At 44.9% G+C, this 144,179-nt stretch overlaps 1 protein-coding gene across 2 annotated transcripts; it reads right to left on the reverse strand.

Annotated features, from left to right (window-relative positions):
- Positions 1–9,093: 9,093 nt before the first annotated feature.
- On the reverse strand, positions 9,094–82,933 carry MLLT1 (MLLT1 super elongation complex subunit). 2 transcript variants are annotated; one of them, XM_077273448.1, is made up of 12 exons: positions 82,652–82,933; positions 67,050–67,230; positions 65,629–65,711; positions 65,401–65,544; positions 64,192–64,320; positions 63,541–64,092; positions 58,081–58,168; positions 49,633–49,741; positions 28,010–28,109; positions 24,842–24,913; positions 24,680–24,751; positions 9,094–11,377 (listed from the first exon to the last, which is right to left on the reverse strand). In XM_077273448.1, exons 1-12 carry the CDS (start codon positions 82,661–82,663, stop codon positions 11,249–11,251), a joined length of 1,671 nt encoding a protein of 556 aa, XP_077129563.1. In that variant the 5' UTR covers positions 82,664–82,933; the 3' UTR covers positions 9,094–11,248. The 2 variants fall into 2 exon arrangements, with proteins under 2 accessions (XP_077129563.1, XP_077129555.1); XM_077273440.1 differs by having other exon boundaries at positions 64,192–64,335; positions 82,652–82,809.
- Positions 82,934–144,179: the final 61,246 nt, after the last annotated feature.

A 144,179-nucleotide genomic window follows, 5' to 3' on the forward strand; every position in this document is an offset into this window, starting at 1 on the left:
ATTTCAGACGTACTGCACATGCGCAATTAGGAAGACGTCGCCATAACAACCGAGACGCAGTTCTCCTAGACAGAGCATGAAGAGAGCAAAATATTTAACTCTATGCAGTCTGGTATGTCTCTGCTGCATAAGTCAGAGCCCTACCAAGATTGAGCTCACAAAATTGAGAACGAGTTTTCTCCATAAGATTCAAAGATTCTATCTACAACACCGCATGCACAGATATCAGAAGACTGCTGCTGCTGCACAGATGTACGGCAGCTGTATAGTAGCCAAATTGAGGTTTACCAATTTTAATGATGGGCACGCACTTTATCTATATTAATAGAATTCATGCAGTAATACCCAGAGGAAATAATCATGGCCACTACACCGCAGCTATCCACAACATAGACCAGATTTCGTGTGCGGGAGAGATCTAATTTGAACACACTTAGCTTGATAACACAGTACAACAAAACAACCAGTGGGGGGATGTCCATCGGATAATGGAAGACAACTGGGGGATCTTGCTGAGTGACATGAGGCTTAAGTCACTAATCCCAAATAGACCTAGGATAGTGGCCAGGAGAGCAAGGAACTTGAAGGATTGTCTTTCCTGAAGCCACTTTAGACGACCCATATCCAGAATTCGTGTAGATCACCCAATTATTGGATCCTACCCCCATGTGGGGGGTGTTCTATATGCCCATTAATGATAGATGGTGTTGGAGTTTCGTTACCATCCCTACCCTCCCAGTTGAGATCAAGATCTTTCTTCAATTGCCGCACACGAAATCTGGTCTATGCCCTGATTTGTGGTTGTAATAAGATCTACGTTGGACAGACTACTCAAGAACTCCGCCGCAGGATCCAACAGCAAACATCAAATATTTCTACGGCCAGAAAGGACAGAGACAAGGGTAAGCAGATCACTTCGGTGGCGGCTCATTTTTTGGACCATCATAATGGCAGCTCCAGAACTCTTAGGGTTATGGGGTTGGAAGGAGTCACTTTGAATATTAGGGGGGGTAGAATAACGGATGAGCTCCTGAGAAGGGAATCCCGTTGGATTTATGAACTGAAGAGTTTGTCACCGGGTGGTCTAAATGAGGAACTACTGCATACGGGTTTCTACAAAAGGTTATAGTGATTCTGGCCCTATTTATTTTTGTGGATTACCATGGGTACAGTTGGTTGAGATATTGGTATGTTTGGGTATATATATAAAATTAATTTACCTCCTATTTTAGATCCTGGGTTTCCTTATTGGTTATTACTATCTGGACCTAAAGAACACAAGAAATACCATTCCCAGATGTCTTGGACGGAAGAGAAGTTGATAAGACTAATTTCAAGCATCGACTCAAATCTTTATGGACATTTGCAATACCACTGGACCATTACTGTTTATACCAATGGAAGATGCTGTGTAGGGGATAATAGAGACTTCAAAATACACTTGATTGCTTCTTGCCTTTGTCATAAGTGTTATATATGCCTGCTGTACTCCCCTATTTTTATTTTTTTTATTTTTTCATAACTTTTTTGGAAATATTTTTTGTCCGTACGGTTTTTATGCACATACCCCAAGACAAAACATTTTTGCAATTTGGGGCTGGGGGTACCCAACTTGGATAGCTACTTTCTTTTTTTGGGAGGTTCAACTCCCGGGTAGTGTTTACATCTACCTGCTGTATTGAAGAGAAAAGAAAAAAAGCCAGCTCACCGGTTCTCAGAAGCACGGAACTCCGTCTTGAGAGGTAATGAATCCATAGAAAAAAAGCAAATGTTCCAGCTTCATACGAATAAAATCCAGACTTTAATAAAAAATTTTTTAAAAAGTGCATACTCTGCGGATCTCACAATAGCCCCGGGAGGAGTGCGACGCGTTTCGACTGCAAACGCAGTCTTTATCCAAGCTTGGATAAAGACTGCGTTTGCAGTCGAAACGCGTCGCTCTCCTCCCGGGGCTATTGTGAGATCCGCAGACTATGCACTTTTTAACATTTTTTCATTAAAGTCTGGATTTTATTCGTATGAAGCTGGAACATTTGCTTTTTTTCTACCTGCTGTATTACAGATCTGTTCTGCATTTATTGTTGTGCTATAGCCGATATGATTGTAAAGCCTTTTTACCAACATAGGCAAAACTGGCATTTTTACTTAATTTGGTTAAAATTTATGTAGATCAGTTTGGCTGCTAGACCTTTGAGCTACATTTTTGTTGCGTATAACAGCCTCCTGATGTTTGCGCATGCACTGGATGCAACGGAGTCTTTGGGAATGTTGTCATGACGACTGGGTTTGATTGTGGGAATTTAACCTCATTAGGTCTCCAGTTCATATAACGGGATAGGCTGTATTGCGCAGGCGTGCACTAAAGCATATATAGCTGCTCACTGTTGTGGATAGCTGCGGTGTAGAGGCCATGATTATTTGCTCTGGGTATTACTTTATCTATATTAATAGAATACATGCAGTAAGTGCCCATCATTAAAATTGGTAAACCTCAATTTGGCTACTATACAGCTGCCGTATATCTGTGCAGCAGCAGCAGTCTTCTGATATCTGCGCATGCGGTGTTGTAGATAGAATCTTTGTGAATCTTATGGAGAAAACTCGTTCTCAATTTTGTGAGCTCAATCTTGGTAGGGTAATAGTAGTAAAGCACGGCACTCTGGGTATCTGGGAGGTGCTGAAGTTAGGTATCCAACCCGTAGTACATCAGCAATAATATACTTGGCACTCAGGAGAATTTTGTAGTGAAGTAAAACATCATTTATTCAGTGCATCCAGTTCAACATGAACGTTTTCGGTCCAAACATCTGACCTTCATCAGACAGGATTTTTGAATACTGCAATATATATATACAAAAAAATACAAAAAGATTTTTTTAGAGACAAAATTCACGATGCACATTGAGGATACGGTGTATTATATTCGAAAATATATAGCACAAAAAACAAACATCACTAGTAGAGTAACCAAACAACAATGGTGACGGACTTTGGTGAATCCTGACTTGGTGCTACGTGAGTTGTGAGCTTCATTACGGAGATATAAAGAGCTGTGAGCGTGTGGATGAGAAGATAACGATAAGGTGACCATGCTAGGTCTGGATAATGGCCTGCCAGAGTGGAGAGTAAATGGTGGGGTTGCCCCAAGGTCGTGCAGGGTGAGCTGCCTAAAATACAAGAACACAGACACGTAAAGTATGTGTTCAAAAGAGAATTCCTTTCGTCTCCACTTTCCATCCGTTTTCTGGTTTAGTGCAATCTACCATCAAAAGACACTGGAACATCCTAACAAGAAGTTACCCCAACATCCCAGAATTCAGTAAGCCCTTCCTCTCATGTTTTAAGCGAGCTAGAAACCTCAAAGACAGGCTTGTAAAGGCAGACATTGGTTCAAGCACAATGGTCCCTAGGCAGTCTTTCCTTCAAACTCAAAAACAGGGCACGTTTCCCTGCTTGAGTTGTCTTCAGTGCAGCAACATACAGAAGGGCTCTTGTGTCTTTCACCCACAAACTGGAAAGGCAATTCCCATAAAAGGATTTTACACCTGTGAATCCACGTTTGTGGTATACCTCATAAAGTGCCCATGTGGTTTGGCCTATGTATGTGGGGGAGACTACTCAAATGGTGAGGGATAGAGTGGCCCAACATAAGTCCACGATCCGATGTAAAAAGACACATCTCCCCCTCCCACATCATTTCTCCGAAAAAAATCACAGCATCGCCCAGCTCCGGTTCCAGGTTCTGGAACAAATTGATGTCCCTAGGAGGGGCCAGAACCGCACCAAAATGCTCCAGAAAAGGGAAGCTTTTTGGATCTACACGTTGCAGACTTTAGAACCTAAGGGATTGAATAGGGACTACGACGTCTCCGCTTTTTTGTAAAATTACTGTGAACATTGTATTGTAATTCCGGTTATGCTTTTCATGCTGTATTGATTTTAATTTCCTCCTTTTGTATCCTCACAGAATCGTTAGTTGCACTTCTATGCACCGAGCACCGACTATCCTTCACATGGTATAGTATTTCTACATCATGCCAGATTAATATAGAGTATTAATATTGTCTGTATATTGCAGTTGTGTGACCACCATTAGGGATCCCCCAGGGTTTGACTGATTTAATCCCTTAGGTGCACTTATAGCTCACACATGCAGTCACCCTGCGGTCTTCATTCTTCATTTTTACGCTCCAATGCCCATAAAACCTCCCCAAGTGGCATCCTCACTGACACATCAGCTCCGCTGTGTACTGACACACTACAGCTGTAACATGCAGGCGCCCTTTGGCTTGTATACCTGCCCAGCGCTCCCCTATGGCTGCTATCTGTCCTGCGCATGCGCGCCCGGCACCGTCATGTGACGCCGATGTGACGCAGCGGGTCAGCTGACCCCCTGCCGGCGAGCACATAAACCTGGAAGTACCGCTGGTGTGCCAGCATCTCCGGGAGGGCTCTCTGCAGTACGGCGCCATTCTCCGCAGCAGCATCAGGTACAGCGGCGCCATGCTATTCTGTCATCCCCCTGTCCTTGCCCCTCATGTCCGGATTACTCATTTGTTGGGCACCACCTTTATTCCTTGCAGCGCTTCCTGCACCAGCGATTACCTCGCCCATCTGCAGCGCATTCTTATTAACTGCATAAGGTAGTATGTCCTCCTGTTCAATATTTACCGTGGGTCCTTAATAGTGCCTATTGGCATTTATCTATACCTGCTTCATGATGTCCCTTTTTTTAGGCGGTACTACACCTCCTGGATTCTGTCTGACTCTGGCACCATTCGTGGGCCCATACAGACATACTGTGTATTCCAGGTATATATATTACTCCTTTTTGGGGCGACAGCTCACACCTACCCTCTGTATGCCACCACGGGGCTTGGTAGCCATACAACCAATATTGGTTTAGACGCAGCTCTGGTGGTCACACATCAGGGTCACTATATCCAGGGTGACCTCACGCTACATATTCTAGCACTTACTCTTATTTATGGCAGTCTGATATCTCGATATACCTTCATGTGTCTCCATATGTTGTCACATACTTTACGTGTCTGTGTTCTTGTATTTTAGGCAGCTCACCCTGCACGACCTTGGGGCAACCCCACCATTTACTCCCCACTCTGGCAGGCCATTATCCAGACCTAGCATGGTCACCTTATCGTTATCTTCTCATCAACACGCTCACAGCTCTTTATATCTCCGTAATGAAGCTCACAACTCACGTAGCACCAAGTCAGGATTCACCAAAGTCCGTCACCATTGTTGTTTGGTTACTCTACTAGTGATGTTTGTTTTTTGTGCTATATATTTTCGAATATAATACACCGATAGTATCCTCAATGTGCATCGTGAATTCTGTCTCTAAAAAAATCTTTTTGTATTTTTTTGTATATATATATATTGCAGTATTCAAAAATCCTGTCTGATGAAGGTCCTATGTTTGGACCGAAAACGTTCATGTTGAACTGGATGCACTGAATAAATGATGTTTTACTTCACTACAAAATTCTCCTGAGTGCCAAGTATATTATTGTCAATCTTGGTAGGGCTCTGACTTATGCAGCAGAGACATACCAGACTGCATAGAGTTAAATATTTTGCTCTCTTCACGCTCTGTCTAGGAGAACTGCGTCTCGGTTGTTATGGCGACGTCTTCCTAATCGCGCATGTGCAGTACGTCTGAAATAGACTTCCGGTAATGCAGGAAACTTAGCACCTGCGCAGTAGCTACTACAACACGCCGGACTGATACATATCTTCTTGGTTTCGCCGCCATTGTGTTGCACACCTGGTATGTATGAATGAATTAAAACTAAGTATTTAATATAGGTATCACACTACCATAGCACTGTGGACCTTGAGGAAGTCGCTATAAGCGTCGATACGCGTGGGTCCTAACACTGCCACAGTCCGCTATGCTAATAATTGAGGTGACCTACCTGATAGTGTGGAGGTAAGACACTGGGTCCTTTGGTGCAGCTTTTGGAGACTAGTTATTTCTGGAGCAGTTGATCTCCTCGTGCCCTTTGGATACTCAGGCCTTCCCACAGTTGTGGATGGTATTGCTGGACAATTATTTACACTGATCTCACATCGAATATGGTATTTTAGTAAGAACTTCATTGATTGTTTTTGAATGGGATAACAGCATGCATATATTGTCTGGTCCACATTATCTTGAGTTTGGTCACATTGAGGTATATAGATATAGATATATATATATATATATATATATATATATATATATATATATATATAATTGACATTGACTGTGCAGTGTTTCCTTTTGAGTATTTAACTCATATTTGTATGGACCCTAATCCTCTATCCTGTTTGTGGGGGGTTTTAATAAAACAGTTCTTGTGTGGCGTTTTCAATAAAATTTTGTTATCTTTAGTACTAAAACTATTGGTGTGGTGATCCCAATATTTTGATGCATGTACTTTTCTTTGTGTCGCTTGTCTATATCGATATGCATCAAGTGATCCCCCTTTCTTCTATTTAAAGTGGATGGTACCTGCTCAATTTGCATTTTGTGGAATCTCCCTATATATCCATTGACTGATGACAGACCTGAGTGGGGACTTGCCTTTTTTTGGTGGATTTAGTTGAAATTTTAATTGGTAACATTTTACATAACATTTTGGATCACTTTTAACCTGCGCTCTACGCTGAGCACTTACTTTGGGGTTTCCAGCTAAATCTCTGAGTGACGGGATTTAGATAAAACCTGCCAGGGATCCATTCACTATAATGAGGCAGCAGAGTTAGGGTACCGTTACACAAAACGATTTACCAACGATCACGACCAGCGATACGACCTGGCCGTGATCGTTGGTAAGTCGTTGTGTGGTCGCTGGAGAGCTGTCACACAGACAGCTCTCCAGCGACCAACGATGCCGTAGTCCCCGGGTAACCAGGGTAAACATCGGGTTACTAAGCGCAGGGCCGCGCTTAGTAACCCGATGTTTACCCTGGTTACCATCGTAAATGTAAAAAACAAAACGTACATACTCACATTCCGGTGTCCGTCAGGTCCCAAGCCGTCTGCTTCCCGCACTGACTGACTGCCGGCCGTAAAGTGAAAGCAGAGCACAGCGGTGACGTCACCGCTGTGCTCGGCTTTCACTTTACGGCCGGCAGTCAGTCAGTGCGGGAAGCAGACGGCTAGGGACCTGACGGACACCGGAATGTGAGTATGTACGTTTTTTTTTTTTTTTACATTTACGATGGTAACCAGGGTAAACATCGGGTTACTAAGCGCGGCCCTGCGCTTAGTAACCCGATGTTTACCCTGGTTACAAGCGAACGCATCGCTGGATCGGTGTCACACACACCGATCCAGCGATGACAGCGGGAGATCCAGCGATGAAATAAAGTTCCAAACGATCTGCTACGACGTACGATTCTCAGCGGGGTCCCTGATCGCTGCTGCGTGTCAGACACAGCGATATCGTATGGATATTGCTGGAACGTCACGGATCGTACCGTCGTAGCGACAAAAGTGCCACTGTGAGACGGTACCCTTACTCTGGACTCTGTTCAGCATTGCACTTCTTTTCAGAGGTGCACAAAACTGGTTGACTGAGCTTTTATGAACTCTCAAAAAGATGAACCCTGCTGGATCATAAGCATGCACAGTGCCCCCATCTGCCTCATTATAGGGAATTTTCCGCTGGGGGTTACGTCTGAATCACGCATTTCAGAGATTTACATGGAACCCCTGGGCTATGTGCTCAACGTAGTGAACAGGATAAATGTGTAACGAGCTTTACTGCAATCTTTGGGAGGCAGAATGAAAAAAAAATCAACAGCAGATCAAGAATTGGTTTTATTTTTACAACATTCCTTGTGCAGTGTAAGTGATTAGACGACTTTATTCTTTCGGTCGGTGCGATTATAGTGATACCAGATTTATATAGTGTTTTTATGTTTGGATGCTGTCACATTAAAAGACGCTTTCAATATGAAAAAAAAAAGTTTTTGCATTGCCATATTTTGAAAGCTATAATTTTTCAATATTTCTTTTGTTTTTTTGGGGGACGAGTTGAGGTTTTTATTGGTACCATATTCGAGCACATAATATTTTTTGATCACTTTCTATTCAGATTTTTGGGAGGCAAAATAAACAAAAAACAGCAATTCAGGATTTGTTTTTTTGAGTTTTTTTTATGTCGTTCACTGTGTGGTAAACATGATGAGGCAGCTTTATTCTTTGGGCCAGTACGATTACAGCAATACCACATTTATATCAATTGTTTTTTTTCCCGCTTATACACAATAAAAACTATTTTATGGATAAAATAATTGTTTTGGCATCGCTATATTCTGATTAGTATAATTTTTTTTGATTTCTCAGCTGATGAAGCTGTATGGTGGATTATTTTTTGAGGTGCAAGATTTTTCAGTTTTCAGCAATACACTTATTTACATTTGACTTTTTGATCGCGTTTTATTCCACCTTTTGTTGGGCGGTATGATGAAAAAGAGTAGGTTTTTGTCACATTATTATTATTTTTTTTATACGGTTTTCATTGAAGGTGTTAAACTAGTGTGACAGTTTTATAGATTGGGTCATTCCGGACGTGGTCATACCAAATATGGGCACTATTTTATATAAACATACGTATTTATTGGTTTGATATTTTTTTCTTTATTTTAGGATTATTTTTTAAAATAGTGTAAAAAAAATTACTTTTTTTTTCTTTTACTTAGTCCCTGTATAGCACTTAAACTTTTTTTTCTCTGATCACTGGTCTCATGCATTGCAGTACATACATACGGCAATGCATAAGATCTGACACCTTTACACTAGCAGATCGCCTGTTGGACCGTGCTGCTGGCTAAGTCTAACAGGCCACCATCATCAGTTGACCTCTAGCTGCCATGACAATACTCGCCTGTGGGTATGAGTTTAGTCTTGAGAAGCGGGATGATAGCATTCGGCCCGTGACCATACGGTTGCATGACAGGCCACCAGCAGGGGGAACTCAGAGGAATCATGACTGAGCACATCATACACCTTCACAATTCGGCAGTCATTTCTTTTTAGCCTGCACAACCCCTTTATTAAAGTAGAAACAAGTCCATGCAACCGTTTTTTCTCCATCTTTAATTTTTCCTATAAAAACTCTTGCAAGATTTCCAATATTAAAATAAAAATAATACAAGACCAAATTATTTATGCATCATTTAGCAATACAGTTTCCAACCATTGAGCTCGGTTTAAAACCCCTTCATTATGCTTGACATAATAATAAATACTTTGTGGACGATAAAACAGTCTGATAATAGAGCTCATAGTCTCACTTTTAAATGTGTTCATAACTCGATAACCATTAAAATGTGAAATTTGCTAAAAAGTATCTCTCGGAGAGCAATGCCACCTAATCTCTAACTGGAAACTGTAGAGAGACTACTGGCTGACACATGTTGTCCCGTCAATTCTAGATCTCCCTTTCCCTTTAATATTTAATGGCATTTAATACCTTTAAGGCTATTGAAATCCCTTCCCAAAGACGAGATACATTTTACTCCATGCTGCCAAGGGCAAAATGAAATTCATTTGCAAAGAACAACAAATACTGATATGAAATGGAGGGAATCAAATACTGTGTGGAAGACCCAAACTCTAAACATCCATCCTTACAAATACAATGGACATACAATAAAATGTAAATGCGGTACTATCCTTCCAAGGGAGACTATTCTAGAGCAATGGACCACACAGGAACAGTCGTAGTGTTGCTTCTTTCACAGGAAAAACATGGAACAGGGAAAGCTAGTATTAGTCTGACATCTTTATCAATGACACAGATGATTTGCAGACGCAGATCATAAAATACAAAGTGACCAATAAGTGGGTTTGACCACTCGAAACACATCAAATGCTAAGTTTGGTCCTAAGAGGGGTTGATGCTGGTCCAGAATGGGTACCATGTGGAAAAGGAGTGTAACAATATTAAATTTAAAAAAAGGAAAATAAAATAATAATCTCTTTAGTGTTTAGTACAGGTCAGGGTCATTCAGCAGAACACGATTACTATAAACCTCCAATTATTACTACATTATGTGTAACTCAAGTAGGAAATGCGGGATGTCTGTCAACACAATGAACCTCTACATTAGTGTCAACAAATCTCTAAGTAAGTTCCTTGTCCATGATGCTTTAGGAAATCACTTTTTTTTTCTTTTCGATTGCACAAAAGTTAGAAACCTTATTTTAAAGGTTTTCTGCTGTCAGCAGTGTCCTATATAAATACTCATCTTCCTAACCTGAGACACATGGTCGCCTGTACCTGGGCATTATTCAGAAAACTAACATTTTCTTTCATGCCCTTCAGTTATCAGGATGCATTTGAGGCTTTAACCCACACCATATTTGTAACTGGCAAGTTTTCAAATTCACACTTAAAAAAGAAAAAAAAATGTATAAAATTAAAACATGATTTAAGGTAGGAAACAACTAAAAAAAATCCTTGTTCCACTCTTAACCAACAACATAAAAACAAAGTGTAATAGTCTGGCTCTCCAGGCCCTCTTATACATAAAATACATACATACATATATATAATATATATATAATATACAGCTTACAGATTCAAGGTTCCGTAATGTTTGTGAAGCAGAATGAAGCCCGTGCTCAGTCTCTCATCACACATTATAAATACAGTATTCTCTCCCCCATCGTCTCTTCAATATTAGGAAACTAGACACAAAATGTTGATAGGAGAGAGAGATGGAAAGAAAGAGGGGCTCTACCGGAGATTTTTCCCAACAAGGACCCTGCATCACTTCTAGATAATTCCATGTCTCCGGCAGGAGTTACTAAAAAGGGTTAGCACACGCAGTTAAATACAGACACAAACGTTTGGTGGATACAGCTCGAAAGTTTCCCAGAAACAGAATATGTATGGAATATAAATTACAGTATACAGATGCCTGTACTACCTTGTGTAGTTTTCAGCTGCACCGTGTTCTGTGTCATTTATACCTGTATTTAGCAAGAAGCATGCTTACTGCGCGGCCCTACACTCCAACAAAGGACAGGATACTGTCTTCACTAAGAGTGGGAGCAATAAACTCCTTAAAGAAACAACCTGGGTTTACAGAGCAGCTGGTCAGTGTCAAAGGTGTCTTTTAGTGACCATATTAAAGGTTCAAGGAAGGAGGGCGTTGTTTAGATCACTGCACCCCCTCGGATACACTCTTCTCTCTCTCTCTCCTGTCTTCATCAATTTCTTGGGGGTCATGTGGCTCCGGCTTCCAAATAACTCTGCAGTTTACGCACAGTTGTCTCATCCAGTGAGAAGAGGTCAAAGTCAAAAGTCGTATTTGTGACATTGAAGTGGCCCGTTTCTTCTATGAGGTTGACAATCTTGGCAACAGCAGAAAGAACAGAAAAATAAGACAGTGCATTAATATATTTTTCAAAAAAACAAACTTGCTATTTTCAAATTTTAGGCGCTTGAACCATTTCAAAGCAATGTCTACGTAAATGTTGCTTTAGTCTCAAATTATTCATTTCCACAAGGGTTACCAGAGTAAATGGACCACACAAGGCGTGGCTGGGATGGTAAGAAATTTGGCTTTGGAAACGAACATTTGACAGTAACAGATTGGGGGAGTCACTTTCATAGCCCCCAAGATTCCAGAAGAGCAGAAAACCTCACATTTCAGAAATTATATCGCTTAGGGAAGTTGACTACGGGTTTGGTGAGCATCTTTACCGTACCGTCCCATCATCCCCCTCTCAGCGTCTGACATCACCGACACTGACAGGGGGGTCGCGATGATGTCACTACTCGGTGCCCGTGGTCCAGAGATGTGCGGGGCAGGCGCTCAAGGCAGCGGAGGAATGAGAAGAAGAGAGGGGAGTATTGTATTTTTTTAATGGGGCTGCATTATATTATAGTATGCCTATGGGAGTGCATTATATTAGGGGCTGCATTATACTATAGAATCTGCCTATGGAGGGTGCATTATATTAGGGGCTACATTATATTATAGAGGCTGCCTATGAGAGTGCATTATATTAGGGACTGCATTATACCATAGAGGCTGCCTATGGGAGTGCATTATTAGGGGCTGCATTATACTATAGAGGCTGCCTATAGGAGTGCATTATATTAGGGGCTACATTATACTACAGGGGCTGCCTATGGGAGTGCATTATATTAGGGGATGCATTATACTATAGAGGCTGCCTATGGGAGTGCATTATATTACGGGCTCCATTATTCTATAGAGGCTGCCTATGGGAGTGCATTATTTTAGGGGCTGCATTATACTTTAGAGGCTGCCTATAGAGGTGCATTATATTAAGGGCTGCATTATTCTATAGAGGCTGCTTATGGGGGTGCATTATATTAGGGGCTGCATTCTATAGAGGCTGCCTATGGGGGTGCATTATATTAGGAGCTGCATTATTCTATAGAGGATGCCTATGGGGGTGCATTATGTTAGGGGCTGCATTATGCTAGGGTCTGCCTATGTGGGTGTATTATATTAGGGGCTGCATTATGCTATAGAGACTGCCTATGGGGGTGCATTATATTAAGGGCTACATTATTCTATAGAGGCTGCCTATGGGGGTGCATTATATTAGGGGCAGCATTATACTATAGTCTACCTATGGGGGTACATTATATAAAGGGCTGCATTATTCTAGGCTGCCTATGGGGGTGCATTATATTAGGGGCTGCATTATACTATAGTCTGCCTATGGGGGTGTATTATATGAGGGGCTGCATTATACTGTAGAGTCTGCCTATGGGGGTGCATTATATTAGGGGCTGCATTATATTATAGTCTGTCTATGGGGGTGCATTATATTAGGGGCTGCATTACACTACAGTCTGTCTATGGGGGGGAGCATTAGACTACATAGAGTCTGGCTATGGGAAATGCATTATACTATAGAGTCTGCCTATGGGGAGTGCATTATACTATATGGAGGCCTATGGGGAGTGCATTATACTATATTGAAGACTATATTGAGGATTGACTGGTGCATTATACTATATGGAGGCTATCTAGGGGGCCATCATACAGTGTGGAGATTAGTGTTGGAGCTATCAAACAGTTTGAGGGATACTAAGGGGTTAGTATATATACAGTGAGGGGGAATTAGACTGTATAAGAGAGCATCATACTGTTTATATTGGAGCTTTAAAGGGGGGAGACTCGGGACATTATTAACTGTAAAGTAGGCACTTATTGTTATAGAGGAACTCAGGTTATTGTTGACTGTCAAAGGGGCACACAGGGCATTATTACTTTCTAGGGGACAAAATGTGGGCACTGTTTTCTAGGGAACTTGCACACAACATTACTATATTCTAGAAGTTTGTTTTACCATCTAAAGTGCACACAGAATCACACAGCAGCTGCAGTAATAGGGACATATACAACAGAGGCTCAGTATTGGGGTATCAGGTGCAGTAATAGGGACACATATGGCAGCAGTGGCTCAGCATTGGGGTATCGGCAGGATGAGGAGTTTGTGCAGGTTGGGAATAGTCCCATTGGGGACAGTGCTGAAAATATGCTGAAAATATGAGAATTGAAATGTGTCTGTTGTAATCTCTACAGCTGAGTCCTGGCTGAGAAGTTGTCATATCGATCTGGGCCAGATGGAAAAGACGAGAAAAGTGAACGATTCCATCAGAAAGAACGTCAGCAGTAAGTCACCATCTGTAACTGTACTTTGATCTGGTGGTAATATCAATACTGATCTTTATATAGAGATTATTTTCAGTAACGGTACGGTCATCTGTTGAGGTTCTCCCCCACTATTATGGTATGTGTCCACGGGCCAGATTACATCCGGAATAGCTGCGGATTGAACGCTGTGTACAACCGCAGCGTTCAACCCGCAGCGTCCAGATGTTACAGCATAGTGGAGGGGATTTTATGAAATCCTGTCTCCACTATGCATGCGAACACGCACCCGGCGGCCCTGCGTTTATGGACACTGCGCGTCTTTTTAGACCGCAGCATGTCTGTTTAAGGTAAATCACTGGGCCCTATGAATGGGATGCGGAGATTCCGGATGTGTGCAATGAACACATCCGGAATCACCACGCGTACAGAAGGGGGTGGCGCTTTGGGCGGAGCGAGTTTTCCGCTCCGTCCAAAGTGCCGTCATTACGGACGGTGGAAACATACCTTTAGGGTGCATCACCCAGTTGTAATCAAGGTTACTGGTTAGGGGCCCACTCAGAAGTTTTGCACCCACTGAAACAAAACCCTAGCTACGCCTCTGCTTAGGCATACATGGATCATTGGATACTTAGCCTTGACACAGTAGTTACCCCTTCCAACTTTCCTATGGAGCACCATGTATATACTATTTAGCAGCACAGTGAGTTACATTACATTTATAGGTATATAGCTCCATTGCTCCCATGTTCTGGGCCCCTTTAGGTTTTTCCACACGTGTATTTGTTTCCCATTCCATCCTATATCCCCTTAACGACTGCTGATATGCCTTTTAACGGCAGCAGTTAAGGGTACTTATTCCTCAGCACCGCTTTTTAACGGCACTGAGAAATAAGGGTATAGCGTCCCACAGTGTCGGAAATTCTCCAGGGTCTCGGCTACCAGGGGTAGCCAAGAACGCGGAGATTATGATTCGGGTCGGTTATTACCGACCCCCGTGTTGCGATCACAATTTAAAAAAAAGTCAGATTTCCCATTTAATTTTTCTCTCCTGTGATGTGATCGCACATCAGAGGAGAGAAAAATAGGTTCCCCCGATCACCCCTCCGTTGTCCCTGCACCCTCCTGCATCCCCCTGGGATGTCCTCCTCCCCCGGCTGGTGGCGTATTCTTCCGGGAATAAAATGGCGAGCGCATGCGCAGTGCGCCCACCGAGATTTGCCGGCCGGCACCAATAGGAAATTTTTCCTATAGGTTCATTATGATCACTGTGATAAACTCTATCACAGTGATCAAAATTAAAAAAAAATGTAAATCAACCCCTCCTTTATCACCCCCTTAGTTAGGTAAAAATAATAAAAAATGTGTTTATTTCCATTTTTCCATTAGGGTTAGGGTTGGGGCTAGAGCTAGGGTTGTGGTTAGGGTTATGGTTGTGGTTATGGTTGTGATTATGGTTAGGGTTGGGGTTATGTTTAGGGTTGGGATTAGAGATAGGGGTGTGTTGGGGTTAGGGCTGGAGTTAGCATTGGGGGTTTCCACTGTTTAGGTACATCAGGGGGTCTTTTTGCGTTCAAAAAGTCAAACGGTGCTCTCTCCCTTCTAAGCCCTGCCATGCACCCAAACAGTGACTTTCCCCCACATATAAGGGAATTGGCGTGCTCATGAGAAATTGCACAACAAATTTTGTGGTCCATTTTCTCCTGATAGCGTTGTGAAAATAAAACAATTTGGTTACAAAGTAAATGTTTGTGAAAAAGGTAAAATGTTCATATTTTCCTTCCACATTGCCTTAGTTTTCGTGAAGCACCTGAAGGGTTAATAAACTTCTTGAATGTGGTTTTGCGCATCTTGAGGGGTGCAGTTTTTAGAATGCTGTCACTTTTGGGTATTTTCTGTTATATTGACCCCCCCAAACTCACTTCAAATGTGATGTGGTCCCTAAACAAAACGTTTTTGTAAATATTGTTGGAAAAATGAGAAATCGCTGTTCAACTTTTAACCATTATAACGTCCTAACAAAAAAAAAATGTTTCCAAAATTGTGCTGATGTAAAGTAGACATGTGGGAAATGTTATTTATTAACTATTTTGTGTGACCCCACATTTTGCCAAATTTCCATTTTTTTTCATAAATAAACGCAAGTTATGTCGAAGACATTTTTACCACTAACATGAAGTACAATATGTCACGAAAAAATAATCTCAGAATCAGTGGGATACATTGAAGCGTAACAGAGCTATAACTTCATAAAGTGTCAGTGGTCAGAATTGTAAAAATTGGCCCTGTCATTAACCCCTTCACCCCCAAGGGTGGTTTGCACGTTAATGACCAGGCCAATTTTTACAATTCTGACCACTGTCCCTTTATGAGGTTATAACTCTGGAACGCTTCAACGGATCTTGGCGATTCTGACATCGTTTTCTCGTGACATATTGTACTTCATGATAGTGGTAAAATTTATTCGATATAATTTGCGTTTATTTGTGAAAAAAATGAATATTTGGCGAAAATTTTGAAAATTTCGCAATTTTCCAACTTTGAATTTTTATGCCCTTAAATCACAGACATATGTCACGCAAAATACTTAATAAGTAACATTTCCCACATGTCTACTTTACATCAGCACAATTTTGGAACCAAAATTTTTTTTGTAACGGAGTTATAAGGGTTAAAAGTTGACCAGCAATTTCTCATTTTTACAACACCATTTTTTTTTAGGGACCACATCTCATTTGAAGTCATTTTGAGGGGTCTATATGATAGAAAATACCCAAGTGTGACACCATTCTAAAAACTGCACCCCTCAAGGTACTAAAAACCACTTTCAAGAAGTTTATTAACCCTTCAGGTGTTTCACAGAAATTTTTGGAATGTTTAAATAAAAATGAACATTTAACTTTTTTTCACAAAAAAATTATTTCAGCTCCAATTTGTTTTATTTTACCAAGGGTAACAGGAGAAAATAGACCCCAAAAGTTGTTGGGCAATTTGTCCTGAGTACGCTGATACCCTATATGTGGGTGTAAACCACTGTTTGGGCGCATGGCAGAGCTCGGAAGGGAAGGAGCGCCATTTGACTTTTCAATGCAAAATTGACTGGAATTGAGATGGGACGCCATGTTGCATTTGGAGAGCCCCTGATGTGCCTAAACATTGAAACCCCCCACAAGTGACAGCATTTTGGAAAGTAGACCCCCTAAGGGTCTTATCTAGATGTGTGGTGAGCACTTTGACCCCACAAATGCTTCACAGAAGTTTATAATGCAGAGCCGTAAAAATAAAAAATCATATTTTTTCACAAAAATGATCTTTTCGCCCCCATTTTTTTATTTCCCCAAGGGTAAGAGAAGAAATTAGACCACAAAAGTTGTTGTGCAATTTGTCCTGAGTACGACGATACCCCATATGTGGGGGTAAACCACTGTTTGGGCGCATAGCAGAGCTCGGAAGGGAAGGAGCGCTATTTTACTTTTCAATGCAAAATTGACTAGAATTAAGATGGATGCCATGTTGCGTTTGGAGAGCCCCTGATGTGCCTAAACATTAAAAACCCCCACAAGTGACACCATTTTGGAAAGTAGACCCCCTAAGGAACTTATCTAGATGTGTTTTGAGAGCTTTGAACCCCCAAGTGTTTCACTACAGTTTATAACGCAGAGCCGTGAAAATAAAAATTCTTTTTTTGTTCACAAAAATGATTTTTTAGCCCCGAATTTTGTATTTTCACAAGGGTATCAGGATAAATTGGATCCCAAAAGTTGTTGTCCAATTTGTCCTGAGTACGCTGATACCCCATATGTGGGGGGGAACCACTGTTTGGGCGCATGACAGAGCTCGGAAGGGAAGGAGCGCCATTTGGAATGCAGACTTAAATGGATTGGTCTGCAGGCGTCACGTTGCATTTGCAGAGCCCCTGATGTACCCAAACAGTACAAACCCCCACAAGTGACCCCATATTGGAAACTAGACCCCCCCAAGGAACTTATCTAGATGTGTTGTGAGAACTTTGAACCCCCAAGTGTTTCACTACAGTTTACAATGCAGAGCCGTGAAAATAAAAAATCTTTTTTTTCCCACAAAACTTATTTTTTGGCCCCCAGTTTTGTATTTTCCCAAGGGTAGCAGGAGAAATTGGACCCCAAAAGATGATGTCCAATTTGTCCTGAGTACGCTGATACCCCATATGTTGGGGTAAACCCCTGTTTGGGCACACGGGAGAGCTCTGAAGGGAAGGAGCACTGTTTTCCTTTTTCAACGCAGAATTGGCTGGAATTCAGATCGGATGCCATGTCCCGTTTGGAGAGCCCCTGATGTGCCTAAACAGTGGAAACCCCCCAATTATAACTGAAACCCTAATCCAAACACACCCCTTACCCTAATCCCAACAGTAACCCTAACCACTCCTCTAACCCAGACACACCAACCCTATTCCCAACCATAAATGTAATCCAAACCCTAACCCTATCTTTAGCCCCAACCCTAACTGTAGCCCCAACCCTAGCCCTAACCCTAGCAATAACCCTAGCCCTATCACTAGCCCTAACACTAGCCGTAACACTAGCCGTAACACTAGCCCTAACCCTAGCCCTAACCCTAGCCCCAACCCTAGCCCTAACCCTAGCCCCAACCCTAGCCCTAACCCTAGCCCCAACCCTAGCCCTAACCCTTGCCCTAACCCTAACTCTAGTCCTAACTCTAGCCCTAACCCTAAAGGCCCCGTCTCACTTAGCAACGCTAAAGCGATCCCGACAATGATACGACCTGTCAGGGATCGTTGCTGCGTCGCTATGTGGTCGCTGGTGAGATGTCAAACAGTGAGATCTTCCCAACGATCGCTGCTGCGATCTCGCTGTTTGACATCTCACCAGCGACCTGTAGCGACCTGTACAACGATGTCACATGGGAGCTATTATGACGATTCAGTGTCTGAGTCGTCAACGAGGTCGTTGGTAAGGTGTCAAACACAGCGATGTGTGCTACCCAGCGGGACCTCAACGATCAAAAAAAGGTCCAGGCCATTTCGACACGACCAGCGATCTCACAGCAGGGGCCTGGTCGCTGCTATGTGTCACACATAGCGAGATCGCTACTGAGGTCGCTGTTGCGTCACAAAACTTGTGACTCAGCAGCGATCTCGCTAGCGATCTCGCTTAGTGAGACGGGGGCTTAACCCTAACCCTAATGGGAAAATGGAAATAAATACATTTTTTAATTTTTTTATTTTTCCCTAACTAAGGGGGTGATGAAGGGAGGTGGGTCATTCCATGTCAAGTGAACCAATGATTTTTACCACTATATTTTTAATTCTTTTGAGATTTTGTTATTTGGTAATAGTGTGTCAGAGAATGCAAAATGTGAAGAAAAAAAAAATTCTAGATTTTTTTTTTTATTTTTTATTGATTTTCAAAGTTCGGAAAAAGTGCAAATTTTGGTGTTGCCTGCCTTTACATTTCTCCCCATAACTCAGGCTAGAAAAGAGATAGAGAAACAAAATAAACACCATTCTACTCAGAACTGTACAGGCTTCCACCAGATATGTCACAAGAGTATCTTTGATAATATTTTACCTATGCGAACGCAAGCACAAAACTTTAAAACGCATTTCCGAAAAAAACGTTTCATTTAAAAATTTCAAAAACTGCACATGTGCCTGCTATGCTCCTATTCACATCTGTACCAAAATACAAGATGGGATCATGATGGGATCATATTTTAAAAAATAAAACTATTACAGTGTCAGTTCAAAAATCTTGATTTCAGATCTGCTCAGCTTGTGGTCTAACAGTGTGAGGTCTAGATTTACCAAATAATCCATGATTGTTAGATATTCCTGTATTATTTTATTATGTTACCACATAGAAGCAGGAGAGGACAGAGGAGAAGCTTTGTTAGGGCTGAGGATGACCAGGGGTAGACGGTGACTGCAGAGCAGATGACAGGCCGGCAGCTCGAGCCTCCATAGACCGTATTCACACCAAATCTTATCACCCGGGCAACTCCTCAAATGGAGGGAAAAAAATACTCTTAACATCCAGTTCACGTATTGTACAAACCAGGACTACAAAGAGGAGAGATTGTGAAAACCTCGCTTACAGGAAGCCGAACCCATCACAGGGACTCCGCAATACCGGACTGTCATCCCATGTAGTGGAAATAAAGACAGTGACGTCCATGACGTGGTAGAAGGTGGCACAAGATCGGCCATGGATGACACAACTGGTGATGTGACCTGTGAATATAATTAGCGCTGACGGCTACTGGACTCTCCAAAGATTGTGAAAAGGAAGACGTAGAAGTGACTTTTCTGCACCTTCTGGTCCAGCGCTGTCCTTTGTGTATCCAATAAAATCAGACATTGTAAAAGTGAACAAAAATCAGATCTAACTCAGGTGGAGCCGAGCACCATGACAGGCCGTCCATACTCTGACACAGAAGGAAACGGCCATTGCTAGTGAGCGCTTATGGGCAAGATGACATTTCACCCACTAGAAGGGACACATTGATGATAGAAGGCCAGTGTAAAAACTACTACTAATTGTTTGATTAGTTTATATTTTATAGTACGAGGATTTAACTACTGGACTATTCTTCTTAAACACTTCAGAAATGACATGTTTAGTGATATAGTAGAAAAAAAATTGTTCCATGTATAAATAGGTGGTAGAAATATTGGTTCTTTTAATCTTGTTTTTAACATATAATTAGGATCAGACTATTTAGAAAACCACACTTGAGGATGTGATCACCTTTTATCTTTTGGCTTGTTCAATGAATTCAGGTTGAAAATGCTGAGCAAGTTGTTATGATGATTAAGATGTATTTATTCTGGCACTTTGGTATTTGTTTTTTGTGTTACTTTATTGTTACATATAAATGTTGAATGCAATAAGTTGTAATTTGAAAAGAAAAAAGGAAGAAACTCACACAAACATAAAATCAGATGATTCAAGGCTTAAAAAAAAATACAAATGTGATAGATCCCAAGTTGAATCCCTGTACAAATATAAACAAGGACACAAGTAACACACATGCATGTTTTCACAATTTTAAAACATACGTTTTTTTCAGAATTGCGCATAAAAATATTTAATTTGATTTCTCCAAAACAAAATATAAAGAAACATAGTCTTGTGACATATCAAATGAAAGCCGGTACCGTTCTGAGAAAAATGATGACTCTCCCACCTCTATATCTTAATTCTAGCCCGAGATATGATAAAAAATGTAAAGCCATACCAGGCCAAAATCCATGCTTTTTCAAAACTTTAAAAATCTGTAAAAAATTAACGGATGAAGAAAAAAATTCTAAACTTTTAATTTGTAATTAACTAAAGTTGTACTTCATAAAAACAAAAAATAAAAAAAATCTAAAGACGTAAGGTAAAAAAAATATTCATATTTGGATCACTTGATATGGAATGACCCAGGTTTGATTTACTTTTATAGCGGGTTATTTAGCGGATTTTTATGATTGGCAGCCGTCACACACTGAAAGACGCTTTTCATTGCAAAAAATATTTTTTGCGTTACCACATTTTGAGAGCTATAAATTTTCCATATTTTGGTCCACAGAGTCATGTGAGGTCTTGTTTTTTGCGGGACGAGTTGACGTTTTTATTGGTAACATTTTCGGACACGTGACATTTTTTGATCGCTTTTTATTCCGATTTTTGTGAGGTAGAGTGATCAAAAAGCAGCTATTCATGAATTTCTTTTGGGGGAGGCGTTTATACCGTTCCGCGTTTGGTAAAATTGATAAAGCAGTTTTATTCGTCGGGTCAGTACGATTACAGCGATACCTCATTTATATCATTTTTTTATGTTTTGGCGCTTTTATAAAGAAAAAATAATTATTTTTGCATCGCTTTATACTCAGGACTATAACTTTTTTATTTTTTTGCTGATGATGCTGTATGGCGGCTCGTTTTTTGCGGGACAAGATGACGTTTTCAGCGGTACCATGGTTATTTATATCAGTCTTTTTGATCGCGTGTTATTCCACTTTTTGTTCGGCGGTATGATAATAAAGTGTTGTTTTTTGCCTCGTTTTTTTTTTTTTTTTCTTACGGTGTTTACTGAAGGGGTTAACTAGTGGGGCAGTTTTATAGGTTGGGTCGTTACGGACGCGGCGATACTAAATATGTGTACTTTTATTGTTTTTTTTATTTTATTTAGCTAAAGAAATGTATTTATGGGAATAATATTTTTTTTTTTTTCTTTATTTAGGATATTTTTTTTATTTTTTTTTTACACACATGTGGGGAATTTTTTTTTTACTTTTTTACTTTGTCCCAGGGGGGTACATCACAGATCATTGATCTGGCAGTGTGCACAGCACTCTGTCAGATCGACGATCTGCTGTGCAGGGCTGCAGGCTTACCAAGTGTCTGCTCTGAGCAGACACTCGGTAAGCCACCTCCCTCCCTGCAGGACCCGGATGCCGCGGCCATCTTGGATCCGGGACCTGCGGCGAGGAGGGAGGTAGGAGACCCTCAGAGCAACGCGATCACATCGCGTTGCTCCGGGGGTCTCAGGGAAGCCCGCAGGGAGCCCCCTCCCTGCGCGATGCTTCCCTATACCGCCGGTACACCGCGATCATGTTTGATCGCGGTGTGCCGGGGGTTAATGTGCCGGGGGCGGTCCGTGACCGCTCCTGGCACATAGTGCCGGATGTCAGCTGCGATAGTCAGCTGACACCCGGCCGCGATCGGCCGCGCTCCCCCCGTGAGCGCGGCCGATCGGCTATGACGTACTATCCCGTCGAGGGTCAGATAGGCCCAGGTCACCTCGACGGGATAGTACGTCTAAGGTCACAGAGGGGTTAAAGGGAATCTGTCACTTCATTTTGCCTCTATAAATTGCGGCCACCGCTATTAGAGGCTTATCTACAGCATTACAGAATGCTGTAGATAAGCTCCTAATGGCGGTCACTGCAGTTTATAGCGGCAAAATGAGATGACAGCTTCCCTTTAAGTACCAAATTGGCTCTGTCACTAAGGGGGTATACATCCTGTATTAATAAATATGTATACTTTTCTAATATTTACACTTTTCTAATAATACTTCGGACTGTTAATCGTCGTTTCTTTTGCTTTTTGTGTATATTCCAAGACAAATGGTCCTTCCTAGTCCGTAAGAATAATGGCTGATGGATACATCATAATATTTTTTGACATTACATGCAATTATATGCTAATATTTTCCGTGAGTCAATTTTATTAAAGAAGCATGCGGCTCCGTCTACGGAAAAGTAAAAAAGTTACATCTCTCACAATAAGGTGACACAAAATATAGATTTCTTTAAAGTGCAAAGATATGAAAAAAATAAACAAAACCATATAAATTTGGCACCTCGTTAATCGCAGTGACACAAAGAATAAAACAAATATTTCACAGAGTCAACATTAAAAAATATATATATATCTATATCTGTACACATACACACACATATATATATATACAGCTCTGGCAAAAATTAGGACACCACTGCAAAATGTTCAGTTTGATTTTTCTCTTTATAGGTATATTTTTGAGTAAAATGTAAATTGTTCTTTTAGTCTATAAAGTTCTGACAACATGTCTCCGAATTTCCAAGTACTAATTTTTTTTTTTTTTTTCTGACAAAGAAAAATGGTCAAAATTAAAACAAACAGTGCTTTCAGACCTCAAATAATGCAAGAAAAACAAGTTCATAATCATTTAGAAACAACAATACTAATGTTTTAACTCAGGAAGAGTTCAGGAATCAATATTTTGTGGAATAACCATGATTTTTAATCACAGCTTTCATGCGTCTTGGCATGCTTTCCACCACTCTTTCACACTGTTTTGGTGTAAAAATGTAAGCAGTTCTTCTTTGTTTGATGGCTTGTGACTATCCATCATCCTCTTGATTACATTCCAGAGGTTTTCAATGGGGTTCAGGTCTGGAGATTGGGCTGCCCATGACAGGGTTTTGATGTGGTGGTCTCTTAGTTTTTGCCAGAGCTGTATATTCATATATTTTCTTCTTATTTTTACAATAAAATCCAACCCACTCCCCGCTCATCTCCTTAAAAAGTTTTTTTTCTGTGTGTTGCCATTTTGTAAGAGTGATAACTTTTATTGTCATCGGAGCTGTGTGAAGGTTTATTTTAAGTGTGACAAACTGTAATAATATTACGTACCATTTTGGGGTTCTTGAGACTTTTACACTTTTTATTCAATATTTTAAGCAAAATGACCATAAAACAGACTTTTTTGGGGGGAGGGCGTTGATTGGGCAGGATAAATAGTGTACTCATTTTATTGTTTGGATCGTTATGGACATTTCAACACCAAATGTATCTACTTTATTGATACTTTATTCATTCCTAAAATTCTATGAAAAAAAAATATTTGTTTCGCTATAGTTTAAAGCCATAACTTTATTTTTTTCTGTGATGTGAATATATGAGGGCTTGTAATTTGCGGGAAGAATTGTAATTTTAGTAGGTCGAATTTTTGGACCAGAGGCTTTTTAATTGCTTTTATTTCAATTTCTTTGAGGCAATTAGACCAATCATTGGCAATTCTGTATGGGATTTATTTTATTGGGGGGGAGACAAGTGACAAGCTAGTCTTATTGTTCAGGATGTTACAGATGTGGCAATGTTAATATGTTTTTTTTCCAATAATAAAAGGCTTAAAAGAAAAAAGGGCTATGTCGTCACATATTTTTTGTTTTGTATTTGTTATTTTTATAGACTTTTTTTTTTTTACTTTGCAGCTGTGATATATAAAACCTAGAGTTAAACAACGACCAGAAGAGATCACACATCATTTCTCTTTTGTCCCTGCAGCTTGTCAGCTCCCCAGAAACTGCTCCTGTCTCCTCCTTTACAGTAGCTGAAGTCAGGGGCATAAAATGTAAAATGAAAAGTGCTGGTTTCTTCCTCTATGATAGAACAGAGATACTAAAATTTTGCAAAAACAAACCTAGGTAAAACTTTTGCGACCATATTGCAGGTCAAAGTAGTACTGTACACGGACTCACCTGCTGTAAAACATTTCTCTCTCGTAGAGCCATCAGTCTTCTGTGTAGTTCAACTAGCTCATCTGTATATGCCTAAAACAGTCAACGATGAAACAGTTAGGACCACAAATTCCAACAACAAGGTGAAATACTAAAGACATTCTAAACAGATCTGAAGCTCACCTTGTCATAACCTCCTTTCTTTAACATTTTGTCAGACTTGCTGCAAGCCTCAGGACTCCTACGGCCAGTGGTCTATGTATAGCAAGTAAGAATATAAAACAATGGTAAAGTACGAGTTAATAACACTTAAAATAAAACTTAAAGGAAATCTCTCACCAGGTTTTTGCTACACAACCTGAGATCAGCACTACTTGGGGGTAGAGACCCTGATACCAGTGATGTGTCACTTTCTGGGCTGCTTGTTGTAGTTTTGATAAAAATCATGGTTTTACCTGCTGAAAAATAGACCAGTTCTCTGAATTCTGAGCTTCACATAATCCTGCCCAAAACCACTGATTGACAGTTTTCTGTGTACACTGTGCGACTACCTTGTAGCAGGTTTACAAGTCCTCTGGTGATAATCTCCGGCTAATAAAACTGTGATTTTTAGCAAGTCAACGGAAAGCAGCCCAGCAAGTGACAAATTGCTGGAATCAGAGTCTATGCCCCTACATTATGCTGCTCTCAAATTAGGTGGCAAACACGTAGTGACAGATTCCCTTCATTACATAAAACAGTGGTGTCGGACAAGATGTTTCAAAAATAGCTACCCAACACAAATGATAGAAAATGTCCTAATAGCGAACTAGATCACAAGTAGGGATGTAAGCCACAAAAAGATAATGAAAATTAGAGATGGGCGGACACCTGGATGTTTGAGTTGGGCGGGTTCTGCCGAACAGTGACAAAAAGTTCGGATTCGGGTACCAGAACAGTACCTGGACCCCATTCACTTGAATGGGGGGCCCAAACATCCAGTGTTTGACATGCTGTCATGTGCATGACAGTGCGGCAAACACCGCTTCCAATCGGTGGTAAAATCATCACCGCCAATCAGACAGCCCCCGTTCCCAGAATGTCAAAAGACAGCAAGAGTGCAGCTGTGATCGTAAGTTTACCTCCGGTCACTGCTGTCAGTTGATGGGACTACTGCTCCCACCAGCCAACGCTTGCTGCCGCTAATAACAGTGAGAGAAGGAGCGGCTGATGGAACTAATCATCAGCCAGTGGGAACTGAGTGGGAACCCCTGTAATTTTTTCTTTCCTAGGCAAAACTCACAGCTGGGGGCAACCCTCAGCTGTCAGCAAGGCTGGATATCAAGAATAGAGGGGTCCCCATGCATGCAGTATTTTTTCATTATTTAAATAAATAATGGCGTGGGGTCTCCTCCATTTTTGACAAACAGCCAAGCTAAAGCAGACAGCTGGAGGCTGGTATTGTCAGACTGGTAAGGGGCCAGGGATATTGGCCCCCAGCCTAAAAATAGCAACCCAAAACTGCCCAGAAAAGGCGCACCTATTAGATGTGCCAATTCTGGCACTTTGTCCGGCTCTTCACACTTGCCCTGTAGCAGTGGCAAGTGCGATTCATATTTGTGGGGTTGATGTCCCTTTTGTATTGTCTATAAGACACCTATCCATTACTAATCCTATAGTTACAGTGGGGCAAAAAAGTATTTAGTCAGTCAGCAATAGTGCAAGTTCCACCACTTAAAAAGATGAGAGGCGTCTGTAATTTACATCATAGGTAGACCTCAACTATGGGAGACAAACTGAGAAAAAAAAATCCAGAAAATCACATTGTCTGTTTTTTTATCATTTTATTTGCATATTATGGTGGAAAATAAGTATTTGGTCAGAAACAAACAATCAAGATTTCTGGCTCTCACAGACCTGTAACTTCTTCTTTAAGAGTCTCCTCTTTCCTCCACTCATTACCTGTAGTAATGGCACCTGTTTAAACTTGTTATCAGTATAAAAAGACACCTGTGCACACCCTCAAACAGTCTGACTCCAAACTCCACTATGGTGAAGACCAAAGAGCTGTCAAAGGACACCAGAAACAAAATTGTAGCCCTGCACCAGGCTGGGAAGACTGAATCTGCAATAGCCAACCAGCTTGGAGTGAAGAAATCAACAGTGGGAGCAATAATTAGAAAATGGAAGACATTCAAGACCACTGATAATCTCCCTCGATCTGGGGCTCCACGCAAAATCCCACCCCGTGGGGTCAGAATGATCACAAGAACGGTGAGCAAAAATCCCAGAACCACGCGGGGGGACCTAGTGAATGAACTGCAGAGAGCTGGGACCAATGTAACAAGGCCTACCATAAGTAACACACTACGCCACCATGGACTCAGATCCTGCAGTGCCAGACGTGTCCCACTGCTTAAGCCAGTACATGTCCGGGCCCATCTGAAGTTTGCTAGAGAGCATTTGGATGATCCAGAGGAGTTTTGGGAGAATGTCCTATAGTCTGATGAAACCAAACTGGAACTGTTTGGTAGAAACACAACTTGTCGTGTTTGGAGGAAAAAGAATACTGAGTTGCATCCATCAAACACCATACCTACTGTAAAGCATGGTGGTGGAAACATCATGCTTTGGGGCTGTTTCTCTGCAAAGGGGCCAGGACGACTGATCCGGGTACATGAAAGAATGAATGGGGCCATGTATCGTGAGATTTTGAGTGCAAACCTCCTTCCATCAGCAAGGGCATTGAAGATGAAACGTGGCTGGGTCTTTCAACATGACAATGATCCAAAGCACACCGCCAGGGCAACGAAGGAGTGGCTTCGTGAGAAGCATTTCAAGGTCCTGGAGTGGCCTAGCCAGTCTCCAGATCTCAACCCTATAGAAAACCTTTGGAGGGAGTTGAAAGTCCGTGTTGCCAAGCGAAAAGCCAAAAACATCACTGCTCTAGAGGAGATCTGCATGGAGGAATGGGCCAACATACCAACAACAGTGTGTGGCAACCTTGTGAAGACTTACAGAAAACGTTTGACCTCTGTCATTGCCAACAAAAGATATATCACAAAGTATTGAGATGAAATTTTGTTTCTGACCAAATACTTATTTTCCACCATAATATGCAAATAAAATGTTAAAAAAACAGACAATGTGATTTTCTGGATTTTTTTTTCTCAGTTTGTCTCCCATAGTTGAGGTCTACCTATGATGTAAATTACAGACGCCTCTCATCTTTTTAAGTGGTGGAACTTGCACTATTGCTGACTGACTAAATACTTTTTTGCCCCACTGTATATGGTAAAGACACAGCCAGAATAAAGTCTGTGGAATTAGGTGAGTGTGTTTGTTATTTTGAAATAAAAAAGTGTGTGATACCTTGTTGTTAGAAGGTGGCATCTTCTGTATTGGCGTAGTACCACGGCTGGGGGCGCAGGAGTCATCACTACTATCACTATCACTGTCACTCAGACTCATCCTGTGAAAACAAAAGTGCACATCATTTTATTTTACCCTTTGTCAACATGGCAATTTTTCTTTTTTTTCCTCCCCTTCTTTGAGGAGCCATAGCATATTATTATTTTTCTGTAGACTTTTTAGCCATATGAGGGCTTGATGTTTTGCAGTACCAGTTTATAATAACACCGTTCATATTACCATATAACGGGAAAAAAATTCCAAGTGCAATGAAAAAGAAAATAAGACCAGCAGTTCCTCAATTATTATTTTGTGTTTTGTCTTTATGGTATTCATTTTCATTGTTTGATATACAGTGGGTATGGAAAGTATTCAGACCCCTTTAAATTTTTCACTCTTTGTTTCTTTGCAGCCATTTGGTAAATTCAAAAAAGTATTTTTTTTTCACATTAATATACACTCTGCACCTCATCTTGACTGAAAAAAGCAAATGTAGAAATGTTTGCAAATTTATCAAAAAAGAAACACTGAAATATCACATGGTCATAAAACTTTCTCCCCCTTTTAAATTCCACAATAGAGACAATTAAGTCATGGGGCGCACCATTTGTCTCTTGGATGGAGCGCAAAAACTTACTTAAAAGCTTTATATTACCCAGATTTAGTTATATCTCACGGATGCTCCCCATAAAAGTCCTGACTACGTTCTTTCACAAAACACGCTCTATATTTGGGAGAGATATCTGGAAAGGATTGAAACCCAGACTTAGCTTCAATACCCTCTCGCTACCTAGAATAAAGGGAGGAATAGGAGTACCGGATGCACGAAAATATCATACAGCCACCATACTATCTATAATTGCTGATTGGGCAAGAGGCCCTAAAGATAAGCTATGGACAAAAATAGCAGATGACTCAATTCCCATACCGATCAATGCGGCACTACATGCACCTAAGGAGTTCATACAAAAACTAGAATACAAAAATACATTTACCAGGCATATTCTACATACTTGGGCTAAACACCCTAATTTATTAATGCCCCTCCCTTCTCCTTTAGCTAGAGTCATGAACCTGCCAGGGCTGTACCTAGATCAGACCAGAACGAGGTCAAAGGACGTTCTTCATATGATGAGGACTAGAGTTGAAACACTATTTACAGATGGTGTGTTGCCATCATTATCGGAAATTCAAACCACTCTAACGGACCATCCGATCACTTTTCTTCATTTTTCCAGACTTAATAACGCTATAGACTCCTATTTGCCATCTGGCATCCCATTTAGGGAACTGTTTTTGAAACAATACTGGCACAATTTAAACAACCCAAAGGTGTTCTTACAAAGTTGTACCAAGCAATTTTAACTGATTTGATTACTAGGAGGCGAGCCTATATATCATTGTGGGAAAAGCACCTGGGTCTTACGCCGGTTTTACACGTTCTGATATTTCTGGTACCGGAAAAACTGGTACCGGAGATATCAGTGTCTGTGTGTGTACTACATGCAGCACACCACGTGTGGCAACCGTGTGCCGCAACAGTACCACACGGACGGCTGCCGGGAAAACAGCGCTACATTAAGCGCTGTTTTCCGGCGGCTGGTGCTGAAGCCGGCTGTCATCCCTTCTCCCCTGCTCTGCCGGCAAGCAGCACGAGCGTGGGAGAATGAATGAATGAGAAGCTGCGGGCACAGGCTCAGTAACTAGCGGTGACGTCACTGAGTCTGTGCTCGTTACCGGCATGAACTCCTGTGACCTCAGGACCGTGGGACAATGCAAATGATGAGGCCAGTGACCTCATCACTTGCATTCTCCCACGGTCCAGAGGTCATAGGAGTTCATGTCAGCAGCGAGCACAGACTCAGTGACGTCACCGCTAGTTACTGAGCCTGTGCCCGCAGCGTCTCATTCATTCCCCAGTGGTTTACAGCCAGGGCAGTCACATTAGCACCACTCCTGGTTGTAAACTGTATATCCCCTACATATGGATTATGGCGTGGGACTGAACACCGGATAGGTATGGTACATTGTTGGTTTATTATATTGAGGGCATCGATTTGATTACCAGTATAATAAACATGGCAAAACTGTGTGGTGTATGATTTCATTAAAATACTTTACTCTTACTGTGTGGTGTTTATTTAACCCTTTACCAACTATTATTGACACCTCTCCATTACTAAGTCGGGCTTAATGTCGCCTTACAATAGGAAGGTGACATTAACCTCCCATTACCCCACTTGCCACCACTATAAGGCAAGTGGGAGGAAACAGGCAAAGCTCCAGAATTGGCGCATCTAATATATGCGCCTCTTCTGGGCAGCTGGGGGCTGCTGTTTTTAGGCTGGGGGGGCCATATCCATGGCCCCTTACCGACCTGAGAATAGCAGCCCCCAACTGTGAGTTTTGCCGGGTTGATTTAAAAACAGGGGGACCCCATGTCGGGTTTTTCATTCATTCATTTATTCATTCATTCTCTCCTGCTCGCCGGCAGAGCAGGGGAGAATGGATGAGAGCCGAGTTCAGCACCAGCCGGCCTACAGTAGGACTACTTCCCCGGCAGCCTTCTTGCACACAGAGGACAGTGTGCACTGTTCTCCGTGTGCATGTGTGCGGCACGTTTTGCAGCCCGTGTATCTGGGTGAAAACGGACATGCCTGCGTGTTTTGCACACGGACACACGGTCCATGAAAACACGCTGACATGTGCATAGACCCATTCATTTGAATGGGTCTACGTGTGCCAGTGTCTCCGGAACGTGAGAAAACTGTCACCACACGTACCAGAGACACGGACGTGTGAAACCAGCCTTAAACTGAGGGACTGTGAAATAAATCACATCTATAAAAATTCATTTGGGCCATCCAAATGCGTTAAGAGTTCAAGAAAACGCCTTCAAAATTGTCGCAAGATGGTACACTACACCGGACAAAACACACATCTGGTTTCCCAGCATCCCCCCAACATGCTGGCGATGTGGGCTGGTTAACGGGCCGCTTCTACATATATGATGGTTGTGTGAGAAGATAGAGCCATTCTGGAAGAATGTCTTAAAAATCATTACTAGGATATGTCACTGTCTGAATCCCCACAATTGAGCCTTATCTTCATTAACTCGTCCAGCAACACACCACAAACCAGACACAAAACCTTACTATTTCTATTGGCAGCAGCCAAGCTCTTAATACCCCCAAAGTGGCGTATGCAGAGGTGCTCGAACATTTCGGAGTGGATTAGGTTGATCAGCTCTATTACACTGAAGAAATGGCAGCTTATGCCCATTTCTCACATGACAAATTTAGTAAAATCTGGACCCCATGGACAGTATACCGGAAATCAAAGGAATATGTAGAACTGGTAGGGAGACAGCCCACCACCTCCACTTGAGCCGTTTACTTATAAAACAGGCTATTACAACTAATGACTTTTATCAATATACTCTCTTATTATGTCTTCAGAGAGTAGTTATATTATTAGTGTGAACCACCAACCTCCTCTTCTCCCCCCTCCCTATCCATCCTTATCCTAGATGGTTATCTAAAATACCTTTCCTTTTAAATCTTTTCTATCTTACTTCCTTCTGTTGTTTGTTATATATGTTTTTTTCGTTTGAAAATGACATGCAGTGTATATGAAAAAATATGGGAAATTGGAATTGCAGACATCCTACTTTCAGAAGAAGGAATAGTCCTGGCAGTTTATGTTAACGTGGATGGAGATACCGGATGACTTCTGTCGACAGAACTGATCATCGATGTTATTAAGACTGAGTCAAGCAAAAGACTTCTGGCTTTGTCTGTTATAAAATATTTGGGTGTCCTGAACTCCCATATATGGTGGGTACACTTAATATCAGACTAATGTTCTGTTTAATGTCACGTTATTTAAAATACCACATGGTTATAAGTATTCAGACCCTTTGCTCAGTATTGAGTAGAAGCACCTTGAGCTAGTACAGCCATGAGTCTTCTTGGGAATGATGCAACAAGTTTTTCACACCTGGATTTGGGGACCCTCTGCCATTTTTCCTTGCAGATCCTCTACAGTTGCGTCAAGCTGGATGGTGAACACTGGTGGACAGCCATTTTCCGGTCTCTGAAGAAATGTTCAATTGGGTTTAGGTCAGGGCTCTGGCTGGGCCAGTCAAGAATGGTCACAGAGTTGTTCTGAAGCCACTCCTTTGTTATTTTAGCTGTGTGCTTAGGGTCATTGCCTCGTTGGAAGGTGAACCTTCGTTCAAGTCTGAGGTCCAGAGCACTCTGGAACAGGTTTCATCCAGGATATCTCTGTACTTGGCCGAAATCATGTTTCCTTCAATGACAACCAGCATGGTGCTGCCACCACCTTGTTTCACTGTTGGGATTGTATTGGCCAGGTGACGAGCAGTGCCTGGTTTTCTCCACACATACCGCTTAGAATTATCACCAACAAGGTCTATCTTCGTCTCATCAGACTAGAGATTCTTATTTCTCATAGTCTGGGGGTCCTTCATGTGTTTTATTAGCAAACTCTATGCAGGCTTTTATATGTCTTGCACTGAGGAGAGGCCATAAAGGTCCGACTGGTGGAGGGCTGCAGTGATAGTTGACTTTGTGGAACCTTCTCCAATCTCCCTACTGGATCTCTGGAGCTCAGCCACAGTGATCTTGGGGTTATTCGTTACCTCTCTCACCAAGGCTCTTCACCCACGATTGCTCAGTTTGGCTGGATGGCCAGGTCTAGGAAGACTTCTGGTGGTCCCAAACTTCTTCCATTTAAGGATTATGGAGGCCACTGTGCTCTTAGGAACCTTGAGTACTGCAGAAATTATGTTGTAACCTTGGCCAGATCTGTGCCTTGCCACAATTCTGTCTCTGAGCTCCTTGTCCAGTTCTTTTGACCTCATGATTCTCATTTGGTCTGACATGCACTGTGAGCTGTGAGGTCTTATATAGACAGGTGTGTGCCTTTCCAAATCAAGTCCTGTCAGTTTAATTAAACACAGCAGGACTCCAGTGAAGGAGTAGAACCATCTCAAGGAGGATCACAAGGAAATGGACAGCATGTGACTTAAATATGATTTGTCTGAGCAAAGGGTCTGAATACTTATGACCAAATGATATTTCAGTTTTTCTTTTTTATTAAAGTTGCAAAAAAATTCTACATTTATGCTTTTTTTCAGTCAAGATGGGGTGCAGTGTACATTAATGTGAAAGAAAAAATGAACTTACTTGAATTTACCAAATGGCTGCAATGAAACAAAGAGTGAAATATTTAAAGGGGTATGAATAATAATAATAATAATCTTTATTTTTATATAGCGCTAACATATTCCACAGCGCTTTATAGTTTTGCACACATTATCATCACTGTCACCGATGGGGCTCACAATCTAAATTCCCTATCAGTATGTCTTTGGAATGTGGGAGGAAACCGGAGAACCCGGAGGAAACCCACGCAAACACGGGGAGGACATACAAACTCCTTGCAGATGTTGTCCAAGGTGGGATTAGAACCCAGGACTCCAGCGCTGCAAGGCTGCAGTGCTAACCACTGAGCCATCGTGCTGCCCATATTTTCCATACCCACTGTAAATGAATTGCGAACATGGTTCTCCAGGTCAGTATCATTACAGAGAAAGCAAACTTGCAGATAATTGTTTTTCCAAGTGTTAAAATACAATTTGGAATTTGGTTAATAAAAAAAAATATTTTCCTTGTGTTGCCGTTTTCCAGATATTGTTGATGGCATGGCACGCTGACTTTTTTTTAATAGGTATCATTTTAGTGTAGATATGACGGAATTCTGGAGTTCTGTTTTTTCTTCTCATTACAGCATTTACCGATTGGGTTAGATCATTTAATACTTTGATAGATTGGACTTTTACGGACACAGCAATACCACATATCTATTTGTTTTTAATTATTTTTAATGGGGGCAGAAGGATAGATTACATTTTTTATTTTTTTTTTTAATATTTTTAAACACTTTTTCTTATAACGTTTATTTGTCATTATTGTTTAGTTGCCTTAGGGGACTTGAGCCTGCTGGTGGCAAACCCCAGTCATTGGCCACTGAACCTGACTTGTACATAGAAGTTGCAAGGGCCACATGTGGCCTGCGATGCCATTCTGTGTGGCCCCTTATCCCTCATACAGAAAAATGCTTGTGTGATTAGCAATATTTGGGCAGTCACAAACAGAAGGGTAGTGGCAGCAGCTGTGGAGCACGGACTGGCAGGTACTAATGGTGCCCTGTGCAGACATCTCTGGATGCCCCATATGTCAGGAGAATAGGGGCCTCGTCGTCCATTTGGCCCTCCAGAAAGGAGTAAGTGAACTAGACAGGTTGCCTTCTGTGTCTGTGACTCGGTCCACTGTAGTTTATGGGAACTGTGAATAAATGGGCAGCAAGCACAAAACCCATTTTGTAGAGAACCATGTGCATGCCTGACCTCTTCCTCTTTAGGACCGATTCACATTTTTTTTCCCGAGGATTAAGAAGTGGGTTTTGCTGCAAATCCACATGAAAATGCATGCTTGCAATAATTCTTTGACTAAGGGTACCGTCACACAGTGAAATTTCCATCGCTACGACGGTACGATTCGTGACGTTCTAGCGATATCGTTATGATATCGCAGTGTCTGACACGCAGCAGCGATCAGGGACCCTGCTGAGAATCGTACGTCGTAGCACATCGTTTGGAACTTTCTTTCGTCGCTTGATCACCCGCTGACATCGCTGGATCGTTGTGTGTGACAGCGATCCAGCGATGTGTTCGCTTGTAACCAGGGTAAACATCGGGTAACTAAGCGCAGGGCCGCGCTTAGTAACCCGATGTTTACCCTGGTTACAAGCGTAAACGTAAAAAAAACAAACAGTACATACTTACATTCCGGTGTCTGTCCTCCGGCGTCTCAGCTTCTCTGCACTGTGTGAGCGCCTGCCGGCCGGAAAGCGAGCTCAGCGGTGACGCGGTGACGTCACCGCTCTGCTTTCCGGCTATGGCGCTTACACAGTGGAGAGAAGCAGAACGCCGGGGACAGACACCGGAATGTGAGTATGTACTGTTTGTTTTTTTTACGTTAACGCTGGTAACCAGGGTAAACATCGGGTTACTAAGCGCGGCCCTGCGCTTAGTAACCCGATGTTTACCCTGGTTACCCGGGGACTTCGGCATCGCTCCAGCGCCGTGATTGCAAAGTGTGACCGCAGTCTACGACGCTGGAGCGATATTCATACGACGCTGCGACGTCACGAATCATGCCGTCGCAGCGATGGAAATTTCACTGTGTGACGGTACCCTAAGTGTCTTATTAGTTTTACGTTTTACTGCAAAGTGTTAAAAAAAAGTGAAAAAAAAACAAAACAGTCTTGTGTCAATTAAACAAGCATTTTCCAATTAAAACCAGTTGGAAACTTATTTGAAGGGTATTTGACGTGGACTTAGGAGCAAAATCTATTTCTAAATCCTCGTCAAAAAACCTCAATGTGAACATACCATAAGAGTGCTGATTGGTAGAGGTAAGAGTCCCATAAGTAGAATTTCTACCTATCAGACATTTATGGTATATACTTTCAATATGCCACAAATACCCTTTTAACTTTTAGTGTGGCCCCCGGATTGATTCAGTATGACAATGTCACGCTTAGATAAAAAAAAATTGTATACCCGACATAGAGGTATAGAAAGGTTTTCTTCTGATTGATTCCATATAGAATCTTTCTAGAACAGCTTTTATGGAATATTGCGGAAGTGGCCATGGTTATAAATGCAGCTTTTCATTCTACTAAATTCAATGGTGCAACAGATGAAATGGCAAGTACACTCAGCTCCATTGCATATGTGTTCGCACTTTTTATATAGTTCAAAAATATCTGTACTAAAAATGGATGCACTTTAAAGCAAGTATATGCGGTCAGTTTTTGTTTTTTTAAATGACATGGGGGGGTGTCAGGAGGACATGAGGCTGGAGTTTCTGAAATAAATAAAAATCATGGAAGAATAGGGATTTTTGTGTACTCACCGTAAAATCCTTTTCTCCGAGCCACTCATTGGGGGACACAGGACCATGGGTGTTATGCTGCTGTCACTAGGAGGCTGACACTAAGTTGAGACAAAAAAGGTTAGCTCCTCCCCTGCAGTATACACCCTCATGCTGGCTTCTAGAGACCCAGTTCAGTGCAAAAGCAGTAGGAGATTAATATCAATATAATACATAACAGAGTATAACATGTCAGAAAAAAGTCAAGAACCAAAAAGTTAACAAGCCGTAAGGCTAACAGGGTGGGTGCTGTGTCCCCCAATGAGTGGCTCAGAGAAAAGGATTTTACGGTGAGTACACAAAAATCCCTATTTCTCCTTCGCCACATTGGGGGACACAGGACCATGGGACATCCCAAAGCAGTCCCTGGGTGGGTAACAATACAACCAAATAACTCTGTGTACCCTCTGACTTATAAATGCACAACAGCCGCCTGCAGAATACGTCTGCCAAGGGCCGCATCCGCGGAAGAATGAGTGTGGACGTTGTAGTGCTTTGTGAAAGTATGCAGGCTAGACCATGTTGCGGCCTTGCAAACCTGCTCCGCCGACGCCTGGTGCCGAATGGCCCAGGAAGCACCAACTGACCGAGTAGAGTGAGCTCTAACCCCCGCCGGGATGGGCCTGCCCCTGACCCGATAAGCTTCTTGAATAGCCGATCGGATCCATCTGGCTATCGTAGCCTTAGATGCGGCTGAACCCTTCCTGTGACCCTCATGGAGGATAAAGAGGGAATCCGACTTACGGAAAGAGGCAGTCCTAGAGACGTACCTCCTGAGAGCCCGTACCACGTCCAAAGTGTGAAGGGCCTTTTCGACCCTGTGTTTTGGCTGTGGACAAAAGGAGAGTAGAATAATATCTTCGTTGAGGTGAAAAGATGACACCACCTTAGGGAGAAAAGCGGGAGATGGGCGTAAGACTACTTTGTCCTGGTGGAAGGAAAGGAAGGGCGCCCGGCAGGAAAGTGCGGACAACTCCGAGACGCGCCTGATAGACGTTATCGCCACAAGGAAGGCCACCTTCCAAGAGAGAATAGATAGTGGGACGTCTTGCAGAGGTTCAAACGGAGGTTCCTGAAGGACGCTCAGGACCAAGTTGAGATTCCAGGTCTCTAGTGGCATTCTGTAGGGGGGGAACCACGTGGGAGACTCCTTGGATGAAGGTTCTGACTTGTGAGTTAGTAGCAATCTTACGCTGGAACAACACCGACAGCGCTGAAATCTGGCCCTTGAGGGAACTGAGGGCCAGGCCGGAATCCAAGCCGGACTGGAGAAATTCCAGAATGAAGGGAATGGAGAAAACGAGAGGGGGACGACCGCGGAGTCTGCACCAAGAGAAGAAGGCTTTCCAGGTGCGGTGGTAGATGCGAGCGGAAGACGTCTTGCGAGCTCTGATCATGGTGGAAATGACCTGCTGGGAGAAACCTGCTTGAGTTAGGATCCAGGTTTCAACAGCCACGCCGTTAAACGTAGGGCCCCTGAGCTCTGATGGTAGATCGGTCCTTGGCGCAGTAGATCTGGGCGGTCTGGTAACCGCCAGGGAACGTCGGATACGAGATGCACTAGTTCCGTGTACCATGCGTGACGCGGCCAATCCGGGGCGATAAGGATCACCGGAATCCCCTCTATCTTGATTTTTCGGATCACCTTCGGCAACAGAGGAAGTGGAGGGAACACGTATGGGAATCGGAACCGGTGCCATGGGAATATCAGAGCATCCACCCCAACGGCCCGGGGATCCCGAGAACGCGCTATGAAGTTGGGGACTTTGGCGTTGAGCCTGGATGCCATCAGATCCATGTCCGGAGTCCCCCAGCGAAGGCAGATTTGATGAAAAACCTGTGGATGGAGTTCCCACTCTCCCGAGGCGAGACCCTGACGGCTGAGAAAGTCCGCCGCCCAGTTCTCGACACCCAGAATGTGTACCGCGGAAATGATGGAGTGGTTGTCCCCGGCCCAACGGAGGATGTGTGTGACCTCCTGCATCGCTGCCCTGCTGCGAGTGCCCCCTTGATGGTTTATGTACGCCACAGCTGTGACGTTGTCCGACTGTATTCGGACTGGGTGACCCGCAAGCAGAGGGTGAAAACGTCTCAGGGCAAACCTGATAGCACGGATCTCCAAAATGTTTATGGGAAGTTTCGACTCCCGCATCGACCAACGCCCCTGGGCAGTGTGGTGGAGAAACACCGCTCCCCAACCGAGGAGACTGGCATCGGTGGTCACCACCAGCCAATGGATCGGAAGAAAAGACCTCCCCTGGTGGAGAGTTGACTCCAAAGTCCACCACGTGAGCGCCTGCCTGGTCCGCGGGGACAGAGGGCATGGTCGGTCGAGGGTAAAAGGACTCCTGTCCCAGTTGTCCTGTAGAGCTTGTTGTAAGGGACGGAGATGCAGTTGGGCGAAGGGAATCGCTTTCATTCAGGCCACCATCTTCCCCAGGATCTTCATGGCAAACCGAATGGACTGAGGGCAAGGGCGAGAAAGCGTCCGGGCCCCCTGTTGAAGCGCTTGGGCCTTGGACCGAGGAAGAAAGAAAGATCAGCCCCTTGGACGTGTCTAGGATCATGCCTAGGAAAGAGATCCTTCAAGCTGGAACAGGGGAGGATTTGTCCAGGTTGATTAACCAGCATAGGCACAAAAGGGAATCCAACGTAATGCGGACACTTGTTTCGCAGGCATGAAAAGATGGACCCTTGACCAGAAGGTCGTCTAAGTATGGCAACACGACCACTCCTCGGGAGTGCAGGATGGCCATGACAGCCGCCATGACCTTCGTGAATACCCTGGGTGCTGTGGCAAGACCGAAGGGCAAGGCCGTGAATTGAAAATGGTCCTCTTGGATGGCGAAACGGAGGAACCTTTGGTGTGGCGGAAAGATTGGAATGTGAAGATAAGCATCTCTGATGTCTATTGATGCTAGGAACTCGTCTCGCTCCAATGAGGAAATGACCGACCGAAGGGACTCCATCCGGAAGTGTCGTACTTTTACGTGCTTGTTTAGGAGTTTCAAGTCCAAGATGGGGCGCACGGACCCGTCCCTCTTTGGTACGACGAAGAGGTTTGAGTAGAAACCTCTGAATCTCTCGTGTTCCGGAACCGGAACGATGACCCCGTTTTGGCGGAGGGAATCGATGGCGGAATGGAGAGCGCGTGACTGAGTTCTTGAACTTGGGAGACGAGAGGGAAAAAACCGAGCTGGAGGGGAGACGGAAAATTCTATTTTGTAACCAGACGACACCAGGTCTCTGACCCATTCGTCGGGAATGACGGAAAGCCAGACATGACGAAAAAGAAGCAGGCGTCCGCCTACCTTGGTGGTGTCGACTGGAATACTCCTCGAGTCATTGTGGAGGAAATCTGGCAGGTCTAGAACCTCTGGTTCTGGGATGTCTAGGTTTTCCTCTCCAGAACTGATTCGGTTTGTAAGAAGGCCGGGAGTCTCTGTGCGTGTAGATCGTTCTGATCTAGACGATGCAGTGGAGTTGGACCAGAAAGGGCCACCTCGAAAGGGGCGAAAACGAAAATACTGTTGGCGCTGAAAAGCAGCTTTTGGTCTGTGTTGAGGGAGGAACTTGCTTTTTCCCCCTGTAGCATCGGAAATAAGTTGGTCCAATTTTTCTCCAAATAGGCGTCCGCCCTGAAAGGGGAGAGAAATCAGAGACTTTTTTGAGGAGGAATCCGCCCGCCACTCTCTAAGCCAGATAGCTCTCCTGATGGTGACGGCGTTTGAAGCCGCTGTTGCCGCACAGTCTGCTGCGTCTAAAGATGTGTACATCACATAATCTGCTGCCATAGCAATTTGTTTGGCGAGGTCCGCTGCTTCAGCCGGAAGAGCGTGGTCCTGAAAGGAATGTGCCAGAGTATCTGCCCAGGAAACCATAGCTTTGGCGACCCATGCCGCAGCGAAGGAAGGGGACAGGGAGGAACCTGAGGCTTCATACACCGATCGCGCCAGGGAATCTAACTGGCGCTCTGTGGGACTTTTAATTGATGCCCCGTCAGGTACTGATAACAGCGTTTTGGTAGCCAAACGTGACACCGGATGATCCACCAGCAGTAGCTCCGTCCAATCCTTAACCAGCTCTGAGGAAAAAGGATATTTAGATTCCAGAGCCTTTTTGCCCGTAAAGCGTTTATCCGGTCGCTCCCTGTGCCTCTTAACTATCTCTAGAAAATCCGGATGGGAGGCGAACACCTTATGGGATCGCTTGTTTCTAGTGAAGGAAACTGCGGGATCCGGAGCTGAATTAGGGTCATCATTAACCTTTATCGCATGATTGACAGCCTCAATGAGGGAGTCAACAGTTGAGCGGAACTCCGGAGAATCCGGGTCCATGGACGCCTCAGACTCATACTCAGAGTCGTGATCGCTTCTAGCCCCTGGGGAGGGTGAGCGAGAAGTGGAGCTATTGGAGGCTGAATGGCTTGGTGAATGATCAGGAGAGGTAGTGCGGATCCGTTTTGTGGATGTCCGAACCTCCTGTGGGTGAGAGCGGCCCCTGCTGGCCGACGATTCCCCTGTAATAGAGGGATCTCTTAACCCAGGAAAACGAACGCCCCGCTCCCCAGAGGGGTCATGAAGGGATTCAATCGCCTTAGCTAGCGAAGCCACGGATTGGGACAGGGACGTGGCCCACTCAGGGGGACTAGGAGCACTGGGGTCGGTAGCGGCGGAGGGCTCCTGGGCACATTGGGCATCACAGGTTGGGCAGAACGGGGAGCTCTGAGGCCTGGGAAGAGGAGCCTGGCAGGTGGTACAAGCAGAGAAAAAGGTGGTATGAACCTTAGAGACCTTTTTACCCCTTGACTGGGACATGTTGTACCCCAATGTAATGCACAGAGCTGCTATGAGGAAGCTGAGGGGTAGCGCTGCAGGGAAGCAGATAAAGCCGTCTCCTTACCCGGTCCTGCGCCCCGCAATTGAGTGGAGAAGGAAGATCCTCCGTGGGAGTTAGATAAAAGACCGGCCGGCGCTGCGTGCTGCAGGGGGAAGATGGCTGCCGAGACCCTGAAGTGTAGTCTCGCAGGGAGCGAGAAGCGCCAGAAGCATGGGCGGGGCCGTAGAAGTGATGCGTGGAGTGGGCGGAGCCTACCGGAGTGCGGCCTAACAAAGGGCCGAAGCCGGGGACTAACTTTCTGGCCTTGGCCGGCGCGCACCCGCGGACCGCGGGGAAAAGAATCGCGGCCTCTGTAAAGGATCCTGCCGCTAAGGAGCCCCCCAGAAAAGGTGACCGCCATAGAAAAAGACCGACCCCTAGGCCATACCCAGTGGCAGGGGCGCGCACCATCTGCACTTACCCCATAAAGGTGCCCGGGCAACATGGGACGGTGCAGGGTTGGGGGAGCCTCCATCCACCACCCCCGTGGAAAAGGGGGGTGGAAAGGAACCGTCCGCCTCCTTCCATCATCTGCTCTTTTTCAGTGGTGATGCAGTGGGGGCTGCACGGACGCCACAGGGAATAGTGCCTCTGTACAGCCGAGGGTGAAACCTGGTGGGCAGGGCAGATGTCCGGCAATAAAAAGGCCTGGCTGCAGAAGAGGATACTGGAGGTAACACACCAGTGCTCTTCTGTTACTCGGGGGGAGATCGGTGCACGTGAAAGGGGCCCGTCGCCCAAAAAGGTCAGCTCAGGCAGTGGCTTCCCACGTCGCAGGAGAGGATACAGAGAGGTGAAACTCCCGTGCTCACCTGTTGTTGGTTCGGGGGAGATCGGAACATGAAAGAAACCGTCGCCCCCTTCGCTCAGAATAAAAAGGTTTAAATCCAGTGTGCCTCCTACGGACACTAAGCTTGAACTGGGTCTCTGGAAGCCAGCATGAGGGTGTATACTGCAGGGGAGGAGCTAACCTATTTTGTCTCAACTTAGTGTCAGCCTCCTAGTGACAGCAGCATAACACCCATGGTCCTGTGTCCCCCAATGTGGCGAAGGAGAAATGATAATTGGATACAAAACATATGACAATACGTTTGCATCAACTTCTATAGAATGCAATGTTAGAAAAAAAGTGATCTGTTTTACATTGGTTGAAAATTTCAGCAGATTTATTTTCTGGCAAATTGCAAAAAAAAAAAAAAAACGGATCCAGATGTATATGTGCACAAACTATGTCAGGCAGATAACCATTTGGGATATGTTTCCACTATGGCATTCTATATAACCACAAATAATCTGTTTAACCCCTTAGTGACAGAGCCAATTTGGTACTTAATGACCGAGCCAATTTTTACAATTCTGACCAGTGTCACTTTATGAGGTTATAACTCTGGAACGCTTTATCGGATCCCGCTGATTCTGAGATTGTTTTTTCGTGACATGTTGTACTTCAAGTTAGTGGTAACATTTCTTCGATATTACTTGCGATTATTTATGAAAAAAATGGAAATATGGCGAAAATTTTTAAAATTTTGCAATTTTCAAACTTTGTATTTTTATGCCCTTAAATCAGAGAGATATGTCACAAAAAATAGTTAATAAATAACATTTCTCACATGTCTACTTTACATCAGCACAATTTTGGAAACAATTTTTTTTTTTGTTAGGGAGTTATAAGGGTTAAAAGTTGACCAGCAATTTCTCATTTTTACAACACCATGTTTTTTTTAAGGGCCACATCACCTTTGAAGTGATTTTGAGGGGTCTATATGATAGAAAATAACCAAGTGTGACACCATTCTAAAAACTGCACCCCTCAAGCTGCTCAAAACCACATTCAAGAAGTTTATTAACCCTTTACGTACTTCACAGGAACTAAAACAATGTGGAAGAAAAAAATTAACATTTTACTTTTTTTTGCAAACATTTTACTTCAGAACCATTTTTTTTAATTTTCACAAGTGTAAAAACAGAAATTTAACCACAAATTTTGTTGTGCAATTTTTCCTGAGTACGCCGATACCCCATATGTGGAGGTAAACCACTGTTTGGGCGCACCGCAGAGCTTGGAAGTGAAGGAGCACCGTTTGACTGTTTCAATGCAGAATTGGCTGGAATTGAGATCGGACGCCATGTCGCGTTTGGAGAGCCCCTAATGTGCCTAAACAGTGGAAACCCCCCACAAGTGACACCATTTTGGAAACTAGACCCCCCAAGGAACTTATCTAGATGTGTGGTGAGCACTTTGAACCCCCAAGTGCTTCACAGAAGTTTATAACGTAGAGCCGTGAAAATAAAAAAATCGCATTTGTTTTCACAAAAATGATTTTTTCGCCCACAAATTCTTATTTTCACAAGGGTAACAGGAGAAATTAGACCACAAAAGTTGTTGTGCAATTTCTCCTGAGTACGTCGATACCCCATATGTGGAGGTAAACCACTGTTTGGGCGCACCGCAGAGCTTGGAAGTGAAGGAGCACCGTTTGACTTTTTCAATGCAGAATTGGCTGGAATTGAGATCGGATGCCATGTCGCGTTTGGAGAGTCCCTGATGTGCCTAAACAGTGGAAACCCCCCACAAGTGATACCATTTTGGAAACTAGACCCCCCAAGGAACTTATCTAGATGTGTGGTGAGCACTTTGAACCCCCAAGTGCTTCACAGAAGTTTATAACGTAGAGCCGTGAAAATAAAAAATCTCATTTTTTCTACAAAAATGATCTTTTTGCCCCCAAATTTTTATTTTCACAAGGGTAACAGGAGAAATTAGACCACAAAAGTTGTTGTGCACTTTCTCCTGAGTACGTCGATACCCCATATATGGGGGTAAACCACTGTTTGGGCGCACCGCAGAGCTTGGAAGAGAAGGAGTGTCGTTTTACTTTTTCAATGTAGAATTGGCTGGAATTGAGATCGGACGCCATGTCACGTTTGGAGAGCCGCTGATGTGCCTAAACAGTAGAGACCCCCCACATATGACACCATTTTGGAAACTAGACCCCTTAAGGAACTTATCTAGATGTGTGGTGAGCACTTTAAACCCCCAGGTGCTTCACAGAAGTTTATAACGTAGAGCCGTGAAAATAAAAAAATCGCATTTTTTCTACAAAAATGATCTTTTTGCCTCCAAATTTTTATTTTACCAAGGGTAACAGGAGAAAATGGACCCCAGAAGCTGTTGTACAATTTGTCTTGAGTACGCCGACACCCCATATGTGGGGGTAAACCACTGTTTGGGCGCATGGCTGAGCTCGGAAGCAAAGGAGCGCCATTTGACTTTTCAATGCAAAATTGACTGGAATTGAGATCGGACGCCATGTCGCGTTTGGAGAGCCCCTGATGTGCCTAAACAGCAGAAACCCCCCAAAAGTGACGCCATTTTGGAAACTAGACCCCCCATGGAACTTATCTAGATGTGTAGTGAGAACTTTGAATGCCCAAGTGCATCACAGAAGTTTATAATGCAGAGTCGTGAAAATAAAAAATATATATTTTTTAACAATAAAGATTTTTTAGCCCCCAAGTTTTTATTTTCACAAGGGTAACAAGAGAAATTGGACCCCAAAAGTTGTTGTCCAATTTGTCCTGAGTATGCTGGTACCCCATATGTGGGGGTAAACCACTGTTTGGGCGCATGGCAGAGCTCGGAAGGGAAGGAGTGCCATTTTGGAATGCAGACTTTGATAGAATTGTCTGCGGGCGTTATGTTGCCTTTGCAGACCCCTAATGTACCTAAACAGTAGAAACCCCCAACAAGTGACCCCATTTTGGAAAATAGACCCCCCAAGGAACTTATCTAGATATGTGGTGAGAACTTTGAATGCCCAAGTGCTTCACAGAAGTTTATAATGCAGAGTAGTGAAAATAAAAAATATTTTTTTTCCCACAAAAAAGATTTTTTTAGCCCCCAAATTTTTATTTTCACAAGGGTAACAAGAGAAATTGGACCCCAAAAGTTGTTGTCCAATTTGTCCTGAGTATGCTGGTACCCCATATGTGGGGGTAAACCACTGTTTGGGCGCACGGCAGAGCTCGGAAGGGAAGGAGCGCCATTTTGCAATGCAGACTTTGATAGAATTGTCTGCGGGCGTTATGTTGCGTTTGCAGACCCCTAATGTACCTAAACAGTAGAAACCCCCACAAGTGACCAAATTTTGGAAACTAGACCCCCTAAGGAACTTATCTAGATATGTGGTGAGAACTTTGAAAGCTCAAGTGCTTCACAGAAGTTTATAATGCAGAGTAGTGAAAATAAAAAAATATATTTTTTTCCAACAAAAAAGATTTTTAGCCCCCAAGTTTTTATTTTCACAAGGGTAACAGGAGAAATTGGACCCCAAAAGTTGTTGTCCAATTTATCCCGAGTACGCTGATGCCCCATATGTGGGGGTAAACCACTGTTTGGGCGCACGGCAGAGCTCAGAAGGGAGGGAGTACCATTTGACTTTTTTAGCGCAAAATTGGCTGTCGTGTTTGGAGACCCCCTGATGTACCTAAACAGTGGAAACCCCCCAATTCTAACTCCAACCCTAACCCCAACACAGCCCTAACCCTAATCTCAACCCGATCCATAATCCTAATCACAACCCTAACGATAATCACAACCCTAACCCCAAAACAGCCCTAATCTCAACCCTAACCATAACCCTAATCAAAACCCTAAATCCAACACACCCCTAACCCTAATCCCAACCCTAACCCTAATCCCAACCCTAATCCCAAACGTAACACTAATCCCAACCCTAATCCAAACCCTAACCCTAATCCCAACTCTAACCCTAACTTTAGCCCCAACCCTAACTTTAGCCCCAACCCTAACCATAACTTTAGCCCCCGTCGTCACAAAAAAAGTTCAATGTAACCTTTTTTTTGTACGTCGCGTCCGCCATTTCCGCGGATGCGTGGCCGTAACTCTGCCCCCTCCTCCCCAGGACATAGACTGGGCAGCGGATGCGTTGAAAAACTGCATCCGCTGCCCACGTTGTGCACAATTTTCACAACGTGCGTCGGTACATCGGGCCGACGCATTGCGACCGCCCCGTACCGACGCAAGTGTGAAAGAAGCCTTAGGCTACTTTCAGACATAGCGCATTTTTGAGCGCTATTTTGCGGGCGCTTTTCAAAAATGCGCAATGTCATTTTCGTCTGCCGGCAAAGTGAATGAGAAATTCACTTTGCCGTTCAGACACACCGCAAAAAAACGCGGCGCTTTTGTCTGCAAACACGCCGGCGTAAAAAGAATTGACATGTCAATTCTTTACGCAGCGGCGTGTCTGCGTATCCCCCTAGGGCCCCATGTTACCTTCCACACACAGCGCCTTTGTCCTGGGTGTCGGCGTCTTTGTACGGAGGGGTTGACACCAAGGACCGGACGTGACGTCGGACAGGAAGAGGGAAGCCCCCGCCCCCCAGTGAAGCAGCATGGAGTCCTTCTGTGTGTGTGTGTGTGCGTGTGTGTGCGTGTGTGTGTCCCCATGCGACGCTAGTGCCACCATTGTGCTAAGTCGCCGTATGGGACTACTACTCCCATCCGGTATTAGGATGGGAGAGTTGTCCCTGTGTCCGGCGACTTAGCACAATTGTAAAGTTACACAAAACACCTACACACAATACACATACATGACACACAGTACATACAACATATAACACAGAGTATATACTCACCAACAGCACACTTGTAGGCGAAGCCCTCGATCCTCCAGGAAAAAATCCAAAAATAATAAACCAAATTCATACTCCCTGTCCGCAGAATCCATAAAACGAGTGTCCCACGCCGATCGGCTGCTCTCCGGCGATACACTGCCAGGAGCGAAGCTCCTAGCAGTGTATCGCGTACTGTTCCGGAGTTCAATGACTCCGGCGTCTCGGTTAACAGCAGTACAGCTGCGTTGAACTTTCCCATGCAGCACTGCCGTTAAGCGAGAGTGCCGGGGTCAATGACCGCCGGTAAACTCGCTCGCGCATGCGCAGTGACACACCGACAGGAACTATGGCTCCTGTCAGTGTGTTGCTGCAGCCGTGGAGAGCAGACATATCTCTGGATGTGTCTGTTCTCCATGGAAAATCTTGATACGTGGCACTTAAATATGTGGCAATTAAATACGTGACACGTGGCACTTATACGTGATACGTGTCACTTAAATACGTGGCACTGAAATACGTGATACGTGGCACTTTGATACGTGGCACGTGTCACTTAAATACGTGGCACGTGGCACTGAAATATGTGGCACGTGGCACTTTGATACGTGGCACGTGTCTCTTAAATACGTGGCACGTGGCACTGAAAGATGTGGCACGTGGCACTTTGATACGTGGCACTTTGATACGTGGCACGTGGCACTGAAATATGTGGCACGTGGCACTTTGATACGTGGCACGTGGCACTTTGATACGTGGCACGTGGCACTTTGATACGTGGCACTTTGATACGTGGCACGTGTCACTTAAATACGTGGCACGTGTCACTGAAATATGTGGCACGTGGCACTTTGATACGTGGCACGTGTCTCTTAAATACGTGGCACGTGGCACTGAAAGATGTGGCACGTGGCACTTTGATACGTGGCACGTGGCACTTTGATACGTGGCACTGAAATATGTGGCACGTGGCACTTTGATACGTGGCACGTGGCACTTTGATACGTGGCACTGAAATATGTGGCACGTGGCACTTTGATACGTGGCACGTGGCACTTAAATACGTGGCACGTGGCACTGAAATATGTGGGACACGTCGCACAAAAAAGTTACATGTAGTTTTTTTTGTGTCGACGGTCCGCCGAAGCACGACGCATCCGTCGCACGACGCATCCGTCGCACGACGGATGCGACATGTGGCAATCCGTCGCAATGCATCGCTAATGCAAGCCAATGGAGAAAAAACGCATCCTGCAAGCACTTTTGCAGGATGCGTTTTTTCTCCAACGACGCATTGCGACGGAAGTCAAAAAACGCTAGTGTGAAAGTAGCCTAACCCTAACCCTAGCCCTAACCCTAACCCTAAATTTAGCCCCAACCCTAACTCTAACCCTAACCCTAACCCTAACTCTAACCCTAACCCTAACCCTAATTTTAGCCCCAACTTGTCTTCTCCTGCCGGCCGGCAGATGGCAGCAGATGGCGGGCGCACTGCGCATGCGCCCGCCATGATGAAAAAGCCGGCTGGCAGGAGAAGACAGAAGAGGACCCAGGGACCCCGGGTGAGTATGATAGGGTCCCCGAATCCCCCTATTTCTCTGTCCTCTGATGTGCGATCACATCAGAGGACAGAGAGATAACTGATCGCTTTTTTTTTTTTTTTTTTTTTTTTTTTTTTTGCGGTCGCCGGTAAACTGTTAATTACCGGCGATCGCAAAGCAGGGGTCGGTGCAAATCGACCCCGATCATGTTCTTTGGGGTCTCGGCTACCCCCGGCAGCCGAGACCCCAAAGAACATCCGGGTGCCGGGCGGCGGGCGCACTGCGCGTGCGCCCGCCATTTTTTCCCGGAAAAAAGATGGCGGCGCCCATGGGGAGACACGAGGAGCACCGGGGGAGGTAGGTAAGTATTGGGGGGCTATTGGGGGCCATCGGGGACCACATTTCTCTGTCCTCCGATGTGCGATCACATCGGAGGACAGAGAAATTAAACGGCAAATCGCGTTTTTTTTTTTTTTGTTGCGACCGCCGGTAAACGCCGGTAAAGTACCCTTAGCGGCCGCCGTTAAAAGGCGTATCGGCGGTCGTTAAGGGGTTAAAGATCACATTTTTCATGTTGAACCAGACACAGGATGCCTGTTCTGGGCTTCTCCTGTGTGAGACATAATGACACCCTGCTCTGCTCTCAGTACAAAGGGCATCTAAATTTCCCGAGCACAACCATCAGAAGTGTGAATACTGACACGTTTGAAAAGGTAATGTGGGGAAAGGTCAGTACAGGATAGGTGACAGTGCTATGGGAATAAGAGAGCTGATAAGAAGGGTTTGCTAAACTCTAAACTCAGCTGTGCTCCCCCTTCCCCCACTGACTCATGCAGGAATTTAGACCAAGAGATCAAAGCTGTATGTCATTATCTCTCAAATCTATGTCAAATCTACCCTAAGCTGTGGTGGGGGCGTGTTCTTGTTGCCTGTGAATGTTGCTGCCTGCTTATGATTGGTCAGCATCACACAGGGAGAAGAAGTACACGCCTCCAGTGAAAACGGTCTAATAAGTCCAAGTGGGCGTTAACGAAAATTAACTCATTAGGTGCCAAATACTTTCATTGCTAATCTTGCGGCAACAATTAGTCAAAATAAAAAACAAAAGCTTTATTTCACTTTGCAGCCACTATTATACACTATGTCCAGTTCAACATACACAATTGAGAGAAAAGTCCTCTTTAAGGATGTTTTTTTACAGTACAAACGCATACGTCAAGTACACCATAAAAATGTGGTGTGAAAAGTGAAAAAAAACCTTAGTTGTGTGTGAGCACTGTATTACAAATGATACTGGTTCCACAAAACTCTTTATCTAGGAAGACAGAGATGCAGAAAGGGCTATTTTCATGAGAACTTTTTTTTTTTTTTTAAGGGTCTGAATATAAAAAAAAAACAAAACGTGTCAGTCCAAAGATATACATTTTTGCACAATCTCAAGAACAAAGAAGTGGAGAAAATAAATAAAGTGCAATGATTTTTTAATCACTGGTATATAACTTACCGAGAATCACGACCTGCTGATTTATTCTTGACTGCGGTCTCATCGCCCCCTGAACTGTCATCATCTGACTCTTCAGACTGAAGACCTTCCACCATAGACCGTAAAGGACCTAAAATCAGAACCAAATTTAAAAAATACTTGCTGTTATTAATGTCATGTAAGATAAAATCCATAGTTTACACGTGCAACCCATTTAAAGCTAGCAATTAGTCTTATTGCTTCTTTTAGAGGCAGTAACATGCTGATTTCAACTGGCTATTCGTAGCCTTTTGCTAAGGATCATCTGACCTTATTTTAAAAGGGGTTATCTGGTTCTTTAAAACTGATGGCCTATTCTAATTGTTATAGCTATCAAGTGATAGGAAACAATGAAGCAGTTAAAAGAAGTGACAAGTTCATTCCTTAGGCTGCTTCTGCTTGGAAGTTGCTCACTCTCTTTACATTAAAAGTGGCGAAGCAAGAACAGGGGCAAATAAGCGGTCGGCGTTCTCCTAAAGTGGCAGAACGGCGCTGGACACTGGAGAGATCAGCCCTAGGTCAGTATATTAACACACTCACACTACATTGCGTGCAGATATACACACATTTAATGAAAAAAAACTAAACTGAAAACTGTGAGTGCTTCTTTAATTTAGTGAATGCTTGTGTGTGTGCACACCAGCTCCCATCAGAAACTGACAAGGCGATCGCTTGATCAATTGAATTATTGCATGCTCAAGTCCCCTGAGGGGACTAAAAAATAATGTAAAAAGTAAAAAAAGATTTAAAAGAAAAACATATATAAATTAAAATCAACGTCCTTTTTCACCCATTAAGAAGGAAAATAAAAATACCTTTCTTTTGTAATGGCATATCAGTAAGTGCACTGTATCAAAATGCATTACAACATTAAGTATATATAATAGTAATTATAATATATAATTAATAGTAATTAATAGTAATTAATACTAATTAATTAATTCCCAGAGGAGCATTGTACGGCAAATAAGCCTCCTTACCTTGACAAGCCAGAGATGGTATGTCACTCTCCATAAGGAGAAACGATACCCCTTAGACCCCAGTCCAGAGCCTCTCACCTAGCCAAATCAGTTCTCATGCTTCGCACTGACGAGGGCCAACAGCCCGAAACACCGTGTCTGCGAATTGAGATACTGATTTGGCTTTTATCCTAAGTCACATTGCACGACTCGTTAAAGGGTTGATTGTGACTTGTAGGATCGCTACTTCCAACAGGTGGCGCTATAGAGTTAAGTCCTCTTTTTCTCAGAAGAGGCAATTTGCATATACTAATTAATAGTAATTAATAGTAATGAATAGTAAAATACCATAAAGAAAAAAAAAAAAAATTTAAAATTGGTCATTCCACCGCTCTAACAAATGCAAAACAAAGCAATAAAAACATCTCATGTACCCCAAAGTCCAAAGTGGTTTCAATAAAAATGTTGGCTCTCCACACAAAAAGAAAACAAGCCCTCACTCATCTCCATCAACAGAAAAATAAAATTGTTATGGATCTCGGAAAATGGTGACACACAGCGACATAAACATTATTTTTTTTTAATTCTGGATTGTTTTCATCAATTAAATGGGAAAAAAAATCTATGCAACTTTGGTATCGCTGTAAATGCACTGACCCGGACAATCATATTTCCAGCTAATTTTTACTGCACAACGAACGCCGTTAGAAACAACACCCAAAATACAATGGCGGAATTTCATTTTTTTTCCACCAATTCATTCCACTTGAAATATGTTTTTTTTTAGCACATAAAGGGAACCTGTCAGGATTGTGCACAGTAACCTACAGACAGTGTCAGGTCAGTGCCGATATACTGCTTAAAATGATACCTTGGTTGATTAAATCTGTCTTGTGGTTGTTGTTGAATCATTATTTTCAGTTTTTAGTTAATGATATGCTCGTGCTGTGGGGGGCTTCATGTGGTGCTCTGATTATGGTCACGTGAATGGAAAGATTATGAGGTGCAATAGGGACCAGTTCCTTCCTACGTGTTTTGGAAAAGCGCGGTTTGTGCCTCGTAATCTTGCCGGTCAAGTGACCGTATACGTCACACAGCTCCTGCTGCTCAGGAGAGGCTGCAGATACCAATAGCGAGGTAACCACGCTCACGCACCGCTTGAGAATAGGTAGTGGAGTGTTTGTCACCGGCCGAGACAGCGCTCCTGAAGAATTTTACTTCAGAGCTGCCGCACACATTCATTCTGTGGGTTTCACCCACCAACGATCTTCTATTGGACAAGGAAGAGGTGCCTGTATTACATGAGGGAAAGGTAAAATCCTGTTACCGTTTATCAGGCCACTCATGAACCTAAAGCTTAGTTTGTGATTTCATACTGTCAAGTTATATATCTGGTGTTACCAGAGGACCTAGAACGTATTTCAATCTTATTTATACATTCATCCTTTATCCATTTTAATCTCAGTCACCTTTAATGGATGGAAGGTTTTTATAGCGGAAATATTTATTTATTCACACTTATAATGGGTATTTAGTTCCTTTATTTGATGCTATTAATAAATCAATTAAAAAAAATCTGTGCCAAAATGGCACCGGCCGCGCCTGCGCAGTAGCAGCAATCGGCAATCCGGCAGATGCTACTGCGCAGGCAGCACCATCTTGCTAAAGAAGAAAAAAATAATTGCCTCCTCCAGAATAGCCACTCCTACACAGTAGCTTCTATCAGATCGTCGATAGATGCTACTGCACAGGCGGCGCCATCTTGCTAGAGAAAAAAATCTCCACTAACATGGCACCAGCCGCGCCTGCGCCGTAGCATCTATCGACGATCTGATAGATGCTAGTGCTACTACGCAGGCAGCACCATCTTGGAGGAGGCAATTTTTTTTTGCTCTAGCAAGATGGCGTCTTTGGCGCAGTAGCATCTATTGGATCACCGATAGCTGCTTCTGCACAGGCACTGCCGGCGCCGTTTTGCCACAATTTTTTTTTAACTTTACTTATTTATAGCATCAAATAAAAGAATTAAATGCACATTATACATGCGATCAGGCTGCATCACAGGCGCTGCCGCTTGCTTGTTTAACCCCTTCATGACCTTGCCGTTTTTTGCAATTCTGACCAGTGTCCCTTTATGAGGTAATAACTCAGGAACGCTTCAACGGATCCTAGCGATTCTGAGACTGTTTTTTCGTGACATATTGGACTTCATGTTAGTGGTAAATTTAGGTCGATAATTTCTGAGTTTATTTGTGAAAAAAACGGAAATTTGGCAAAAATTTTGAAAATTTCGCAATTTTCACATTTTGAATTTTTATTCTGTTAAACCAGAGAGTTATGTGACACAAAATAGTTAATAAATAACATTTCCCACATGTCTACTTTACATCAGCACAATTTTGGAAACAAATTTTTTTTTTGCTAGGAAGTTATAAGAGTTAAAATTTGACCAGTGATTTCTCATTTTTACAACAAAATTTACAAAACCATTTTTTTTAGGGACCACCTCACATTTGAAGTCAGTTTGAGGGTTCTATATGGCTGAAAATACCCAAAAGTGACACCATTCTAAAAACTGCACCCCTCAAGGTGCTCAAAACCACATTCAAGAAGTTTATTAACCCTTCAGGTGTTTCACAGCAGCAGAAGCAACATGGAAGTAAAAAATGAACATTTAACTTTTTAGTCACAAAAATGATATTTTAGCGAAATTTTTTTTATTTTCCCAAGGGTAAAAGGAGAAACTGGACCACGGACGTTGTTGTCCAATTTGTCCTGAGTACGCTGATACCTCATATGTGGGGGTAAACCACTGTTTGGGCGCACGGCAGGGCTCGGAAGGGAAGGAGCGCCATTTGACTTTTTCAATGAAAAATTGGCTCCAATCTTTAGCGGACACCATGTCACGTTTGGAGAGCCCCCGTGTGCCTAAACATTGGAGCTCCCCCACAAGTGACCCCATTTTGGAAACTAGACCCCCCAAGGAACTTATCTAGAAGCATTGTGAGCACTTTAAACCCCCAGGTGCTTCACAAATTGATCCGTAAAAATGAAAAAGTACTTTTTTTCACACAAAATTTCTTTTAGCCTCAATTCTTTCATTTTCACATGGGCAACAGGATAAAATGGATCCTAAAATTTGTTGGGCAATTTCTCCTGAGTATGCTGATACCTCATATGTGGGGGTAAACCACTGTTTGGGTGCACGGCAAGGCTCGGAAGGAGAGGCGTGCCATTTGACTTTTTGAATGGAAAATTAGCTCCAATCATTAGCGGACACCATGTCGCGTTTGGAGAGCCCCTGTGTGCCTAAACATTGGAGCTCCCCTACAAGTGACCCCATTTTGGAAACTAGACCCCCCAAGGAACTTATCTAGATGCATAGTGAGCACTTATAACCCCCAGGTGCTTCACAGAAGTTTATAACGCAGAGCCGTGAAAATAAAAAAATAATTTTTCTTTCCTCAAAAATGATTTTTAGCCCAGAATTTTTTATTTTCCCAAGGGTAATAGGAGAAATTGGACCCCAAATGTTGTTGTCCAGTTTGTCCTGAGTACGATGATACCCCATATGTGGGGGTAAACCACTGTTTGGGCGCACGGCAGGGCTCGGAAGGGAAGGCACGCCATTTGGCTTTTTGAATGGAAAATTAGCTCCAATCATTAGCGGACACCATGTCGCGTTTGGAGAGCCCCCGTGTGCCTAAACATTGGAGCTCCCGCACAAGTGACCCCATTTTGGAAACTAGACCTCCCAAGGAACTAATCTAGATGTGTGGTGAGCACTTTGAACCCCCAAGTGCTTCACAGAAGTTTATAACGCAGAGCCATGAAAATAAAAAATAATTTTTCTTTCCTCAAAAATGATTTTTAGCCCACAATTTTTTATTTTCCCAAGGGTAATAGGAGAAATTGGACCCCAAAAGTTGTTTTCCAGTTTCTCCTGAGTACGCTGATACCCCATATGTGGGGGTAAACCACTGTTTTGGCACACGTCGGGGTTCGGAAGGGAAGTAGTGACGTTTTGAAATGCAGACTTTGATGGAATGCTCTGCGGGCATCAGGTTGCGTTTGCAGAGCCCCTGATGTGCCTAAACAGTAGGAACTCCCCACAAGTGACTCCATTTTGGAAACTAGACCCCCAAGGGAACTTATCTAGATGTGTGGTGAGCACTTTGAACCCCCAAGTGCTTCACAGAAGTTTATAACGCAGAGCCGTGAAAATAATAAATGTGTTTCCTTTCCTCAAAAATATTTTTTTAGCCCAGAATTTTTTATTTTTGCAAGAGTAACAGGAGACATTGGACCCCAAAAGTTGTTGTCCAGTTTCTCCTGAGTACGCTGATACCCCATATGTGGGGGTAAACCACTGTTTGGGTACATGCCGGGGCTCGGAAGGGAAGTAGTGACGTTTTGGAATGCAGACTTTGATGGAATGGTCTGCGGGCATCATGTTACGTTTGCAGAGCCCCTGATATGCCTAAACAGTAGAAACCCCCCACAAGTGACCCCATTTTGGAAACTAGACCCCCCAAGGAACATATCTAGATGTGTGGTGAGCACTTTGAACCCCCAAGTGCTTCACAGAAGTTTACAACGCAGAGCCGTGAAAATAAAAAATCATTTTTCTTTCCTCAAAAAAGATGTTTTAGCAAGCAATTTTTTATTTTCACAAGGGTAACAGGAGAATTTGGACCCCAATATTTGTTGCCCAGTTTGTTGTGAGTACGCTGATACCCCATATGTGGGGGTAAACCACTGTTTGGGCACACGTCAGGGCTCGGAAGGGAAGTAGTGACATTTGAAATGCAGACTTTGATGGAATGGTCTGCGGGCGTCACATTGCATTTGCAGAGCCCCTGATGTGCCTAAACAGTAGAAACACCCCACAAGTGACCCCATTTTGGAAACTAGACCCCCGAAGGAACTTATCTAGATGTGTGGTGAGCACTTTCAACCCCCAAGTGCTTCACAGAAGTTTATAACGCAGAGCCGTGAAAATAAAAAATAATTGTTCTTTCCTCAAAAATTATGTTTTAGCAAGTAATTTTTTATTTTTGCAAGGGTAACAGGAGAAATTGGACCCCAACAGTTGTTGCCCAGTTTGTCCTGAGTACGCTGGTACCCCAAATGTGGGGGTAAACCACTGTTTGGGCGCACGTCGGGGCTTGGAAGGGCGGGAGCACCATTTGACTTTTTGAACGCAAGATTGGCTGGAATCAATGGTGGCGCCATGTTGCGTTTGGAGACCCCTGATGTGCCTAAACAGTGGAAACCCCTCAATTCTAACTTCAACACTAACCCCAACACACCCCTAATCCTAATCCCAACTGTAGCCATAACCCTAATCACAACCCTAACCCCAACACACCCCTAACCACAACCCTAACCGCAACACAACCGTAACCCTAATTCCAACCCTAATCCTAACCCTAATCCCAACCGTAACCCTAATCCCAACCCTAACCACAACTGTAACCCCAACACACCCCTAACCCTATCCGTAACCCTAACCACAAGCCTATTCTTAACCCTATTTCCAACCCTAGCCCTAATTCCAACCCTAACCCTAAGGGTATGTGCCCACGTTGCGGATTCGTGTGAGATTTTTCCGCACGATTTTTGAAAAATCTGCAGGTAAAAGGCACTGCGTTTTGCCTGCGGTTTTACAGCAGATTTCCAGTGTTTTTTTGTGCGGATTTCACCTGCGGATTCCTATTGAGGAACAGGTGTAAAACGCTGCGGAATCCGCACAAAGAATTGACATGCTGCGGAAAATACAATGCAGCGTTTCTGCACGGAATTTTCCGCACCATGGGCACAGCAGATTTGGTTTTCCTTAGGTGTACATGGTACTGTAAACCTGATGGAAAACTGCTTCGAATTCGCAGCGGCCAATCCGCTGCGGATCCGCGGCCAATCCGCTGCCAATCCGCTGCAGATCCGCGGCCAATCCGCTGCGGATCCGCTGCGGATCCGCGGCCAATCCGCTGCCGATCCGCGGCGGATCCGCGGCCAATCCGCTGCCGATCCGCGGCGGATCCGCGGCCAATCCGCTGCCGATCCGCGGCGGATCCGCGGCCAATCCGCTGCCGATCCGCTGCCGATCCGCTGCGGATCCGCGGCCAATCCGCTGCCGATCCGCGGCGGATCCGCGGCCGATCCGCTGCCGATCCGCGGCGGAACCGCTCTGTGTGCACATGCCATAACCCTACCCCTAACCCTAACCCTACCCGTAACCCTACCCCTAGTTCTAACCCTAACCCTAGTGGAAAAAGAAAAAAAAATATTTTCTTTATTTTATTATTGTCCCTACCTATGGGGGTGATAAAGGGGGGGGTTTATTTATTATTTTTTTTATTTTGATCGCTGTGGTATAACCTACCACAGCGATCAAAATGTACCTGTAACGAATCTGCCAGCCTGCAGATTCGGCGGGCGTACTGAGCATGCGCCCGCCATCTTGGAAGATGGCGGCGCCCAGGGAGAAGACGGACCGACTTCGGGAGGATCGGTAAGTATGAGGGGGTGGTGGGGGGGTGGATCGGAGCACAGGGGGGGGATCGGAGGACGGGGGGAGTGGACAGGAGCACGGGGGAGCGGACAGGAGCACGGGGGAGCGAACAGGGGGACGGAGGGGGGTACCTGACAGAACGGAGGACTGGGGAGGAGATCGGGGGCGGTGGGGGGGGCCAGTACATGATTTCCAGCCATGGCAGATGCTATTGCAGCATCGGCCATGGCTGGATTGCAATATTTCACCATTTTCATAGGTGAAATATTGCAAATTGCTCTGATTGGCTGTTGCACTTTCAACAGCCAATCAGAGCGATCGTAGCCACGTGGGGGCAAAGCCACCCCCCCTGGGCTGAAGTACAACTCCCCCTCTCCCTGCAGATCGGGTAAAATAGGAATTAACCCTTTCACCCGATCTGCAGGGATGCGATCATTCCATGACGCCGCATAGGCGTCATGGGTCGGGAAGGGGTTAAAGTGATTTTATTTTTTCAATATATATACGAGTATATTATTCATTAAGTAAAATAGTGGGCAGGTCAGTGAGGGGTCAGTGACCTGTCATAAGCCATACAGATGAATATGTAAGCAGAGCACCACATGAAGACCCCACACAGGCCGCCCCGGAGCACGGGCATATCATTAACACAAAACTGAAAATAAAGATTAAACAACAACCACAAGACGGATTTCATCATCCAAGGTATCAGTGTAACCAGGATAACAGCGCCGACCTGACAGGGTCTGTAGGTTAAGGTGCACAATCCTGCGGTCAGGTTCACTTTAATATGGTAAAGAGAATGCGGTCATTCAAAACTACAACTTGTCCTGCAAAAAACAAGCCCTTTTCGATTGAAAACTAAAAATTGGTATTGCTTTTGGAGGAAGGAGAGTGAAAAACAAAAGCACAAAAAAACAATCTTGGTCATTAAAAGGTGGATTAACTTTAGCGTACCTTGACTGTGGTTCTGTGAAGGTTCAAAGTCTGACTCGGAGCTGGAGTCTGAACTTGAGCTGCTGTTTGAAGGACTTGATGGAACAGACTAGAAACATCACAAAGAGAAAAGATTCAGGGAAGGCATGGAGTAACAGCCAAGCCATAAGCAAATGAGATCATCAAATTAAAATATCAGAACTGCTTCAAGAGTAAAGTAAGTAGAAATCATAACGCCTGGAATCACGTGCCACGGTTTCCGATTTTATGAGAACGCTACTCATTGGTGCCCATTACACCGTAGCTTTCCTTAAGTTAGAACTTTAATTGCAGTGTTGCAGATGAACATTTCTACATCAATTGTGTGTAAAGTTTGTATTAGGTGTGGCAAAAATTGAGCAAATCAAGAATTCTTTCAAAAATAGAAGTCTGTGTGGGATTGCATGTAGAGACCGAAGGATTTGTGCAAGACTACATCCACAGAAGATCTGTGGTTACTTCTCCGAGATGTTTGGAGCAACCTTCATGACAAGTTCCTGCAAAAACTGTATCTAGAAGAATTGAAGGCAAAGGGCAGTCATGAGTACAATTCTAATTTTGAAAGAATTCTTCATTTTGCAGCACTGTACAAGCTTATTAGACACAGCCATAAGTAGGCCTCAGATTTTAGAAGAAAAAGATTAATAAAAAATCCTCAAAAGCTCGGCGCTTGATACATTTTAATAGGCAAGTGAAAAGCTGATGACATGTAGCAAACTCCGAGAGTACTTAGGTTTCCCTATCAGATATGGTTTAACACAAAGTCACCAAAGCTCTTGATCTGTCATCATTTAAGGTATCCACTCCTGAAGACTCCCAATTCTTCTAATTGCTGGCAAACATGGCACAAAGGCATTTTTATCCTGACTGCATATGAAAGTCTTTTCCTTATTGCTGCTAACGAAGAGTATCTGTAACAAAGGCACTGCAAGCAAAACCACACATGAAATGACGGTATGAGGAGCTGCTGTGTATTTCCAGCCTCCTACATACAGCTCAGCATGTGGACTTAAGTGCAAGCGCTTATGAATCATAGCACATAGAGCTGTGACACAGACCTTTCACAATAGTTTTATTTTAAATTGTATGCATCAATAAAAAGGGACAGAGGGTCTGATTAAAATGGTCTGTGTTTTTGTTTTTCTCCACAGCACTGCAGATATGCAAATTTCCTCTTCTACCACAGGGATGTGAAGAGAGATTCTTTTCTGGGGCGTTTACTTTATCCCCTGTATGACGCTGCCCAATCATAAGAAGAAGCTGTGTTGTAATGACATTACAGTGCTAGCAGGAGAGCTGTACTGTAATGTCATTACTGCACCGCAAAAGGAGGGAAGCTGGGCTTTAATGTCATTACAGCGCCTGGAGAGGAGGAGAGCTGTAGTGTCATCATCGCACCACAAAAGGGGGAGATCTGCTCTGTTATGTCACTGATAAGCAAATATAAACAATGCACAGAATGCAGCACCATCAGAAACCTGTGCCCAAAGTGTTCAGTGCAACAACATACGTAGCCCATATAAACAACAATTTGCTCAACAAAGAACTGAGTAATATTTAAAAAGTTTTTTGGCTTATGACATAATTTATAAAATTATAACTATAACAAAAGGGATAATTGGGTGGTGAAAACTACCAGTAGTGGAACCACAGGTCTGGGCAATTACAGAAAAATGCCATATATGCACGCCAAACATCTAATTTATATATAACCAAAGTAGAACCTGTGTTATCAACTAGAGTCGAGTGCATTCAGCATATATGTATAGAGAGGATGGAGGGGAAGAGAGGAAGTAGACAGTGTAAAGTATTACCTCAGACCTGCGGTGCCACGGTCCTTACGTGTGTTTTGGCTAGCGTGCCTTCTTCCCCCGGAAGAAACGAGTGTTGGGACCGTGCCACCACAGGTCTGAGGTAATACTTTACACTGTCTACTTCCTCTCTACCCCTCCATCCTCTCTATACATATATGCTGAATGTGCTCGACTCTAGTTGATAACACAGGTTCTACTTTGGTTATATATAAATTAGATGTTTGGGGTGGATATATGGCATTTTTCTGTATTTAATTGCCCAGACCTGTGGTTCCACTACTGGTAGTTTTCACCACCCGATTATCCCTTTTGTTATAGTTATGTTTTTTATTAATGATGTAATAGAGCAAAAAACTTTTTAAATATTACTCTGTTCTTTGTTGTGCAAATGTGTTCTTTATATGGGTTACGTCTGTTATGTCATTACAGCTCCACAAGAGGAGGTGAGCTGAGCTGTAATTTCATTACAGTGCCAGGAGAGAGCAGCACTGTAACGTCATTACTGCGCCAAAAGAGGAGGAGAGCAGCACTGTAACGTCATTACTGCGCCAAAAGAGGAGGAGAGCTGCACTGTAACATCATTACTGCGCCAAAAGAGGAGAGCAGCACTGTAACGTCATTACTGCGCCAAAAGAGGAGGAGAGCTGCACTGTAAAGTCATTACTGCGGCGGGAGAGGAGGAGAGCTGCACTAACGTCATTACTGCGCCAAAAGAGGAGAGCAGCACTGTAACGTCATTACTGCGCCAAAAGAGGAGGAGAGCTGCACTGTAACATCATTACTGCGCCAAAAGAGGAGGAGAGCTTCACTGTAACGTCATTACTGCGCCAAAAGAGGAGGAGAGCAGCACTGTAACGTCATTACTGCGCCAAAAGAGGAGAGCTGCACTGTAACGTCATTACTGCGCCAAAAGAGGAGAGCAGCACTGTAACGTCATTACTGCGCCAAAAGAGGAGGAGAGCAGCACTGTAACGTCATTACTGCGCCAAAAGAGGAGGAGAGCTGCACTGTAAAGTCATTACTGCGGCGGGAGAGGAGGAGAGCTGCACTAACGTCATTACTGCGCCAAAAGAGGAGGAGAGCTGCACTGTAACGTCATTACTGCGGCAGGAGATGAGGAGAGCTGCACTAACGTCATTACTGCGCCAAAAGAGGAGGAGAGCAGCACTGTAACGTCATTACTGCGCCAAAAGAGGAGGAGAGCTGCACTGTAACGTCATTACTGCGCCAAAAGAGGAGGAGAGCAGCACTGTAACGTCATTACTGCGCCAAAAGAGGAGGAGAGCTGCACTGTAAAGTCATTACTGCGGCGGGAGAGGAGGAGAGCTGCACTAACGTCATTACTGCGCCAAAAGAGGAGGAGAGCTGCACTGTAATGTCATTACTGCGCCAAAAGAGGAGGAGAGCTGCACTGTAAAGTCATTACTGCGGCGGGAGAGGAGGAGAGCTGCACTAACGTCAATACTGCGGCGGGAGAGGAGGAGAGCTGCACTGTAATGTCATTACTGCGCCGGTAGAAGAGAGCTGCACTGTAATGTCATTATTGCGGCGGGAGAGGAGGAGAGCTGCACTGTAATGTCATTACTGCGCCGGTAGAGGAGGAGAGCTGCACTGTAATGACATTATTGCGGCGGGGGAGGAGGAGAGCTGCACGAACGTCAATACTGCGGCGGGAGAGGAGGAGAGCTGCACTGTAATGTCATTACTGTGCCGGTAGAAGAGAGCTGAACTGTAATGTCATTATTGCGGCGGGAGAGGAGAGCTGCACTGTAATGTCATTACTGCGCCGGTAGAAGAGAGCTGCACTGTAATGTCATTATTGCGGCGGGAGAGGAGGAGAGCTGCACTGTAATGTCATTACTGTGGCGGGGGAGGAGAGCTGCACTAACGTCAATACTGTGGCGGGAGAGGAGGAGAGCTGCACTGTAATGTCATTACTGCGCCGGTAGAAGAGAGCTGCACTGTAATGTCATTATTGCGGCGGGAGAGGAGGAGAGCTGCACTGTAATGTCATTACTGCGCCGTTAGAGGAGGAGAGCTGCACTGTAATGACATTATTGCGGCGGGAAAGGAGGAGAGCTGCACTGTAATATCATTACTGCGCCGGGAGAGGAGAGCTGCACTGTAATGTCATTACTGCGCCATGAGGGAATAGCTGCAGCAGTGAGCACTTATAAAGGATCGTGCAAACAGGTTTTGTCATATACCTAGGACAGGTCCAGAGCAATGTATCAGTGCATTACCGTATTTTTCGTACTATAAGACGCACTTTTTCCCAAAAAAAATTGTGAGGAAAATGGGGGGGGTGCGTCTTATAGTTCGAATGCAGGCTTACCAGCAGTGGTGTGGCAGCGGCAGAGGTGTGGGGATGATGAGGCGCGGTAAGCGGTATGGCGTGAGCAGAGTCCCTTCCACAGGTGAAGTGACGCCGCTGCCCGGTATCCAAGGAGAGCAGCAGAGTCGGGTGAGTCATGGTTTTCTCAGTGGAGCCGGCCATCTTCCTGAGGCCGCGCGTGCGCAGATTGAGTTCTCTGCTTCCCGGGGCTTCAGGAAAATGGCCACGCGTGTGCAGATTTAGATCGCGGCAGCCATTTTCCTGAAGCAGTGTTCACAGATTTTGATCTCGGCTTCAGGAAAATGGCCGCCGCGATCTCCATCTGAGCACGCGCGGCCTCCCGCAGCCATTTTCCTGAAGCAGAGCACTCAATGTGCACACGCGCAGTCTCAGGAAGATGGCCGTCTGCCACCGAGAAACCGATGATTAACACAGCTCTGCTGCTCACCTTGGATACCGGGCCACGGCGTCACCTCACCTGAGGTGACCGCACGTCTGCCGCCGCCACAGCACTGCCTTAACCCCCCAATGGACACCAGGCCATGGCGTCGCCCACCTAAGCAGGAAGGGACCCTGCTCAGGTGCACGCCGTACCGCCCACCGCGCCTCAGCATCACCGCACCTCTGCCGACACCATGCCTCCTGTGACCCTGCTCTGCCACCGCCAGCCCTCAGGTAAGATACCGCACCTTAAATTTGGACAATAAGACGAACCCCCATCTTAGAAAAAAAAATCTTTTTTTCTGCAATTTTCACCCCTAATTTGGGGTGCGTCTTATGGTCCGGTGCGTCTTATAATCCGAAAAATACGGTACTCCCCACCCATTACATTATATCTGCAATACATCCTGAGCATTAAATGTAAGGACATTACAGCGCAGCTCTCCTTCTCCCCCAGCACTGTGCAGACTGATTAAACACATCAGTCTCACCAGATCACACTGAAAAAGCCTGATCGGACCTTTTCTGTGGGCTTTTGCTTTGTTTTCACCTATATGACGCTGTCTTCTTATGATTGGGTCATACATGGAAAAATAGCAAATGGGAAATTTTCATATCAAGTTCAAAACGCAATCACTGCAATGCGGGGGAGAAAAAAAATAAAAAACGTTTTAGTTAGTCCTTCCGTCCCTTTTTACTGAGATGTACAATTTAAAATAAAAAAACACTGTGAAAACTCCTCTACAATTGACATTTCTTCAACAGTGAATTTTTGTCTGCAGAAAAATTTCTAATGGAAAGATTTATCATGTGACATCACCCTCAACAAAAAAAAGAGATGGACATAATAACCTCTGATTTTGATGATCTCTCGTCTTCAGAATTGGAATCATCATCTTCCACTGGCTTCTTTACATCTGTATCTGGTTTGCTCCTATCAGCTTTGTTTCCTGGTTTCTCCTTCACCATTTTCTTTTCTGTGTAGGGCAAGTTGGTGGTGACGGAATTACTAGGATTAGGGGGACCCCGAGGAGAAGTTCCAGAAATTGTATGTCCTTTGGAGTTGCCCTTTTTCGGCTTCTTGCTACTGGATTTAGGAGAGTCTATGTTTGGTGGTCTTTTGCTTGAAGGCTTAGGCTCAGGTGGACCACCTTTCGGAGACATATTTTCCATCTTGGGCTCTTTCAATGCTAATTTTTGTTCCTTAAAGGCTACTTTGACAGGTCCTTTCTCTTCCTTAGCAGGTTTGTTCTCAGCTGGCTTTCTGGAGGAAGAGGATTCTTTTACTTGTTTGCTGGTATCACTTTCTTTACCTTTGCTTTCTGAATCTTTCCTCATCCGCTCCTTGTGCTCTTTTGTAACTTTGTGGGGTTTGGATGTTTTGCTACTTTCTTTATTGCCGTCCTACAAAACATTACAGGAGAAAAAAAATTATGTTGCAGGATAAATTAGGTTTTTGCTGTCTTGTTTTCTTTCTATACTCTGTACATAATGAAATCTAACCTTTGATCCATACGAAGATGATTTGGCCTTCTTTGGGTCTGAAAATGCGGAGAGGGGGATTGTTGGTAACATTGGATAGTCAGGGCTTGGTCTCGATAAAGTCTCTGCTCCCTCTGGCATGACCATTACCTGAAAATAAAACTCCTGTGTATCAAATTACAAAGTTTCTCAGTTTCAAGTTTCAATGAAAAACCAGGAATATTCTTCTTTAGACTAAGCTTGTAGAAATATTAAAAGGTTTTGTCCAGACTTGTGAATCCTAACATTGTGTGCACTGCGCACCAGAAAAGATTCTCCGATGCTGAGCATGTGACCGCAAGTATGTGGTTTGCACACATTCAGTCACGTGCCGACTAGCTGGGCACAGCCTCACCCAATGCAAGTGTATTGAACAAGGTCAGATACAGTCCAGTTGGAATGTGGCTGGAAGCAGGAATGTGGGGTCGGTGTCCCTTTTGGTGAAGATGGTATAAAATGGACCGATTTCAAATCCTAAAATATATAATAAATTGGGTGCAGTAGTTCAGTGCGGGATGTGCTGAATATTTTTTCATAAGAATTTGGGAAAGTTATGAAATGTCCTATAAATGTCTGTTCTGTTCCTGATCTCAGGATCTCGGCTCTTAGTTGAGATGAATCTGTGCTGCACTTTATGTACAGGCTCAGTAGTGACCAGTGCTGTGGGGTCAGAGTCAAGGAAGTTGAGGAGTCGGAAGTCAGGGAAATTGAGGAGTTGGGAGGTTTGACTTACCGACTCCATTGCCCTGGCCAGAAGTATGCAAATTACAAACTTGTAAACTTCACATGATCGCCTGCTTCCGATGCCGGAGAATACTCACTACATGCAGTGCTTGCGATGTGAAGATTCAGAAGTCTGCAGTCACACAGAGTGACTGCAGACTTGTAGCTTAAGACTGGACAACCCCTATAACTTTCCTTAAAAATCAGGTATACTAAAGTCTATAATAGGTTTTTATTACATCTTATATCGGACATTTATGTTGCATTCAGAATTCAATATACAGCAATTATATCTGACATGTAGTGGTTTGCACAATACAGTGGGCTATATGGTAATAGACAACAATGACATAAGTATTGAAGCGGTGTTAATACTACGACTGTGCCCTCTTCACATGTCTATTCCCTCCCAATACAGCACAGAGGTGCACCTGTTACCAGGTCCTAGTGCAGTCCACAGGTACTCACCCCTCCAGCTTTCAGTAATTTCCGGAGGAACTCCTTGGTAGGATTATTGAAAGTCAATTTCTCACAGCGTAAATGGTTAACTGGTGGATTTCCCTCCAGATTCAGAAACAAATCATATGTAAAACACACTTTCTTCGGTTCTTCCTGGAGATCAAGAAACAACAAAAAAACTGTCAGCATCCTAGACTGATTCCAATGAGAATATAAGGGCACATGGTCACATTATACCTTGTTCTTGAAGTACACTTCAATAGGTAAAATGAAGCCAGCATATCCAGATTCTTCAACTTTATATGGTGGTTCCTTGCATGCTACCAAAACAAACACAGGACAGGGCATCCCAGCATTAAAATACAACGGCAGTAACAAGGGCAAAACAGGACTACCACATATTTAACTACTACAAAATGTCACTCGGATGACAGTGAGATGTCGCACATATAAGGACATTCCTCAAGTATTTGTTTTCAGTCTTTTCTTATAGGGAACCTGACACTTCCAAAAACACCTGCAGATATGTTGGTAATCTGCAGGTAAATAGTGTGTATATCATTTGTAGCTGGCATCCTGAAACAGGGTTTACAGGGAGAAAATTAAGATACATTCTCCCTGCAGCCGCTTGCTTACAGTTACTAAGGTGGAAGCAGGAAGCGGTTAGTTACTCCTCAGCACACAGTGAGTGCACCTGTAATTACATCCTGGCACATTGAATGACATCCTGTCACACACACACTGTGGAGCTGGTGGCCAATAAATGAGCTAGGGACTAGTGATGAGTGAGTATACTCGTTGCTGGGATTTTCCAGAGCACGCTCGGGTGGTCTCCGAGTATTTGTTATTGCTCGGAGATTTAGTTTTCGTTGCCTCAGCTGCATGATTTACAGCTGATAGACAGCTTGATTATATGTGGGGATTCCCTAGCAACCAGGCAACCCCCACATGTGCTCAGGCTGGCTAGCAAGCGTAAATCATGCAGCTGTGTCAACAAAAACTAAATCTCCGAGCAGTTACAAATACTCGGGAGACCACCCGAGCGTGCTCTGGAAAACCCGAGCAACGAGTACACTCACTCATCACTACTAGGGACTGATTACAATCACTGTATGGAAAGTGTTTTGGAACTATACAGTTTGTTTATGTCATCATAGGATATCTGCTTATAAAAACAGGAAAGGAATTTTAAGTTCTAGGTCCAATAAAATCTCCAGAGGAATAGCATACAGAAAGCCAATCAAAAACATACAGGTAAAGCTAGCACGCATACAGTGCTCTCCGCTGAGCACTACATCGTGGTTTCTTTTGCAACCCCCAAAAGCAGGATTCTAATCTTGGATACGGTTAGTTGTCTGTCCTGTCAATATTCATCGGTTTCAGACATGCACAAAAACATGGTCTGCCACATTTTTGTGCACATCAAAAAAGACTAATACTGCAGGAAGGAGGCACACAGTGTCAACAGTGACTTCTTCCGCCTCATAATAGTGAATGGCTCCATCAGAGCACTGACAGAGGTCCTGTTGGAATACTGTTTATCAGGGATTCTGACGGAAACCCTGTCGCGTACTCAACGGAGAGCATCATGAGGAGCCAAGTTACTTTCTGGAGAACATTTATGTTAAGGCATCTGTAAAATAAAAATGGTCACTCACCCCGCTTAGGTCTAGGGAAGCTGTCATGCAGCCTAAATACAACCTTATCTACAAAATGCTGTATGTCACACTGCTCAGGGCCTCGAACAAACACCATCCAGTCATGCGTAAATCCTTCAGGAGTGGGCTTCTTCCTCAACTGAGCACGGTGTCCCAGCTCCAGCTTCACCTGAACAGTGCACTGTGGAAAGATGAGCACAGAATTACAAGCAGATCTAGGATCCAGATACGGAAGCCCATCAAGAAGAAACCTGTTATCGAGGCTTCCACCTGAGGGTCCGCGATGGATAGGATATCACCATAATGATCTTCTTATATAGGTCCACTCCCACAAGAAGCACAGGCAGGATGGGAAATCTGCTGATTTACTGTACCAGTGTTGTGCAAGAGATTTGTAGCAATACTATACACAAAATTCTGAGAATATCCAGAATGTAAAATGACCAGATCTCTTCCAATTAAATCTGAATCATGTCACTTTATACAGTGAAGGATACAGATTTCACCCTTTACACTGCTCGGCTTAACAGAACCATTTGTGCCACACAACCACAGCGGATTTCACTGCAGAATTGGAAATAGCTCCTCAATCTCCATTGTAAACTTAACGTTTTATTCTATTACCGTACTCCCCGAGTTTACCTATGAAACTATTCTAGCAATGTCTTTTGCCATCCTGACAATCAGATTCAAGTTTACCTTTTTCGGAGTCAAAATTAAAAGTATGTTCACACTGCAGCGCAAATTTTCCGCTGTGTTTTACAGTACCAGCAAAGTGTATGAGATTTCAGATATCTCATGCACACACATTGGTTTTTTTTGTCATCAGGATTTTGTGCTTTGTATGTTTTTTTGCACAATGGAACATGTCACTTTTTTCAAGGTTTTTTTCAATGTTTTTTCACCCATGTCTGACATGAATGGGTGGTGAAAAAACGCTGAAAATCTGCAGCAGGTTTTATGGCGTATTTTTGTGCCAAAACCTGATTCTGTAGAATAGGACTCTTTTGCACTAAACTTTATCAGCATGCACAAAAGACAAATTTAGCATGCCAAAACCACAGCAAAAAAGGAACAAAAAACGCAGCAAGACCTGCTTTTTTCTGCAGCAAAATAAACCCTGAAAAAATGCCTAGTGTGAACTTACCCTTAAAGATAAAAATGCCAATCCCATGCTCTCTAAGCAATGTCATCACTCCCATAGTTAAAATCAGGAGTCTGTTTTGACGGTTTAACATACCTGGTTGTAACCACATAACGAGGTTCCAATACATGACAAAGTCCCCTTAAAGCGTGCCTCCACTATAGACATGAAAATGACTAAACATTTTAGATGAATAACTTGTGCTCTCCTTTATGTTGTCATTGCCTCCGCATTTCCCCACTCTGTGGCCTCTTCTTATTTTCACCAAAATTTCCCCCAAGTCTGGAGTATTGCCTGGACCAGTGCCAATCAAGAGGGGTTCAGACTTTGCACAGTGCTCCCTATGACTCTGTGGCAGCTCCGCTACACAATCCAACTGTAGGTTACAGAAGTTACAGGGGTTTGAGAAGAAAGTCTGCAGTCATTCTTTGTGACAATGTAAGGAGAGGTACACTATCATGATTCCTCCGTCTGTACAAGTGGGCGATCACGCGCTGACTGGAGTCTCACCTGATTCTCTCAGTAAGGCTACTTTCACGTTAGCGTCGTGCACTGCACGTCGCAATGCGATGTACCGACGCATACTGTGGAAGCGCCGCACAACGGGGGCAGCGGATGCAGTTTTTCAACGCATCCGCTGCCCATTGTGAGGTGCGGGGAGGCGGGGGCGGAGTTCCCGCTGGACACGACGCACCAAAAAACGTTACATGCAACGTTTTTTGGTGGCGACGGTCCGACGCAACCGTCGCATGACGGTTGCGACGTGTGGCAATGCGTCGCACTGCGTCGCTAATGCAAGTCAATGGAGAAAAAAACGCATCCTGCAAGCACTTTTGCAGGATGCGTTTTTTCTACAAAACGACGCATAGCAACGTGCAGTGCACGACGCTAGTGTGAAAGTAGCCTTAGGCCGGAGTCACACTAGCATTAGATGCAATATGCTAATGACCCTCGCCTCCTGCTCTTGGGAGCCGAGTGTCAGGCCGGCGTCACACTAGGCGTATGAAAATACGGTCCGTTTTTTACGGCCGTAACATGCAGTAATTGTCCCAAAACACTGTTCCGTATTCAATGCGAGGATGCGATTTTTACGCACAAATTTATCCGTGTGTCATCCATATGGCGATTTTTTTTGCGCAGGCTTGCAAAATGGACATATCATGGACCCATCGGCTCATGCACCCTCTGCTGGATGAACTCATATGAACTCGAGGGTGGGAAAATATTCAGAAAAGTTCCCAGGCTCTAGTTCATACAAGTTCATCCAGCAGAGGGCGCATCACCGCGACTCGAGGTAACTACAGTACATTCCCCTGCATTCCATTCATTCACCAAGTTTTACAGGCAGGAGCACAGCTGCATTAGCAGAGCTCCTGGGTGTAAAATGATTTAACCCCTTCAGATGGATTTACAGCGTGGGACAAGACTGAAAGATGGAAGGTATGGAATATTGTTGTTTGTTTTTTTTAACTTTATTTCAGGTGACAAGGGTCTTCAGGTGGATTAAGAGTATAATAAAATATTACAACACCATGTGTCTTTATTTCATTAAAATACTTTTTAATAATGTGTGTGCTTTATTAACCATTTCATACTATTGGATTAATAATGGATAGGTGTCATAATTGATGCCTCTCCATTATTAACCTGGCTTAATGTCACCTTACAATAGCAAGGTGACATTAACCCTTCATTACTCCATATCCCACCGCTACACGGGAGTGGGAAGAGAGAGGCTAAGTGCCAGAATAGGTGCATCTTCCAGATGTGCCTTTTCTGGGGTGGCTGGGGGCAGATGTTTTTAGCCAGGGGGGGCCAATAACCATGGTACCTCCCTAGGCTATTAATATCTGCCTTCAGTTACTGGCTTTCCCACTCTGGCGGAGAAAATTGCGCGGGAACCCACGCCAATTTTTTCCAGGATTTAACCCTTTAATTTAATAACTAGAGACCCCAAATTTTACACAGATACACTTCTTACATTAGTAAAGAGGAATATGCAAAAAAAGAAGGGATATGAGATGGTTTACTGTATGTAAACCATGTCTCATATCCTGTCGGGTTTGTGAAGGAGATAGCAAAAGCCGGCAATTGAATTACCGGCTTTTCTGCTATCTATCACTGAATTAAATATAAATATATATATATATATATATATATATATATATATATATATATATATATATATATATATATATATATATGTGTCTCACTGACATACAGTGCCTACAAGTAGTATTCAACCCCCTGCAGATTTAGCAGGTTTAATAAGATGCAAATAAGTTAGAGCCTTCAAACTTCAAACAAGAGCAGGAATTATTAACAGATGCATAAATCTTACAAACCAAAAAGTTTTGTGCTCAAATTTTTATAAATTTTAAACATAAAAGTGTGGGTCAATTATTATTCAACCCCTAGGTTTAATATTTTGTGGAATAACCTTTGTTTGCAATTACAGCTAATAATCATCTTTTCTAAGACCTGATCAGGCCGGCACAGGTCTCTGGAGTTATCTTGGCCCACTCCTCCATGCAGATCTTCTCCAAGTTATCTAGGCTCTTTGGGTGTCTCATGTGGACTTTAATCTTGAGCTCCTTCCACAAGTTTTCAATTGGGTTAAGGTCAGGAGACTGACTAGGCCACTGCAACATCTTGATTTTTTGCCTCTTGAACCAGGCCTTGGTTTTCTTGGCTGTGTGCTTTGGGTCGTTGTCTTGTTGGAAGATGAAATGACGACCCATCTTAAGATCCTTGATGGAGGAGCGGAGGTTCTTGGCCAAAATCTCCAGGTAGGCCGTGCTATCCATCTTCCCATGGATGCGGACCAGATGGCCAGGCCCCTTGGCTGAGAAACAGCCCCACAGCATGATGCTGCCACAACCATGCTTGACTGTAGGGATGGTATTCTTGGGGTCGTATGCAGTGCCATCCAGTCTCCAAACGTCACGTGTGTGGTTGGCACCAAAGATCTCGATCTTGGTCTCATCAGACCAGAGAACCTTGAACCAGTCAGTCTCAGAGTCCTCCAAGTGATCATGAGCAAACTGTAGACAAGCCTTGACGTGACGCTTTGAAAGTAAAGGTACCTTACGGGCTCGTCTGGAACGGAGACCATTACGGTGGAGTACGTTACTTATGGTATTGACTGAAACCAATGTCCCCACTGCCATGAGATCTTCCCGGAGCTCCTTCCTTGTTGTCCTTGGGTTAGCCTTGACTCTTCGGACAAGCCTGGCCTCGGCACGGGAGGAAACTTTCAAAGGCTGTCCAGGCAGTGGAAGGCTAACAGTAGTTCCATAAGCCTTCCACTTCCGGATGATGCTCCCAACAGTGGAGACAGATAGGCCCAACTCCTTGGAAAGGGTTTTTTTACCCCTTGCCAGCCTTGTGACCCTCCACGATCTTGTCTCTGATGGCCTTGGAATGCTCCTTTGTCTTTCCCATGTTGACCATGTTTGAGTGCTGTTCACAAGTTTGGGGAGGGTCTTAAATAGTCAGAAAAGGCTGGAAAAAGAGATAATTAATCCAAACATGTGAAGCTCATTGTTCTTTGTGCCTGAACTACTTCTTAATACTTTAGGGAAACCAAACAGAATTCTGGGGGGTTGAGGGGTTGAATAATAAATGACCCTCTGAAAAAACTTTTCACAATTTTAAGAAAAAATAAACAAAGAAATAACATTCTTTTTTACTGTATATATATATAATATACCTATTCTATGTGTACACATTTATTCTACCTATTCTATTCTGTCAGTGTGATTTTACTGTACTCCGCACTGAATTGCCGGCTTTTCTATAGAACACCGATGCGTATTTCTCGCAAGTCACACGCATGGTCCGTGTGTAATCCGTAATTTTCTCACGCCCATAGACTTTCATTGGCGGATTTTTTGCACAATATGCTGACAAACGCAGCATGCTGCGATTTTCTACGGCCGTAACATACTGTATATTACGGATGCGTAATATACGGCAGATAGGAGCTGCCCCATAGAGAATCATTGGGCCGTGTGCAATGCTTATTTTCTGGAAGTATTTTCTGCGCTCATACGTCCATAAAACTCGCTAGTGTGATGCCGGCCTCATACTATTGCGTTCGATCCTCAACATGACAGGATTGGAGCACAGCTGCGGAGGAGACGGAGAAAGTAATTTCTCCATGTCCTCTGCTGCTGCACTTGGGTGATATCAGAGTGCAGTGCGATGTGTCACTCACACCCATAGACTTGTATAGGAGCGAGTGAGCCAAGTCTCGCTGCCAGTCGCAGTATGCCGAATCAGCATGAGAAAATAATCAGAGATGTGATCTGACCCATAGAGTAACACTGGTCTGAGTGCTATGTGATGTTTTATCGCATAGCACTCGGCCGTGTTATACGGTAGTGTGCTCCGGCCTAATATTTAAAGGAGTGGCTGAGACTCTAGTTGGCACATGAAAACAAATATGCAAGTCGCATGCATGCCATCGTTTGACCGCCTGCTTGCATAGGGAATTATGACAGAGAGTGCGTTCTACACTGTCACGATTCAGCGGTCTGTGGTTACACAGGGTGACTGCAGATTTTTCTTCTCACCCCCAGAAACCCATTTACCGTATTTTTCGGACTACAAGACACACTTTTTACCTCGAAAAATGTGCAGGAAAGTGGGGTTTGCATCTTATAGTCCGGATGTACATGCTCTGGCTGTGGTGGGGAGGTGGGGGAAGCGGAAGCGGCGGAGCAGGCTGCTAACCCCTGTGCCCGCCAATGGACATGGAGGGTAGTGAACATTAATTTCTCTTTAATAGCGGTTACGCTGTTAGCCGCAGCAGCTGGCGTCCAGGCAATGAATATTCACTTCTCTCCATTCCCATAGGCATGAAATGCAGGATATTCATTCCCTTAAGTAGCAGGCACACATGAACGCCTGGCAGCTACAGAAAGCCGGCGGCTACGGCTAACACTGTGCTTGCTATTAAAGAGCGTGGAGAGCAGTGAATATTCCGGCAGCTGTCCTCAGCTTGTAAGCAGCACATGACATCACTGACGTACGCTGCTTACAAGCATAAATCAGCTGATGGCACCGGAAGACGCTGCGAGGGAGTGCAGGAAGGTAAGTGTAATTGCTTGTTTTTTAATGTTTTCCTGATGAGACCATGTATACCAGGATGGGGATTGGGCCATGAATACCAGGACAGAGATGGGGGACCTGCATTCCAGGATAGGGATGAGAGGACATGCATTCCAGGATAGGGATGAGGGGGCCATGCATACCAGGCTAGGGATAAAGGGGACATGCCTACCAGGCTAAGAATAAGAGGGACATGCTTAACAGGCTGGGAATAAGGGGGAAATGCCTACCAGGCTAGGGATGAGGGTGACACGCATACCAGGATAGGGATGAGGGGGGCCACGCATAGCAGGATAGGGATGAGGGGGCCATGCATTCCAAGATAGGGATGACGGGGCCACGCATACCAGGATAGGGATGACGGGGCCACGCATACCAGGATAGGGATGAGGGGGCCACGCATTCCATGATAGGGAGGGGGCCACGCATACCAGGATAGGGATGAGGGGGCCACGCATACCAGGATAACAATGAGGGGGACATGCCTACTAGGCTAGGGATGAGGGCGCCATGCATACCAGTATAGGGATGTGGGGGCCATATATACCAGGATAGGGATGAGGGGGCCATGCACACCAGGATAGGGATAAGGGGGCCATGTATACCAGAATAGGGATGACGGGGCCATGAATACCAGGATAGGGAATATTAGTACAGAATTGACCACAATTTTTGTTTCATTTTTTCTTCTAATTTCCTCCTCTAAAACCTAGGTGGTCTTATGATTTGGTGTGTTTTATAGTCTGAAAAATACGCTAAGTAAGCGAGCTAGGTTGATTTGACACCAAATTAATAAGCAGCATTCACAGTTGGCATATCTTATTGAGTCAGTAAGGAACTCTGACATTAGTCCCTATACTCATCCAACAAAAGTAATACATTGCTACTTTGTTATTAATCTTCATGCCGTATCATTGCTTGCCATTAGCCAAATGTAACACATCCATGTTTCACGGTCCTAGAACAGACAGAGATGCACAGACTGGCTGTGGTTATCCTTAACAGGATTCAAAAGTCTCATAGGCATATATAAGGTAGTTGAGTTTGGGCCTTAGGCCAGTCTGTACTTAAGCCAGCTTCAAACATTTGTGTTTTCAGTTTCAAGGTCCACAAGTCTACTATGCATGGCTGCCCAATGCGCTCTGCTCTGCTGGTGGCTTTCCCAGTCTCTTCCAATCATTTGGTCTTGATCCCTTTACTAGAGAATATCCCGTACTCTCCTGACATGTATGTACAGCTCTGAATCCTCATAGCTGTCACACGGTGTGTCCAATTTTCACATGTCCAATTCTTTCTCCTTCAGTCACAGAACTGTTATATTCAATGTGTTCAATTATGTTTGTTGCCTGTCAGTTCTCTTGCCTGACTATTTCTCTTTTTGTATATTTATTCCCAATTTGATCTTTTTGCTCACTAGCCAAATACCCTATTTTTGATAACAGCTTACCTGTCTCCTGCTATTTTCTCATTAGCTACAGCCTGTCTCACTGTCTTAGTCTAATGATTGCCGCATGCCCATTCTCCCTCAGTGTGATATTTTCTTCAGTTTTAGATCAGTTTCACGTGTCAGATTTTTTTCGTGTTTTTCAGTGTGCTGGATTCATTCACGCAAGTCTCTCACATCAATATCCGGCACTGCTGCCGGCACTCAGGACCGGAGCTTGCGGCTGTTTGTATTTCTATGGAGCCGAATGCTCCAGTCCGAGTGCCGGTGGCAGTGCCGGGTATTGATGTGAGACTCTCGCGTGAGTTTCTCACATCACTCTCGCAAGTGTGGCCCCGGCCTTAGTCTGTGTGCCAGTTTTTACTGTTCATGTGTTACCCGGAATACCTTATATAAAAAAACTATTGTAGCTCAGTGTCCTGAAGCTTGTCTGTCTCAGATGAGTGTCTTGCTGCTTGTCTGCCCCAGCTCCGTGTCCTGCTGCTTGTCTGTCTCAGCTGACTTTCCTGCTGCTTGTCTGCCCCAGCTCCGTGTCCTGCTGCTTGCCTGCCCCAGCTCCGTGTCCTGCTGCTTGTCTGTCCCAGCTCAGTGTCCTGCTGCTTGTCTGTCCTAGCTCAGTATACTTCTGCTTGTCTGTCTCAGCCGAGTGTCCTGCTGCTCGTCTGTCTCAGCTCCGTGTCCTGTTGCTTGTCTGCCCCAGCTCCGTGTCCTGCTACTTGTCTGTCCCAGCTCAGTGTCCTGCTGCTTGTCTGCCCCAGCTCCGTATCCTGCTGCTTGTCTGTCCCAGCTCAGTGTCCTGCTGCTTGTCTTCCCCAGCTCCGTGTCCTGCTGCTTGTCTGTCCCAGCTCAGTGTCCTGCTGCTTGTCTGTCCTAGCTCAGTATACTTCTGCTTGTCTGTCTCAGCCGAGTGTCCTGCTGCTTGTCTGCCTCAGCTCTGTGTCCTGCTGCTTGTCTGCCCCAGCTCCGTGTCCTGCTGCTTGTCTGTCCCAGCTCAGTGTCCTGCTGCTTGTCTGCGCCAGCTCCGTGTCCTGCTGCTTGTCTGTCCCAGTTCAGTGTCCTGCTGCTTGTCTGCCCCAGCTCAGTGTCCTGCTGCTTGTCTGCCCCAGCTCAGTGTCCTGCTGCTTGTCTGCCCCAGATCAGTGTCCTGCTGCTTGTCTGCCCAGCTCAGTGTCCTGCTGCTTGTCTGCCCCAGCTCAGTGTCCTGCTGCTTGTCTGCCCCAGCTCAGTGTCCTGCTGCTTGTCTTCCCAAGCTCTGTGTCCTGCTGCTTGTCTGTATCAGCTGAGTGTCCTGCTGCTTGTCTGCCCCAGCTCCGTGTCCTGCTGCTTGTCTGTCCCAGCTCCGTGTCCTGCTGCTTGTCTGTCTCAGCTGAGTGCCCTGCTGCTTGTCTGCCCCAGCTCCGTGTCCTGCTGCTTGTCTGCCCCAGCTCCGTGTCCTGCTGCTTGTCTGCCCCAGCTCAGTGTCCTGCTGCTTGTCTGCCCCAGCTCAGTGTCCTGCTGCTTGTCTGCCCCAGCTCAGTGTCCTGCTGCTTGTCTGCCCCAGCTCAGTGTCCTGCTGCTTGTCTGCCCCAGCTCAGTGTCCTGCTGCTTGTCTGCCCCAGCTCAGTGTCCTGCTGCTTGTCTGCCCCAGCTCAGTGTCCTGCTGCTTGTCTGCCCCAGCTCAGTGTCCTGCTGCTTGTCTGCCCCAGCTCAGTGTCCTGCTGCTTGTCTGCCCCAGCTCAGTGTCCTGCTGCTTGTCTGCCCCAGCTCAGTGTCCTGCTGCTTGTCTGCCCCAGCTCAGTGTCCTGCTGCTTGTCTGCCCCAGCTCAGTGTCCTGCTGCTTGTCTGCCCCAGCTCAGTGTCCTGCTGCTTGTCTGCCCCAGCTCAGTGTCCTGCTGCTTGTCTGCCCCAGCTCAGTGTCCTGCTGCTTGTCTGCCCCAGCTCAGTGTCCTGCTGCTTGTCTGCCCCAGCTCAGTGTCCTGCTGCTTGTCTGCCCCAGCTCAGTGTCCTGCTGCTTGTCTGCCCCAGCTCAGTGTCCTGCTGCTTGTCTGCCCCAGCTCAGTGTCCTGCTGCTTGTCTGCCCCAGCTCAGTGTCCTGCTGCTTGTCTGTCCCAGCTCAGTGTCCTGCTGCTTGTCTGTCCCAGCTCAGTGTCCTGCTGCTTGTCTGCCCCAGCTCCGTATCCTGCTGCTTGTCTGCCCCAGCTCAGTGTCCTCCTGCTTGTCTGCTCCAGTGCAGTGTCCTGCTGCTTGTCTGCTCCAGTGCAGTGTCCTGCTGCTTGTCTGCTCCAATTAAGTGTCCTGTTGCTTGTCTGCTCCAGCTCAGTGTCCTGCTGCATATCTGCTCCAGCTCAGTGTCCTGTTGCTTGTCTGCTCCAGCTCAAACTCCTGCTGCTTGTCCTGTTCTAGCTCAGCATCTTGCTGTTTATTGTTTTAGCTCAGTGTTTTGCTCTAGCTCAGTGTTTTGCCGCCGGTCTGCCCTAGCTCAGGGCGCTGACACCGGTCTGCCCTAGCTCAGGGCGCTCACACCGGTCTGCCCTAGCTCAGTGTTATCACGTCGGTCTACCCTAGCTCAGGGGGCTGACGCTGGTCTGCCCTTGCTAAGGTGGCTGACGCTGGTCTGCCCTAGCTCAGGAGGCTCAAGCTGGTCTGCACTAGCTCAGGGGGCTCACGCTGGTCTGCCCTAGCTCAGGGGGCTCACGCTGGTCTGCCCTAGCTCAGTGTTATCACGTCGGTCTGCCCTAGCTCAGTGTGCTCACACTGGTCTGCCCTAGCTCAGTGTTATCACGTCGGTCTGCCCTAGCTCAGTGTGCTCACACTGGTCTGCCCTAGCTCAGTGTACTCATGCCAGTCTGCCCTAGCTCAGTGTGCTCACGCTGGTTTGCCCTAGCTCAGCATACTCACGCTGGTCTGTCCTAGCTCACGCCAGTCTGTCCTAGCTCAGTGTTCGGACGCTGGTCTGCCCTAGCTCAGTGTTCTGACATTGGTCTGCCCTAGCTCAGTATGCTCACGCTGGTCTGCCCTAGCTCAGCATTCTCATGCTGGTCTGACCTAGCTCAATGTGCTCACGCCACTCTGCCCAAGCTCAGTGTTCTCACGCCGGTCTGCCCAAGCTCAGTGTTCTCACACCAGTCTGCCCTAGCTCAATGTGCTCATGCCGGTCTGCCCAAGCACCTATTTCTATGCAGCCGCACTCTCCAGTCCCGAGTGCCATGTATTGATGTAAGAGACTCGCGTGAGTTTCTCACATCACACTTGCAAGTGTGACCCCGGCCTTAGTCTGTGTGCCAGTTTTTACTGTTCATGTGTTACCCGGAATTCCTTATATAAAAAACTATTGTAGCTCAGTGTCCTGCTGCTTGTCTGTCCCAGCTCAGTGTCCTGCTGCTTGTCTGCCCCAGCTCAGTGTCCTGCTGCTTGTCTGTCCCAGCTCAGTGTCCTGCTGCTTGTCTGCTCCAGCTCAGTGTCCTGTTGCTTGTCTGCTCCAGCTCAGTGTCCTGCTGCATATCTGCTGCTTGTCCTGTTCTAGCTCAGCATCTTGCTGTTTATTGTTTTAGCTCAGTGTTCTGCCCTAGCTCAGTGTTCTGCCGCCGGTCTTCCCTAGCTCAGTGCGCTGACGCCGGTCTTCCCTAGCTCAGGGCGCTGACGCCAGTCTGCCCTAGCTCAGTGTTATCACGTCGGTCTGCCCTAGCTCAGGGGGCTCACGCTGGTCTGCACTAGCTCAGGGGGCTCACGCTGGTCTGCCCTAGCTCAGTGTTATCACGTTGGTCTGCCCTAGCTCAGTGTGCTCACACTGGTCTGCCCTAGCTCAGTGTACTCATGCCAGTCTGCCCTAGCTCAGTGTGCTCACGCCGGTTTGCCCTAGCTTAGCATACTCACACCGGTCTGTCCTAGCTCAGTGTTCTGATGCTGGTCTGCCCTAGCTCAGCGTTCTCATGCTGGTCTGCACTAGCTCAATGTGCTCACGCCGGTCTGCCCTAGCATGTATTTCTATGCAGCCGCACGCTCCAGTCCCGAGTGTCGGGTATTGATGTAAGAGACTCACGTGAGTTTCTCACATCACACTTGCAAGTGTGATCCCGGCCTTAGTCTGTGTGTCAGTTTTTACTGTTCATGTGTTACCAGGAATTCCTAATATAAAAAACTATTGTAGCTCAGTGTCCTGCTGCTTGTCTGTCCCAGCTCAGTGTCCTGCTGCTTGTCTGCCCCAGCTCAGTGTCCTGCTGCTTGTCTGCCCCAGCTCAGTGTCCTGCTGCTTGTCTGCCCCAGCTCAGTGTCCTGCTGCTTGTCTGCCCCAGCTCAGTGTCCTGCTGCTTGTCTGCCCCAGCTCAGTGTCCTGCTGCTTGTCTGCCCCAGCTCAGTGTCCTGCTGCTTGTCTGCTCCAGCACAGTGTCCTGCTGCTTGTCTGCTCCAGCGCAGTGTCCTGCTGCTTGTCTGCTCCAGGGCAGTGTCCTGCTGCTTGTCTGCCCCAGCACAGTGTCCTGCTGCTTGTCTGCCCCAGCGCAGTGTCCTGCTGCTTGTCTGCCCCAGCGCAGTGTCCGGCTGCTTGTCTGCCCCAGCGCAGTGTCCTGCTGCATATCTACTTCAGCTCAGTGTCCTGCTGCTTGTCTGCTACAGCTCAGACTCCTGCTGCTTGTCATGTTCTAGCTCAGTATCTTGCTATTTTTTGTTTTAGCTTAGTGTTGTGCCCTAGCTCAGTGTTCTGCCACTGGTCTGCCCTAGCTCAGTGCACTGACGCCAGTCTGCCCTAGCTCAGGGTGCTGACGCCGGTCTACCCTAGCTCAGTGTTCTGAATCTGGTCTGCTCTAACTCACTGTTCTGCCCTAGCTCAGTGTGCTCACGCTGGCCTGCCCTAGCTCAGTGTGCTCATGCCGGTCTGCACTAGCTCAGTGTTCTGCCCTAGCTCAGTGTTCTCACGCCGGTCTGCCCTAGCTCAGTGTTCTGCACTAGCTCAGTGTTCTGCCCTAGCAGTGTTCTGCTATCATATATGTATGTGGTATTTCCTGAGGAAGAAGTCATATATATTCTTCGAAATGCGTTGAATAAAACCACCATTTCTTTTCATCAATACGTCCGGATTTCCATTTGTTCAGCAGCGCGGACAATATTCACAAAAATACTTTGTATGGTTCTAGCTCAGTGTGCTCACACTGGTCTGCCCTAGCTCCCTGTTCTGACACTGGTCTGCTCTAGCTCACTGTTCTACCCCAGCTCAGTGTTCCAATGCTGTTCTGCCCTAGCTCAGGGTTCTCGCGCTGGTTTGTCCTAGCTCAGTGTTCTCACACTGGACTGCTCTAGCTCAGTGTTCTGACTCTGGTCTGCCCTAGCTCAGTGTTCTGACTCTGGTCTGTCCTAGCTCAGTGTTCTGACTCTGGTCTGTCCTAGCTCAGTGTTCTGACTCTGGTCTGTCCTAGCTCAGTGTTCTGACTCTGGTCTGTCCTAGCTCAGTGTTCTGACTCTGGTCTGTCCTAGCTCAGTGTTCTGACTCTGGTCTGTCCTAGCTCAGTGTTCTGACTCTGGTCTGTCCTAGCTCAGTGTTCTGACTCTGGTCTGTCCTAGCTCAGTGTTCTGACTCTGGTCTGTCCTAGCTCAGTGTTCTGACTCTGGTCTGTCCTAGCTCAGTGTTCTGACTCTGGTCTGTCCTAGCTCAGTGTTCTGACTCTGGTCTGTCCTAGCTCAGTGTTCTGACTCTGGTCTGTCCTAGCTCAGTGTTCTGACTCTGGTCTGTCCTAGCTCAGTGTTCTGACTCTGGTCTGTCCTAGCTCAGTGTTCTGACTCTGGTCTGTCCTAGCTCAGTGTTCTCACACCGGTCTGCCCTAGCTCAGTGTTCTCACGCCGGTCTGCCCTAGCTCAGTGTTCTCACGCCGGTCTGCCCTAGCTCAGTGTTCTCACGCCGGTCTGCCCTAGCTCAGTGTTCTCACGCCGGTCTGCCCTAGCTCAGTGTTCTCACGCCAGTCTGCCCTAGCTCAGTGTTCTCACGCTGGTTTGTCCTAGCTCAGTGTTCTCACACTGGTCTGCTCTAGCTCACTGTTCTACCCCAGCTCAGTGTTCTGCCCTAGCTCAGTGTTCTCACGCTGGTTTGTCCTAGCTCAGTGTTCTCACACTGGTCTGCTCTAGCTCACTGTTCTACCCCAGCACAGTGTTTCAATGCTGTTCTGCCCTAGCTCAGGGTTCTCGCGCTGGTTTGTCCTAGCTCAGTGTTCTCACACTGGACTGCTCTAGCTCAGTGTTCTGACTCTGGTCTGTCCTAGCTCAGTGTTCTGACTCTGGTCTGTCCTAGCTCAGTGTTCTCACGCCGGTCTGTCCTAGCTCAGTGTTCTCATGCCGGTCTGCCCTAGCTCAGTGTTCTCACGCCGGTCTGCCCTAGCTCAGTGTTCTCACGCCGGTCTGCCCTAGCTCAGTGTTCTCACGCCGGTCTGCCCTAGCTCAGTGTTCTCACGCCAGTCTGCCCTAGCTCAGTGTTCTCACGCCAGTCTGCCCTAGCTCAGTGTTCTCACGCCGGTCTGCCCTAGCTCAGTGTTCTCACGACGGTCTGCCCTAGCTCCCTGTTCTGACACTGGTCTGCTCTAGCTCACTGTTCTACCCCAGCTCAGTGTTCCAATGCTGTTCTGCCCTAGCTCAGTGTTCTCACGCTGGTTTGTCCTAGCTCAGTGTTCTCACACTGGACTGCTCTAGCTCAGTGTTCTCACGCCGGTCTGCCCTAGCTCAGTGTTCTCATGCTGGACTGCTCTAGCTCAGTGTTCTGACTCTGGTCTGTCCTAGTTTAGTGTTCTCACGCCAGCCTGCCCTAGCTCAGTGTTCTCACGCCGGTCTGCCCTAGTTCAGTGTTCTCACACCGGTCTGCCCTAGCTCAGTGTTCTCACGCTGGACTGCTCTAGCTCAGTGTTCTGACTCTGGTCTGTCCTAGCTCAGTGTTCTCACGCCGGCCTGCCCTAGTTCAGTGTTCTCACACCGGTCTGCCCTAGCTCTGAGTTCTCACGACGGTCTGCCCTAGCTCAGTGTTCTCACGCACGTTTTCCCTAGCTCAGTGTTCTCACGTTGGTCTGCCCTAGCTCAGTGTTCCACAGATTATTTTGTTCTAGATCAATGTTCTGCAGACTGTTCTGTTCTACCTCAGTATTGTGCAGATTGTTCTGTGCTAGCTGTGTCCTGCTGTTTGTTTGTTCTAGCTCACTGTTCTGCAGATTGTTCTGTTCTAGCCCAGTGTCGTGCAGATTGCCCTATTCTTGATCAGTGTTCTGCAGATTATTCTGTTCTAGCTCGGTGTTCTGCAACCTGCCCTAACACCAGCGTTCAGTAAAATGTTCTGTTCTAGCAGAGTTCTGCAGCCTGCCCTGCTCTAGATCAGTGTCCTGCAACCTGACTTGTTCCAGATCACTGTTCTGCAGACCGCCCTGTTCCAGATCTGTGTTCTGCAGACCGCCCTGCTCCAGATCTGTGTTCTGCAGCCTGCCCTGCTCTAGATCAGTGTCCTGCAACCTGACTTGTTCCAGATCAGTGTTCTGCAGACCGCCCTGTTCCAGATCTGTGTTCTGCAGACCGCCCTGCTCCAGATCTGTGTTCTGCAGCCTGCCCTGCTCCAGATCTGTGTTCTGCAGCCTGCCCTGCTCTAGATCAGTGTCCTGCAACCTGACTTGTTCCAGATCTGTGTTCTGCAGGCTGGCCTGGTAGCATACTACTGGTAGCCTAACTGAAGGTCGTGCCACTTGTCATATCCTGCCCTATTCCTGACTGTCCCCCTTCTGGGCTGTCTGACACAGATAATTGGCTTTATTGTCTGTGTGACCCTTGTACTGAAGTTGTCCTCAGTCCATTCTGTGTAACTCAGCATCTAGCAATGATGGGAAGCCACTATTATACTCAGGTCTGCGTACATGCAGGCTGAGCAGGCAGCAGTGGTCAGTCACTACTTTCACCTTTCAGTACCTGACTGTCCATGTCTCTACGTTCAGATCGTCTTTCTTCCTCCTAAGGTCTTCAAGGTGCTTACGGCCTCATCCTCCGCCTTATCGGCCTCTTGCTCTTGCACCTTGCTCAGCTCAACGAGAATAGAAAAGCACGGATCCAGAAAGGCTCCACAAGCCCAGCTTAGGCCCAAACACCCTTCTTTCCTTAATGGAACACTCCGCCTGCAGGTCCCACAGCCAGGATACCGGAATGTACCACCTCGAATCTGACCAATCCGAAGGGTACAGCAGGCGGAGCTTCCTGTCAGGAAGGACGGTAAAGAAAGAAGGAGACTACAAAGCCACAGGATAGGCGGGGATGCTGTGATTGACATCAAGTCTCACCAATCGTCTGCTGCTCTGTCGTTTCCATAGTAACTACAGGTCTCTGCCCCACATTCCCGTGCCTCTGACTCCACCCACCTTTTTTCCTCACAGAAGAAGTGATTTCTTGCCCTGCGAGGTTATTGTTTTACTGGAGGAGTCGTATTTGGCCTGTGTCGTAAATGGGCTCATTACTGAAGCCGGGGTTCTGCTATAAGGAGGGCGCCACACTGTGGCCATGGAAAACACTGCCCAGGAGAGCTGGCAGCGCCGGCACATAGTACCACAGACATGTCTGGCAGAGCAGGCTGCAGAGTCTTCCTGTCATGGAGGACAGATGCACAGGAGTTCTTCCCCGGGATCCACGTCTGCGCCGGATTTCATGATGAAAAAATCTGCACCGCGGATCCATTTCCGAACATGTGGATGACATTCTCCAGGCTGTGTGCACCACGTCTTATAGATAACACACTAGATAACACACCTCAGGAACCGTACTTATATAGGGGAACACCTCAGAACCGTACCTACTGTATATAGGAAGACACCTCAGAACCGTACGTATATAGGGAAACACCTCAGAACCGTACCTACTGTATATAGGAAGACACCTCGGAACCCTACCTATATAGGGAAACACCTCAGAACCGTACCTACTGTATGTAGGAAGACACCTCAGAACCGTACGTATATAGGGAAACACCTCAGAACCGTACCTACTGTATATAGGAAGACACCTCAGAACGGTACCTACTGTATATAGGAAGACACCTCAGAACCGTACCTACTGTATATAGGAAGACACCTCAGGAACCGTACTTATATAGGGAAACACCTCAGAACCGTACCTACTGTATATAGGGAAACACCTCAGAACCGTACCTACTGTATATAGGAAGACACCTCAGGAACCGTACTTATATAGGGGAACACCTCAGAACCGTACCTACTGTATATAGGAAGACACCTCAGAACCGTACGTATATAGGGAAACACCTCAGAACCGTACCTACTGTATATAGGGAAACACCTCAGAACCGTACCTACTGTATATAGGAAGACACCTCAGAACCGTACGTACCGGTATATAGGGAAACACCTCAGAACCGTACCTACTGTATATAGGGAAACATCTCAGAACCGTACCTACTGTATATAGGAAGACACCTCAGAACCGTACGTATATAGGGAAACACCTCAGAACCGTACCTACTGTATATAGGGAAACACCTCAGAACCGTACCTACTGTATATAGGAAGACACCTCAGAACCGTACGTATATAGGGAAACACCTCAGAACCGTACCTACTGTATATAGGGAAACACCTCAGAACCGTACCTACTGTATATAGGAAGACACCTCAGAACCGTACGTATATAGGGAAACACCTCAGAACCGTACCTACTGTATATAGGGAAACATCTCAGAACCGTACCTACTGTATATAGGAAGACACCTCAGAACCGTACGTATATAGGGAAACACCTCAGAACCGTACCTACTGTATATAGGGAAACACCTCAGAACCGTACCTACTGTATATAGGAAGACACCTCAGAACCGTACGTATATAGGGAAACACCTCAGAACCGTACCTACTGTATATAGGGAAACATCTCAGAACCGTACCTACTGTATATAGGGAAACACCTCAGAACCGTACGTATATAGGGAAACACCTCAGAACCGTACCTACTGTATATAGGGAAACACCTCAGAACCGTACCTACTGTATATAGGAAGACACCTCAGAACCGTACGTATATAGGGAAACACCTCAGAACCGTACCTACTGTATATAGGGAAACACCTCAGAACCGTACCTACTGTATATAGGAAGACACCTCAGAACCGTACCTACTGTATATAGGAAGACACCTCAGAACCGTACGTATATAGGGAAACACCTCAGAACCGTACCTACTGTATATAGGAAGACACCTCAGAACCGTACCTACTGTATATAGGAAGACACCTCAGAACCGTACCTACTGTATATAGGAAGACACCTCAGAACCGTACGTATATAGGGAAACACCTCAGAACCGTACCTACTGTATATAGGAAGACACCTCAGAACCATACCTACTGTATATAGGAAGACACCTCAGAACCGTACCTACTGTATATAGGAAGACACCTCAGAACCGTACGTATATAGGGAAACACCTCAGAACCGTACCTACTGTATATAGGAAGACACCTCAGAACCGTACCTACTGTATATAGGAAGACACCTCAGAACCGTACGTATATAGGGAAACACCTCAGAACCGTACCTACTGTATATAGGAAGACACCTCAGAACCGTACCTACTGTATATAGGAAGACACCTCAGAACCGTGCCTACTGTATATAGGAAGACACCTCAGAACTGTACCTACTGTATATAGGAAGACACCTCAGAACCGTACGTATATAGGGAAACACCTCAGAACCGTACCTACTGTATATAGGGAAACACCTCAGAACCGTACCTACTGTATATAGGAAGACACCTCAGAACCGTACGTATATAGGGAAACACCTCAGAACCGTACCTACTGTATATAGGGAAACATCTCAGAACCGTACCTACTGTATATAGGAAGACACCTCAGAACCGTACGTATATAGGGAAACACCTCAGAACCGTACCTACTGTATATAGGGAAACACCTCAGAACCGTACCTACTGTATATAGGAAGACACCTCAGAACCGTACGTATATAGGGAAACACCTCAGAACCGTACCTACTGTATATAGGGAAACATCTCAGAACCGTACCTACTGTATATAGGAAGACACCTCAGAACCGTACGTATATAGGGAAACACCTCAGAACCGTACCTACTGTATATAGGAAGACACCTCGGAACCCTACCTATATAGGGAAACACCTCAGAACCGTACCTACTGTATATAGGAAGACACCTCAGAACCGTACGTATATAGGGAAACACCTCAGAACCGTACCTACTGTATATAGGGAAACACCTCAGAACCGTACGTATATAGGGAAACACCTCAGGAACCGTACTTATATAGGGGAACACCTCAGAACCGTACCTACTGTATATAGGAAGACACCTCAGAACCGTACGTATATAGGGAAACACCTCAGAACCGTACCTACTGTATATAGGGAAACACCTCAGAACCGTACCTACTGTATATAGGGAAACACCTCAGAACCGTACCTACTGTATATACACCTCAGAACCGTACCTACTGTATATAGGAAGACACCTCAGAACCGTACTTATATAGGGGAACACCTCAGAACCGTACCTACTGTATATAGGGAAACACCTCAGAACGGTACCTACTGTATATAGGAAGACACCTCAGAACCGTACCTACTGTGTATAGGAAGACACCTCAGAACCGTACGTATATAGGGAAACACCTCAGAACCGTACCTACTGTATATAGGAAGACACCTCAGAACCGTACCTACTGTATATAGGAAGACACCTCAGAACCGTACGTATATAGGGAAACACCTCAGAACCGTACCTACTGTATATAGGAAGACACCTCAGAACCGTACCTACTGTATATAGGAAGACACCTCAGAACCGTACGTATATAGGGAAACACCTCAGAACCGTACCTACTGTATATAGGAAGACACCTTAGAACCATACCTACTGTATATAGGAAGACACCTCAGAACCGTACCTACTGTATATAGGAAGACACCTCAGAACCGTACGTATATAGGGAAACACCTCAGAACCGTACCTACTGTATATAGGAAGACACCTCAGAACCGTACCTACTGTATATAGGAAGACACCTCAGAACCGTACCTACTGTATATAGGAAGACACCTCAGAACCGTACGTATATAGGGAAACACCTCAGAACCGTACCTACTGTATATAGGAAGACACCTCAGAACCATACCTACTGTATATAGGAAGACACCTCAGAACCGTACCTACTGTATATAGGAAGACACCTCAGAACCGTACGTATATAGGGAAACACCTCAGAACCGTACCTACTGTATATAGGAAGACACCTCAGAACCGTACGTGTATAGGGAAACACCTCAGAACCGTACCTACTGTATATAGGAAGACACCTCAGAACCGTACGTATATAGGGAAACACCTCAGAACCGTACCTACTGTATATAGGAAGACACCTTAGAACCATACCTACTGTATATAGGAAGACACCTCAGAACCGTACCTACTGTATATAGGAAGACACCTCAGAACCGTACGTATATAGGGAAACACCTCAGAACCGTACCTACTGTATATAGGAAGACACCTCAGAACCGTACCTACTGTATATAGGAAGACACCTCAGAACCGTACGTATATAGGGAAACACCTCAGAACCGTACCTACTGTATATAGGAAGACACCTCAGAACCATACCTACTGTATATAGGAAGACACCTCAGAACCGTACCTACTGTATATAGGAAGACACCTCAGAACCGTACGTATATAGGGAAACACCTCAGAACCGTACCTACTGTATATAGGAAGACACCTCAGAACCGTACCTACTGTATATAGGAAGACACCTCAGAACCGTACGTATATAGGGAAACACCTCAGAACCGTACCTACTGTATATAGGAAGACACCTCAGAACCGTACCTACTGTATATAGGAAGACACCTCAGAACCGTACGTATATAGGGAAACACCTCAGAACCGTACCTACTGTATATAGGAAGACACCTCAGAACCATACCTACTGTATATAGGAAGACACCTCAGAACCGTACCTACTGTATATAGGAAGACACCTCAGAACCGTACGTATATAGGGAAACACCTCAGAACCGTACCTACTGTATATAGGAAGACACCTCAGAACCGTACCTACTGTATATAGGAAGACACCTCAGAACCGTACCTACTGTATATAGGAAGACACCTCAGAACCGTACGTATATAGGGAAACACCTCAGAACCGTACCTACTGTATATAGGAAGACACCTCAGAACCATACCTACTGTATATAGGAAGACACCTCAGAACCGTACCTACTGTATATAGGAAGACACCTCAGAACCGTACGTATATAGGGAAACACCTCAGAACCGTACCTACTGTATATAGGAAGACACCTCAGAACCGTACGTGTATAGGGAAACACCTCAGAACCGTACCTACTGTATATAGGAAGACACCTCAGAACCGTACGTATATAGGGAAACACCTCAGAACCGTACCTACTGTATATAGGAAGACACCTTAGAACCATACCTACTGTATATAGGAAGACACCTCAGAACCGTACCTACTGTATATAGGAAGACACCTCAGAACCGTACGTATATAGGGAAACACCTCAGAACCGTACCTACTGTATATAGGAAGACACCTCAGAACCGTACCTACTGTATATAGGAAGACACCTCAGAACCGTACGTATATAGGGAAACACCTCAGAACCGTACCTACTGTATATAGGAAGACACCTCAGAACCATACCTACTGTATATAGGAAGACACCTCAGAACCGTACCTACTGTATATAGGAAGACACCTCAGAACCGTACGTATATAGGGAAACACCTCAGAACCGTACCTACTGTATATAGGAAGACACCTCAGAACCGTACCTACTGTATATAGGAAGACACCTCAGAACCGTACGTATATAGGGAAACACCTCAGAACCGTACCTACTGTATATAGGAAGACACCTCAGAACCGTACCTACTGTATATAGGAAGACACCTCAGAACCGTGCCTACTGTATATAGGAAGACACCTCAGAACTGTACCTACTGTATATAGGAAGACACCTCAGAACCGTACGTATATAGGGAAACACCTCAGAACCGTACCTACTGTATATAGGAAGACACCTCAGAACCATACCTACTGTATATAGGAAGACACCTCAGAACCGTACCTACTGTATATAGGAAGACACCTCAGAACCGTACGTATATAGGGAAACACCTCAGAACCGTACCTACTGTATATAGGAAGACACCTCAGAACCGTACCTACTGTATATAGGAAGACACCTCAGAACCGTACCTACTGTATATAGGAAGACACCTCAGAACTGTACCTACTGTATATAGGAAGACACCTCAGAACCGTACGTATATAGGGAAACACCTCAGAACCGTACCTACTGTATATAGGAAGACACCTCAGAACCATACCTACTGTATATAGGAAGACACCTCAGAACCGTACGTATATAGGGAAACACCTCAGAACCGTACCTACTGTATATAGGGAAACACCTCAGAACCGTACCTACTGTATATAGGAAGACACCTCAGAACCGTACGTATATAGGGAAACACCTCAGAACCGTACCTACTGTATATAGGGAAACACCTCAGAACCGTACCTACTGTATATAGGAAGACACCTCAGAACCGTACGTATATAGGGAAACACCTCAGAACCGTACCTACTGTATATAGGGAAACATCTCAGAACCGTACCTACTGTATATAGGAAGACACCTCAGAACCGTACCTACTGTATATAGGGAAACATCTCAGAACCGTACCTACTGTATATAGGAAGACACCTCAGAACCGTACGTATATAGGGAAACACCTCAGAACCGTACCTACTGTATATAGGGAAACACCTCAGAACCGTACCTACTGTATATAGGAAGACACCTCAGAACCGTACGTATATAGGGAAACACCTCAGAACCGTACCTACTGTATATAGGGAAACATCTCAGAACCGTACCTACTGTATATAGGAAGACACCTCAGAACCGTACGTATATAGGGAAACACCTCAGAACCGTACCTACTGTATATAGGAAGACACCTCGGAACCCTACCTATATAGGGAAACACCTCAGAACCGTACCTACTGTATATAGGAAGACACCTCAGAACCGTACGTATATAGGGAAACACCTCAGAACCGTACCTACTGTATATAGGGAAACACCTCAGAACCGTACGTATATAGGGAAACACCTCAGGAACCGTACTTATATAGGGGAACACCTCAGAACCGTACCTACTGTATATAGGAAGACACCTCAGAACCGTACGTATATAGGGAAACACCTCAGAACCGTACCTACTGTATATAGGGAAACACCTCAGAACCGTACCTACTGTATATAGGGAAACACCTCAGAACCGTACCTACTGTATATACACCTCAGAACCGTACCTACTGTATATAGGAAGACACCTCAGAACCGTACTTATATAGGGGAACACCTCAGAACCGTACCTACTGTATATAGGGAAACACCTCAGAACGGTACCTACTGTATATAGGAAGACACCTCAGAACCGTACCTACTGTATATAGGAAGACACCTCAGAACCGTACGTATATAGGGAAACACCTCAGAACCGTACCTACTGTATATAGGAAGACACCTCAGAACCGTACCTACTGTATATAGGAAGACACCTCAGAACCGTACGTATATAGGGAAACACCTCAGAACCGTACCTACTGTATATAGGAAGACACCTCAGAACCGTACCTACTGTATATAGGAAGACACCTCAGAACCGTACGTATATAGGGAAACACCTCAGAACCGTACCTACTGTATATAGGAAGACACCTTAGAACCATACCTACTGTATATAGGAAGACACCTCAGAACCGTACCTACTGTATATAGGAAGACACCTCAGAACCGTACGTATATAGGGAAACACCTCAGAACCGTACCTACTGTATATAGGAAGACACCTCAGAACCGTACCTACTGTATATAGGAAGACACCTCAGAACCGTACCTACTGTATATAGGAAGACACCTCAGAACCGTACGTATATAGGGAAACACCTCAGAACCGTACCTACTGTATATAGGAAGACACCTCAGAACCATACCTACTGTATATAGGAAGACACCTCAGAACCGTACCTACTGTATATAGGAAGACACCTCAGAACCGTACGTATATAGGGAAACACCTCAGAACCGTACCTACTGTATATAGGAAGACACCTCAGAACCGTACGTGTATAGGGAAACACCTCAGAACCGTACCTACTGTATATAGGAAGACACCTCAGAACCGTACGTATATAGGGAAACACCTCAGAACCGTACCTACTGTATATAGGAAGACACCTTAGAACCATACCTACTGTATATAGGAAGACACCTCAGAACCGTACCTACTGTATATAGGAAGACACCTCAGAACCGTACGTATATAGAGAAACACCTCAAAACCGTACCTACTGTATATAGGAAGACACCTCAGAACCGTACCTACTGTATATAGGAAGACACCTCAGAACCGTACGTATATAGGGAAACACCTCAGAACCGTACCTACTGTATATAGGAAGACACCTCAGAACCATACCTACTGTATATAGGAAGACACCTCAGAACCGTACCTACTGTATATAGGAAGACACCTCAGAACCGTACGTATATAGGGAAACACCTCAGAACCGTACCTACTGTATATAGGAAGACACCTCAGAACCGTACCTACTGTATATAGGAAGACACCTCAGAACCGTACGTATATAGGGAAACACCTCAGAACCGTACCTACTGTATATAGGAAGACACCTCAGAACCGTACCTACTGTATATAGGAAGACACCTCAGAACCGTGCCTACTGTATATAGGAAGACACCTCAGAACTGTACCTACTGTATATAGGAAGACACCTCAGAACCATACCTACTGTATATAGGAAGACACCTCAGAACCGTACCTACTGTATATAGGAAGACACCTCAGAACCGTACGTATATAGGGAAACACCTCAGAACCGTACCTACTGTATATAGGAAGACACCTCAGAACCGTACGTGTATAGGGAAACACCTCAGAACCGTACCTACTGTATATAGGAAGACACCTCAGAACCGTACGTATATAAGGAAACACCTCAGAACCGTACCTACTGTATATAGGAAGACACCTTAGAACCATACCTACTGTATATAGGAAGACACCTCAGAACCGTACCTACTGTATATAGGAAGACACCTCAGAACCGTACGTATATAGGGAAACACCTCAGAACCGTACCTACTGTATATAGGAAGACACCTCAGAACCGTACCTACTGTATATAGGAAGACACCTCAGAACCGTACGTATATAGGGAAACACCTCAGAACCGTACCTACTGTATATAGGAAGACACCTCAGAACCATACCTACTGTATATAGGAAGACACCTCAGAACCGTACCTACTGTATATAGGAAGACACCTCAGAACCGTACGTATATAGGGAAACACCTCAGAACCGTACCTACTGTATATAGGAAGACACCTCAGAACCGTACCTACTGTATATAGGAAGACACCTCAGAACCGTACGTATATAGGGAAACACCTCAGAACCGTACCTACTGTATATAGGAAGACACCTCAGAACCGTACCTACTGTATATAGGAAGACACCTCAGAACCGTGCCTACTGTATATAGGAAGACACCTCAGAACTGTACCTACTGTATATAGGAAGACACCTCAGAACCGTACGTATATAGGGAAACACCTCAGAACCGTACCTACTGTATATAGGAAGACACCTCAGAACCATACCTACTGTATATAGGAAGACACCTCAGAACCGTACCTACTGTATATAGGAAGACACCTCAGAACCGTACGTATATAGGGAAACACCTCAGAACCGTACCTACTGTATATAGGAAGACACCTCAGAACCGTACCTACTGTATATAGGAAGACACCTCAGAACCGTACCTACTGTATATAGGAAGACACCTCAGAACCGTACCTACTGTATATAGGAAGACACCTCAGAACCGTACGTATATAGGGAAACACCTCAGAACCGTACCTACTGTATATAGGAAGACACCTCAGAACCATACCTACTGTATATAGGAAGACACCTCAGAACCGTACTTATATAGGGAAACACCTCAGAACCGTATCTATATAGGAAGACACCTCAGAACCCTACCTATATAGGGAAACACCTCAGAACCGTACCTATATAGGAAGACACCTCAGGAATAGGGTTGAGCGACTTTCATTTTTTAAAGATCGAGTCGGGTTTTGTGAAACCCGACTTTGTCCAGAGTCGAGTCGAGTGCAGTCGGCCGATTATCGCTAAAAGTAAAAGTCGGGGATCGACTGAAACACGAAACCCAATGCAAGTCAATGGGGAAGCATAGTCGGCAGTGAGTGGAGGCCAGGAAAACACCTACAGTGCCCATTTTAATGCCAAAAACATCCATTCTTGTTTCTGAAGCTTGTCAATCTTAATTAACTTTATAATAATAGTTGTTCAATGGAACTTGGGGGTCATTTGGCAAAAGTTGTGGGGGGTAGGGCTGGTTCAAGGTTTTAGTGGGCCCAGGAATCGTGGACTACGTCACGGCGGTGGAGCAGGGAGAGGTAAGTATTTCAACGTTGCAAGTGCTGTGATCCTGAGCAAGCAGGGGGGCACACTTGTTCGCATTGGCACTGGCACAGGGCCCCTCAAAGTACAGCGGTGTGTTTGCACGGCGGGGGCGCCTCCCACCAGCAGCGACACTTTTGCGTACTCTGAGGGGCCCTGTGCCAGTGACGTCGCCAACGAGTATGCCCCCCCCACCTGATGAAGGAACCTGCACTTTCATCTGCACCTTCCTCTTTGTCCCTGTGTAAGGTGGTATAACATGCGGGAAGGGGAACCTTACTTTCAGCAGGGTCAGATTCTGGCTGTGTAGAGTGCAAGGGGAATGTAGTGGTCTAGGTCAATGTACCAGCAGACTCATCTAGCAGTGGTTGGGCAATGGGCAGGATGAGGAGGAAACAGATATAGGGCCAAAGAATAAAGTAGGCTAAATGCAGTTCAAAATTGGTAACAGGACTAAACAGGCGGCATTGCTTTGCTCAGTGGAGTAGCAAACCCAGGAGCAGCAGACACTGTTTTAAGGGCCCAAACACACTAATAGGCCAAATGCAGTTTAATATCTGATACTTTAGGCCAAAAGCCTAAGACTGAAGCTCAGCTTTATTCAGTTGAGGGCAAACACCAGGGAGGGGCAGACACCGTTAGTAGGCCCTAACCACCAATTTTTAAAAACACAGCACTTAATGAGAGCCAGAAGGTTGAAGCTCAGCTTTATTCAGTTGAGGACAAACACCAGGCAGGGGCAGACACCGTTAGTAGGCCGTAACCAAAGTTGAAGGCCAAATGCAGTTTAATATCTGATACTATAGGCCGAAAGCCAGAAGGTGGAAGCTCAGCTTTATTCAGTTGAGGGCAAACACCAGGGAGGGGCAGACACCGTTAGTAGGCCCTAACCACCACCAATTTTTAAAAACACAGCACTTAATGAGAGCCAGAAGGTTGAAGCTCAGCTTTATTTAGTTGAGGACAAACACCAGGGAGGGACAGACACCGTTAGTAGGCCCTAACCACCACCAATTTTTAAAAACACAGCACTTAATGAGAGCCAGAAGGTTGAAGCTCAGCTTTATTCAGTTGAGGACAAACACCAGGGAGGGGCAGACACCGTTAGTAGGCCGTAACCAAAGTTGAAGGCCAAATGCAGTTTAATATCTGATACTATAGGCCGAAAGCCAGAAGGTGGAAGCTCAGCTTTATTCAGTTGAGGGCAAACACCAGGGAGGGGCAGACACCGTTAGTAGGCCCTAACCACCACCAATTTTTAAAAACACAGCACTTAATGAGAGCCAGAAGGTTGAAGCTCAGCTTTATTCAGTTGAGGACAAACACCAGGGAGGGGCAGACACCGTTAGTAGGCCCTAACCACCACCAATTTTTAAAAACACAGCACTTAATGAGAGCCAGAAGGTTGAAGCTCAGCTTTATTCAGTTGAGGACAAACACCAGGGAGGGGCAGACACCGTTAATAGGCCGTAACCAAAGTTGAAGGCCAAATGCAGTTTAATATCTGATACTATAGGCCGAAAGCCAGAAGGTGGAAGCTCAGCTTTATTCAGTTGAGGGCAAACACCAGGGAGGGGCAGACACCGTTAGTAGGCCCTAACCACCAATTTTTAAAAACACAGCACTTAATGAGAGCCAGAAGGTTGAAGCTCAGCTTTATTCAGTTGAGGACAAACACCAGGGAGGGGCAGACACCGTTAGTAGGCCGTAACCAAAGTTGAAGGCCAAATGCAGTTTAATATCTGATACTATAGGCCGAAAGCCAGAAGGTGGAAGCTCAGCTTTATTCAGTTGAGGGCAAACACCAGGGAGGGGCAGACACCGTTAGTAGGCCCTAACCACCAATTTTTAAAAACACAGCACTTAGTGAGAGCCAGAAGGTTGAAGCTCAGCTTTATTCAGTTGAGGACAAACACCAGGGAGGGGCAGACACCGTTAGTAGGCCCTAACCACCACCAATTTTTAAAAACACAGCACTTAATGAGAGCCAGAGGGTTGAAGCTCAGCTTTATTCAGTTGAGGACAAACACCAGGGAGGGGCAGACACCGTTAGTAGGCCGTAACCAAAGTTGAAGGCCAAATGCAGTTTAATATCTGATACTATAGGCCGAAAGCCAGAAGGTGGAAGCTCAGCTTTATTCAGTTGAGGGCAAACACCAGGGAGGGGCAGACACCGTTAGTAGGCCCTAACCACCAATTTTTAAAAACACAGCACTTAGTGAGAGCCAGAAGGTTGAAGCTCAGCTTTATTCAGTTGAGGACAAACACCAGGGAGGGGCAGACACCGTTAGTAGGCCCTAACCACCACCAATTTTTAAAAACACAGCACTTAATGAGAGCCAGAAGGTTGAAGCTCAGCTTTATTCAGTTGAGGACAAACACCAGGGAGGGGCAGACACCGTTAGTAGGCCGTAACCAAAGTTGAAGGCCAAATGCAGTTTAATATCTGATACTATAGGCCGAAAGCCAGAAGGTGGAAGCTCAGCTTTATGCAGTTGAGGACAAACACCAGGGAGGGGCAGACACCGTTAGTAGGCCGTAACCAAAGTTGAAGGCCAAATGCAGTTTAATATCTGATACTATAGGCCGAAAGCCAGAAGGTGGAAGCTCCGATTTAGACAGTGGAGGACAATTTGAATTAGGGACTGCAGACAGACTTAGTAGGCTTTCCCCTGTGGACCATGCATCCACCACATTAACCCATTGCGCCTTAATGGACACGTAATCTTCCGTGGCCATGCCTACAGGTCCATGCGTCTGTTGTCAGGTGCACCTTTGTACTCACAGATTGCCAGAGTGCATGGACAATGCGGACTTTTACATGCTGGTGGAGGGTTGGGATGGCTTTTCTCGCAAAAGAAGTGTCGACTGGTTAGCTTGTAGCGTGGTACAGCGTAGTCCATCATGGCCTTATTAATAGTAAATAAAATATATAACTAGGCTCTATGAACTTTTAAATAGGTTCCAGGGGTACACGGGCAGCATTGGTGTGGTCAGTGGAGGAGTATTGCAAGTAGGGGCCGCAGACAGGCTATCAAAGGCCTAAAATAACAAACAATAGGCAGGCATGGCAGTTTTAAATCGGTTACATGGATACACAGGCAGGCAGCATTGTGGTCAGTGGAGGAGTATTGCAAGTAGGGGCCGCAGACAGGCTGTCAAAGGCCTAAAATAACAAACAATAGGCAGGCATGGCAGTTTAAAATCGGTTACATGGATACACAGGCAGGCACTCCAGGCAGCATTGTGGTCAGTGGAGGAGTATTGCAAGTAGGGGCCGCAGACAGGCTATCAAAGGCCTAAAATAACAAACAATAGGCAGGCATGGCAGTTTAAAATCGGTTACATGGATACACAGGCAGGCACTCCAGGCAGCATTGTGGTCAGTGGAGGAGTATTGCAAGTAGGGGCCGCAGACAGGCTGTCAAAGGCCTAAAATAACAAACAATAGGCAGGCATGGCAGTTTAAAATCGGTTACATGGATACACAGGCAGGCACTCCAGGCAGCATTGTGGTCAGTGGAGGAGTATTGCAAGTAGGGGCCGCAGACAGGCTATCAAAGGCCTAAAATAACAAACAATAGGCAGGCATGGCAGTTTTAAATCGGTTACATGGATACACAGGCAGGCACTCCAGGCAGCATTGTGGTCAGTGGAGGAGTATTGCAAGTAGGGGCCGCAGACAGGCTATCAAAGGCCTAAAATAACAAACAATCGGCAGGCATGGCAGTTTTAAATCGGTTACATGGATACACAGGCAGGCAGCATTGTGGTCAGTGGAGGAGTATTGCAAGTAGGGGCCGCAGACAGGCTATCAAAGGCCTAAAATAACAAACAATAGGCAGGCATGGCAGTTTTAAATCGGTTACATGGATACACAGGCAGGCACTCCAGGCAGCATTGTGGTCAGTGGAGGAGTATTGCAAGTAGGGGCCACAGACAGGCTATCAAAGGCCTAAAATAACAAACAATAGGCAGGCATGGCAGTTTTAAATCGGTTACATGGATACACAGGCAGGCAGCATTGTGGTCAGTGGAGGAGTATTGCAAGAAGTGTCTGACACAGTTAGTACTCCCAAAAAATAAATAGATGTTAATGTCTCGCAAAACAACTATAAATAAAAAAAAAAGGGTGGCATGCTTAGGTACAGGGGTGGGCTCATCTGCAGAGTTTATGACAAAGTAATTTGGCAGTAAATTAGTATTTACTGGTGTCAATATAGGACACTGACCCAGACTACTTTAACTATCATCATAGATGTCAACAAATTGGTATTGATTGTCAGTGCCAGGCATTGAATGATGTCAGCGCATAGACTAAACATTGGTGGAGCTGTGCGAGATAATTTGGCACGTGGTAGAGCACAGTTTGAGCTGGGGGGGGAACTCTCTTGTGGCCGGCGGTACCGCCCCAGGGCCCCTCATGTTACAATGGTGTGTCTGACGTTGGGTGCGCACCACCACCGCCAGAGACACTACATTGTACTATGAGGGACCCAGTGGCAGTGCCGTCGACCAAAAGCGAGCACACCCACCTCTTCTGACAAACAGCACTGTAACTAACGGGTGCTTGCGCCAAGTGTCGAGAGTGAGACAACGGCCCCGTGGGGGGAGTTTTCCCATTGGGGGATGTGTAAACATGTCGTATGCTGGTCAAACAGCTGCTGCAAATTAAGAGATTTTAACACTCAGTAAGACCAGTCCACAAGCAAGACCTTTTTATAGGAAAGCTAGGTGTCAGCCGGGAAAGGTGGGGCAAAATAATTTGAAATCCAGGAGTGGTTCATTTTAATGAAGGTGAGATCATCCACATTTTGGGTAGCCAGACGAGTCCTTTTTTCGGTTAATATTGAACCAGCAGCACTGAATACTCTTTCTGATAGCACACTAGCTGCTGGGCAAGCAAGCTCCTGCAACGCATATTCTGCCAATTCAGGCCAGGTGTCTAATTTGGATGCCCAGTAATCAAATGGGAATGACGGTTGAGGGAGAACATCAATAAGGGCTGAAAAATAGCTGCAGTACCTGTCCTGTCTGCGGTCATTGCGAAATCACTCCACAACCTGGTCAGAAAACCCCTCTGTCCAACGCCACTTCTGATCTGTGCACCTCTAACACCTCTGCCCTGTAGCCCCCTGCAGCTCATGTGAGAACCATCACCGGCGCTGTCTGCTGGGAATGCCTGAATCAAACGGTCTACAAGAGTAGCTTGTTTGGTTGCTAATATTTGTTCGAGGTTCTCATGTGGCATAATATTTAGCAATTTGCCTTTATAGCGAGGGTCAAGGATGCAGGCCAACCAGTAATCGTCATCGCTCATCATTTTAATAATGCGTGGGTCCTTTTTGAGGATACGTAAGGCATAATCCGCCATGTGGGCCAAAGTTCCAGTTGGCAAATCTGCGGTTGTGCTGGTTTGAGGGGCAGTTACAGGCAAATCTACGTCACTTGTCTCCCTTACAAAAACAGAACCCGGCCTTGCAACGCCACTAATTTCTGTTGGCCCAGGAGAAGCTTCCTCATTAAAAAAGTACTCATCCCCATCATCCTCTTCGTCCTCCTCCTCCTCTTCGCCCGCTACCGCGTCCTCTACACGGCCCTGACCAGACAATGGCTGACTGTCATCAAGGCTTTCCTCTTCCTCGGCTGCAGACGCCTGCTCCTTTATGTGCGTCAAACTTTGCATCAGCAGACGCATTAGGGGGATGCTCATGCTTATTATTGCGTTGTCTACACTAACCAGCCGTGTGCATTCCTCAAAACACTGAAGGACTTGACACAGGTCTTGTAGCTTCGACCACTGCACACCTGACAACTCCATGTCTGCCAACCAACTGCCTGCCCGTGTATCCTTCCACAAATACATAACAGCACGCCTCTGTTCGCACACTCTCTGAAGCATGTGCAGTGTGGAGTTCCACCTTGTTGCAACGTCGATGATTAGGCGATGCTGGGGAAGGTTCAAAGACCGCTGATAGTTCTGCATACGGCTGGAGTGTACGGGCGAACGGCGGATATGCGAGCAAAGTCTGCACACTTTGAGGAGCAGGTCGGGTAACCCCGGATAACTTTTCAGGAAGCACTGCACCACCAGGTTTAAGGTGTGAGCCAGGCAAGGAATGTGTTTCAGTTGGGAAAGGGCTATGGCAGCCATGAAATTCCTTCCGTTATCACTCACTACCTTGCCTGCCTCAAGATGTACAGTGCCCAGCCATGACTGAGTTTCTTTCTGCAAGAACTCGGACAGAACTTCCGCGGTGTGTCTGTTGTCGCCCAAACACTTCATTGCCAATACAGCCTGCTGACGCTTGCCACTAGCTGTCCCATAATGGCACACCTGGTGTGCAACAGTGGCAGCTGCGGATGGAGTGGATGTGCGACTGCGGTCTGTGGACGAGCTCTCGCTTCTGCAGGAGGAAGAGGAGGAGGGGGGGCGAACGCCTACAGCCAACTCTTTCCTTGACCGTGGGCTAGGCAGAACTGTCCCAATATTGCTGTCCCCTGTGGAGCCTGCATCCACCACATTCACCCAGTGTGCCGTGATGGACACGTAACGTCCCTGGCCATGCCTACTGGTCCATGCATCTGTTGTCAGGTGCACCTTTGTAGTCACAGACTGCCTAAGTGCATGGACGATGCGGTCTTTAACATGCTGTTGGAGGGCTGGGATGGCTTTTCTAGAAAAGAAGTGCCGACTGGGTAGCTCATAGCGTGGTACAGCGTAGTCCATCAGCGCTTTGAAAGCTTCGCTTTCAACTAACCGGTAGGGCATCATCTCTAATGAGATTAGTCTAGCAATGTGGGCGTTCAAACCCTGTGTACGCGGATGCGAGGATGAGTACTTCCGTTTCCTAACAAGAGTCTCATGTAGGGTGAGCTGGACTGGAGAGCTGGAGATCGTGGAACTAGCGGTGGTGCCGGTGGACATGGGTGAGTGAGAGAGGGTTGGAGATGGTATTCTTGCCGGTGCCCTACATGCAGTGTTTCCTACTACTAACCTGGTGATTCCCTGACTGCTTTGGCCTGGCGACGAAAGCTGCACAGATACTGCAGGTGGTGTGGGAAATGGTCGGCTTACAGGGAGGGAAGGGATGTAGCGTTGCTGACTAGCTTCATTGGCCGAGGGTGCTGCAACCTTTAGGGACGTTTGGTAGTTAGTCCAGGCTTGCAAATGCATGGTGGATAAATGTCTATGCATGCAACTTGTATTTAGACTTTTAAGATTCTGACCTCTGCTTAAGGTAGTTGAACATTTTTGACAGATGACTTTGCGCTGATCATTTGGATGTTGTTTAAAAAAATGCCAGACTGCACTCTTTCTACTATCGGATACCTTTTCAGGCATTGCAGATTGAGCTTCTTTAACCGGATGGCCACGCTGTCCTCCAACTGGTTTTGGTTTTGCCACGCCTTTTTGGCCAGATACGGGCCCGGTAGATGGAACCTGTTGTGATGTTGATGCCTGCTGCGGCTCCTCCTCCTCCTCCGCTTCAGAACTACTGCCGCCTGCACCCTGTTCCCCCAATGGCTGCCAATCGGGGTCCACAACTGGGTCATCTATGACCTCCTCTTCTATGTTGTGTGCAACTTCGTCTGTGTCACCGTGTAAGCCGGTGGTATTGCGTTCGTGACGGAGCACCATAGTCTCCGCTGGTTTTGATTCTGCCTCAGTACACTGCGAGGGCAATGTTCTGGTCTGAGTCAAAGGAACAGCATAGTAATCTGGCTGTGTCTGTGCATCTGTGCACTCCATGTCCGATTCAACTTCTAATGGGCATAGCCTGTTAACTGTTTCACTGTGTAACCCAGGAACGGTATGTGTAAAGAGCTCCATGGAGTGCAAAAAGAAAAAAAAAAGAGCATGAACCGCACATCCCAAAATCATACGTTGATCTAAAGCCGCTAGGCAAAAATTTAAATACTGAACATGAGGTTTTCAGTTTAACATTCTGATCAGACTGTATGAAGCCCACTGCCCCTTCACGGCAAACCTCGTAGTGGGTCCTAACGCCCTAACGGAACGGAGCCGTGCGGCGACGCACCAGCAGGGCGGACGGCCTGTTGCCCCACAGCACCCATGCTGCGAGACTGAGCCCCCATGACTCCAGACCGCGCCGCCCCACCAGCACAAAGCCACAGCAACAATGGCCACCACACAGCACCAGCACCAAAATGAAAAGGAGCATTTAAACTCACCTTCCTCCAGCTCTTCAGTGAGAGCCAAAATGGGCTAGACCCCTTACTTTGCAGTCTCCTGCTAATTAAAATCACCTGAGCCAAATAGGAGGAGTGCTGGTCCAAAAAAAGACAAGTACATGCTTTGTGCAAAAAGAAAAAAAAGAGCATGAACCGCACATCCCAAAATCATACGTTGATCTAAAGCCGCTAGGCAAAAATTTAAATACTGAACATGAGGTTTTCAGTTTAACATTCTGATCAGACTGTATGAAGCCCACTGCCCCTTCACGGCAAACCTCGTAGTGGGTCCTAACGCCCTAACGGAGCGGAGCCGTGTGGCGACCACCGCCGCAGCGGCCATGCACCAGCACGGCGGACGGCCTGTTGCCCCACAGCACCCATGCTGCGAGACTGAGCCCCCATGACTCCAGACCGCGCCGCCCCACCAGCACAAAGCCACAGCAACAATGGCCGCCACACAGCACCAGCACCAAAATGAAAAGGAGCATTTAAACTCACCTTCCTCCAGCTCTTCAGTGAGAGCCAAAATGGGCTAGACCCCTTACTTTGCAGTCTCCTGCTAATTAAAATCACCTGAGCCAAATAGGAGGAGTGCTGGTCCAAAAAAAGACAAGTACATGCTTTGTGCAAAAAGAAAAAAAAGAGCATGAACTGCACATCCCAAAATCATACGTTGATCTAAAGCCGCTAGGCAAAAATTTAAATACTGAACATGAGGTTTTCAGTTTAACATTCTGATCAGACTGTATGAAGCCCACTGCCCCTTCACGGCAAACCTCGTAGTGGGTCCTAACGCCCTAACGGAGCGGAGCCGTGCGGCGACCACCGCCGCAGCAGCCATGCACCAGCAGGGCGGACGGCCTGTTGCCCCACAGCACCCATGCTGCGAGACTGAGCCCCCATGACTCCAGACCGCGCCGCCCCACCAGCACAAAGCCACAGCAACAATGGCCGCCACACAGCACCAGCACCAAAATGAAAAGGAGTTTGAACGAGTTTTGCCGTGAAGGGTCAGTGGGCTTCATACAGTCTGATCAGAATGTTAAACTGAAAACCTCATGTTCAGTATTTAAATTTTTGCCTAGCGGCTTTAGATCAACATATGATTTTGGGATGTGCGGTTCATGCTCTTTTTTTTCTTTTTGCACATAGCATGTACTTGTCTCTTTTTTTGGACCAGCACTCCTCCCATTTGGCTCAGGTGATTTTAATTAGCAGGAGACTGCAAAGTAAGGGGTCTAGCCCATTTTGGCTCTCACAGAAGAGCTGGAGGAAGGTGAGTTTAAATGCTCCCTTCATTTTGGTGCTGGTGCTGTGTGGCGGCCATTGTTGCTGTGGCTTTGTGCTGGTGGGGCGGCGCGGTCTGGAGTCTTGGGGACTCAGTCTCGCAGCATGGGTGCTGTGGGGCAACAGGCCGTCCGCCCTGCTGGTGCATGGCCGCTGCGGCGGTGGTCGACCACACGGCTCCGCTCCGTTAGGGCGTTAGGACCCACTACGAGGTTTGCCGTGAAGGGGCAGTGGGCTTCATACAGTCTGATCAGAATGTTAAACTGAAAACCTCATGTTCAGTATTTAAATTTTTGCCTAGCGGCTTTAGATCAACATATGATTTTGGGATGTGCGGTTCATGCTCTTTTTTTTCTTTTTGCACATAGCATGTACTTGTCTCTTTTTTTGGACCAGCACTCCTCCCATTTGGCTCAGGTGATTTTAATTAGCAGGAGACTGCAAAGTAAGGGGTCTAGCCCATTTTGGCTCTCACTGAAGAGCTGGAGGAAGGTGAGTTTAAATGCTCCCTTCATTTTGGTGCTGGTGCTGTGTGGCGGCCATTGTTGCTGTGGCTTTGTGCTGGTGGGGCGGCGCGGTCTGGAGTCTTGGGGACTCAGTCTCGCAGCATGGGTGCTGTGGGGCAACAGGCCGTCCGCCCTGCTGGTGCATGGCTGCTGCGGCGGTGGTCGCCCCACGGCTCCGTTCCGTTAGGGCGTTAGGACCCACTACGAGGTTTGCCGTGAAGGGGCAGTGGGCTTCATACAGTCTGATCAGAATGTTAAACTGAAAACCTCATGTTCAGTATTTAAATTTTTGCCTAGCGGCTTTAGATCAACATATGATTTTGGGATGTGCGGTTCATGCTCTTTTTTTTTTCTTTTTGCACATAGCTCCATGGAGTAACCTGTTGTGTCGACTGACGCATCCTTCACTGTTGTTTTTAGTGAAGGACACAAGGAAGCGACTTGTTCCTGACCGGGAGCATCCACTGACGATGCACTGCTCTGACATTTGGCACTTTCCGAGGAGGAGGCGAAAGAGTTAGAGGCAGAGTCAGCAATGAAAGCCAATACTTGTTCCTCCTGCTCCGGCTTCAAAAGTGGTTTTCCTACTCCCAGAAAAGAGAGCGCTCGAGGCCTTGTGTAGCCAGACAACGAACCTGGCTCAACAACTCGAGACTTAGGTGCTGTACTGCTTTTACCATGACCACCTGATGCTCCACCACCACTACCATCATTACCAGCTGACAATGACCGCCCACGGCCACGACCTCTTCCACTAGACTTCCTCATTGTTTGCAAAACGTAACCAAAGTAACGCTATTTGTTACTGTAAAACAACTTATCAGGCGAACTCAAACTTCTGTAGGATTTATATATACCTTTATAGGTGCCTGACACTGAAAGGAAAATCAGGCCCAATGTTACACACTAGGTTTTCTGTGCCCCAATAATTTGAGACAGATGGCACACACAGGACCAGCACTCAAGCAGAAATGCCAATCTTAATCTCCCACTATTTTTTTTTTTTTTTCTGGGAGAATTTACCCTAAAAAAAAAAAAATGGCCAAGTATTACACAGTGTTTTCGGTGCCACACAATGAGAGACAGATGCCACACACAGCAATGGCACGGAGGCAGACTTGCCAATATTTATCTCCCACTAATTTTTTTTTTGGAAAAGGGAGAATTTAGCAAAAAAAAAAAAAAGGGCCAAGTATTACACAGTGTTTTCGGTGGCACACAATGAGAGACAGATACCACACACAGCAATGGCACGTGTTATGGTTTCCAATGGCAAGGAAACATCAGAAGCATAGAATAAACGGACAAGCTCTCGGGTGATGGAAACTAGAGCTGACCGCGATGCTAAACCTACACACCACACTAGAAGTAGCCAGGGGGCATTCCTGCGTTGTCTCTAGATGCCGCGCGCCAGCCGGAGAACTAACTACCCCTGGTAGAAGAAAACACAGTCCTGGCTTGCCTCCAGAGAATGTCCCCACAGGAGATAGCAGCCCCCCACATATAATAACGGTGAGAGCAGATGAAAAGACACACGTAGTATGAAAGCAGATTTAGCACAGAGAGGCCCGCTAACTAAATAGCAGAAAGATACAACAGAGGACTTCGCGGTCAGCTGCAAAACCCTTCAAAACACCATCCTGAAATTACCTTAACTCATGTGACAACTCATGCCACTGGAGTGGTAATTTCAGCCCAACAAGAGCTTCCAGCTGCAGAGATTCACATAAGTGCAAACTGGACAAAACATACAAAAATAGACTTAAGGACTAAGGTGTCCAACTTAGCTGAGCAGAAAACTGGGAGCAGGAACATGCAACAGAATCACTCTGGATACATTGATGGCCAGCATTAGAATGACTGAGGAGCAAGGTTAAATAGGATACTCCCACATCCTGATAGGAACAGGTGAACTGAGAAGGCAAAGCTTGCAGGACACCAGTACCACAAGAGACCACCGGGGGAGCCCACGAACCGAATCACAACAGTACCCCCCCCTTAAGGAGGGGGCACCGAACCCTCACAAGAACCACCAGGGCGATCTGGATGAGCCCTATGAAAGGCACGGACCAAATCAGAAGCATGAACATCAGAAGCTGTAACCCAAGAATTATCCTCTTGACCGTAGCCCTTCCATTTCACCAGATATTGAAGTCTCCGTCTGGAAACACGGGAGTCCAAGATTTTCTCCACCACGTACTCCAATTCACCCTCAACCAGCACAGGAGCAGGAGGCTCAACAGAAGGCACAAGTGGTACCTCATACCTCCGCAATAATGACCGATGGAAGACATTATGGATAGCAAAGGATGCTGGGAGGTACAAACGAAAAGACACAGGGTTAAGAATTTCCAAAATCTTATAAGGACCGATGAACCGAGGCTTAAACTTAGGAACAGGTGAACTGAGAAGGCAAAGCTTGCAGGACACCAGTACCACAAGAGACCACCGGGGGAGCCCACGAACCGAATCACAACAGTAACTGTTATGGTTTCCAATGGCAAGGAAACATCAGAAGCATAGAATAAACGGACAAGCTCTCGGGTGATGGAAACTAGAGCTGACCGCGATGCTAAACCTACACACCACACTAGAAGTAGCCAGGGGGCATTCCTGCGTTGTCTCTAGATGCCGCGCGCCAGCCGGAGAACTAACTACCCCTGGTAGAAGAAAACACAGTCCTGGCTTGCCTCCAGAGAATGTCCCCACAGGAGATAGCAGCCCCCCACATATAATAACGGTGAGAGCAGATGAAAAGACACACGTAGTATGAAAGCAGATTTAGCACAGAGAGGCCCGCTAACTAAATAGCAGAAAGATACAACAGAGGACTTCGCGGTCAGCTGCAAAACCCTTCAAAACACCATCCTGAAATTACCTTAACTCATGTGACAACTCATGCCACTGGAGTGGTAATTTCAGCCCAACAAGAGCTTCCAGCTGCAGAGATTCACATAAGTGCAAACTGGACAAAACATACAAAAATAGACTTAAGGACTAAGGTGTCCAACTTAGCTGAGCAGAAAACTGGGAGCAGGAACATGCAACAGAATCACTCTGGATACATTGATGGCCAGCATTAGAATGACTGAGGAGCAAGGTTAAATAGGATACTCCCACATCCTGATAGGAACAGGTGAACTGAGAAGGCAAAGCTTGCAGGACACCAGTACCACAAGAGACCACCGGGGGAGCCCACGAACCGAATCACAACAGGCACGGAGGCAGACTTGCCAATATTTATCTCCCACTAATTTTTTTTTTGGAAAAGGGAGAATGTACCCAAAAAAAAAAAAAATGGCCAAATATTACACAGTGTTTTCGGTGCCACACAATGACAGACAGATGCCACACACAGCAATGGCACGGAGGCAGACTTGCCAATATTTATCTCCCACTAATTTTTTTTTTGGAAAAGGGAGAATTTAGCAAAAAAAAATAAAAATGGCCAAGTATTACACAGTGTTTTCGGTGGCACACAATGAGAGACAGATACCACACACAGCAATGGCACGGAGGCAGACTTGCCAATATTTATCTCCCACTAATTTTTTTTTGGGAAAAGGGAGAATTTAGCAAAAAAAAAAAAAAGGGCCAAGTATTACACAGTGTTTTCAGTGGCACACAATGAGAGACAGATACCACACACAGCAATGGCACGGAGGCAGACTTGCCAATCTTTATCTCCCACTATTTTTTTTTTTGGAAAAGGGAGAATTTAGCAAAAAAAAAAAAAGGGCCAAGTATTACACAGTGTTTTCGGTGGCACACAATGAGAGACAGATACCACACACAGCAATGGCACGGAGGCAGACTTGCCAATATTTATCTCCCACTAATTTTTTTTTTGGAAAAGGGAGAATGTACCCAAAAAAAAAAAAATGGCCAAGTATTACACAGTGTTTTCGGTGCCACACAATGAGAGACAGATGCCACACACAGCAATGGCACGGAGGCAGACTTGCCAATATTTATCTCCCACTAATTTTTTTTTTGGAAAAGGGAGAATGTACCCAAAAAAAAAAAAATGGCCAAGTATTACACAGTGTTTTCGGTGGCACACAATGAGAGACAGATACCACACACAGCAATGTGTTATGACCCCAATGGCAGGGGGTCTCAGAAATAGTTACCAAGTCTGCAAACACAAAAACCAGCTCAAAGGCAGTGGTAACTGGGCTGACCATATATCTAATCCTAGCACCACAAATAACAGCAGCCGGGGAACGTGCCTACGTTGATTCTAGACGTCTCGCGCCAGCCGGAGAACTAACTAACCCTAGAAGGGAAAAGAAAGACCTTTCTTGCCTCCAGAGAAAAAGACCCCAAAAGTTGGATACAAGCCCCCAACAAATAATAACGGTGAGGTAAGAGGAAAAGACAAACGTAAGAATGAGCTAGGTATTTAGCAAAGAGAGGCCCACTAGCTAATAGCAGAATATAGTAAGATAACTTATATGGTCAGCAAAAACCCTATCAAAAATATCCACGCTGGAAATTCAAGAACCCCCGAACCGTCTAACGGCCCGGGGGGAGAACACCAGCCCCCTAGAGCTTCCAGCAAGGTCAGGAATCACATTTAGTACAAGCTGGACAAAAATGAGAGCAAGCAAATAACTGAAAAAACAAAGAAGCAAGACTTAGCTTAATTTTGCACGAACCAGGACCAGCAGATAGGAGCAAACAAAAAGGATCTGATTACAACGATGCCAGGCACTGGACTAAGGATCCATGAGGTTTATATAGCAACACCCTTGGACTAACGACCCAGGTGGGTGCAAACTGAGGGAAGAAAATCCCAGAGTCATATCACTAGTAACCACCAGAGGGAGCCAAAAAGTCTAATTCACAACAGTACCCCCCCCTTAAGGAGGGGTCACCGAACCCTCACTACGACCACCAGGGCGATCAGGATGAGCAGCGTGAAAGGCACGAACTAAATCGGCCGCATGCACATCAGAGGCAACCACCCAGGAATTATCCTCCTGACCATAGCCCTTCCACTTGACCAGATACTGAAGCCTCCGTCTGGAGAGACGAGAATCCAAGATCTTCTCCACCACGTACTCCAACTCGCCCTCAACCAACACCGGAGCAGGAGGCTCAACAGAAGGAACCACCGGCACAACGTAGCGCCGCAACAAGGACCTATGGAACACGTTGTGAATGGCAAACGACACCGGAAGATCCAAGCGAAAGGAAACTGGATTAAGGATTTCCAATATCTTGTAAGGACCGATGAAGCGAGGCTTAAATTTAGGAGAGGAGACCTTCATAGGAACAAATCGAGAAGACAGCCATACCAAATCCCCAACACGAAGTCGGGGACCCACACCGCGGCGGCGGTTGGCAAAACGCTGAGCCTTCTCCTGTGACAACTTCAAGTTGTCCACCACATGATTCCAGATCTGCTGCAACCTATCCACCATAGAATCCACCCCAGGACAGTCAGAAGGCTCCACATGTCCCGAGGAAAAACGAGGATGGAAACCAGAGTTGCAGAAAAATGGCGAAACCAAAGTAGCGGAACTAGCCCGATTATTAAGGGCAAACTCAGCCAACGGCAAGAAGGTCACCCAATCATCCTGATCTGCCGAAACAAAACACCTCAAATAAGACTCCAGAGTCTGATTAGTTCGCTCCGTTTGTCCATTAGTCTGAGGATGAAAGGCAGACGAGAACGACAAATCAATGCCCATCCTAGCACAAAAGGATCGCCAGAACCTGGAAACAAACTGGGATCCTCTGTCAGACACAATATTCTCAGGAATGCCGTGTAAACGAACCACATTCTGAAAGAACACAGGAACCAGATCGGAAGAGGAAGGCAGCTTAGGCAAAGGCACCAAATGGACCATTTTAGAAAAGCGATCACATACCACCCAGATGACAGACATGCCCTGAGACACCGGGAGATCAGAAATGAAATCCATGGAAATGTGTGTCCAAGGCCTCTTCGGGACAGGCAAGGGCAAGAGCAATCCGCTGGCACGAGAACAGCAAGGCTTAGCTCGAGCACAAGTCCCACAGGACTGCACAAATGACCGCACATCCCGTGACAAGGAAGGCCACCAAAAGGACCTAGCCACCAGATCTCTGGTGCCAAAAATTCCCGGATGACCTGCCAACACCGAGGAATGAACCTCGGAAATGACTCTGCTGGTCCACTTATCAGGAACAAACAGTCTGTCAGGTGGACAAGAGTCAGGTCTACCAGCCTGAAATCTCTGCAACACGCCTCGCAAATCAGGAGAAATGGCTGACAAGATAACTCCCTCTTTAAGAATACCAACAGGTTCTGCGACTCCAGGAGAGTCAGGCACAAAGCTCCTTGAAAGAGCATCAGCCTTCACATTCTTTGAACCTGGTAAATACGAGACCACAAAGTCAAAACGGGAGAAAAATAATGACCAGCGGGCCTGTCTAGGATTCAGGCGTTTAGCAGACTCGAGATACATCAAATTTTTGTGATCAGTCAAGACCACCACACGATGCTTAGCACCTTCGAGCCAATGACGCCACTCCTCAAATGCCCACTTCATGGCCAGCAACTCCCGATTGCCAACATCATAATTCCGCTCAGCAGGCGAAAACCTCCTAGAGAAGAAAGCACATGGTCTCATTACCGAGCAACCAGGGCCTCTCTGAGACAACACGGCCCCTGCCCCAATCTCCGAAGCATCCACTTCAACCTGAAAGGGAAGTGAGACATCAGGCTGGCACAAAACAGGCGCTGAAGTAAACCGGCGCTTCAACTCTTGGAACGCCTCCACGGCTGCAGGAGCCCAGTTAGCAACATCAGAACCTTTCTTGGTCATATCCGTCAAAGGTTTAACAACGCTAGAAAAATTAGCGATAAAACGACGGTAGAAGTTAGCAAAACCCAAGAACTTCTGAAGACTCTTAACTGACGTGGGTTGAGTCCAATCATGAATAGCTCGGACCTTGACTGGGTCCATCTCCACAGCAGAAGGGGAAAAAATAAACCCCAAAAAGGGAACCTTCTGTACTCCAAAGAGACACTTTGAGCCCTTAACAAACAACGCGTTCTCACGCAAAACCTGAAACACCATCCTGACCTGCTCCACATGTGAGTCCCAATCTTCAGAGAAAACCAGAATATCATCCAGATAAACAATCATAAATTTATCCAGATACTTCCGGGAAAATGTCATGCATAAAGGACTGAAACACTGAGGGAGCATTAGAGAGCCCAAAAGGCATCACCAAGTACTCAAAATGACCTTCGGGCGTATTAAATGCAGTCTTCCATTCATCTCCTTGCTTAATGCGCACAAGATTGTACGCACCGCGTAGATCTATCTTGGTGAACCACTTGGCACCTTTAATCCGGGCGAACAAGTCCGACAACAGAGGCAAAGGATACTGAAATTTAACAGTGATTTTATTCAGAAGACGATAGTCAATACAAGGTCTCAAAGATCCGTCTTTCTTGGCCACAAAAAAGAATCCCGCACCAAGAGGGGAAGAGGATGGACGGATATGCCCCTTCTCCAGGGACTCCTTGATATACGAACGCATTGCGGCATGCTCAGGTACAGACAGATTAAATAATCTACCCTTAGGAAATTTACTACCTGGAATCAAATCTATGGCGCAGTCACAGTCCCTATGAGGAGGCAGAGCACTGGATCTGGACTCGCTGAATACATCCTGATAATCAGACAAATACTCAGGAACTTCCGAAGGAGTAGAGGAAGCAATAGACACCGGCGGGGAATCAGCATGAATTCCCTGACAACCCCAACTTGACACAGACATTGCCTTCCAATCCAAGACTGGATTGTAGGTCTGTAACCATGGCAGACCCAAAACGACCAAATCATGCATTTTATGCAGAACAAGAAAACGAATCACCTCCCGATGTTCAGGAGTCATGCACATGGTTACCTGCGTCCAAAACTGCGGTTTATTTTCCGCCAATGGCGTAGCATCAATACCTCTAAGAGGAATAGGATTTACCAACGGTTCAAGAACAAAACCACAGCGTTTGGCAAATGACAGATCCATAAGACTCAGGGCAGCACCTGAATCCACAAACGCCATAACAGGGTAAGAAGACAATGAGCAAATTAAAGTCACAGACAAAATAAATTTAGGTTGCAAATTACCAATGGCGACAGGACTAACAACCCTTGTTAGGTGTTTAGAGCATGCTGATATAACATGTGTAGAATCACCACAGTAAAAACACAACCCATTCTGACGTCTATGATTTTTCCGCTCATTTCTAGTCTGAATTCTATCACATTGCATTAAATCAGGTGTTTGTTCAGACAACACCACCAGAGGATTAGCGGTTTTGCGCTCCCGCAAACGCTGGTCAATTTGAATAGCCAGCGCCATGGAATCATTCAGACTTGTAGGAATGGGGAAACCCACCATCACATTCTTAATGGCTTCAGAAAGGCCATTTCTGAAATTTGCGGCCAGAGCACACTCATTCCACTGAGTAAGCACGGACCATTTCCGAAATTTTTGGCAATACACTTCAGCTTCATCCTGGCCCTGAGAAATAGCCAGCAAGGCTTTTTCTGCCTGAACTTCAAGATTGGGTTCCTCGTAAAGCAATCCGAGCGCCAGAAAAAACACATCAATATTTGCCAATGCCGGATCTCCTGGCGCTAGCGAGAAAGCCCAATCCTGAGGGTCGCCCCATAAAAAAGAGATAACAATTTTAACTTGCTGAGCTGAATCTCCAGATGAACGGGGTCTCAGAGAAAGAAACAATTTACAATTATTCCTGAAATTCCTAGTTCAGGAGTAGGTATCTTAGGTTCAGACATAGGACTACTGGTAACAAAATCTTGTATGCCCTGCACACGAGCAGCAAGCTGGTCTACACTTGTAATCAAGGTCTGGACATTCATGTCTGCAGCAGCACAAGCCACTCAAAAGTAAAGGGGAGGAAGAGAGGAAAAAAAAAAAAAAACTCAGAATTTCCTTTCTTATAATCCTACTTCTGCAATGCATTAAACATTCAATGTTGGCCTGGCATACTGTTATGACCCCAATGGCAGGGGGTCTCAGAAATAGTTACCAAGTCTGCAAACACAAAAACCAGCTCATAGGGCAGTGGTAACTGGGCTGACCATATATCTAATCCTAGCACCACAAATAACAGCAGCCGGGGAACGTGCCTACGTTGATTCTAGACGTCTCGCGCCAGCCGGAGAACTAACTAACCCTAGAAGGGAAAAGAAAGACCTTTCTTGCCTCCAGAGAAAAAGACCCCAAAAGTTGGATACAAGCCCCCAACAAATAATAACGGTGAGGTAAGAGGAAAAGACAAACGTAAGAATGAGCTAGGTATTTAGCAAAGAGAGGCCCACTAGCTAATAGCAGAATATAGTAAGATAACTTATATGGTCAGCAAAAACCCTATCAAAAATATCCACGCTGGAAATTCAAGAACCCCCGAACCGTCTAACGGCCCGGGGGGAGAACACCAGCCCCCTAGAGCTTCCAGCAAGGTCAGGAATCACATTTAGTACAAGCTGGACAAAAATGAGAGCAAGCAAATAACTGAAAAAACAAAGAAGCAAGACTTAGCTTAATTTTGCACGAACGAGGACCAGCAGATAGGAGCAAACAAAAAGGATCTGATTACAACGATGCCAGGCACTGGACTAAGGATCCATGAGGTTTATATAGCAACACCCTTGGACTAACGACCCAGGTGGGTGCAAACTGAGGGAAGAAAATCCCAGAGTCATATCACTAGTAACCACCAGAGGGAGCCAAAAAGTCTAATTCACAACAGCAATGGCACGGAGGCAGACTTGCCAATATTTATCTCCCACTAATTTTTTTTTTTTGGAAAAGGGAGAATGTACCCCAAAAAAAAAAAAAAATGGCCAAGTATTAGGCCGGGGTCACACATGCGAGTTTTACGGACGTAAGAGCGCAGAAACTACGTCCGTAAAACTCGCATTACATAGGGCACAATTATTCTCAATGGGGCTGCTCCTATTAGCCGTATATTACGGTTCAGTAATATACGGCGTTCTACGGCCGTACAAAATCGCAGCATGCTGCGTTTGTCAGCGTATTGCGCAAAAAAATCGCCAATGAAAGTCTATGGGGGCGAGAAAAATACGGATTCCACACGGACCAGCAGTGTGACTTGCGAGAAATACGCAGCGGTGTTAGTGAAAAGTCGGTAATTCAATTGCCGGCTTTTCATTTCTCCTGCACAAACCCGACAGGATATGAGACATGGTTTTCATACAGTAAACCATCTCATATCCCCTTTTTTTTTGCATATTCCACACTACTAATGTTAGTAGTGTGTATGTGCAAAATTTCAGCGCTGTAGCTGCTGAAATAAAGGGTTAAATGGCGGAAAAAATTGGCGTGGGCTCCCTCGCAATTTTCTCCGCCAGAATGGTAAAGTCAGTGACTGAGGGCAGATATTAATAGCCAGGAGAGGGTCCATGGTTATTGGCCCCCCCTGGCTACAAACATCTGCCCCCAGCCACCCCAGAAAAGGCACATCTGGAAGATGCACCTATTCTGGCACTTGGCCACTCTCTTCCCACTCCCTGTAGCGGTGGGATATGGGGTAATGAAGGGTTAATGCCACCTTGCTATTGTAAGGTGACATTAAGCCAGATTAATAATGGAGAGGCGTCAATTATGACACCTATCCATTATTAATCCAATTGTTTGAAAGGGTTAATAAACACACACACACATGATTTAAAAGTATTTTAATTAAATAAACACAGCGGTTGTTGTAATAATTTATTGCTCTCTCAATCCATTTGCAGGCCCTCGCTTGGCAAAATAATAAACGCACAAGATACATACCTTCTGATGTCAGATCACTTCCCACGATGTAATCCATCTGAAGGGGTTAATTATTTTACTGGCACGAGCTGCGATAAACCACTCGCTCGTGTCTGTAATCCCCGGCGAATGAATGAAATGTAGGTCATTGACCTACATTTCCTTCAGTCGCGGTGATGCGCCCCCTGGTGGATGTCCTCATATGACCTGGAGCGTGGGAAAAAGTTCCCAGGCTGCAGTTCATGAGAACATCCACCAGGGGCGCATCACCGCGACTCAATGTAAGTACAGATCCAGCTTTCCTTTCAGCACCAGGGGATTACAGGCACGAGCGAGTGGTTTATCGCAGCTCGTGCCTGTAATATTAGTTAACCCCTTCAGATGGATTACCTCGTTGGACGTGATCTGACATCAGAAGGTATGTATCTTGTGCGTTTATTATTTTGCCAAGCGAGGGCCTGGAAATGGATTGAGAGAGCAATAAATTATTACAACAACCGCTGTTTATTTCATTAAAATACTTTTAAATCATGTGTGTGTGTGTTTTATTAACCATTTAGTACTATTGGATTAATAATGGATAGGTGTCATAATTGACGCTTCTCCATTATTAATCTGGCTTAATGTCACCTTACAATAGCAAGGTGGCATTAACCCTTCATTACCCCATATCCCACCGCTACAGGGAGTGGGAAGAGAGTGGCCAAGTGCCAGAATAGGCGCATCTTCCAGATGTGCCTTTTCTGGGGTGGCTGGGGGCAAATGTTTTTAGCCACGGGGGGGCCAATAACCATGGACCCTCTCCTGGCTATTAATATCTGCCCTCAGTCACTGGCTTTACCACTCTGGCGTAAAAAATTGCGCGGGAGCCCACGCCAATTTTTTCCGCCATTTAACCCTTTATTTCAGCAGCTACAGCGCTGAAATTTTGCACATACACACTACTAACATTAGTAGTGTGGAATATGCAAAAAAAAAGGGGATATGAGATGGTTTACTATATGTAAACCATGTCTCATATCCTGTCGGGTTTGTGCAGGAGAAATGAAAAGCCGGCAATTGAATTACCGGCTGTTCACAGATGATATCGCGCTGAATGAAATCTAAATACAGAATATATATATATGTGTCTCAATGACATATATATATATACTGTATATATGTTTTCCCGAACATTTGAGCACATAAATCCATTAGATGTCGGTTTTGCAAGCCTGCGCGAAAATCTCGCAGTACGGATGCCATACGGATTACATACGGAGGATGCCATGCGCAAAATACGCTGACACACCCTGACTACGGATCAATATTTTGGGAACATTTCTCCATATTACGGCCGTAGCACGGACGTATAATACGTGGCGTATTGTCTTACGCCAAGTGTGACCCCAGCCTTACACAGTGTTTTCGGTGCCACACAATGACAGACAGATGCCACACACAGCAATGGCACGGAGGCAGACTTGCCAATATTTATCTCCCACTAATTTTTTTTTTGGAAAAGGGAGAATTTAGCAAAAAAAAAAAAAAAAAGGGCCAAGTATTACACAGTGTTTTCGGTGGCACACAATGAGAGACAGATACCACACACAGCAATGGCACGGAGGCAGACTTGCCAATATTTATCTCCCACTAATTTTTTTTGGGGAAAAGGGAGAATGTACCCCAAAAAAAAAAAAAAAAGGGGCCAAGTATTACACAGTGTTTTCGGTGTCACACAATGAGAGACAGATGCCACACACAGCAATGGCACGGAGGCAGACTTGCCAATATTTATCTCCCACTAATTTTTTTTTTGGAAAAGGGAGAATGTACCCAAAAAAAAAAAAAAAAATGGCCAAGTATTACTCAGTGTTTTCGGTGCCACACAATGAGAGACAGATGCCACACACAGCAATGGCACGGAGGCAGACTTGCCAATATTTATCTCCCACTAATTTTTTTTGGGGAAAAGGGAGAATTTAGCAAAAAAAAAAAAAATGGCCAAGTATTACACAGTGTTTTCGGTGGCACACAATGAGAGACAGATACCACACACAGCAATGGCACGGAGGCAGACTTGCCAATATTTATCTCCCACTAATTTTTTTTTTTGGAAAAGGGAGAATGTACCCAAAAAAAAAAAAAAAAAGGCCAAGTATTACACAGTGTTTTCGGTGCCACACAATGAGAGACAGATACCACACACAGCAATGGCACGGAGGCAGACTTGCCAATATTTATCTCCCTGCAGTTATCTCAGAAAAGTATGGCAGGCAGCTATAAAAAGGACTGCTGCACACAAAAGTGTGGACAAACACACAAGATAGCTGTGCAGAAAGGAAGGAAAAACAGGATTTGTGCTTTGAAAAAAGCAGTTGGTTTGCACAGCGGCGTACACACAGGCACAGCAACGCAGCTATCAGGGTCAGGGAGCCTTCTAGTGCAGCCCAATGAGCTACAGCGCTGAGGAAAAAAAAATGTAGCTTCCACTGTCCCTGCAATCAAAAGGTGGTGTTGGACAGTGGAAATCGCTACAGCACAAGCGGTTTGTAGCTTTATGTACCCTGCCTATCACTATCCCTGCTTCCAAAGAAGCTGCAGCAACCTCTCCCTACGCTCAGATCAGCAGCAGTAAGATGGCGGTCGGCAGGAACGCCCCTTTATAGCCCCTGTGACGCCGCAGAAAGCAAGCCAATCACTGCAATGCCCTTCTCTAAGATGGTGGGGACTGAGATCTATGTCATCACGCTGCCCACACTCTGCGTCCACCTTCATTGGCTGAGAAATGGCGCTTTTAGCGTAATTGAAACGCGACTTTGGCGCGAAAGTCTCGTACCGCATGGCAGACCCCACACAGGGATCGGCTCGGTTTCATGAGACGCCGACTTTGCCAAAAGTCGGCGACTTATGAAAATGAACGATCCGTTTCACTCAACCCTACTCAGGAACCGTACCTATATAGGAAGACACCTCAGGAACTGTACCTATATAGGGACCGCCCCTGGGTTAGTATAATCTAACCTCTTTTTCTCATCTTTCAGGATACATCGGGGGCTTATCTACAGCATTACAGAATGCTGTAGATAAGCCCCTGATGCCGGTGGGCTTAGCTCAACTTCCATTTTGGGGTGACAGGTTCCCTTTATCAAAAAAGTGTGAAACAACTGAAATTATGTCTTATATTGTAGGTTCTTCAAAGTAGCCACATTTTGCTTTGATGACTGCTTTGCACACTCTTGGCATTCTCTTGATGAGCTTCAAGAGGTAGTCACCGGGAATGGTTTTCAATTCACAGTCGTGCCCTGTCAGGTTTAATAAGTGGGATTTCTTGCCTTATAAATGGGGTTGGGACCATCAGTTGTGTTGCGCAGAAGTCTGGTGGATACACAGCTGATAATCCTAATGAATAGACTGTTAGAATTTGTATTATGGCAAGAAAAAAGCAGCTAAGTAAAGAAAAACGAGTGGCTATGATTACTTTAAGAAATGAAGGTCAGTCAGTCCGAAAAATTGGGAAAACTTTGAAAGTGTCCCCAAGTGCAGTGGCAAAAACCATCAAGCGCTACAAAGAAACTGGCTCACATGAGGATCGCCCCAGGAAAGGAAGACCAAGAGTCACCTCTGCTTCTGAGGATATATTTATTCGAGTCACCAGCCTCAGAAATCACAGGTTAACAGCAGCTCAGATTAGAGACCAGGTCAATGCCACACAGAATTCTAGCAGCAAACACATCTCTACAACAACTGTTAAGAGGAGACTTTGTGCAGCAGGCCTTCATGGTAAAAAGCTGCTAGGAAACCACTGCTAAGGACAGGCAACAAGCAGAAGGGACTTGTTTGGGCTAAAGAACACAAGGAATGGACATTAGACCAGTGGAAATCTGTGCTTTGGTCTGATGAGTCCAAATTTGAGATCTTTGGTTCCAACCACCGTGTCTTTGTGCGACGCAGAAAAGGTGAACGGATGGACTCTATATGCCTGGTTTCCACCGTAAAGCATGAAGGAGGAGGTGTGATGGTGTGGGTGCTTGTGAGGCTGTTGGGGATTAATTCCAAATTGAAGCAGCATGGCTACCACAGGATCTTGCAGCGGCATGCTATTCCATCCGGTTTGCGTTTAGTTGGACCATGATTTATTTTTCAACAGGACAATGACCCCAAACATACCTCCAGGCTATGTAAGGGCTACTTGACCAAGAAGGAGAGAGATGGGGTGCTACGCCAGATGACCTGGCCTCCACAGTCACCAGACCTGAACCCAATCGAGATGGTTTGGGTGAGCTGGACTGCAGAGTGAAGGCAAAAGGGCCAACAAGCGCTAAGCATCTCTGGGAACTCCTTCAAGATTGTTGGAAGACCATTCCCGGTGACTACCTCTTGAAGGTCATCAAGAGAATGCCAAGAGTGTGCAAAGCAGTCATCAAAGCAAAAGGTGGCTACTTTGAAGAACCTAGAATATAAGACATAATTTCAGTTGTTTCACACTTTTTTGTTAAGTATATAATTCCACATGTGTTAATTCATAGTTTTGATGCCTTCTGTGTGAGTGTACAATTTTCATAGTCATGAAAATACAGAAAAATCTTTAAATGAGAAGGTGTGTCCAAACGTTTGGTCTGTACTTTATATATATGAGAAGAGAAAAAGGAGCGCTCAGGTATAGCTAATAAAATGTATATTTTATTGATAGTTCAATAGAACACATATTTAACCTAAATAACCATCAAAATTGTGCACAATAAAACAACAGCAGGATAGAATCAGAGGAACCAGGGAACCAACAATTGCAAATGCCCGGATGTGCATGGAAGAATATATTATATAAAGTGCCAGTGCAGTAATATATGAAATGGCAAGAGAGCCCCTCAGGAAGGATATCAAGTGAAATTCGTCCAAATGTAATCACGAAGAGGGGCAAAACTTACCACGGGCAGAGATTGAAGGACCCTGGGCCAGGTGTAGAAGACCCCGACGCGCGTTTCGCATGTCAAATGCACCGCTTTATCAAGGGGAGTGTAGCAGCCAAGACCTTTTATGGTCATCTGATGAAAAAGGTGATGTATAGGGAGCCAATGATAGTGGTTTAAGCGGCGCATGTGCACCGCTCATGTCAGGTCCCGGCAGATACACCGGAGCGTCATGCATTGCTGTGCACGCGTGGGGAGGGGGGAAAGTCCCCAGGCGTGCGAGAAAAGCAAAAAGACGCGCCGATGTCCGCCGAGGACCAAGAGCGGCGGCACGCATGCGCACACCCACTACATCACCAACGAAGTTTACTGGTAAAGCTAAAAATTGTGCCCTTCAGATGACAATTACAGAAACATACCATGTTAGAACTAATCAAGTACATGACCCAGAAATAATGTAAACCTAGACAGACTGAATCACAAATACAATTCGTAAGTACAAGAGAAAACAGCTGTACCATTCAAGATTGGAACATGTAATAATTACAGCATAAGTCAATATCATAGATAATTGCATGTATGTCCAAAGAGTGTTCACAACCCTCCCTGCAGCACATAAGCTATGTCCGAATAAATTTGATGGTTCATCACCGGTGAGTGCGCTTTATTTTTTCTACGTTGGATTTTCTACATGAACTGTTTTAAAAGCGGCACCCAGGTGGAACTCGTTTTTGACAAAAAGGCATTACACAGTTGTTACAGCATAATGGAAATTAGAGGCACAAGGATCTAACTAATTACGGTGGTGCAGAGTGTGTTTTTTTCTTCTTTTTGATTGGATTTGTCCAAAGAATGGCATAGAAGGCGAACGATTAGATGGTCAGATGGTAGGCGAGTCTGTCAATCAGATACAAGTTACAGGTGGAAGGGAACAAAGTTGAGGTCCCGCTGCAAAAATTAAAACATAACAATTGCAAAAAATTAAAAGCAAGTAAAACATGAAAGACAAAACAAAAACACCCAGGCAAAGGGTGTAGAGAGGTAGCAAGAAACGGAAATGCTTTGAATATACAGACAGGCGACAATCCTATACTCCAATTTAATCATAAGAAAGATGAAAATTAGAATGATTCATTTAGACCCCTAGGGGTCATAGTATCTAACATCACAATCCATTTGGCTTCTACTTGGGCCAGAATCTTTTTATAATCACCACCTCTGATCCCCAGATGGATAACATCAGTCCCTCTCACCTTGAAGGAAGAAGGCTCGCTATTGTGGTATTGTCTAAAGTGGCGTGGGATTGTTTTAAGAAGGGAGAGGTCAGTCACTGTCTTGGCCGCACAAATGTCCCGCACATGCTCACGCACGTGCATTCTTAATTCTCTATACGTAAGGCCTATGTAGATTTTGGAACAGCCACATGTGGCGTAATAGATGACGTTCATACTGCTGCATGATATCCGATGTCTAATATCAAATTGTTGTTTGCCACCGGAGGAGCAGAATGTGGTGCAGCACAGGACATTTGTGCAGGCAAGACAGTAACCACATGGTATAGAGTCGGGTGTAGGGCCTCTAGAGCCAAAAGGGTGATTGGGGGAGGGAATGTAGTGACTGCTCACCAAGAGATCGTTAAGGTTTTTGGACCTCCTAGCAGTCATTGAGGGACAATCACCAAGAGTTGTTCCCAGGGAGGGCTCGGCACTCAAAATAGACCAATGTTTTTTAAGGATCTGCCTCATATCCTCCCATCCATGGTTAAACGTGGAAATCAATCTTAGGGGCCCATCGTTGGTAATACGTGGTCGGGCCTTGAAAGGTTTAAGAAGATCGCTGCGTGGAGTAGCCCTAGCTCTCTGATACCCCTGCCTGATGCACCAGTTAGAGTATCAATGTGCAACAAATTAAGCTTTTAAATCAGAGGCCTGTGCTTCGAATTTGGCATCAGATGAGCAGATCCACCTCATCCGTAGGAACTGTCCCACCGGGACGGCCCTAATCATATATGGATTGTGAGCAGAGGATGCATGGATGTTGTGATGTTAGATACTATGACCCCAGGGGTCTAAATGAATCATTACCATTTTCATCTTTCTTATAATTAAATTGGAGTATAGGATTGTCGCCTGTCTGTATATTCAAAGCATTTCCGTTTCTTGTCTTGCTACCTCTCTACACCCTTTGCCTGGGTGTTTTTGTTTTGTCTTTTATGTTTTACTTGCTTTTAATTTTTTGCATTTCTTATGTTTTAATTTTTGCAGCTGGACCTCAACTTTGTTCCCTTCCACCTGTAACTTGTTTCTGATTGACAGACTCGCCTTCCATCTGACCATCTACATCATTCGCCTACTATGCCATTCTTTGGACATACATGCAATTATCTATTATATTGATTTATGCTGTAATTATTACATGTTCCAATCCTGAATGGTACAGCTGTTTTCTCTTGTACTTAAAAATTGAATGAATCAGTGCTGAACTGCAAGTTTTTCCTCAGCTGTAATTGGGCTGAGGAAAGAAATCGCAGCATAATGCAAATGGCCGCGTATAGGACGAGACTCTCCAATACAAGTCAATGAGTGCAAGAAAAAAAAAGACTGCACATGGATCATGCATATGCTGTCCGATTTTTACATCTCTAAGGAACCAAGAAATTGCATTCTCCAAGTACAGTAAGTTCACAGCCAGAACCTTCAAAATAGATAGATAGATAGAGGGGGAAATAAGTATTTGATCCCTTGCTGATTTTGTAAGTTTGCCCACTGACAAAGACATGAACAGTCTATAATTTTAACGGTAGGTTAATTTTAACGTTGAGAGAAAATCGAAAATAAAATCCAGAAAATCACATTGTATAAATTATATAAATTTATTTGCATTTTGCAGTGAGAAATAAGTATTTGATCCCTCTGGCAAACAAGACTTAAAGGGAACCTGTCACCTCCCAGCCCAGGCATTTGAAACTAAAAGAGCCACCTTGTGCAGCAGTAATGCTGCATTCTGACAAGGTGGTTCTTTCAGTTATTGGTGCTGTAACTGCAGAAATAATCCGTTTTGTAATTTGTCCTAAATACCTTTCTTCAGTCCTGGAGGCAGGTCTTTCCCCCCTGCTACAGACGCCACACAGCCGTCACTCAAGTCTTCTTGGCGCCGGGCGCTGCCTCCTCAGCGCTGTTTTGAAATGAGCCGGCACCTGCGCTCTTTTCTCCTGCCTTGGGCAGGCGCTGTGAGCGCTGCCCGTCTGTCCTCATATGCAGTCTAGCTGACTGCGCCTGTGCGGCCGCCCTGCTTGTGAATGCCAGCCCCGCAATGTGAATAAATCAGAAGACACTGCAGGGCTGGGATTCACAGGCAGGGCGGCCACACAGGCGCAGTCAGCTAGACTGCATATGAGGACAGAGGACGGGCAGCGCTCACTGCGCCTGCCCAAGGCATGACAAAAGAGCGCAGGCACCGGCTCGTTTCAAAACAGCGCTGAGGAGGCGGCGCCCGGCACCAAGAAGACTTGAGTGACGGCTGTGTGGCGTCTGCAGTAGGGGGGGAAGGCCTGCCTCCAGGACTGAAGAAAGGTATTTAGGACAAATTACAAAACGGATTATTTCTGCAGTTACAGCACCAATAACTAAAAGATCCACCTTGTCAGAATGCAGCATTACTGCTGCACAAGGTGGCTCTTTTAGTTTCAAACGCCTGGGGGGTGACAGGTTCCCTTTAATACTTGATGGCAAAACCCTTGTTGGCAAGCACAGCAGTCAGACTTTTTTTGTAGTTAATGATGAGGTTTGCGCACGTCAAGAGGAATTTTGGTCCACTCCTCTTTACAGATCATCTCTAAATCATTAAGATTTTGAGGCTGTCGCTTGGCAACTCGGAGCTTCAACTCCCTCCATAAGTTTTCTATGGGATTAAGGTCTCGGGAGTAGGCCACTCCATTGCCTTAATGTGCTTCTTTTTGAGCCACTCCTTGGCTGTACGTTTTGGGTCATTGTCTTGCTGGAAGACCCAGCCACGACCCATTTTTAATGTCCTGGTGGAGGGAAGGAGGTTGTCACTCTGGATTTTACGGTACATGGCTCCATCCATTCTCCCATTGATGCAGTGAAATAGTCCTGTTCCCTTAGCAGAGAAACACCCCCAAAACATATTGTTTACACCTCCATGCTTGACAGTGGGGACAGTGTTCTTTGGGTCATTTCTCTTCCTCCAAACACGGCGAGTTCAGTTAATGCCAAAGAGCTCAATTTTTGTCTCATCTGACCACAGCATCTTCTCCCAATCACTCACAGAATCATCCAGGTGTTCATTGGCAAACTTCAGATGGGCCTACAAATGTGCCTTCTTGAGAAGGGGGACCTTGCGGGCACTGCAGGATTTTAAACTTTTAAGGCTAATGTGTTACCAATAGTTTACTTGGTGATTGTGGTCCCAGCTGCCTTGAGATCATTAACAAGTTCTCCCGTGTAGTTTTAGGCTGATCTCTCATCTTCCTCATGATCAAGGACACCCCACAAGGTGAGATTTTAGCATAGTGCCCCAGATCGATGTCGATTGACAGTCATTTTGTATTTCTTCCATTTTTTTAATATTGCACCAACAGTTGTCTCCTCACACAGCATCTTAAATATGGTTTTGTAACACATTCCAGCTTTGTGCGGGTCTGTGATCTTGTCCCTGACATACTTATAAAGCTCTTTGGTCTTGCCCATGTTGTAGAGGTTAGATTCTGACTGATTAATTTAGTCTGTGGACCGGAGTCTTTTATAAAGGTGACTATGTAAAACAGATGTCTTTAATGCAGGTAATGCGTTGCTTAGGAGCGTCTAACTGGTCTGTAGGAGCTAGAACTCTTAAAGGCTTGTAAAGGATAAAATACTTATTTCTCACTGCAAAATGCAAATAAATTTATATAATTTATACAATGTGATTTTCTGGATTTTAGTCTCGCCTCAGTTTTGCCAGAAAATATCTTGATGATCCCCAGGACTGATAAGAAAAAAGTTGAAATTTTTGGAAGGTGCATGTCCCATTACATCTGGCGTCAAAGTAACACAACATTTCAAAAAAGGAACATTGTATCAATAGTAAAATATGGTGGTGGTACTGTGATGGTCTGAAGATATTTTGCTGCTTTGATACCTGGAAGACTTGCTGTGATAAATGGAACCATGAATTCTGTTGTCTACCAAAAAATCCTGAAGGAGAATGTCCGGCTATCTGTTCATGATCTCAAGCTGAAGTTCACTTGGATAATGTAGCAGGACAATAATCCAAAACACACCAGCAAGACTACCTCTGAATGGCTTAAGAAATGCAAAATTAAGACTTTGGACTGGCCAAGTCAAAGTCCTGACCTTATTGTGATTGAGATGCTGTTGAATGACCTTAAAAAGGTGGTTCAGGCTCGAAAACCCTCCAATGTGGCTGAATTGCAACAATTCTGCAAAGATGAGTGGGCCAGAGAGTTGTAAAAGTCTGACAAAAGATTGACAGTTATCACAAACGCTTGATTGCAGTTGTTGCTGCTAAGGGTGGCCCAACCAATTATTAGGTTTAGGGGGCAATCACTTTTTTACACAAGGCCCTCTAGTTTTGAATTTCTTTTTCTCTTAAAAATAAAGACCTTCATTTTAAGGCCATGTGCACACGTTCAGTATTTTTCGCGTTTTTTTCGCGTTTTTTCGCTATAAAAACGTGATAAAAACGCGAAAAAAACGCTAACATATGCCTCCTATTATTTACAGTGTATTCCGCATTTCTTGTGCAAATGTTGCATTTTTTTCCGCAAAAAAATCGCATCGCGGAAAAAAAAGCAACATGTTCATTAAAAATGCGGAATTGCGGGGATTCCGCACACCTAGGAGTGCATTGATCTGTATACTTTCCGCACGGGGCTGTGCACACCATGCGGGAAGTAAGCAGATTATGTGCGGTTGGTACCCAGGGTGGAGGCGAGGAGACTCTTCTCCACGGACTGGGCACCATATAATTGGTCAAAAAAAAAGAATTAAAATAAAAAATAGTGATATACTCACCTTCGATGTCTTCCCGCCTCTCAGGTGCACGCTGCCGCTTCGGTTCCTATAGCTGGTGTGCGGTGAAGGACCTGCGATGACGTCGCGGTCCTGTGATTGGTCGCGAGACCGGTCATGTGACCGCTCACGTGACCGCGACGTCATGGAAGGTCCTGCGCACACACACCAGCTATAGGAACGGATGCCGCTGAGGAGATCAGCTGTCTGCAGGTGAGTATAAGCATTTTTTTTATTTTTTTTATTATTTTTAAACATTCTATCTTTTACTATAGATGCTGCATAAGCAGCATCTATAGTAAAAAGTTGGTCACACTTGTCAAACACTATGTTTGACAAGTGTGACCAACTTGTCAGTCAGTTTTCCAAGCAATGCTACAGATCGCTTTGAAAACTTTAGCATTCTGCAAGCTAATTACGCTTGCAGAATGCTAAAAAAAACGCGAAAAAAACGGGAAAAAAACGCAAAAAAAAAAAATGCGGATTTCTTGCAGAAAATTTCCGGTTTTCTTCAGGAAATTTCTGCAAGAAATCCGGACGTGTGCACATACCCTAAAACTACATTTTGTGTTTACTTGAGTTATTTTAGTCTAATATTTACATTTGTTTGGTGATCTGAAACATTTAAGTGTGACAAATATTCAATATTCAAAAGAATAGGAAATCAGGAAGGTGGCAAACTGGCAAACACTTTTTTTTACACAACTGTAGATAGATAGATGGATGGATGGATGAATAGATAGATAGATAGATAGATAGATAGATAGATAGATAGATAGATAGATAGATAGATAGATAGATAGGCAGCACTCCAATCTTTACCCCCAAAAAATAAAGGACTTTAATCAGCCCATCTGGCGTGGCCATGTTTCGGTTCAAGTGAACGTCTCTCAAGCAGTGAAAGAAGTGTACTCTTTCCTTAAGCTTGTATTGCTACTCATTGCTACTGTACCAATCCTTGTCATTGTTTCCTATTTGTTGACATGAAAATTTCAATAAAGTTATTTGAAAACTATGAAGGTATATGTAGAAACTTTACTTAATTGTACAATTTACATCTCACTTACAAAATATATTTAAAAACAATACATGACAATTCTGTGACAATACAGTTATTCAGTACATCCAAAATAAAGTACAAGTGAAATAAATTGCTTTGCATGATCTTTTTGTATCATTACATAATATGCATAAAACATCGTAGGATTGATACTTGAAACATGTGTCTGCTATAATTAAAGTTGACTCACCCATGTGCATACTGTCATAATGGAAACAGTTTTAATTCAAACATGTCAAACTCGGCGTCCATGTAGTGCCATAACGCATGTTTAATTGCGACATCAATCTTTAGTTAGTCATATTGCACTAGGGTTAAAGTGTGTCTGCGCATGTGCGGTAGTTACTGATATTCACAATCTCCATCTTAGATGAGGTGAAATGAGGCGACAAATTTGCGCTTGCACAGTGCCACATTTTTCTTTACGTGCACCATTTTTATTGTGGGAACAAGTTCCCGTTGTATTCTGCGCTTAACATTTCAGAAACAATAATAAGTAGTAAGCTCTATGTCTGACATCAACATTAGTCCTGGGGACCTGTCACGTGTCCCCATAAGGAAGAAGCCTGAATTGGCGAAACGGCGCTGTCGGGGTGGCAACACGGTCATACAACACTCCTACACCTTGCATGTAAGTTGATATGCTGAAACGTAAATGGCTCCCAATTGAATCTATGTATATCCTCACTTTGGCTGACTATTTATAGTATGATGGTGTTATATGAGATGTGCATAGTGGGGCCCATTAGTTATTCAGGATAACTAGAGGCTGGTAACATATCGGCACTGTACCTATTGTTCTAAAAGGCCATGTTAACACAACCTCTGGCTGAGTTATATCTAGCCTCCAGTTGCATAGTATTACATTCAAATTGCATATACCTGTTGCAGTAAGTTGTTGCAGATTGTATTTTCAGCATTCAACGGATACTAGTCCATATTTCCACATGGAATTTTACCGTATGCATATTGTGTTGACATGGTAGTTGCTTTGTTTTTATAGGTTCTCCATCTGTCAATTTGTGTGTGGTGTTTTACTGTATTTAATAAAGTTTTTTCAATTTTAATCATAGTGTATATACCTTTATTTCCCCATGCACACAAGGGAAATTTTGTTCTACTACTTCCTCAAATATATCCATGGGGCTCAGGTGACAAGTGGGTACAAATTCTAACTTCCCTAAATGTTTCCATGGGTTCAGTGATGATCAATTAAGCAGATTTGCATTCTTTCAGCTGGGGCCATTGTCCCCCAAGCTGACATCCTGTAGAATGTCAAATTTGTGTCCCTTGTGATGGACCCATGATCTGGCAGCTATCCTGGGAGTGTTACTGGTTGTGGCTTTGTAAAGAGTCTCTGGATCTCTTGGCTATTTGGATGTCTTGAATGTATATTGCTACAGAGGTATATCCCCTTTTCATAGTTGACAACTGTTCTTATAGCCATTATTCACAGGTCAAGGGGAAGGGGTGATGAGATTACCTTGTATTGTTGGATTATTTAATTTATCCTTCAATGTTTACAAGTCAGCAAACTGCATGGCCTGTTATAATGTGTAATCAACTTATCAGCAAATATCATTGTACAGCGACCCTGCATCCCTGTTTTGCAAAGATAACAGTACAATAAACCGTAGGAGCTGATATAAGAGATAAATAACAACCATTCATCAATTTACAAATATCAATTCAACCTACATGGAAAGTCAATATAAAGATAAAAGTCTATGCCTCCTGGTTTACTAAAAATAGACGTATGGGTAATTAAGATTAAATGCTGTGTCGTCACAATCACCCCCCAGGTCAGGCCCCTCCCATCAAGTCCAGTAATGTGTAGTATATGATCTAATATATAAACAGCAAAAATGGCCATATATAGTCCCACCTTAATTCAGACAGAGCTTTTATGAAGTTTCTATATTTAGATATGTGCAATAACCCCAACGGCAAACCACATTGGTTATAATTGAATGGAAGAATGAAACAAAATGTTTTTAGAATAATTAGAAAAATACATTTACAAAACAATATACTAGTACAGTGCAAGGATGATTCAAATTAATCTGTGGCCTCTTAGATTGTGGCAGTGATCTGTGAAAAAACAATTTACGGTACATTAAAATTCAAAGTAAAAACAAAAAAGAAAAAATACTTCTTTAAAAAATATCTTTAGATATTTATATAATCCCCATTATACCACCAGGCTAAGAGCGGATAATGTCTGGTCTGAAATGGACATTGACATTTTTTATATATAGAGGGCAGCACGGTGGCTCAGTGCTTAGCACTGCAGCCTTGCATATCCAACCAAGGACAACATCTGAAAGGAGTTTTTATGTTCTCCCTTGTTTGCGTGAGTTTCCTCTGGGTTCTACGGTTTCCTCCCACACTCCAAAGACATACTGATAATGTATCTAAAAAGCTGTGGAATTAATGACATTATATAAGTGAGATAAATAAATAAAATATAGCACTATGAACTTTAAACTCTGCATTTAAGCTGTTAGGTCTCAATGTACCCAATTTAATAATCCACTCTAAGTCTCGTCGTTTAAGTAAACGTACCCTATTGCCTCCTCTTCTCTATACAGATCCTAAATCCAAGTTGTTTTTCCTGTATGACCCTTTTATGACCCAATCTCTTCTTCATCGGCATCAGGGAGCAATTTACACAAAACAAACATGGATAACATCCTTTTTTTAGTTCCTGTTAGGCTATGTGCCCACATTGCAGAATAGAAGCAGAATTTTCCTCATCAAAACCACACACCCTTGCTGGTGAAAACGGATGCTGATTTTGATACATTTTTGTCGCGTTTTGGTTGCGTTTTTCATGCATTTTTTCCAAGCATTTTTCTATTGCGGCGGAATCGCTGTTAATGAACATGTTGCATATTTTATCTTAATGCGATTCCGTTGCGGAAAAATATGCAGCATGGGCACAGCAATTGTTGAATGCAATTAAAATTAATTGGATGCATTAAGTTAGGGTTTTTTAAGCGTTTCCACAGCAGAAAAATGCGGCGGAAACGCTTAAAAAAGCGCAACTTGGACACACGGACAAAAATTCAGGGAAAGCATGAAACTCATTCAATTGTTCCTGTGTTCCAGTCTAATGGTGGAAGACATCGTCTATGTATTTCCACCACCTCAGAGCATACTGAAAGTGGTGGGATACATAGACAAAGTCATTCTCCAGTGCACACATCACTGTGTTGGCTTACGCGAGTGCCATATCGGCCCCCATGGCCTTACCACGTTATGGGTAATACTCATCTCCAAAGAGGAAATAATTTTGTTTTAATACAATATTCAACAAATCAATAATGAGTTGTCTCCCTGTTTCTGAAAGGTCCAATGCTGTGAGCTTTCGTTGTACAGATCTTATACCTCATTCATGACCTATAGATGTTTATAATGAGGTGGCATCAAAGGATGCCAGTATTACCTCATCACTCAAATGTGCTTCATTCAGTATTTTTTTTTTTTTAAGTCTGTGTTGCCTTGTGTATATGACAATGAATTTTAAACCAAAGGATTTAAAGGGAACCTGTCAAGGCGTTTGAAGTGAAAAGAGCCACCTTGTGCAGCAGTAATGCTGCATTCTGACAAGGTGGCTCTTTTAGTTATTGGTGCTGTAACTGCAGAAATAATCCGTTTTGTAATTAGTCCCAAACACTTTTCTTCAGTCCTGGAGGCAGGCGTTTCCCCCCCTGCTGCAGACGCCACACAGCCGTCACTCAAATCTTCTTGGCGCCGGGCGCCGCCTCCTCGGCGCTGTTTTGAAATCAGCCTGCGCTTTTTTCTCCTGCCCTAGGCAGGCGCAGTGAGCGCTGCCCGTCCTCTGTCCTCATATGCCGTCTAGCTGACTGCGCCTGTGCGGCCGCCCTGCCTGTGAATCCAAACCCCGCAGTGTCTTCTGATTTATTCTCACTACGGGGCTGTGTGTCCCCCATACTTGGCCTCTTCCGGAATGTCTCCTATCCTGGGCCCCTTCCAGTAATAATGTTCTACATCCTGGGCTCCTTCTTGGTATAATGTTCCTCATCCTAAGCCCTTTCCAGTAATAATGTGCCTCATATTGGACTCCTTCCTGAGATAATGTCATCTATACTGTGCCTCTTCCTTGGATGTCTCCCAACCTTAGTATAATGTGCCCCATCTTGGTATAATGTTCCCCTTCCTGGGATAATGTGTCCTACCCTGGTTCCCTTCGTGGTATATTGTTCCCCATCCTGGGCCCCTTTCTGATATAATGTGCCCCATCCTGTATAATGTTCCCTGTTCTTCTCCAACACAGAAAAAAAAGACTACTCTTACCTTCCCCTGATCCCACCATCGATGAAGCAGGAGCTGGCTGATGTACGTTTCCCGTTTCATTAGTCTTCCTGGTCCATAGATGTCCTGTTGATACAACATGTGACTACTACTGCTGATCATTGGTTGTAGCATTTTACTTCTCAGCACCTCTGAAGTGTCTGCTGCCATCTTTGAATGAAAGCCTTTTTGCCTTTGCTCAGCACACTGCATTCCTGGTGGTTGTCAAGGTAAGTTGTTGAGTCACTCTTTAGGCTGGCCTAAGCTTGTCACATACAGTGGGGAAAATAAGTATTTGATACACTCCCGATTTGCATGTTTTCCCACCTACAAAGAATGGAGAGGCCTGTAATTTTTATTGTACGTACCCTTTATGTCAGAATTATGCATTGCGCCATCAGGGCTGCACTGGTCGCATGCACTAACATAGTAGCCATTGTGGATGGCTTAAAATAAAACTGATACAGTTTACCCTAAAGGCTCAGTCACATAATGATCTTATACAAGTGCCAGCCACACAGTGCTCTACAGCTGCTGCTCGCCCTTCCGCCACGGAAGGTGCATGTAACTAACCAGCAGAGGGAGCTCACGTATATCTTACAAGACCTGTGGAGATCAGTGCAGGGAAGACATTGACTGCTATATATCACAGCACCGAAAGATATGGCTGTCTTTTGTGTTTGCTTCTTGAACTGTAACTTAGGACACAAAATTGTCAATGAACAAATGTGGTTGTGCCCCCCTGGTATAAACAATTCTTCTACTAGGAATCCGTCCCATGATTCATAGTGCCAGATTCTCGGGCCCCCATTAATCAGAGACAAGCTCCTCATTACTGAGACCAGCTCATCTATATGTTACTCTGAAATATTTGCAGTGTGTTAGAAAAAAAATGTTGGAAAAATTGAAGAGCTGAAAGTAAACATCTTGCCACAGGCAACTGTAACCAAGCTCCCCCCAAATGGCATTACTAAAGGGGGTTCTCAGATTGGAAGATATTCCCTATTTTTGGGATGGGGAGAACTCCCAAATTGCTGAAGGTCCCATTCTTAATGGGATCGCCAGATATAGTCAAGTGTTGGGCTCGACTGGTCTTCGCCTTTCCCGCAAGGATGAAGGAAGCAGCCATTCACATGATCAACCTCCACTCCATTCACACCTGGTTCTTGGGATCTGTTGAGGTCCCAGTGGTCGGACCCCACCGATCGAGAAGATATCCCCTATCAGAAAGACAAGGAATAACTACCAAACTTGAGAGTATCCCTTTCATTTAAATTTCTTAAAGGGAACCTGTCACCCCCAAAATCGAAGGTGAGCTAAGCCCACCAGCATCAGGTGCTTATCTACAGCATTCTAGAATGCTGTAGATAAGTCCCTGATGTATCCTGAAAGATGAGAAAAAGAGGTTAGATTATACTCACACAGTGGCGGTCCCGCTGCGGTATGGGTCTGATGGGTGTCACGGTCTGGTCCGGGGCCTCCCATCTTCTTACTGCAGAAAAAGTACCCACTCCAAAATATATACAGTACAGACCAAAAGTTTGGACATACCTTCTCATTAAAAGATTTGACTATGAAAATTGTACATTCACACTGAAGGCATCAAAACTATGAATTAACACGTGTGGAATTATATACTTAAAGGGAACCTGTCACCCCCAATATGGAAGGTGAGCTAAGCCCACCAGCTTCAGGGGCTTATCTACACCATTCTGGAATGCTGTAGATAAGCCCCCGATGTATCCTGAAAGAGGAGAAAAAGAGGTTAGATTACACTCACCCAGGGGCGTTCCCGCTGCGGTCCGGTCCAATGGGTGTTGCAGTCCGGTCCGGGGCCTCCCATCTTCATAGGATGACGTCTTCTTCTTGTCTTTACGCTGTGGCTCCGGCGCAGGCGTACTTTGTCTGTCCTGTTGAGGGCAGAGCAAAGTACTGTAGTGCGCAGGCACCGGGCCTCTCTGACCTTTCCCGGCGCCTGCGCACTGCAGTACTTTGCTCTGCCCTTAATAGGACAGACAAAGTACGCCTGCGCCAGAGCCGCAGCGTGAAGACAAGAAGAGGACGTGATCGTAGGAAGATGGGAGGCGCTGGACCGGACCGCCCCTGGGTGAGTATGAGTATAATCTAACCTCTTTTTCTCATCTTTCAGGTTACATCGGGGGCTTATCTACAGCATTCCAGAATGCTGTAGATAAGCCCCTGATGCCGGTGGGCTTAGCTCAACTTCCATTTTGGGGGTGACAGGTTTCCTTTAACAAAAAAGTGTGAAACAACTGAAATTATGTCTTATATTCTAGGTTCTTCAAAGTAGCCACCTTTTGCTTTGATGACTGCTTTGCACACTCTTGGCATTCTCTTGATGAGCTTCAAGAGGTAGTCACCGGGAATGGTTTTCAATTCACAGGTGTGCCCTGTCAGGTTTAATTTTCAATTCACAGGTGTGCCCTGTCAGGTTTAATAAGTGGGATTTCTTGCCTTATAAATGGGGTTGGGACCATCAGTTGTGTTGTGCAGAAGTCTGGTGGATACATAGCTGATAGTCCTACTGAATAGACTGTTAGAATTTGTATTATGGCAGTCTGGTCCGATGGGCGTCGTGGTCCCGTCCGGGGCCTCCCATCTTCATAGGATGACATCCTCTTGTCTTCACGCTGCGGCTCTGGCACAGGCATACTTTGACCTGTTGAGGGCAGAGCAAAGTACTGTAGTGCGCAGGCGCCGGGAAAGGTCAGAGAGGCCCGGCGCCTGTGCATTGCAGTACTTTGCTCTGCCCTCAACAGGGCAGAGCAAAGTACGCCTGCGCCAGAGACGCAGCGTGAAGACAAGAAGAGGACGTCATCTTATTAAGATGGGAAGCCCCGGACCGCGACGCCCATCAGACCACCCACCCAGGTGAGTATAATATAACCTCTTTTTCTCATCTTTTAGGATACATCAGGGGCTTATTTACAGCATTACAGAATGCTGTAGATAAGCCCCTGATGCCGGTGGGCCTAGCTCACCTTCGATTTTGGGGGTGACAGGTTCCCTTTAAGTTGTCTAAGTAGCTCTATTATGTTTTTGCTGAAAATTAAAAACTTTTTCACCTTTTTGCTTTTGCAGTTTTTGTTACCCTGCACATTCAGCTATTATGTGCTTGGACTGGGGAGGGGCTGGAACCAAGACGGCTAAAACAGTTGCAAACACACAGGAAAAGCTTACTGATGGATTTTCAGTTAGCTCATTCTACATTCAGAAATCAACTGTGCAGCACAAAGACAATAGAAAGCAAATGAAAAATGTTAATGAAACCTAATTGAAAAAATTATTTTTAGCCCCAAATACATGCATTTAAGTATAGAAAAAAATGGCCCAAAAAATGGACAACCCCTTCAAAGGTACTAGCAGGCTTAAAGGGGTTGCCTGATTAAAACAAGTTATTACCAATCCAGAATAGGTGATAACTTGTGAACTGGCGGGTGTCCCACCATTGGTACTCACACTGATTGGCAGATCAAGGAACTTTTATTTTCAACTGTGAACTTTTAACTCATGGTGCAGCATGTCAAGTATAGGACCCCCACTTCACTTCTTTGCTATGGGGCTGAAAAACAAAAAGCCAAGCGAGCACTCCTAAGGAATGAATGGAGCACAGGTAACACATGCACACAGCTGCTCCTATCAAAAGGTGAAAAAGTTCCCCATTCTGCAGGTCAGTACGGACCTGAGTTTTCGGACCCCCAATGATCACCAAGATATGACCTACAGTGGGTACGGAAAGTATTCAGACTCCTTTACATTTTTCACTCTGTTTCTTTGCAGCCATTTGGTAAATTCAAAAAAGTTCATTTTTTTTCTCATTAATGTACACTCTGCACCCCATCTTGACTGAAAAAAAAACAAATGTAGAAATGTTTGCAAATTTATTAAAAAAGAAAAACTGAAATATCACATGGTCATAAGTATTCAGACCCTTTGCTCAGTATTGAGTAGAAGCACCCTTTTGTGCTAGTACAGCCATGAGTCTACTTGGAAATGATGCAACAAGTTTTTCACACCTGGATTTGGGGATCCTCTGCCATTCTTCCTTGCAGATCCTCTACAGTTCCTTCAGGATGGATGGTGAACATTGGTGGGTAGCCATTTTCAGGTCTCTCCAGAGATGCTCAATTGGCCTTAGGTCAGGGCTCTGGCTGGGCCAGTCAAGAATGGTCACAGAGTTGTTCTGTAGCCATCCTTTGTTATTTTAGCTGGGTGCTTAGGGTCATTGTCTGGTTGGAATGTGAACCTTTGGCCAAGTCTGAGGTCCAGAGCACTCTGGAAGAGGTTTTCATCCAGGATATCTCTGTACTTGGCCGCATTCATGTTTCCTTCAATGGCAACTAGTCGTTCTGTGCCTGCAGCTGGAAAACACCTTCATAGCATGATGCTGCCACCACCATGTTTCACTGTTGGGATTGTATTGGGCAGGTGATGAGCAGTGCCTGGTTTTCTCCACACATACCACTCAGAATTATTACCAAAAAGATCTTTCTTTGTCTCATCTAACCAGAGAATCTTATTTCTCATAGTCTGGGAGTCCTTCTTGTGTTTTTTAACAAACTCTATGCAGGCTTTCATATGTCTTGCACTGAGGAGAGGCTTCCGTTGGGCCAGCATGCCATAAAGGCCTGACTGGTGGAGGGCTGCAGTGATAGTTGACTTTGTGGAACTTTCTCCCATCTCCCTACTGCATCTCCGGAGCTCAGCCACAATGATCTTGGGGTTCTTCTTTACCTCTCTCACCAAGGCTCTTCTCCCATGATTGCTCAGATTGGCTGGACGACCAGGTCTAGGAAGACTTCTGGTGGTCCCAAACTTCTTCCATTTAAGGATTATGGAGGCCACTGTGCTCTTAGGAACCTTGAGTACTGCAGAAATTCTTTTGTAACCTTGGCCAGATCCTTGCCACAATTCTGTCTCTGAGCTCCTTGGCCAGTTCCTTTGACCTCATGATTCTCATTTGGTCTGGCATGCACTGTGATCTGTGGGGTCTTAGGGTACCGTTACACAAAACGATTTACCAACGATCACGACCAGCGATACGACCTGGCCGTGATCGTTGGTAAGTCGTTGTGTGGTCGCTGGGGAGCTGTCACACAGACAGCTCTCCAGCGACCAACGATGCCGAGGTCCCCGGGTAACCAGGGTAAACATCGGGTTACTAAGCGCAGGGCCGCGCTTAGTAACCCGATGTTTACCCTGGTTACCATCGTAAATGTAAAAAAAAACAAACAGTACATACTCACATTCCGGTGTCCGTCAGGTCCCTTGCCGTCTGCTTCCCGCACTGACTGACTGCCGGCCACAAAGGGAAAGCAGAGCACAGCGGTTACGTCACCGCTGTGCTCTGCTTTCACTTTACACAGATTCACAGAGGGGCACTATGAACAGTAAAACTGCTTGAAGACAAAATGCTGCAAATAGGTGATAACTTGCTATAACAGTGCAACCCCTTTAATTCCTTGTGTTTAAAAAAAATGCCACATTTCAGAGGATAAGCCTATTATTGTATGCATCAGGTTCAGAAATATGCACAGTCACATCATTATTTAATAGAAAAAAAGAAGCCAAAATATAGATGACCCCCCCACCTGCTGGGAGGATTAACCCTTTCCAAATAAACTGATATAAATATATAGAAGTTAGCAATAGCGTAATATATGCATTCAAATTGTTCAAAATTCAATTGTGAAAAGAAAAAGAGCATAGGTTTATGCTGTATTTAGAGGTAAACTGTATTTAGAGCTTACTGTAATTCACCTCTACGGCAGCACACTGTCAGTTGCTTAAAGATCATCGTTTAGAAGATTTGGGGGAAGAATGGTGAAATTAGCACCTCGTTTTATGGGGTAAACTTTAAATGTAAGCTATGTACGGATTCCACTAGGAGCAGTGAGCCGGACTCACAATGAGTTATTGAATGGCCACAGATCAGTCACTCAGAGGACATTGCAGTGCAAGTAAATGAGATATATTTCTAAGTAGATGCATTACAGCGGCCTTTGGGAATAAGGAATATGGCTTGAAAGCCATTAAGGTGGTGTAACACTAAATGGAAAGTGTCATAAAAGTAACGCAGGATCTTGTTAATTATGATTGGAAAATATTAACAAAAATTGATTAATAATAATGAATGAAAAAGTGATGCTACACACTTCAATTTAACAAATAATATAATATACAGTGTAACAGAATACTAAACACAATCATGTAAAGATCATATATAAAAAGAACCAGGTTTAACCCCACACTAATGACTGAAAATATAGTCCCTGGATCCTGCTTTGGGAAAAACCTGTGTAACAAGGGTCTCTTTCTCTTAACCGTATGACATTGACATGTTTCCGTTATCAGTGCTAATTCTCATCTGCAAAGATCAACAGGGAGAATAAATGGAGCGCAAGCTGCTGTTCTGGGGTCAGACAATCCACAAGCCAATGGGCAGTAGTGGTCACCAGGCTCCAGTCTGTGTATCACTATTGGCATTGAATCAAAAATAACATTCTGAAGTGTGGGTGGATGGCAACCAACTAGTAGCTTTCTAAAAATTAGGTAGCTACCCTAAAAAGTGGTGAATTTCAAGGAAACAAAAAACTACAAGTACATTGTATTCACGGAAGCACAAAAATATGCTCCTCCTCCTTAGGGTATGTGTCCACGTTCAGGATTGCATCAGGATTTGGTCAGGATTTTTCCTCAGTATTTGTAAGCCAAAACCAGGAGTGGGTGATAAATACAGAAGTGGAGCATATGTTTCTATTATACTTTTCCTCTATTTGTTCCACTCCTGGTTTTGGCTTACAAATACTGATGAAAAATCCTGACCAAATCCTGATGCAATCCTGAACGTGGACACATACCCTTAGGCTACTGTGAAGTCACTAGTTACCTGCGATGTGAGAGTCGTACCTGGACTTATACATGAACTCATTTTTGGAGGTGAGTTTCCCTTAAAGGGAATCTGTCAGTAGGATCAACCCTCCTAAGCCTTCTATATGGGCATGTAGGTCAATGGAAGCTGACTGAAATGATACCTTTATATCTGCAATCATATATCTTAGAAATCCACATTTGTCTTATATATAAATGAGCTGTTAAGATCTATGGTGCGGACACAGAACCCTCTGAGAATCTGCCTCCAGAGCGTATTCTAAATGAAAGGAGGTTTTACCAGTGTGAGACATGTAATGACTGAATGTCTGCTCTCCTGACCTACATGTCTCACACTGGTAGTGCCCCCTTTCATTTAAGATTTGCTCTGGGATCAGGGGATCTCCCTGAGATCTATGTTTGGCCTATAGATATTAACAGCTCATTTACATATTAAGAAAAATGTCGATTTCACTGGAATAAGATCAGATCAGATCTGACCTACATGCCCATATAGACGGCTTAGGAGGGTCGATCCTACTGACAGATTCCCTTTAAGTCCCTGACACAAATTATATAAAAGTCATCTGAATCTACCAATTTTATAATCATCTAATATTTAAGGGGGCCTCCGACTCTCTCCTGACAAATGATGTCGGAGGACATATGGATTGGATAATTTGGATTTATTTGCCTAATCATTTTATTATGCATGCAGATTAGCCACTGCCAATGAGCCTGCCAGAATGACTGCAGATAGTAAAAGGACATAGGGCACGATAACGTCACTACAGTGCGCCCTCTGTGCTGAGCACTGCAGAGGGTCAGAAGATGCTGAAGAGACCGAACCTGCGGTGAACGAGAAAGGTGAGTATTTCATTTTTTTATTTTTTTTTTTAATGTATGGAGCTCTATATGGGGCACATTATACTGTATGGTACAATGTATTGGGCACATTATTATACTGTAAAGAGCAATGCAAGGGGCCCATAATACTTTATGGAGCAATACATGGGGCCATTATACTGTATGGGGCAATATAGGTGACCTATTATATACTGTATGTAGCAATATATGTGGCCATTATATACTGTATGGAGCACTATATGGGGCCCACTATACTGTATGGAGCACTGTATGGGGCACATACCGTTTGGAGCAATATATGGGGTCCATTATACTGTATGGAGCAATATATGGGGTAATTTTAGTCGATACTTGAATTGAACCCGTTTGAGCGTCTGACCTGCTCAATTCGAGTACCCAGCATTCAAGCATTTTAGAGCCCGATCATTGCTAATCATGATGTGTCTTTCATCTGCGGCACTACGTTTCCTAGATTGACTGCTGCGTCTACAGTCTTCAATGTTGACCATATTTTGGTGTCCTCAATGCTAAGAAATACAGGCAGACACTTATCCATCAAGCAATACCATCAGCAAATCGTTAGATTGGCTCCAAATTTTTTCTGCAGCAGTATGACCCCAAGCATACAGCCAAGGTCATTAAGAACTATTTTCAGTGCAATAAACAAGGAGTCCTGAAAGTGATGATATGGTCTCGACAGAGCTCTGTGTGCGATTACATGAACAGGAAGAAAGATTTGCGCAAGCCTACATTCACAGAAGATCTATTGCTAGTTCTACAGGATGTTTGGAACAAACTGCCTGCCAAATTAATTGAAGGACTGTGTGTAAGTTGTAAGTGTATCTAGAGGAATTGATGATTTGTTGTGGTTTTGAAGACAAAGGGTGGTCACACCAAATAGTGATTTGATTTAGATTTCTCTTTTTTCCTATTCACTTTGTATGTTCTTATTAATTGATAAACAAAAAAAAACTATTTACACTTCTAATTTGTCCAAACCTGCCTGAAACTTTTTCACATTACTATATATAAGGTGCTTCTCACAAAATTAGAATATCATCAAAAAGTTAATTTATTTCAGTTCTTCAATACAAAAAGTGAAACTGATATATTATATAGAGCCATTATACACAGAGTGATCTATTTCAAGTGTTTATTTCTGTTAATGTTGATGATTATGGTTTAGAGCCAATGAAAACCCAAAAGTCATTATCAAAGTAAATTAGAATAATTAACAAAAAACACCTGCAAAGGCTTCCTAAGCGTTTAAAAAGGTCCCTTAGTCTGTTTCAGTAGGCTCCACAATCATGGGGAAGACTGCTGACTAGACACAAGTCCAGAAGGCAGTCATTGACATACTCCACAAGGAAGGGTAAGTCACAAAATGTCATTGCTAAAGAAGCTGGCTGTTCAGAGTACTGTAACCTAGCATATTAATGGAAAGCTGAGTGGAAGGAAAAAGTGTGGTAGAAAAAGGTGGACAAGCAACCATGATAACCGCAGAAAAAGCCATTCAAAAATTTGGGGGAGATTCACAAGGAGTGGACTGCTGCTGGAGTCATTGCTTCAAGAGCCACCACACACAGATGTATCCAGGACATGGGCTACAAGTGTCGCATTCCTTGTGTCAAGCCACTCATGACCAATAGACAACGCCAGAAGCGTCTTACCTGGGCCAAGGAGAAAAAGAACCGGATTGTTGCTCAGTGGTCCAAGGTGTTGTTTTCAGATTAAAGTAAATTTTGCATTTCATTTGGAAATCAAGGTCCCAGAGTCTGGAGGAAGAGTGGAGAAGCACACAATCCAAGCTGCTTGAGGTCTAGTGTGAAGTTTCCACAATCAGTGATGGTTTGGGGAGCCATGTCATCTGGTGTAGGTCCACTGTGTTTTTTCAAAACCAAAGTCAGCGCAGCTGTCTACCAGGAAATTTTAGAGCACTTCATGTTTCCCTCTGACAACAAGCTTTTTGGAGATGGAAATTTCATTCTCCAGCAGGACTTGGCACCTGTCTACACTGTCAAAAGTACCAATACCTGGTTTAAAAACAACAGTATCACTGTGCTTGATTGGCCAGCAAACTCGCCTGACCTTAACCCCATAGAGAATCTATGGGGTATTGTCAAGCAGAAGATGAGAGACATCAGATCCAACAATGCAGACAAGCTAAAGGCTGCTATCAAAGCTACCTGGGCTTCCATAACACCTCAGCAGTGCCACAGGCTGATCGCCTCCATGCCATGCCGCATTAATGCAGTAATTGATGCAAAAAGAGCCCGACCAAGTATTGAGTGCATTTACTGAACATACATTTCAGTAGGCCAACATTTCAGATTTTAAAATCATTTTTCAAACTGGTGTTATTAAATATTCTAATTTACTGAGATAATGACTTTAGGGTTTTCATTGGCTGTAAGCTGTAATCATGAACATTAACAGAAACACTTGAAATAGATCACTCTGCTTGTAATGACTCTATATAATATATGAGTTTCACATTTTGTATTGAAGAACTTACATAAATTAACTTTTTGATGATATTCTAATTTTGTGAGAAGCACCTAGATATATAAAAACAATAGTTTTGTGCCTACCCCCTCCCTACAACTAACAGTGCACAACTAACAGCTGTGCAGTCCTTTTGCCTTCACACAGTTATACTGTTTATAGTGCCCCTCTGTGAATCCACACAACAATAATGCCTCCTTTTTGCCCCCATGCAGGTCATCTCTCCTTTTCAATGTTCCTCTTTGTACATCATACAATAATTATGTTCCCCTTTGTGCACATGTACAATAATTATGACCTAATTTGTACCCCAAACAATAATTAAATATCCATTTTTGCCTCATACAACGATTACAGTGGGTATGGAAAGTATTCCTTCCCCTTTAAATTTTTCACTCTTTGTTTCATTGCAGCCATTAGGTAAATTCAAAAAAGTTCATTTTTTTCTTATTAATGTACACTCTGCACCCCATCTTGACTGAAAAAACAGAAATGTAGTAATTTTTGCAAATTTATTAAAAAAGAAAAACTGAAATATCGCATGGTCATAAGTAGAGTTGAGCGACTTTTACTTTTTTCGGATCGAGTCGGGTTTCGCGAAACCCGACTTTGTCAAAAGTCGGGTCGGGTGAAATCAGCCGATTATTGCGTAAAGTCGGGGGCCGACTGAAGCACGAAACCCAATGCAAGTCAATGGGGAATCAAAGTCGGTAGTGAGTGGAGGACAGGAAAACACCTACAGTGCCCATTTTAATGCCAAAAACATCAATTCTGATTACTGAAGCTTGTCAATCTCAATTTACTTTATAATAATAGTTAGGCATTGAAAACTGGGGGTCATTTGGCTAAAGTTGTGGGGAGGTAGGGCTGGCTCAAGTTTTTTGTGGGCTCAGGAAACGCGGAATACGTCACGGTGGTGGAGCAGGGAGAGGTAAGTATTTCAACTTTGTAAGTGCTGTGATCCTGAGCAAGCAGTGGGGGCCCACTCGTTGGTATTGGCACTGGCACAGGGCCCTCATAGTACAGCGGTGTGTTTGACGGCGGGTGGCGCCTCCCACCGGCAGAGACACTTTTGCGTACTATGATGGGCCCTGTGCCAGTGACGTCGCCAACGAGTATGCCCCCCCACCTGATGAAGGAACCTGCACTTTCATCTGCACCTTCCTCTTTGTCCCCATGTAAGGTGGTATAGTATGCGGGAAGGGGAACCTGACTTTCAGCAGGGTCAGATTCTGGCTGTGTAGAGTGCAAGGGGAATGTAGTGGTCTGGGTCAATGTACCAGCAGACTCATCTAGCAGTGGCTGGGCAATGGGCAGGATGAGGAGGAAACACAGATATAGGCCCAAATAATAAAGTGGGCTACATGCAGTTCAAAATTGGTAACAGGACTAACCAGGCGGCATTGCTTTGTTCAGCGGATGTTATGACCCCAATGGCAGAGGGTCTCAGAAATAGTTACCAAGTCTGCAAACACAAAAACCAGCTCATAGGGCAGTGGTAACTGGGCTGACCATATATCTAATCCTAGCACCACAAATAACAGCAGCCGGGGAACGTGCCTACGTTGATTCTAGACGTTTCGTGCCAGCCGGAGAACTAACTAACCCTAGAAGGGAAAAGAAAGACCTTTCTTGCCTCCAGAGAAAAAGACCTCAAATGTTGGATACAAGCCCCCAACAAATAATAACGGTGAGGTAAGAGGAAAAGACAAACGTAAGAATGAGCTAGGTATTTAGCAAAGAGAGGCCCACTAACTAATAGCAGAATATAGTAAGATAACTTATATGGTCAGCAAAAACCCTATCAAAAATATCCACGCTGGAAATTCAAGAACCCCCGAACCGTCTAACGGCCCGGGGGGAGAACACCAGCCCCCTAGAGCTTCCAGCAAGGTCAGGAATCACATTTAATACAAGCTGGACAAAAAAGAGAGCAAGCAAATAACTGAAAAAACAAAGAAGCAGGACTTAGCTTAATTTTGCACGAACCAGGACCAGCAGATAGGAGCAAACAAAAAGGATCTGATTACAACGATGCCAGGCACTGGACTAAGGATCCAAGAGGTTTATATAGCAACACCCCTGGACTAACGACCCAGGTGGGTGCAAACTGAGGGAAGAAAATCCCAGAATCATATCACTAGTAACCACCAGAGGTAGCCAAAAAGTCTAATTCACAACAGTACCCCCCCCCTTAAGGAGGGGTCACCGAACCCTCACTACGACCACCAGGGCGATCAGGATGAGCAGCGTGAAAGGCACGAACTAAATCGGCCGCATGCACATCAGAGGCAACCACCCAGGAATTATCCTCCTGACCATAGCCCTTCCACTTGACCAGATACTGAAGCCTCCATCTGGAGAGACGAGAATCCAAGATCTTCTCCACCACGTACTCCAACTCGCCCTCAACCAACACCGGAGCAGGAGGCTCAACAGAAGGAACCACAGGCACAACGTAGCGCCGCAACAAAGACCTATGGAACACGTTGTGAATGGCAAACGACACCGGAAGATCCAAGCGAAAGGAAACTGGATTAAGGATTTCCAATATCTTGTAAGGACCGATGAAGCGAGGCTTAAATTTAGGAGAGGAGACCTTCATAGGAACAAATCGAGAAGACAGCCATACCAAATCCCCAACACGAAGTCGGGGACCCACACCGCGGCGGCGGTTGGCAAAACGCTGAGCCTTCTCCTGTGACAACTTCAAGTTGTCCACCACATGATTCCAGATCTGCTGCAACCTATCCACCACAGAATCCACCCCAGGACAGTCAGAAGGCTCCACATGTCCCGAGGAAAAACGAGGATGGAAACCAGAGTTGCAGAAAAATGGCGAAACCAAAGTAGCGGAACTAGCCCGATTATTAAAGGCAAACTCAGCCAACGGCAAGAAGGTCACCCAATCATCCTGATCTGCCGAAACAAAACACCTCAAATAAGCCTCCAGAGTCTGATTAGTTCGCTCCGTTTGTCCATTAGTCTGAGGATGAAAGGCAGACGAGAACGACAAATCAATGCCCATCCTAGCACAAAAGGATCGCCAGAACCTGGAAACAAACTGGGATCCTCTGTCAGACACAATATTCTCAGGAATGCCGTGTAAACGAACCACATTCTGAAAGAACACAGGAACCAGATCGGAAGAGGAAGGCAGCTTAGGCAAAGGCACCAAATGGACCATTTTAGAAAAGCGATCACATACCACCCAGATGACAGACATGCCCTGAGACACCGGGAGATCAGAAATGAAATCCATGGAAATGTGTGTCCAAGGCGTCCTCGGGACAGGCAAGGGCAAGAGCAACCCGCTGGCACGAGAACAGCAAGGCTTAGCTCGAGCACAAGGCCCACAGGACTGCACAAATGACCGCACATCCCGTGACAAGGAAGGCCACCAAAAGGACCTAGCCACCAGATCTCTGGAGCCAAAAATTCCCGGATGACCGGCCAACACCGAGGAATGAACCTCGG

Source organism: Ranitomeya variabilis, chromosome 1, assembly GCF_051348905.1.
Source record: "Ranitomeya variabilis isolate aRanVar5 chromosome 1, aRanVar5.hap1, whole genome shotgun sequence".
Taxonomy (NCBI): domain Eukaryota; kingdom Metazoa; phylum Chordata; class Amphibia; order Anura; family Dendrobatidae; genus Ranitomeya; species Ranitomeya variabilis.

What these genes read in the sequence shown, in the direction of transcription:
- MLLT1 (XM_077273440.1), bottom strand. An exon ending in AGAGATCATCAAAATCAGAG is followed by an intron (nt 58,169 to 63,540) that starts GTTATTATGTCC and finishes TGATGTTTCTAG; the next exon opens with TCTGTTCCATCAAGTCCTTC. An exon ending in TGCCACCTTCTAACAACAAG is followed by an intron (nt 24,914 to 28,009) that starts GTATCACACACT and finishes TGCTATACATAG; the next exon opens with ACCACTGGCCGTAGGAGTCC.